This window comes from Sciurus carolinensis, chromosome 17, assembly GCF_902686445.1.
Source record: "Sciurus carolinensis chromosome 17, mSciCar1.2, whole genome shotgun sequence".
Lineage (NCBI taxonomy): Eukaryota > Metazoa > Chordata > Mammalia > Rodentia > Sciuridae > Sciurus > Sciurus carolinensis.
The window spans coordinates 30,318,091-30,460,436 of record NC_062229.1 but is presented as its reverse complement, the minus strand read 5'-3'; the positions used below and the strand labels follow the sequence as shown (position 1 = coordinate 30,460,436).

General features: G+C 44.1%; 4 protein-coding genes across 11 annotated transcripts; 2 read left to right on the top strand and 2 right to left on the bottom strand.

The window, feature by feature from the left end:
* Nucleotides 1–35,466: 35,466 nt before the first annotated feature.
* Wdr48 (WD repeat domain 48) lies at nucleotides 35,467–76,835 on the top strand. 4 transcript variants are annotated; one of them, XM_047530331.1, is made up of 21 exons: nucleotides 35,467–35,529; nucleotides 47,536–47,676; nucleotides 49,586–49,664; nucleotides 50,289–50,371; nucleotides 50,483–50,612; nucleotides 50,694–50,807; nucleotides 52,463–52,551; nucleotides 52,924–53,025; nucleotides 57,157–57,381; nucleotides 59,195–59,269; nucleotides 60,163–60,265; nucleotides 61,452–61,549; nucleotides 66,070–66,177; nucleotides 66,491–66,587; nucleotides 67,006–67,101; nucleotides 69,202–69,307; nucleotides 70,242–70,329; nucleotides 70,982–71,017; nucleotides 72,592–72,668; nucleotides 74,011–74,203; nucleotides 74,835–76,835. In XM_047530331.1, the coding sequence occupies exons 1-21, from the start codon at nucleotides 35,482–35,484 to the stop codon at nucleotides 74,928–74,930; spliced, it is 2,184 nt and encodes a 727-aa protein (XP_047386287.1). In that variant the 5' UTR covers nucleotides 35,467–35,481; the 3' UTR covers nucleotides 74,931–76,835. The 4 variants fall into 4 exon arrangements, with proteins under 4 accessions (XP_047386287.1, XP_047386289.1, XP_047386288.1 ...); XM_047530333.1 differs by lacking the exon at nucleotides 50,694–50,807; XM_047530332.1 differs by lacking the exon at nucleotides 70,982–71,017.
* On the bottom strand, nucleotides 75,992–89,059 carry Gorasp1 (golgi reassembly stacking protein 1). Of its 2 annotated transcripts, none has more exons than XM_047530338.1 (9): nucleotides 88,888–89,059; nucleotides 85,321–85,401; nucleotides 84,633–84,836; nucleotides 81,274–81,360; nucleotides 81,006–81,136; nucleotides 80,505–80,805; nucleotides 79,676–79,826; nucleotides 79,071–79,223; nucleotides 75,992–78,828 (listed from the first exon to the last, which is right to left on the bottom strand). In XM_047530338.1, the coding sequence occupies exons 1-9, from the start codon at nucleotides 88,948–88,950 to the stop codon at nucleotides 78,560–78,562; spliced, it is 1,440 nt and encodes a 479-aa protein (XP_047386294.1). In that variant the 5' UTR covers nucleotides 88,951–89,059; the 3' UTR covers nucleotides 75,992–78,559. The 2 variants fall into 2 exon arrangements, with proteins under 2 accessions (XP_047386294.1, XP_047386295.1); XM_047530339.1 differs by lacking the exon at nucleotides 88,888–89,059 and adding an exon at nucleotides 88,575–88,765 and having other exon boundaries at nucleotides 75,993–78,828.
* On the top strand, nucleotides 88,720–125,052 carry Ttc21a (tetratricopeptide repeat domain 21A). Of its 4 annotated transcripts, XR_007105629.1 has the most exons (30): nucleotides 88,720–89,274; nucleotides 90,428–90,557; nucleotides 91,457–91,567; nucleotides 92,345–92,511; nucleotides 93,619–93,741; nucleotides 96,592–96,749; nucleotides 99,737–99,821; nucleotides 101,428–101,526; nucleotides 102,440–102,632; nucleotides 105,430–105,527; nucleotides 105,693–105,893; nucleotides 106,617–106,746; nucleotides 108,502–108,659; nucleotides 108,887–109,102; nucleotides 112,596–112,834; nucleotides 113,739–113,811; nucleotides 113,911–114,021; nucleotides 114,368–114,506; nucleotides 114,627–114,730; nucleotides 117,371–117,559; nucleotides 118,710–118,820; nucleotides 119,435–119,516; nucleotides 120,742–120,892; nucleotides 121,115–121,276; nucleotides 121,380–121,572; nucleotides 121,661–121,885; nucleotides 122,516–122,636; nucleotides 122,800–122,867; nucleotides 122,953–123,087; nucleotides 124,571–125,052. XR_007105629.1 is itself a non-coding variant. In XM_047530327.1 (29 exons), exons 1-29 carry the CDS (start codon nucleotides 89,248–89,250, stop codon nucleotides 123,028–123,030), a joined length of 3,921 nt encoding a protein of 1,306 aa, XP_047386283.1. In that variant the 5' UTR covers nucleotides 88,720–89,247; the 3' UTR covers nucleotides 123,031–123,195. The 4 variants fall into 4 exon arrangements, 3 of the variants coding, with proteins under 3 accessions (XP_047386283.1, XP_047386282.1, XP_047386284.1); XM_047530327.1 differs by lacking the exon at nucleotides 124,571–125,052 and having other exon boundaries at nucleotides 92,345–92,490; nucleotides 122,953–123,195; XM_047530326.1 differs by lacking the exon at nucleotides 124,571–125,052 and having other exon boundaries at nucleotides 122,953–123,195.
* Nucleotides 125,053–126,608: 1,556 nt separating this feature from the next.
* Csrnp1 (cysteine and serine rich nuclear protein 1) lies at nucleotides 126,609–138,485 on the bottom strand. Its single transcript, XM_047530336.1, has 5 exons — nucleotides 138,299–138,485; nucleotides 131,524–131,747; nucleotides 129,557–129,816; nucleotides 128,784–129,098; nucleotides 126,609–128,688 (listed from the first exon to the last, which is right to left on the bottom strand). The coding sequence occupies exons 2-5, from the start codon at nucleotides 131,708–131,710 to the stop codon at nucleotides 127,708–127,710; spliced, it is 1,743 nt and encodes a 580-aa protein (XP_047386292.1). The 5' UTR covers nucleotides 131,711–131,747; nucleotides 138,299–138,485; the 3' UTR covers nucleotides 126,609–127,707.
* Nucleotides 138,486–142,346: the final 3,861 nt, after the last annotated feature.

Below are 142,346 nucleotides of genomic sequence, written 5' to 3'. Positions count from 1 at the left end.
TTAGGGACAAGTGTAGAAATAGAAAGATCAGTGAGGATGCTATACCAGGAGTCTAGGCAAGAGGTGACCATGGCTTGTGTGTGAGTTGTGACACAGAAGATGGGAGAAGACAAATTTGTAATATGGTTTTAAAGAAAATCTTCCTTAAATAATTTGCTAATGTTGGATATGAGGAGGAAAAAAGAATCAAAGTTGAGTCTTGGATTTTGGATTTAATGATAGAGCAAATGGATTTACCATTCGCCAGCATAGTAAAAACTGGGAGAGAGAGACTTGTCATTTAACAATCTGTGTGTCATCTACTGTTATATGAAAAATGACCTCAAAACAGTGACTTAAAATCACAATAGATGCTTATTGTCTTTCAGTTTCTGGGACCAAAAATTCTGGAATGGCTTAACTGGTGCTTCTGGCTTGTGGTCTCTCATGAGATTGCAATCAAGATGTTAGCTGGTTGATCTTGGTTGGGACCAGAGGGTCTGCTCTGCTGATGGCTCACTCCTGTGGCTGTGCTGGCCACAAGTGGGAAACTACAAGTTCACTCAACCTAGACCTTTCCACATTTGGTTTAAGTATCCTACAAGTGATGTTGGACACTCAGCTGGAATCTGCCTTACTCCAGTATGATATAAGAAATAATGCGAAGGCCACAGTGTCTTTTATGACCTAGCCCTGGAAGTCACACTCCCTTATGGCTACAAAGTCCTGTTGTTTACACAAGTCAGCCCTATTCCATGTGGGAGGGAACTTCTCAGGGGTGTAAATACTAGGAGGTGAGAATCACTAGAATTGGTTTAGGCTAGGGTTTCAACTTCACTTCCATATTTAACCTCTCTGGACTTCAATTCCTCCTCTCCAAAATGGAAGTTAGGAAGTCATTTCCACTTCATGAAGCTGTGGGAAGATTCCAGGAAAGCAAAGTTGTGGACATGCATCTTATAACACGTAAGGATGGTCATGAAGGCCCCCTACGGTCTGTTCTCTGTGCCCCTCCCCTTGTCTTGGCACCTGGTAGACATACCCTGACTCTGTCAAAATAATTCTCCCAGCCCAAGCCATTAGCTCTCCAAAGTCTCACACTGCTACCTCCTCCCTCTCTAGTTTGCACCTTTCCAATAAAAGCATTGCCTCTTGATTACAGGAGAATTCTCCACCCTAATTGACTTCCAGGCATTAAAGTTTTACTGAAATGATCTCAGAGGCTCCCTGGGGAGCAGGGAAAGTGCCGAGCATTGCCGCCCTCAGGGCCTTGGTGCTTGTGAGAGTCTCCAAATCTGTTGGCTCTAAATTTTGACAGAGCACCTTCTGTGGACCATAAGGAGCAGCTTGAAGCAAGGGAAGCACTCAATCTCCCTCCCAATCTAGGCACTGGAGGGAAGGAGCTGGCTCCCTGGCCTCTGCAACAGGAGCAGAACCGACAGAGACATGGAAACCCTCACACCTGCATTCCTGTCCCAAATCAGTCCACGTAAAGCCTCTGTGGGTCACAAAGGAGTGAAAGGTTCGGTGTCTACCCTCGAGAGGTCAGTAATGCACTGCACCACATTCTTCTAAGGGAAAGAGCTGCTCAGAAGGGGAAACAGACCAAGGCAGAGCCAGGCTTCAGGTATACGCAGGGAGGATGAGCATCTGGATTATTACCTCCGTCCAGAGGGAGCTGGGGACCATCCTCCTATAGCTCAGAAAACTGCTTCAGGCCCATAATGCCAGACTCACCTCTTGCCTTGAGCTTCCCCAACTTCCCACTCAATGCCTTGAGTTTGCAGAGATCACAAAAAGACCTGCAGATGCATTTTTTTGACACCATGACATTTATATATACGTATGTGTGTGTGTATTTTTTAAATTTTTTTTTAGGTTCTGGCAATTAAACCCAGGACAGTCTAACACTGAGCTCTATACTCCAGCCAAAATGCTTTGCAGTTTTTTAAAATTAGTTGAGAATTTATTTAAAAAAAAAAGGACAAAATTTATATAAAAAGAAACTAAATTTTGGATTTTTGGATTTCTTTCCATAAAACCAGAAGGCCTAGCAGTTGTAGGCCTGCATTTTCACCCAGCAACTTGAAGGCTGAGTTGAGATTACCCCTTTCAACAGGACATGTGACAACAGTTTACCTCTGTCTTTACCACAATGTATATTCTCACAACATTAAGGTCAAATGTCATTTCTATTGCACCTGTGCTATTGTTTGTTGTGTAATAGTTGTGCTTCCTGGTTGTGTCACCTGCTGGTCCTGGTGAACAGTTGAATTTGCAGTCCATGGTTTTGATTCCAAATAATTTTAAGTTGTTTCATAATTCTGTTCTCCCCAGGATCCTGGGTTGCAGGAACAAAGTCCAACACATCCTTTGCAAACCACACATCCTCTAATGGTGAAGCTTTTCATTGAAGTCCTGATGGATTTATCTGTCATGATTAAGTTACAGAGCAAAGACTGGGACTTCACTCTATCCAGGACTGGCTGTAGCCACATCATCTGTGCAGTTCAATACTCAGTCCTCCCCAAGAATGCTCTGAGCTTTTATGCCTCAGAACACGAAACACAACAAGCTTCCTTCCTTGAGGCCTATAGTTTTACTACACATAACTTCAGATTTCTGTTATCTGCCTTTATATCCCTTTGGTTGATCTATCTTCCCCCCTTGACAGTCAACTTTCCATTATGTCTGTCTCATGCTCATGCATAATTATATGAATGGTTCATGTATCATTCAAAGGAGGAATCCCTTTTCTTTCTACCTAATTTTTTTTTTTTTTTGATGCTGGAGATTGAGCCCAGGACTGAGGGCTTTGCTCACATGCTCTACTACTGAGGACCCTTATTAGCCTCTCCATGTGAAAGTGACACAAGGTTGACATATTGGACACCTCATAGGAAGGGTGGTCCCCACTTAGTCATTTAAAAGCAACTTGTACAGAAATTAACTAATAGCAACTGTGCTTACTTATGAGTCCAGGTCAGTTGCTGGGTGAGCTGGGTAGGCTGCATCTTTAACAACTGATGGTGAGGTTTAGATTGTATCTAAGCCCCATTCTAAGACCAGGGTAGGCAGTAATGGACATCAGATGGTACAATAAAAAGAGGGTACAGTAAGTCAGGATATGACTCTCAGCATACTGACAGTTAAGTTAATAAGATTCAACAGGTTGGAATGAGACCCATCTGAAAAGGAACAGGAGTTCATTGCAACCTGATTATAACACTGCAATGATCTGAATTGTGATTCCAACTCAAAATTCATAAATCAAAGTCTGTGATAGTCAATTTTATGTGTCAATTTGATGCTCCATGGGATGCTCAGTGTTAGGGTGTGAATAGGAGATGTCTCTCAAAAAGCTCATGTGTTAATGCAGGCATATTCAGAGGTGAGATGTTTAGATTGAGATCTGTGACCTCATGAATGAATTCATTCATTAAATGAATTACTACTTTGAATGGACTACTGGTGGTTACTATAGACAGATGGGGCATGACTGGAGGAAGTAGGTCACTGGAGGCATGCTCTTGGGTATTATATCTCATTTTAGACTCCTCACTCTCTGTTTCTAAGCGGCCTTGAGCTGAGCAGATTTCCTCTGCCACAGTTCACTATTATGTTCTGCTTCACCTCAGATCCACAGCAATGCAGTTAACCAACCGTGGACAGAGACGCGGAAATCAAGAGCTCAAAGTAAACTTTTCCTCCTCTCAGTTGCTCTTCTCAGTTCTTTCGATCACAATGATGAAAAGCTGACTAACAAACCCAAATTTAAAAATATTTTGGGATATGTCTGTGAAGGGGTTTCTAGATGAAATTAGTATTTGGATTAAAAGACTCAGTAGATTGCCATTCCCAATATGGGTGGGCATCATACAGGCTGTCCGTGGCTTGAATAGAACAAGATAGAAGAAAGAGAAATCTACCCCTTTTTCACCCCACTGGCCTGCTTGAGCTCCTCTGGTTCTCAGGCCTTTAAACTCTGACTAGAATGGTATCAGCAGTTTTTCTTGGTCTCCAGATGCAGACTGAAGATCGTGAGGTGTCTCAGACTCCATGATCATGTGAGCCAATTCCTCATAATAAATATATCTTATTGGTTCTCTTTCTCTGGAGAACAGTGATTAATACAAAGCCCCAGTTCTCCTCTATGACCATACATATAGGGCCAGTAAGGACATGATAAAGGGTAGTTAAGGTAGTAAAGGAGGGCTCCTAATCTGATAGGGCTGGTGCACATACAAGAAGAGGAAAAGACACCAGTGTACATATGGTCTCTCTCCTCTAGCCTCCTTTCTGCTTCCCAGGTGAGGCTGCAGTGAGAAGACAATCACCTACAAGAAAACCCTCATCTCACCAGGAATTGAATTTGTTGGCACCTAGATCTTGGACTTCCCAATCTCTAGAACTGTGAGAAATAAATTTCTGTTGCTTAAATCATCCAGACTGTGATAATTTGTTACAGTAGCCTGAACTGAGTACTATTTTTATTTGTAAAAAAGAGTAAGTGGACAAATGGTGTTTGTGCATAAAGAAAGTATAATCAAAAAGTGGACTCTAGGGCTAGGATATAGCTCAGTGGTAGAGTTCTTGACCAGCATATAGAAGACCCTGGTTTCAATCCCCAGCATTGGAAAAAAAGAAAAAAACATGCAGAATCTATCAATTTTGAATCTAGCAAAAACATATTAAGTGCAAGAGGCACCTAGAAGTTAAGGCATTTCAATCTACTTAGAAAGTCTGTAGTAGCAAGGTGAGTGCATCTTGCTGTTAAGTTCCATAGCATCACCCATCAGTTACCCACTTAGACCCTTAACAGATATCCAGGGTTAAGATTAGGTGGCTTCCAGGAAACACTTCCCTGAGGAGGCACTAGGAAATTGCCATAAGGATCTGTTCTCTTGGCAGTTTTCTTGCTCATTATAAATGAATAAATCAACATCAGCCTGACATAGGTTTTGAACTTGAAACTTTATTCTTGAAAAAACTGAAGTACTCAGAAGAAAATTTCCCCAGAACCCCACAACTATATGAACCCACCTAAAAGTATCAACTTCCATAATCATTGCCTATAGCATATTACAAAGATGTTCACTAATTCTTCCCCTATCTGAATCTGTACCCCATTTCATGGTAACTTTGTGCCTTCTCCAATTAAGAGGTAGAATCTATTCCCCTCATCCTTGAAACTGGGCTTGACCATATGACTTGCTTTGGCCCATACAACATTAGTAAACTGATGCAAAGAGAGACTTGAAAAATATTTGTGTATTGGCTGTTGCCATCTGTTGTACTTGGAATTCTGAGACCACTACATGGAACAAGCTTGAGGTAGCCTCCCAGAGGACAAGAGGTCCTGTGGAGAAAAACAGGCAGCCCAGCTGACAGCCAGGCAACAGCCGGACTTACCAGTGACATAGGTGATATGAGATCCTCCAACTTCCAGCCAACCCACCAGTGATAACAGCAAGTCCAGGAAAAATCAGTCAAACTAATTCAGACAAGAAGAACCAGCTGGCTTGACCACCACATTTGAGGTACTTCATTATATATCAAAAGCTAACAGACATGCCTCCTGTTACTTTAGATGAACTCTCCATGGTCCTGCCTAAAGCCAGTCTCTCCACTTCTACACATCTCATCCCCTATCCTAAAACTAGAGACAGTTTCATAATTACTCTCTTCTCTCTTCTGCATTATAAGTGATTCCCACTTCAATAAATCATTCCCATTAGCTAACAAGCATGCTGATATTCCATGTTTTAAAAAGTCTTTTTTAACTCAATTTCCCTTGTCAGTTTCTGTTCCAATCTGTACTCCCTTTTGCAGAAAATCTCTTTTAAGGATTGCAAGTTCAAGGCCAGCCTCAGCAATTTAGCAAGACCCTAAGCAACATAAAGAGATCCTGTCTCAAAATATAAAATTTTTAAAAAGACTGGGGATGTGGCTCAGTGGTTAAGTGCCCCTGGGTTAAATCTTCAGTATGTGAGAGAGAGAGAGAGAGAGAGAGAGAGAGAGAGAGAGAGAGAGAGAGAGAGAGAGAGAGAGAGAACCTTCTTTAAAAGTTTGTCTATTCTTGCTATCTCCAATTCTTTTCATCCTGTTCTCTCTAAAACCCTATCCAATCAGGTTATTACCTCCACCCCTCTAACAAAACTTTTCATTTGAAGGTCACCAATGATGCTAAGTTGTTAAACCCAAAGCAAGTTCTCAGTTCACATCTTCCTTGATCATTCAATAGCATCTCATGTGGTCCAACATTTGTTCCTGTTAAATGTAATTTCTTCCCTACACTTCCAGGTCCCATACCCTTTTGTTTTCTCTTCTACCTCTTTGGCAGCTCCTTCTCAGTCTTAATTTATGAGTCCTAATGTTTTTCCCAACATCTTAACATGTGAATGCCTCCAGACTCCATCCTGAGCCTCTTCTTTATCTACCCCTGGTGATCTCATTCATCATTGTGGCTTTGAATACTCTGTCTGCTGATGACAATTTGTATCCCCAGCTTACATTTCTCTCTTAGTCTTGACACTCATATTTTCAGCTGCCTAGTAGAAATGAATGACTTTATGTCCATCTCCAATTTCCCATTTCCAAAGATTCAGAAAGGGGTGTAAAGTTTTTTTTTTTTTAATTTCTGAATGCAGCATCACATATATCTGTATTTATTATGAACACGAATCAATGTCTGTTAAGGTACATGTGTATGGACTGATACTTACAATTCAAGCTCTCCTTAGTTGGGACGATGAAGCTGTGTGCTGATGCAAGAGAACCTGATTTACAAAATAAAAACATTAAACATCTATCAATAGAGAGGTGTAGATTTTCTTAATCCCCTTTTAAATAAGAAGGGATTCTTTGCTTTAGCAACCCTCTCCCCTAAAAGGGATCTGCTATTTAAACTTCTCCTGTGTTTAATTCCTTAAAGGAACTGAGTTAGTGCAGCTAAAGCCATGTTCATAATCTCTACTAACCAAACATACAACCTATCTAAGATACTTTCATGCCTACTAGACCCTAAAAGTTCTTAAAGAGAATTAAGGAGTTGCTTAGACAGAGCCTATCTGAGAATAATAGGTTCTGGGGAAAGGTCACTTACAGTGAATCCACTTAAATGGGAAGCAACACTTTATAAGTAATGGTAGTGAGGTAACTCAAGGTTTTCTCTTAAAAAACACTAAAAAATATGAGAGTTCATTTTATTTTGTCTTTAACCACATTTTTATTATAATCATAAGTATGGACTAATTCTTAGGACTGGAAAAAAAATCAAAACTTGTTTTTTATGTGCTTTTTTCTTTAAGGAAAAAAAGGTGTAAGATAGTAAAACATGGCATTCATCACCTCTCATTTGACCTTCACAGCAAGATTTTAAAGACGGCAAATTTTGCAAAATGGTTCTTAAAATCAGCAAGATTTTAAAGAAGGCAAATTTTGCAAAAAGGTCTTTCTCCCCAGGACCTCTCCTAACCCTTTGAATTCCCAGCCATCCCCTTGTGAAGGTTCCATTCTGTCATTATCTTCACTAATGTTCTCTTCTTCAGATGTAACCAGACAAACTCTGCCAGCCCCTCGTTTCTTGGAGGCTTCCTAATAATTATTGCACCACTCCTGCCCCATGGCTTTTATTGTCTTGGTTAAATCCTGCATCTGTTGAAATATGGGCAATTTCACTTTGCAATTGGTTGGCATAGTAATCACAGTGAAAGTGTCTGACATTAAGGTTGGGTAGGAGTAGATGCAAGTGGCGAGTCGTAAGGAGGTGTGATGGGGACCAGCTTTATAAGGATCTGTTTGTTAGTGAACATTTCATGTTGGGGTGACCTTTGCTTCTCAACTTGCAATTACGGGTACTCCAGTAGTAAATACTCTGATAATGAGATTCCTTTGCACCCGAAAACAGGAATTAGCATTGCAGGGTCTGAGTAAAAGGACTTGACAGAAGGTGGTCAGCTGTAACATATGTGATGCTGACTGAAAGTGACCAAGGTCCCCTCAGGTCCTGGTTCCCAGATCCTGTAGGTTTAAGTCCTAAAGCTGTGATCAAAACTTAAAGCTAGAATACTGAAAAGATAAAGTAACACAAAAATCTGCTTTGTGGCTACTGCCACCTATTGAATTTAAACTTAACTTGCAATGTTGTTGTCACTGTAACTCACTCTAGGGAGCAATGCAATTGCACGTGGTCTGTGAGCTGGATAGGTTAGCTTAGCTCTAATAGGTCAGGGGAGATTTGTGAGAGCTGACCAGGCTTCAAATCCTCTAGTCCTCATTGTAGTCTATTGAAAGGTCCTGGGTTTGAGTTTGATCTGGTTTCAACTGGGTGGATTTTGACTCTGCACATCCTCAAAGCCTGAACACTGATGGGGAAATCCTCTCTTGGAAGATGGCTTGGTCTGTCCTTTGATTTGGCTTGTTCTTTCCAAGGCTGGCTGGCTCTTCCTCTTGGCAAACTCTTCTCTTGCAAAATCAAGTTCAAATGTCCCATCTAGAAGGATGTCTTCAAATCTCCCCAAGTTGTTCTCACTTTTCTTTCTGGACTTTCAGATCAAATTCTACTTAGTACTGTCACAACACTGGCCACACAAATCTTAAGTTATTCAATAGTCCATTTCCCCCTCTAGACTCATGCTGTTTGGGTACAACTGTCATGATTTCATCTTATTAGTATGTGTTCCACTACCTGGGACACTGAAGATGCTCACTAAAAAACTTGTTACATGAGTGAACTCCTACCATGATCATGCCAAAGAGCCCTTGGTTTCACTGAATTTACACCAAATTCCCAAACTCAGTTTTTTTTAAATGAGGTAAAATTCACACAACATAAAATTCACCCTTTTGATTACTTAAAATGTACAAATTAATATTTTATAAGTATACACTTGATTTTATTCAACTGTTTTATTCAATTTAATGTATTTTGAATATATTTTATTCAGTGTTTAGAAAAATATTTTGATATATTCAAAATATTGTGCAACCATTACCACTACTTAATTCCAAAACATTTTCATCACTACAAAAAGAAAACCCAGGACTGGGGATATAGCTCAGTTGGTAGAGTGCTTGCCTTGTATACAAGGTCCCGGGTTCAATCCCCAGCACCACCAAAAAAAAAAAAAAAAAAAGAAAGAAAGAAAGAAAGAAAAAGAAACCCCACAGTTTAAGCAGTTGATCATCATCCTCCCAAACCCCTTGTTCTTGGCAACCACTAAACTTCTTTCTGTCTCTATGGATATGCTTATTTTAGATATTTCCTATAAATTGAATCATACATTATGTAGCCTTTTGCACCTGGCTTCTTTCACTTAGCATAATGTTTTCAAGATTTATCTATGTTGTAGCATATATTGGTACTTCATTTTTTTCTAAGTTTAAATAATATTCCATTTTAAGAATATTAGTACATTTTGTTTATCCAAGTATCAGTGTACATTTGAGTTGTTTCTACTTTCTGGCTAAAATAAATAGCACTTCTATGAACATTGTGTACAAGTGAACATATGTCTTCTTCTTTTAGGCACAGCCTAGAAATGAAACAGATGTGTTGCTATGTTTAACTTTTGGAAGAACCACCAAGTTGTTTTCTACAGAGGCTACACCATTTCACATTCCCACCAACAAGGTTTGACAGTTTCAATATCCCCATGCCTTTATAAACATTTGTTATTTTCCTCTTCTTTTTTTATTATAACCATTCTAGTGGATGTGTAGTGTTATCTCATTTTGGTTTTGATTTGCATTTCTTTACATGATGCGAGTATCTTTTCCTTGCTTTTTGGCCATTTGTAGACTTTCTTAAGAGAAATATCTTTGGGGTTGTTTGTATTTTTGTTGTTCAGTTGTAAGAGTTTTGTTTTTTTTTTTTTTTTTTGCTTTTGCTTGTTTGTTTGTTTGTTTTCTGAATTCTGGCTAGTAGGCCTTTATCAGAGCCTAAGATTTACAAATTTTTTCTCCCATTCTGTGAGTTGTCTTTTCACTTTCTTTCTTTCTTTCTTTATTTTTTTATTATTGTAAACAAATGGGATACATGTTGTTTCTCTATTTGTACATGGAGTCAAGGCATATCATTTGTGTAATCATAAATTTACATAGGGCAATGTTGTTTGATTCATTCTGTTATTTTTCCCTTCCCCCCACCCCTCCCACCCCTCTTTTCCCTCTATACAGTCCTTCCTTCCTCCATTCTTACCACCCTCCTTCACCCTAACCCTAAACCTAACCCTAACCCTAATGCTAACCCCTCCCACCCCCCATTATATGTCCTCATCCGCTTATTAGCGAGATCATTCGTCCTTTAGTTTTTTGAGATTGGCTTATCTCACTTAGCATGATATTCTCCAATTTCATCCATTTGCCTGCAAATGCCATAATTTTATCATTCTTCATGGTGGAGTAATATTCCATTGAATATATATGCCACAGTTTCTTTATCCATTCATCAACTGAAGGGCATCTAGGTTGGTTCCACAATCTGGCTATGGTGAATTGAGCAGCAATGAACATTGATGTGGCTGTATCTCTGTAGTATGCTGATTTTAAGTCCTTTGGCCAAGTCCATAAGCCAAGGAGTGGGATAGCTGGGTCAAATGGTAGTTCCATTCCAAGTTTTCTAAGGAGTCTCCACACTGCTTTCCAGAGTGGCTGCACTAATTTGCAGCCCCACCAGCAATGTATGAGTGTACCTTTCTCCCCACATCCTTGCCAACACATGTTGTTGCTTGTATTCTTGATAATCGCCATTCTAATTGGGGTGAGATGGAATCTTAGGGTGGTGTTGATTTGCATTTCTCTTATTACTAGAGATGTTGAACATTTTTCCATATATCTGTTGATTGCTTGTAGATCTTCTTCTGTGAAGTGTCTGTTCAATTCCTTAGCCCATTTGTTTATTGGTCTTTGTGGGTACGTGGTATTGGGGATAGAATTCAGGAACACTTTATCACTGAGCTACATCCCCAGAACTCTTTGGTTTTTGTTTTTAGACAGAGTCTTGCTAAGTTGCCCAGGCTAGTCTTGAATTTGCCATCCTCCTGTATCAGCTTCCAAGTCTCTGAGATTACATGTGTGTATACCATCCAGTTTGACAGTATCATTCGATGAACAAAACTTTTTCATTTTGATGAAGTCTAGTTTATCTACTTGTTCTTCCATTCCTGGTGCTTTTGAGAATCCATTGCCAAAATCAAGGTCATGAAGATCTACACTCACATTTCCCTCAAAGAACTTTATAGTTTCCCACTTCTTACATTTGGGGTTATGATCCATTTTTTGTATATTTACAAAAATGTATTAATATATAGAATGTGTGAGTGTAGAGTCCAACTTCCTCCTTTTTCATGTGGCTACCCAGTTGTTCTAGCACTATTTGTTGAAAAGATTATTCTATTCCCCATTGAATAATCTTGGCACTCTTGTTGAAAATCAATTGACCGGTTTTGTGGGACTGAGCCCTTAACCTAATGAATCTGCATTAACTCTACATAGTTAATGTCAGAATTTAATGAAATTGGAAGACACCCAGTTGGTGTCCCCAGAGAACTGGAGGATTGCCCACACATTTGGTATCAGAAGTCTTCTGAGAGAAGAAACAAGTTTTTCTTTTAAGGAAATGAAAGTTTTTTGAGAGTAAAATAATAGGATCAGGAATCACAATGGCTGTGGACTTCTTAGCACCAATATAGGAAGTTAAAGCACAATGAAGCAATGCATTCAAAATAATGAAGAAAAACATTTCCAAATCATTATTATAAATTCAGCCAAACTCTCCAGGATAAGTGAATAGAATAGTCATTTTAGACATGCAAAGTCTAAAAAATGTATTCTTGTCTATCATTTCACAGAAAGTTATGGCAGAATGGGGTACATCAGAACAAGAAAGAAGTCTTGGATTATAAGAAGCACACTATATAGCACAGGAGAGAAATGAAGAGAATCTAGTGAATATTAATGAAGGGAGATCCCAGGATTCATTGCTGAGCACCAAATGTAGAACTAAACCAGACCAGACTGAGGCAGTCAGAAGGATCTTCGATCAATTTCTTTTTAAAAGATTAAATTATTAAAACACCCAGTGCCTCAAAATACATTTAGACCAATAATTCTCTAAGTGAGGTTCAATGACCCTAGGGACCCCTAGAGATCCTATCAGGGAATTTTTAAGGTCAAAATTATGTACATAATACTAGCTATTGTTTTCCTTTTAAAACCTCATCCTCTTACAAGAAAATGGTGGAATTTTCCAGAGGCTGAATGGCATGTGATACTACAACAGATTGAATGCTGCAGCAGACATGAGAAGCTAGCTGTCTTCTAACAGGCCCAACCTGAAAAACATGTGAAAATACACTAAAAAATTTTTTCACATTAAATTTGTTTTGTTTTAGAAAATAAAGTTATGATTTATTTTTTAAGTTACTTTATGATAGTGTGTGTTAGTTTTTTGTTGCTGTGACCAAAATACCTCACAAGAACAACTTAGAGGAAGAAAAGTTTATTCTAGGCTCACAATTTCAGAGGTCTCAGTCCATGTTCTGCCAATTCCATTGCCCTGGGCGCAGGGTGAAGTTGAACATCATGGCAGGAGTACATGTTGGAGGAAAGCTGCTCAGTTCGTGGCAGTCAAGGAACTGTGAGAGAAAAATGGACCATGGACAGATACATTCCAAATCCACACGCCCAATGACCTACTTCCTCCAACCATGCCTTACCTGCCTATAGTTAACACCTAGTAGTTCATTGAACTGTCAGTGAATCAATCCAGCGAGTGGATTAATCCACTGATGAGGTCAGAGTTTTCATCATTGCTTAAAAGTCCCACCTCTGTATCTTGCTGCAGCGGACATCATGCTTCAGCACAGGAGCTCTGTAGGTCATTCCAGACCCAAATCATAATAGCGTGAAAGAGGTTCAATATTTTTAATGTATTAATAGGTAGTTTTTTTAAATTCCTCAGTTTTAAATTCTAATTTAGTAAAAGTAGTAGATATGACTCACATAATCAAGAAATTGGATGCTCCATAATGTTAAGAGCGTAAAGTAGCCTTAGGACTCAAAAGTTTGAGAACTGCTGACTTAGACAACTAGTGAGGAGTTTGGATTGAAAGAGTTTTGAGCAGACTGAAACAAACAAACAAAACGGTTAAGAACTCCAAAGAAAATATCAAGTTGAACAGAAAAAGAAAAATAATCATAGAACAATGTATGACTCAGTTGAGCAGAGCCACTAATGTAAGTTGATATTGTCTAATCAAAAATATGACACAAACCAGCCACAGTGGCACACACCTGTAATCCCAGTGACTCAGGAGGCTGAGGTGAAAGGCTGAGGCAGGAGAATCATAAGTTCAAAGCCAGCCTCAGCAATGGTGAGGCCCTAAGCAACTCAGTGAGACTCTGTCTCTAAATAAAGTACAAAATAGGACTGTGGATATGGCTCAGTGGTTAAGTGCCCCTGAGTTCAATTTCCTGTACCCCGCTTCAAAAAAAAAGTTCACTTAATGGGGTAGATGTAGCGGCCAACACAGAGGGGGAATGAAGAAGAGGTTAATGTTTCCCCAACAAGTCCTGTAAAACTATTCAACTCTAATGTATAATTTTGTTAAGAATAAAAGCTAAAAATAGAAAATAATTAATACAAATAAAATTTTTGGCACTCTCGCTTGACCTCTACTTGGAGAACTTCTGCATTAACCAAAAGCTTCCTTGGAATAAGATCCTGGGACCCTGGATACATCACAGAGCCTGAGCAGCAATCTGTACACTGTAAACTTGTAAAAGAATGAATGAATGAACAGGAACAAATAAAGAAGGTTTTCCCAAATGGGTCAAACTCTTTTTAGACCCATCACAGAGGCATGATCTAATTTGTTTAGGATTGACATAAGATGGCCAAGTCATTTCTATATTTTACAAATCTACATTTTTGCCTGTGGAAAAGAATAATAACTGGAAAGTGGAGTAGGTTCATTTGTAAGAGGTTGCTCCTTAATTTTTTGATTCAGAGACCATTCTCATAGTAAATCTAGGATTATAGATTTTGGTTTGAGAAATGGAAGGTGATGATCCATTTTTGTCATCTGGGGGAGGGAACATAGGAGAACCAGAGGGGTAGGATTGTTGAGCAGTAGTGTGCGTGGTTTGAAGAAAAAAAAAAAAAAAAAAACACTTCATCTGAGAACTGCTCATCTTGTTTATGGGAGCATGTGAAGGTAGAGTCAAGAGAGTGATTTGTGGTTCCAGCTCTGCTACTTGTTCCCCTAACCATGTACTTTGTCTCAATTTCCTGTTAGATAAAAGGCTGTACTTGATAGTCACTAAGATTATAATTAGTATAAAAATTATTGTATGTTCTACCAAAAATATTCTGAATTGCAAAGGCAGGTTATACTGACCTAGACAAGGAAACCTTTTTTCCTTTAAATAAATATAAAAAAAGTTTTGGAAAGAAGACCGATATTTAACTTGGGATTTGACATTTGCAAATTAAATAATATGGAATTCTGTTGATGGAACAAATTGGTATAGTGGGTCAGTTTCTTCATATGAAAACACCATGGTGTTTTTATTTGAGCTCCTTGCCCACAGCTTCCCTGCTTCATAAATTCCACTTGAGATGTTGTTTACTCTTCCTGGTCTCTGTGTAGGTAGCAGTGCTTAAGTAATAAGCAATGATGCTCCTCTCTACTTTTTTCTTAGATTCATTTCTATAGTTTCTACCGCAATTATGTTGCTTTACTGAGGATGGCTAAAAATGTACCTGCAGCTCGAGCTTGTAAAGGCAAGATAAATGCTTGATTAGCTGCAATTAGGGGTTCCTGAAAATAAATACCAGGTGACAGTTCGCACTATTCATCAAAGAGCATTAACAGAGGTGAGAGGGGGCATACTTTTTTCTTTTTACAAAACAACCGAATGAAGAAAAGTCATCAATAATGCTACCATTTAGAGATAACTACCTTAGTAGATTGCATCATTAATAGTGTCTTGCAATCCGTTCTCTTGGCAGATGTAACAAATGAGACATATTTCAAAAGCTTAGCACACAAGCTTTCACACATATAAAATTCATATTGCCATTAACTGGAGCTGTGGAGGAGACCCAGTCCCTGAACTGTGGTGGAGACCCAGCTCCTGAACTGTGGTGGAGACCCAGTCCCTGAACTGTGGTGGAGACCCAGCTCCTGAACTGTGGTGGAGACCCAGCTCCTGAACTGTGGTGGAGACCCAGCTCCTGAACTGTGGTGGAGACCCAGCTCCTGAACTGTGGTGGAGACCCAGCTCCTGCTGGAGATGATGCCAGGGAGAGAGGAAGAGGAAGAAATTCCCCAACTACTTCCTTCTCTTATTCTCCCAGTCTCCCAGTAGTGTCTCCTATTGGTGAAACTCAGCCAGAAAACCAGTTGACAAGCGAGCCTGGGAAAGGCAGCCTGCAGTGGGCAAGCCGCAGACCATCAGCAGGAAGGAGAGGCACCTACAAGTACAGGACCAGCACAGTCTGCCCCTTTGCTACTCAGCATCCGTTCTTATCTTTCTACCCATACTTAACTCTCTTAAAACAACCTGATGCTTCTACCTTTATTTGTGCAATGAATAAAAATATTCTCACCCTCTCCCCAGCAAGGAAAAATACAAAATCCCATCTTTCATATTATCCACATCAAGTCTAGGATCTCTAAGAGATATGTCACCCATTAGGTCTGGTTTTGTCTCCTCATACCTGATTGTCACTGAATTAAAGTTGAGCACCACCAAAACTCCTTAGGCAAAGCCACAAGGAAAGGGCGGAAAGGATCACAGGTTTTGAAATATGTTTAACAGCCTCATTCCTCAACTTTGAATCTAATCACAAAGCTAGAGATAATTCTTACCACATCCTTCTTCTATTTCTTATTCTTTGTTACACCTGCCTCCAAGCAGAACTCTGACAGACTGGGGTTCTTCACCCACTGAGGTGTCCCAAACTTATTCTTAATGCATCTCAGTCCTTAATCATCCTGATATTGGGGCAGTTGCTATTTTCCCCCTCTCTCACTGATCTTTCCTATTGAGCATGGAAATAAAAGATGCCCAGTGAGTCCCTGATTCCACACAGTCTTCTCTGTCCCCCTGAGGAGACATGTCTCCACTTTCATGGAACCATTGTTGATTGTCTTGGTGGACACTTCCTATTCATGTTAAGACTTCTAGGCCAGAGGACCAAAGGTTACAGAAATAAGAACTCTTGCACGTGGGTTATTACTTGTGAGAAAGAGCTCTTCCTACTTCTACCCCTTGGTTCTCCGCCTGTGGAATTTTGCCACAAGAGAAAATGCAACATAAATGAATTGTTGACTCAAACCACATCCTGTAAGACACTGTCCTAACTTGGTAAGATGTTGCCTCCCAGCTGGTGCCATTATTGAGTCTTTAGCAGGACATTTCACCATTTTATCATACCAGCTGCTTCTGGATAGAGGCTATTAGATAGATATGGAAAATGAAAAAAACAACAACAACAACCACAAAAAAAAAACAAACAAACAGTGAGGCCTGATAAATGGGAATGAAAAAGAAAATGGTACATTGATAGCTTTCCCAGTGTATTCATTCCCTGTGACAGAACAATTCCTAGAAAGGAAGCCAAAGCATTGATTCTTCCCCAAATAAATCCTTTCCCAGTGACAGTACAATGGGACCCCAAAGGGAAAGAGATAAACACTGAACACTGACCCCAGACCCTCCATTGTTCTCCACGTAAAAATATTGCCCAGTAAAAGCAAATTTTCAAATTCTCACAAACCTGTTGCCTGAGTGCCCAATCTGGCATGTTCATTAATTGTCACCCCTCAAACTAACCTGTATAAACCCAGTCCCTTTCTTTGTTCAATGACTCATTTTCCACCAGGAAAGTGGGTCCATTGACACCATTTCATCCCTACATAGCCTGTTCCTGTGTGAAACTCTGTTCCTGAATAAACAGCTGAGATGATTTGTGAGTTTTGCATTCTGCCTGGTCTTTTTGTGCTAACAGTGGGGAACATAGTAAGACCAGATGAGATCCTTGTCGTGCTTATTTACAGTACAATGAGTCCTTTAGTTGGAAGCTTTGTTGTGTGGGATACCTTGATGGTGACTAGGAACACCATAAGCCCAAGAATAATGCTGCTGATTGAAGCAAGATGGATGGAGGAAAATAATCCATATGCAGAAAAATATCCAGTGAATAGGAATAGGAAAGACAGTAGAATGCATCAGACATAACTTCCCTATGTTCATATATAAATACAGGACCAGTAAAACTCCACATCATGTTCAACCACAAGAATGGGACCCTAATTAGATTAAGCTATACTTTGTGTATGTATAATGTGTCAAAATACACTCTACTGTCATGTATATTGAAAAACAACAAACAAAAATTAAAAAAAAGAAACAAATCCAGTGAGGACAAAAGATGCCTGCTTAATGACAGAGTAACTTAAACACAATTGACCTACCACCAGGTGGTTGGCTGGTTCCCCAAGGGAATGATGCCATTGGGGTGGTTGAGCACTGTAGTGCTGGCCTTTGCTCTTGGACTACTGCACACGCGCCAGCAGCAGTAGGCAGTCTGGATATGGGAACGTCCATGTGGCTAAACTCCAACCTGTCCTACATTCCTGATGAACGCTATATACATGAATCCACTGAGAAAGTAACGGGGTGGATGAAAAAAAGGAGACTGATGCATACCCTCAAGATAGTCTTATGGTCTGCCTGATTATTGTGAGGCTCCACCAACGTGGATTCCGTCTGGTGAGCATTTACATTGGACATAAATGCCCTTGTCATGGTTTGGATATAAAGTATCCCCCAGAAGTTAATGTTAGATAATGCAGGAATGTCAGGAGTGAAATATTTGGATTATGAGAGCTGTAACCCCGTCAGTGAATTAATCCATTTGATGAATTGATAAACTGAAGACCTGAGTTGTAACTGTGGGCAGGTAATGTGCAGCCGGAGGAAGTTGTTGGGGAGGGGGCGGGGTGTGCCCTTGTCCCCGGCCTCTTGCTCTCTGAAAGGAAATGAAAGAAAATACAAAAAGAAAAAGAAACAGAGACTTTATGAAGCAGTGGAGGGGTGCATTTTCAAGAGGAAAATGGTGACTGACTGCAACCAGGGTCTGAGTTTTACAGGGTTAGCAGGGCTGTATCATGGGAGGAGTATGTCAGTTACTTTTGGGGGCCTTACTTTTGGTGGGCAGAGGAATTTTGGCAGGTAGAGGAATTGCGAAAGGTCAAAGTCCTTATTTCCTTTTCCCCCTAGCAGGTTGTAAGTTTCTACCTTCTTCACTCTCTACTTTCTGACTGCCATAAGCTGAGCACCTTTTCCTCTGCCCTGTCCTTCCACCATAATGTTCCGCCTCCTTGGGCCCAGACCTCTGAAACAGTGAACCCAAAATAAATTTTTCGTGCCCTAAGTAGTTCTTGTTGAATATTATGATCACAGTGATGCAAAGCTGACTAGCATGGTCCTGATACTCTGTGTCCCTCTTAGGTTCAATATGCATATTATCTATTTATTTATTTATATTTGGTATGGGGGATTGAACCCAGGGACTTTACTGTGGAGTTACAGCTCCAGTCCTTTTCATTTTTTTTATTTTGAGACAGGATCTCAATAAGTTGCTTGGAGCCTAGCTAGATTGCTGAGACTGGCTCAGTCTCCTGAGTTGCTGGGATTACAGGCATGTGCCACAGTGCCCACCCGGCTCAAGGTTTAATTTTAAAGCACTCTCAGGAGAAACTGGTAAGGGAGTGAGGGAAACAGTAGAAAAGAGAAAGGAGCTGTGCAAGAAAGTGGTAAAGTCTAGCTTCATCCTGCTCCTACAGGGAGCTCTAAGGTGTGCATTGTAATGCAAAACCTGTCCATCTTAGTCAAGGGCTTTTGCATCCCCTTTATAATCAGTTGTTGGCCATGGCCTGCCAGGGTGGGAAAAACAGCATAATTCTCATGTACTGGTAGGTAAGACAGCATCAATTGTTCAGGGGCAATCCCCTAAAGAAAGTCACAAGAATGAGGCATTGCCTGGAGCACCTGCATTAGTTCAGAGACATACACACAGACAGAATCTTCAAAAAGGATCTCATTTCTTGTGGACTTTATTTTTTGTGTAAATCCAGATTTCTGTCTGGTATCATTTTCCTTTTGCCTGAAGAGTACCTTGTGGTATGTCATGTAGTGATGATGAATTTTTTCAGATTTTGTTAAGTCTGAAATGTCTTTATTTTGCCTTCCTTTTTGAGAGGTATTTTTACTGTGTATAAAATTCTAGGTTCACAGTATTTTTCTTTCAGTACAGAGAGAGAGAGAGAGAGAGAGAGAGAGAGAGAGAGAGAGAGCTTGCTGCTTCTCTCTGCTCTCTGCCAAGTAAGGTTACAAGGAGAATATGGCCATCTCAAACCTGAAAGCAGGTGTCAGCAGACACCACATCTGCCCTAGTTTTGGACTTCCCAACCTCTAGATCTATGAGAACTAAATTGTCATTAAAGATTATAGGGAAGCCTACCACACAGGGGTTAATAGCTTGAATTCTTGACTAACAAAGTAGAGCTTTAAATCCCTGCTCTGTTATTTTCTGGTTCTATGACCTTGGGCAGTGTATTTAACCTCAGGTTCAATTTCTTCATTTGTAAAACTGAGATAATAATACCTACTTCATATGGTTGCCCTGAGAGTTAAAAGAAGATAATACATGTAAAGCCTTCAGCCTATAGTAAACATTCAACAAATTTTAGTTAGAATTTTTATTTGGGGGATATCATGGATTTCTCTCAGTCAACTTTTGCTATTCAATTAGCACTTGAAAGAAAGAAAAAGGATATTCTCAGTAGGTGCAAAGTTTGACCAGGAATGGTGGCACACACCTGTAATCCCAGCACCCCAAAGGCTGAGGTAGAAGGATGGCAAGTTAGAGGTCAGCCTTGGCAATTTAGTGAGAACTTAACTCAAACTAAGTAAGTCAGAGATTCAAGATGGCGGAGTAGAGGCAGTCACGTTCCTGGCTGCTCCATGGCGTGAAACCAAGAAAGCAGACAGGAAGCTTCTCCGCAAAGGTGGGTAAACCAAAAAAAGAGGGAGGGGGTACTTCACTGGAATCTAAAATGACATTCAAAGCAGACTGGAGACACAGGAAGTTGGATATAATAAAATAAGAAAAAAATCCCCAGCTGCACAGCTGATGCCCCAGCTGGACCAGAAGCTCCAGCCAGAGATGTTCCTCCAGGAGCATAGTAGAGGCACAAGGGAATTAAAGGAACCCGCATTTTGGGGAAGCCAGAAGTGTGTCTGGGAGACAAGGACGTTGCCCAACAAACCCGAAAGATGTGCTGCATAATATCTGTGTGTGGGGAAAGAAGCCCCTATCTCTATAGGCAGCTTGTGGAGGACAAAGGAAGGAACCATTTTGCAGGGGTGGGGGAGCAACAGAGGAACAATTTCTGGCAAACCTGTTTATCCCAAAATACAGGCCCAGTAAACACACACTGCACAACATAGAGTGTACTTAAGTGACCAGGAGAAAATCAAATGTGGAGAGAGGTTTACACAGGGGACAACTGGTCATGGAAACCCACTTGGTTGTACCCTTCCACTTGCAATCTAACTGCTTACAGAACCAGCTTGGAGAGACAAATCTGGCCAGGAACTTGAAAGGACAGAGGCAGGAGAAATTGGAGACTGAACCTGAGACCAGGAAACATGGGGTCTGCAGGACTAAGAATTGGCTCCCCTGCCACACAAGTGGAAACCAGAGGAGATCCCTGGAGTATAGTCTTCCATTGTGAACCAGCAAGTACTGGGCCCTGGAGGTGTGCTGATTTAAAAATCTCCAGACCATAATTGGTCATAACTGGCATTTAGTGGAGAGTCTGGAGCCCTCCTAAGCCTAAACCGTCCAGCAGTCCAGAGGATGGAGCACCACACTCCAGTAGACTCCACCTAAAACTGCTGAGAAGAGAAGCTGAGAATATTTTGAACTCCAACAAAAAGAATTCTTTTTCAGTTTCTTTTCTTTTCTTTTTCTTTCTTTTTTTAAAAATTCTTTTTCACTGTTTAATTGTGACCTTAATGGTACATGAATATTTATAAAGTTTCTTTTTTTCTTCTTCTTCTTCATTTCTAGCATTTTTGAAGCCAGATATTTTACAAGGATTGGTTTGTGTGTGTGTGTGTGTGTGAACTAGGATGTTTGTTCAGTATATTTTAGTTTTGTTTTGTATTCTTTTATTTTTTTTTAATTTTCTTCATACATATTATTTCTCTTGTTTGCCTTGATTCTTTCTTTTCTTCTGCTAACAATCTCTATTTTTCTCTTTCACTCTTCCTTTAATCTTTTATTTCTGTCTTCTCTCTTCCTCCCTCATAATCATCACATCCTATATCTCTTCTGTTCTCTTCCTGATCACCTTTTAAAAATGTAAACCCTTTTGCAAACTTGGTGTTTTTACTATAGGTAATAACTGATCATATCATTTCTGTTTATTGTGATAATTAATATTGTAGATATCATAGTATAAACTGGTTTAATGTTGTATATTGTTTGCATTAATTGCTGTTATTATTTATCTCCCCCTAAACAGTGAGGTACTGGAAACCTTCAGGGACACTGTAAGTCCACAGGGTATAAACTCTACTGCTTCATATCCATACTGTTAGGTGGTAGACACACGAACAACATAAAAAAGCAAGGGAACAAATTGCCCCAAACAAACCAAGATACTCCAATAACAGAATCCATTGACACCACAGTGGAAGAAATATCAGAGAAGGATTTTATAATGTATTGAGTTAAACTGATCTTCAAAGTAAAGGATGAGGTAGCATACAGTTAGCAAAAGATTACTTCAGTAAAGAGAGTCTAAAAAAAAAAAAACAAACAAACAAAGAGAAATCTTCAAAATGAAGGAAACAATAAACCAAATCAAAAATTCAATAGAAAGCATCACCAACAGACTAGACCACTTGGAAGACAGACCCTCAGGCAATAAAGACAAAATATATAATCTTGAAAACAGAGTTGACTACAGAGAGAAGATGTTAAGAAACCATAAACAGAACTCCAAGAATTATGGGATACTATGAAAAGACCAAATCTAAGATTACTGGGACAGATGAAGTTCGGGGATACAAACCAAAGGAATGCACAATCTTTTCAATGAACTAATATCAAAAAATATCCCAAACCTAAAGAATGAAACAGAAAATCAAATGCACAAGACTTACAGGACCCCAAGTGTACAAAATTACAACAGACCCACATCGAGGCACATTATAATGAAAATGCCTAGCATACATAATAAGAACAGAATTTTAAAGACTGAGAGAGAAAAATATCAGATTACATATAGGGGGAAACCAATTCGGATCTCAGCTGATTTCTCAACCCAGACCCTCAAAGCTAGGAGGTCCTAGAATAACATGTACCAACCTCTGAAAGAAAATGATCCCAACCAAGAATCTTATATCCAGCAAAATTAAGCTTCAGATTTGAAGATAAAGCAAAAACCTTCCATGATATTCAAAACAAGAATTTGCAACTAAAAAACCTGCCCTTCAGAATATTCTCAACAAAATTGTCAATCAAAGGAGAAACTAATTCAAATTAAAAACTAGGAAAAAAACCCAGGGGCTGGGGAGATAGCTCAGTCGGTAGAGTGCTTGCCTTGTAAGCACAAGGACATGGGTTCGATCCCCAGCACCAAAAAAAAAAAAACAAAAACAAACAAACAAAAAAAAAACCAAAATGACTTGGAACACAAATCATATCTCAATAATAATCTTGAATATTAATGGCCTAAATTCATCAATTGAAAGACATAGACTGGCAGACTGCATTAAAAAAAAAAAAAAAAAAAGACCCAACAATATGCTGTCTCCAAAGAGACTCACAGACTGAAGGTGAAAGGATGGGGAAAAAATATTTCACTTACATGGACCATGTAAACAAGCAGGGATTTCTATCCTCATATCATATAAAGTGAACTTCAAGCCAACTTTAATCATAAGGAACAAAGAAAGACATTTCATACTGCTTAAGGGAATTATACATCAAAAAATATAACAATTGTAAGTATTTATGCCCCAAACAATGGAGTGGGTGTTTGTACATCAAACAAACCCTTCTCAACTTCAACAATCTAATAGACCACAACACAATAATACTGGGTGACTTTAACACTCTTTCAGTACTACATAGATCTTCCAAAAACTAAACAAAGAAATTTATACAATGGAATATTACTCCGCAATGAAGAATGATAAAATTATGGCATTTGTAGGCAAATGGTCGAAATTGGAGAATATCATGCTAAGTGAGATAAGCCAATCTCAAAAAACTAAAGGACGAATGATCTCGCTGATAAGCGGATGAGGACATATAATGGGGGGTGGGAGGGGCTAGCATTAGGTTTAGGGTTAGGTTTAGAGTTAGGCTTAGGAGAGCGGCAAGAATGAAGGAAAGAAGGACTGTGTAGAGGGAAAAGAGGGGTGGGAGGGGTGGGGGGAGGGGAAAAATAAAATAAACATCATTACCCTATGTAAATGTAAAAAAAAAAAAAAGTAAAAAAACAAAAAAAAAAGAAATTATAGAACTAAATAATACACTCAACAATTTAGACTTAACAGACATATATAAAATATTTCATCCATCAATGAGTGAATGCACTTTCTTCTCAGTAGTGCATGAATCTTTCTCTAAAATAGACCATATATTATGCCATAAAGCAACACTTACAAATACTATAGATAAATAGATAGATAGATAGATAGATAGATAGATAGATAACACCCTTTATCCTATCAGATCATAATGGAATGAAATTAGAAATCAATAATATAATAAAAATATAAGTTACTCTAACAACTGAAGTCTAAATAATATGCTATTGAATGATGAAGGATAACAGAAGAAATCAGGAATGAAATAAATATACTTAGAGGTAAGTGATACAACATATCAAAATCTCTGGTACACCATGAAGGCAGTGCTAAGAGGAAAGTTCATTGCATTGAGCTCATTCACTAAAAGAATAGAAAGTCAACAAATGAAAGACCTAACATTACATCTCAGAGCCCCAGGAAAAGAAGAACAAATCAACACCAAAAGCAGTGGAAGACAGCAAATAATTAAAATCAGAGCTGAAATTAATTAAATTAAAACAAAAGAAACAATTCAAAAAGTTGACAAAACAAAAAGTTGGTTCTTGGAAAACATAAATAAAATTGATAAACCCTTAACCTGCTAATGATGAGAAAGAGAGGAAAAACTCAAATTACTAGAATTTGTGATGAAAAAGGAAATATCTATAATGGATGCTATTGAAATACAGAAGATAATTAGAAACTATTTTGAAAATTTACACTCCATTAAAATAGAAAATCTCGAAGACACTGACAAATTTCTAGAGACATATGATCTACCCAAACTGAATCAGCAGGACTTAAACAATTTGAATGGATCAATCTCAAGCAATGAAAGAGAAGATGCCATCAAACGTCTGCAAACCAAGGAAAGCCCAGGACCAGAAGGATTGTCAGCCAAGTTCTACAAAATCTTCAAAGAAAAATTAACACCAATACTTATCAAATTATACCATGAAATAGAAAAGGAGGGAACACTTCCAAACTCATTCTATACCAAAATCAAACAAAGACACATCAAGGAAAGAAAACTTCAGATCAATATCCCTGAAGAACAGATGCAAAAATTCTCAATAAAATTCTGGCAAATTGCATACAAAAACATATCAAAAATATAGTGCACCACGATCAAGTGGGGTTCATCCCAGGGATGCAAGGTTGGTTCAACATCCAGAAATCAATAAACATAATTCATTACATCAATAGAATTAAAGGGGAAAATGACATGATCATCTCAATAGATGCAGAGAAAGCATTTGACAAAATACATCACTCTTCATGTTGAAAACACTAGAAAAACTAGGATAGTAGTAACATTGTAAAAGCTATCTATGTGAAACCTAAAGCCAACATCATTGTAAATGAAGAAAACTTGAAAGCATTCCCTCTAAGAACTGGAACAAGACAAGGATGCCCTCTCTCACCACTTTTATTCAACATTATCCTTGAAACTCTAGCCAGAGCAATTAGATAGGAGAAAGAAATTAAAGGGATATGAATAGGAAAAGAAGAACTCAAACTATCACTATTTGCCAATGACATGATTCTACATTTAGAAGATCCACCAGAAACATTCTAGAACTAATAAATGAATTCAGAAAAGTAGCAGGATATAAAATTAACACCCATAAATCAAACCCATTCCTATACATCAGTGATGAATCCACCGACAGAGAAATTAGGGAAACTACCCCATTCACAATAGCCTCAAAAATAAAAATACTTGGGAATCAATCTAACAAAAGAGGCGAAAGACCTCTACAAATGAAAACTACAGAACACTAAAGAAAGAAAAAGACTAGACAGAGGGGAGTGAGGGAGGGGAGGAAGCAATGGTGTCAGAATGAGAGTAGAATGAATTGGACATTATTACACATGTGCATGCATAATTACATGACCTGTGTAACTCCACATCATATACAACCAGATGAATGAGAAGTTATACTCCATTTATGTATGACGTGTACTTTCTACTATCACACATAACTAATTAGAACAAATAAATTTTAAAAATTTTTAAAAGGGCTGGTGTATAACTCAGGGATAGAGTGCCCCTGGGTTAAATCCCCAGTACCACGAAATAGATAAATAAATAGGTACAAGGTTCAGTGTTTTAGCAGGTGCCACGTGCTATGGTTTGGATCTTAAACGTCCCCAAAGACCCATGTGTTAAAGGCTTGGTTGCCAGCCTGTGGCATACTGGGAGATGGTGGAAACTTCAAGAGGTGGGGTTTTGTGGAAGAAGTTAGGTCACTGGGAGTGTGCTCTTGATGGGGACATTGGAACCCCAGACACTCCCTCCCTCTCTCTTTGTGCTTCCTGCCATGATGAAATAAGCAGCCTCCTCTGCCACTCATACCTCTACCTTGCCCAGACCTGAAGGAAATGGAACCAAGCAACCATGAATGGAAACCTTCACAGTTCATGAAGTTTTCATGAAACCATGACCAAATAAATCTTCCCTCAATTTAAGTTGGTTTTCTCGGGTATCTTGTCACAGTGACAGAAACCTGACTGGCACACTTTCGATCCCCAACTCTGTGTCCCTGTGACCCACAGACACATCTTCTGTAGCACCTGAGCATCATTCTGTTTCTCTGACTGAAGGTGCCCTAAGAACAGTCCAGCAGTGTCTGTTATTTAAGACCCTCAAAATCATTCTCAAACAGTGAGCCAGGAAATAAGGGTTACATAACCCAGCTTTGCCGTCTCTTGAGAGATCAACGCTAAGGGACATGTTGCTCAGAAAATCCCTGGGGGGACTGAGCTTCAGTCACACACAGAAGGAACCTGCTCTGTGCATCCTGGATGGGCTTTTCCCTCCTCCTGTCTGCTCCTGTTCTTCCCCTCGAGCTTCCTGAGAATCCCTCCTAAATAAACCACCATGACCTCATCTCAGAATCTGCTTTCTGGAGAAACACAAACTAACACATATCTGAGTGTATTCGCTGACTCTAGAAATTATATTGTTCACATCTTCTAAGCCATGGTTCTCAAATCTCATTTTGTATTAAAATCAGCTGGAGAAGAATACATCAAATTTTCTGGAAATTGTGAAATTTTTAAAATTTTCAGATTTAATAAAGAGAGACTATGATTATTGTGAGGGAGAGGGGCTACTGCAATAGTGAGAGAAGAGCTATTACAATAGGAAGAACCCTCTGACCCTAAGACCTGCTAAAAGAGAAACTTAGGCTCCCTTTTGAATGCAACAAGGACCAGTGGAGATTTAAGGCCGCAGAGCAGGGGGAGGGTTGGTAACTCAGAGGAAACATCAGGGATAAGAGAGGTCTAAACTGACCCAGCAGGATTCTTGTTAAGGCTTGTGATAAGATGTTGAAGGTGGGGATGAGGAATTTGATCAGATATCCAGGGTAGTCAGATACTGACTTAGTAGTATTCTTGCTAAAAGGAGTCAAAACAACACAGAATAAGCAGATCAAAGACAGAATCCCAGGTGAGAGCCTTGAAGACTTACTTACGAGAGCCTCACTACAGCTAGGTCAAGGAGAGAGTTTTTCACACCCAGATACCCCTACAATTTCCAGAGGTAAGACAAGTCCTGAGAACTGGCATCGCCAATCTAGATTACCTGAAACCATCCACTGTCATGGAGGCCACTTCTGGGGAGGGTCATGCTACTTGAACAGCAATGTAGAACAGAAACTCTGACCCTAGCCACACCTCTTCATGGTAAGACAGGAAGATGGGGAACACTGACAGTCACTATCTTGCTTATCTGCCTGGGCTTAATTCCTCAACCAATGCTTGTAACACTGGCAGCAAACAGAAAGGGGTCCCATCTGGCAGGACAGATCCTCATTTACCTTTATTAAACCACCAGATCTGCCAGAGGATTGTTATTTGGTCTTTGGGGCCATTTGCTTTCCAAAGTTGACACCAACTTTTCAAAAATCCCTGGTTTTTGTCCAGGGGTTAGTGTACTTGAGATTCAGAACATGTCTTCTTCCATAAATTAGAAGCTCTAAAGGGTAGGTGGGAAGGGAAAACAGCACAGACATTCTGCTATGGACCAATATCTCAGGCATATATATTTTGGGGAGGGGGGAATTGGTCTCTTAAAATTTAGTCCCTTAAAACTACCTCTGACACTGAATCCCTGAAACATCTCATTAAAAAACAAAACATAACAAAACAAAAACTCAGTCCCAACCAGACCCATTGTCTCCGCCTGCTCCCAGCTGCTGCTTCAGACCCTGCCAAGGTTGAAGCAGAGCTTGGAGAAGTAAAGACATAGGACAGTTTTTCCTTAGTGGTGCCTTTGCAACCTCTGGAGCTGGCAGGTGACTGAACCTAGCATTTATCTTCTCGGGGTTTTCTTGGGTTCTTCTGGGAACGCCATCTCTCTGGAACTCTTCTGAAGAGCATGATGCTTTCTACTCCCTGGCCAGTTGCATCCCTCTCAGCTTTAGGTCAGGATGCTGCATGATGCTGATAACTGAGGACCCTTCATCTTCCCAGGAGGTTCTCTTGAGTGGCGCTTCATACAGATCCAGCCTGGATCTTTCCCCCATGTTTCATATCCATCTGGTCTACAGAAAACCTTCACCAAACCCTCATTTGCCCCACTCCAAAACAAAAACAAAAACAAAAACAAACAAAACTGTAGGAGTACAGTCTGTTCCCAGCACTTTCATGGCTCCATCACCAAAGCAATTATTGTGGTTAGCCATTTCTCACCCTCTAGATTTGCAATCCGCCCAGTTGTTCATTTGCTCAGTTCTCAGGATGGTCTCACTAAAAACCTACCTCATTATTTTTGGATAAGAGGACAAATCCCCTAGAGGGAGAAGAGATGAGGGTTCACAGCACAGATTATTTCCAGAGAAATCATTTTATCTTTCAACTCACGCTTTGACACTGTTAATGTTCTTGAGTCTGTTAGAAGAGTTGGAATCAGTTCTTAGGGATACTCCCTTTGTTGATCTCTACATGGGATCTTCTTACACTTATTTGGGATGGTATATTAATCATATTTCCACCTCAGGTCAAACTGAGAGGGGAAACACTCTGTTTCATAGCACTCCTTTAACCACCTATTTATGTATGCATCTCTGTGGATCTTCTAACAACTTCTTTAATTTGTCCTAGTCATTTACTTTAACAATGTTTCAATGCTTCCCTGTTCTTTTGTTTGTTTGTTTTGCAGTGCTGGGGATTGAACACAGGGCCTCATGCATATTAGACAAATGTTTTATCACTGAACTATATCCCCAGCCCTTTTTATTTTTCATTTTGAGACAGGGTCTTGCCAAGTTGCTCAGGGTCTTACTAATTTGCTGAGGCTGACCTCAAACTTGTGATCCTCCTGTCTCAGCCTCCCAAGTTGCTGGGATTACAGGTGTATGCTACCATGCCCAGATTCCTGTGTTTTTAAATCAACTCCAAGTATACCTGTAAGATGAGTTTCTAGAAAAGGAACTGCTTAGTCACTCTACAAAGAGGTTACATTAATTTACCCTCCTACTCAGTATATAAAATGATTTTTCCATATCATCTGAGCATAGTACTTTATTAGATTTTCAGATCTTTTCCAGTCTGTAGATGAAAAATGGTATTCATTTGAGCACGTTTTCTTTGTTACGAATGAGATTAAGTATATTTCTGTGCAATTCAAGCCTTTTATTTTCTGTTCCAGTAAGATGACTGTTCATGTCTTTGCTTAATTTTTCTATTGTGTTTTTTCGTATTTTTCATAGGAGCTTGCAAGCACTTTTTGTATTATGAAGGAAATTGACCCTTTGTCATGTCTGTTCCAAATATATTTTCTTCTAGTAGGAAGGGGCAACCAGGAAGAGGAGGTTCAAGAGGAGTAAGTGTACTACAACTGGGCGGGTTCAGCTTGTAGCTGCCTCTAGAACCATGTCTCTCACATCTCCTCCTGCCTTCCAGATGTGACTGAGTCCTTACCTTCTCATTCATAGCGCTCAGCAATGAAGAGCTAATTGAAGTGCAAGAAAAAGGGTGCATTGGACAGTCACCATGGAAACTGCCCCTCCCACAGCATTTACCATTCAGAGGCTTCTGCAGGCATTCATGTACAACAAATTAGCCAAGAAAGATTTCCAGACTCGCAACCCGAATTCTAAATGCAGTTTGACGGTGTTTAAAGGTATAAAGAATGCCTGTGGTTTCTAGTGGGAGATGACTAGGAAAAGAATTGTCTTCAGTTCCAGTTTCTGTGGCAGGATAATCTGCTGAGACATTACACTGTATTTTGTTTTTGCAGTCATTTCCCTTTCTTCCCCATCTTCTGCTAATGATTGCCTGCTAGTCCCTAGTGTTTGCCAGTCGCAGGAGTGGTTTATATTGCTGGGCATAAAGTAGAACTCGTAAAGATCATCGCCCCTCTTGTTTTTAGTGAAAGCTCAAGTTTATTGAAGAAATTAAGCTACCAATCTGGGTGGGAGGCTGGGGATATAGCTCAGTTGGTAGAGTGCTTGCCTTGCAAGCATCAAAGCCCTTGGTTCAATTCCCGGGACCGCAAAAAAAAAAAAGAAAAGAAAATCTGGGTGGAGTGGGGAAGCAGGAAACCAATTCTTTTTTTTTTTTTATTGTAAACAAATGGGATACATGTTGTTTCTCTATTTGTACATGGAGTCAAGGCATACCATTTGTGTAATCATACGTTTACATAGGGTGATGTTGTTTGATTCATTCTGTTATTTTTCCTCTTCCCCTCCCACCCCTCTTTTCCCTCTATACAGTCCTTCCTTCCTCCATTCTTACCACCCTCCTTCACCCTAACCCTAAACCTAACCCTAACGCTAACCCCTCCCACCCCCCATTATATGTCCTTATCCGCTTATCAGCGATATCATTCGTCCTTTGGTTTTTTTGAGATTGGCTTATCTCACTTAGCATGATATTCTCCAATTTCATCCATTTGCCAGCAAATGCCATAATTTTATCATTCTTTATGGCTAAGTAATATTCCATTGTATAAATATGCCACAGTTTCTTTATCCATTCATCAATTGAAGGACATCTAGGTTGGTTCTACAATCTAGCTATGGTGAATTGAGCAGCTATGAACATTGATGCAGCTGTATCTCTATAGTATGCTGATTTTAAGTCCTTTGGGTATAGGCCAAGGAGTGGGATGGATAGCTGGGTCAAATGGTGGTTCCATTCCAAGCTTTCTGAGGAATCTCCAAACTGCTTTCCAGAGTGGCTGCACTAATTTGCAACCCCACCAGCAATGTATGAGTGTACCTTTTTCCCCACATCCTCACCAACACCTATTGTTGCTTGTGTTCTTTTTTTTTTTTTTTTTTTTTTTTTTGCGGTGCTGGGGATCGAACCCAGGGCCTTGTGCCTGCAAGGCAAGCACTCTACCAACTGAGCTATCTCCCCAGCCTGCTTGTGTTCTTGATAATCACCATTCTAATTGGGATGAGATGAAATCTTAGGGTAGTTTTGATTTGCATTTCTCTTATTACTAAAGATGGTGAACATTTTTCCATATGTTTGTTGATTGCTTGTACATCTTCTTCTGTGAAGTGTCTGTTCATTTCCTTAGCCCATTTGTTGATTGGGTTATTTGTATTCTTGGTGTAGAGTTTTTTGAGTTCTTTATATATTCTGGAACTTAGTGCTCTATCTGAAGTATGAGTGGCAAAGATATTCTCCCTCTCTGTAGGCTCTCTCTTAATATTACTGATAGTAGAAAACCAATTCTTTAGAGGTCAGACAAGGCAGTGAAAGTAGGAAAGGTTCTGTAAGGAGTAAAGATCTGCAACTACCACTGGAAGGATCCACGCTAGGGACACAACCTGGTCAATGGTAGCAGGTGCTCTTAGGGAGGCAGGGTCTGAGACACTGGGATTTCTAGCCTTAATAAATACTTCCAATGGAAGAAAAGGCTAGTGACCTGTCACTTCCAAGACACCAAATTTCTGGGACACTGGTAACTCCACCCTAACCACTGTGGCCTAAGGACTGTCAGTGCTTTCCAGTGTATGATCCTGAAATCTATGAATGACTATATGGTAGGTTAGGGTGGCCAGGGGAATATTAACAATTTTCCATCATTTTCATTAGCTAGGAACTCAAAATTATATTTAATTGTAATCATTTAATATGACATTTAATTGGATGCATCAAAGTTGTGAAATAAAATTCATAATCACTGCACTTTTTTAAACTAGTATTTTAGGAAGCCTCAGTCAGTTGCACAAAAATCCCACCACAAAATAAAAGGAAACATTTGTGACTCACTTTTTATATCATTCTTATTTTGCCCACTTAATAAACCCAATACTCTCTCAGAATCTGTGGGGGATTGATTCCAGGATTCCCTCCATGGATCCTGGAGCATCCTTGGATGTTCAAGTCCCTTATAAAAAATGACATAGTATCTACTTCTAACCTATGCATATCCTTTCATACACTTTAAATCATGTCTATATTACGCATACCTAATAAAATGTAAATGATATGTAAATAGTAGTTATACTGTAATTGTTCGAGGAATTTTTTTTTTTTTTTTTGGCGGTGCTGGGGATCGAACCTAGGGATTTGTGCTTGCAATGCAAGCACTCTACCGGCTGAGCTATCTCCCCAGCCCTGTTCGAGGAATATTGACAAGAAAAGTCTGTATGTGTTTAGTACAGTTGCAATTTTTTAAAAAATATTTTTGATCTGAGTTTGGCTGATGTGTAACCCACTGATACAGAGGGCTGTACTTAAAAATGGAAACATTTTGCTTGTTTTATTTTTGCGATAGATTATGAAATTTAGTGGGAGAAAATAGGTTTCCTGAAAAGGTACTTTGATGATGACTTTTTATCCGTGGGAAATAAGTCATAAGTGTTGTAAGATCTCACTTGTCACAATAAAGCCAATGAATTCCAAAATCGGGGATGACCTGGATGGTTCTCTACTGCCCTCCAGTGGGAAAAATTAGAAGAGACAGTAACATTTCTAGAATGGAAAATGGACTGGTTTTTTTCTAATGTTGGCATTTTAAAAAATAGAGATAAAAGAACTGAAGGCTATTTTCCTCCCAGGGTGTTCAGAAATGAGTGTACTGTTGAATGATGAGTCATTCGGCACTATGACTTCTTCTTAATTGAGAAGGAAATTTTATGAAAGATTATTTAAAACAGGTTTTTCTGACAAGACCAAAAAAAGGCATACAACTTTTGACATAAACATCTTCAGCATTCTGAGGATCTACATTTCCTTACACAGTTTTGCTTTGCTTCTATGTAATTATTTAATGATCTTATAGTCTGTGACATAATACTATATTTCTTACCAGAAGATCATTAAAGAGCTAGCTATAAGGAGATTATGCAGATAATCAATCTCTTCAAGAATCTGATTAATATCCATGATAACCTTACATTAAAAGGTTTACTTAGTTCTTCTTTATTACCTACGTAAGTCTTTAAATACTATTCTATCTAAAATCCATTTTTAGGGCTGGGGTTGTAGCTCAGTAGTAGAGTTTGCCTAGCATGTGTGAGGCGCTGGGTTCTATTCTCAGTCCTGCATATAAATAAATAAAGGTTCAATGACAACTAAAAAAAATTTGTAAAAAATCCAATTTTAAGATATCCAACATATTACTGGCAGACAGTTGTGATTATAAAACAAGGGTCTACACAATTTCGTGTTTTTAAACAAATTTTCAAAATATAGTAATTCCTCTTAAAAATAAAAGCAAACAAAATCATGAAAGTATTAATGTTTCCCCTTTGGTGAACCAAGTGACAAGTCTATAGTATGGTACAAAGACACAGCAGATTTTTCCTCTTTGTTCAGAAAATAGATCAAATGAACACAGAGTCAGAAATAAATATGAAAGGACCAAAAGAGTCTATGAAAAAAAAGGTTTTTCTGCTTCTTGAGACTTCTTCCAGGCTGTAAAAGCAAGAGAAGTCAAACATAACAGAAAATTTAGCCAGGCCAGTGGGCCAAGCATGTAATCCCAGCAGCTAAGGAGGTTGAGGCAGGAGGATAGCAAGTTTGAGGCCAGTCTCAGCAATTTAGCGAGGCCCTGAGCAACTTAGTGAGAACCTGTCTCAAAATAAAAAATTAAAGGGATAGGGATAGGTAAATGGATAGAACTGGAGAATATCATGTTAAGTGAATAAGCCAATCCCAAAAAAACCAAAGGCTGAATGACTATTTGCTTTGATAAGCAGATGCTGATCCATTATGGGGGGTGGGTAGGGAAGAATGAAGGAACTTTGGATTGTACAGAGTGAGGGGAGGGGTGGGGAAAGGAGGGAAGGGAAGGACAGTGGATTGAGTGGGACATTATTATCCTATGTGTATGTATGAGAAAAATTTTAATTAAAATAATAAAACTTTTAAAAAGCAAACAACAACAAAAAGGCTAGGAATGTGGTTCTGTGGCTAAACACCCCTGGGTTCAATCCCCCATAAGGAAAAACAAAAAAAAAAAAACAAAAAAAACCCAGGAAATTTCAAGCTGATTTGAAAGCTTAAGTGATAGAGCACATTACATAAAACATAAAATCTATCCTAGTAAATTACAATACTTTGGATATGTTTTAAAATAATAACTAAAACATATCAAATATTTCCTAAAAACCAGATACCGTGCTAAGATTATCTCATTTAACTTCATAAGACCCATGTGAGATAGGTACCATTTTTATTCTTGTTTTACAGGTAAAGAAACAAGATGAGAGTTCATTAACTTGCTAAAACACATGGACCAAATTCTAGTGCAAGATTTAACAATAACAAATATGGTTTATTTGGAAGGAGGGGCCGTCTAGAATTCCTATTTACTTTTTAAATTTTCTACATTTTCTATTTCTTAAACACGTGTGTTTTTTTTTTTCTTCAGGATGTTAAAACTTCTCATTTACACTATATAATGTATTGTTCAGAAATGCTTGGGGAGGCGGAGAGAAGAATGAAAGAACTTTGGATGGTGTAGAGGAAAATGGGGCAGGAGGGGTTGGGGGAAAGATAGTAGAATAAAACAGACAATAGTACCCTATGTACATGTATGATTACATGAATGGTGAATCTACATTGTGTACAACCATAGAAGTGAAAAGGTGTACCCCATTTGTGTACAATCAATCAAAGTGTGTCTGTAAAAATAAAAAATATTTTAATAAAAAGTTTCAAGCCTCAGAGAAAACTGAGCTACCATGTGCTCATAAGTATTTTGTGATAAAAGCATTATTTCTTTCTGTTTTACAGATCGATTTAGACCATGTGTGGAATCTCAGAGAAATTATGTGCACTACCCAAGGGCAAAGGCTGACGTAGGACTTGAACCCATAGCATGTGCATAACTTCAGGTGTGGGAGGTTAACTGGAGAATACTCCAAAGATCATGGCACATTACCACCATTAGACACTGACAGGGTTGGGGTTGGCCAGAGATTTCACCCACAAGATATGGGAATCAGCAATAAAGATGTCACACTTTTCATGCTGCCTAGGAGTTTTGGCTGAGAACAAGTGTTATCCATTCTTTCAGTGCTTTCCTTCTGCCTAATTGGGCTGTGGGAGAGGCACTGGGAAAATGGCGCGAGGCAAGGCCAGGTTTGGGGGCATCCACATGAAGCCAGTTTAGGATTGCTCCTCACTCTAAATAGTGGCTTTACCTCCATTAGCTTATTCCCGCACTACGGTTTTGTTCTCAAGCACATCTACAGCACCAAAAGGCCACAGGCCAAACCAACTCCCAGTTTCTGGGAAGCCTACTACCTGCCCACCTTCTGCCCCACCAACCGCCCTTGGCCAAAGGGGAAGGGGCGGGACATCCGCCCGGTCCGAGCCTCTTCCGGAAGTTACGTAGGAGTGTCAACATGCAAGATGGCGGCCCATCACCGGCAGAACACGGCCGGGCGGAGGAAAGTGCAGGTATGGGAGCCCGACTCCTCGGCCTTCCGAACGCGGCCAGCCGGTCAGGGTCCACCTCCAGCAGGCAGATGCTTAGGGCCGCGGCCAGCTGGGGTGGTGGCTTGGGATGAGCGGGGCGGGGCGCGACCGGCAGCGAGGGGTGGGGCCGCGGCGTTAACGGCTAAAGGAAGGGGCGGGGGGCAGCCGACTTGGCCGCGAGGGCCAGTCTCCAGACCCTCGCGCGAAGGGTTCTGAGGCCGGTATTGCTGGTGTCCTCTGCCCTATAGGAGCGGGTGTGCGGGGTCGGGATGTGCTCCTTCCCCGCCCACCTGCCTTCCCTTTCCCCTGCTTTTCTCCCAAGCGTCTGCCCTCGCTGGGGTGGGAGCGGAGGACTTCGGGCGCTTCTAGGCAGGTGGGCGGCAGAAGAGTTAGCCGGCCAGTGCGGGGGCGTGGCGAGGCGGCCAACGGCCCTGCCGGGTTTCTGCGGAGGATTCCGCACGTGGGAACCTTCCCCTGGGGTGAGGGGGAAACACCGTGGGAATCTGCTAGTGTTCTTGGGGAACTTACAATTTTCGTTGTTTTGGAATTGAATTTCTTATTTAGCATCTTCATGTCAGTGTGCATCCTCGAATCGTTTTTTCTTGTTTCTGTGATTTATTATACATTGGTAAAGAGTTATCCCACCATACCATGTGCGATTTGTCCTCTCCAATTTACTTTTGTTTGTACAATGTTTAGGAGTTTTTGTTACCTTTTATTTGTAGCAATACAGGAAGTAAAAGCCCTGTTACAGGTGTGTGCCGGCAGGTATATTGTATGTATTGACGATAAGATACATTTATTCATGAAATATTTACAGGGCACTTAGATTGGGTCCAAAGGGGGAAAGGATTGAGAGGGTATAGAAATCAGTAGCACCCAAGCTTTCTGTATAAAACAGAGCAGTATATGTAGTTCTACAAGTTGAAATCAATGTTTAATAGGACTAAAGGATCCTTCAATAAGATAATCCCAGCAAAAGGTTATAGGTCATAAAGTCTTCTGAGTAGTTCATGTCTTTGTCTTATTGATTCTGTTGATTAGTATAGTGTCCTAAGCACTTACTAGATGTTTAAGTGAGTGAAAGAGTCGAAAATAGCGTACTCTGTTAGGTGATTTTTATGTGCATTAATGACAGGATTAATCCTAGCATACAAGCCAAATGGTCAGAATGTCTCATCCAGGCTAAAATGTAACTCAAAATTGTAATTTGATCATATTCTCGGATAGACTGTTTTGAGAAGGAAGGATAATCAGGTCTCTCAGTTTCTTGCATTAAGATTTGCAAAAAGACAACTGTAATAGAGCAGCATGAGGAAGATGAAAATTAACTGCAGCAGGTGTGGGAAAACTGAGTGTTTTAATAAGCTGAATGTGAGCCAGTGCATGTATAATGAGGGAGGTGACAATTCTACTCTTCACTGATCAGAGTACAAAACTAGAGTTTGGTGATCAGCGCTTTGTTCTTCAATAGCAACAGCAATTAAATTGGTGAAGTGATTTGAAACCATTTCCTATCAAAAGCATTTGAAGAGCTAAGATTAGCTTACTTAAAAGATTCAGGGAGCTTTCAGAATTTGTCCCCAAAGTAGAGAACCAGTGTTAGAAGCCACAGGCATTGATTGCATCTCAAACTTCATTGTGCATGGAAGTGTTTTTTGAACTAGTGCATGTTGGTTGCAATAAAAACCCACAAACAATATACAAGTATAAATTGTAGTTGACCTCCACTCTTCAAAGAAAGCTACTGTGGGCAGTGATCTATAATCATAGATTAGAGTTTCTCAACCTGTGCCCTATTGACATTTTAGTCTGAGTATTTCTTCTTTGTGTGGGGTTGAGGGGGGCTGTCCTGTGCATTGTGCATCTCTGGCTTCTACCCACTAGATGTAGCAGCACCTCACCAATTGTGACAACCAGAAATGTCTCCATAAATTTTCAAATGTCCCTTTGGAGGCAAAATTGCTGTTAATTGAGAACCACTGTCTATTACCTCTTCCTATTTATGTATCTGACTTGTGTGATTTTTTACTATAAATGGAGCAATAGTATTTACTGCTGTCTTGCTTTGCCAAGATTTTAAATAAACATTTCCTTTGACCCACAATTCCTTATTTAAAAATTTATTCTGTGTAAGTACATATGTTTAATCTATCTGTACTTAGGCAAGAGTGTGTATTATAGGAACATTGTCATTGTGGAAAACAAAATTAAATATCCAGCATTAGAAGCTAAATGTCTGCAGTTGTCAGACAAGTTATGGCATGAATGTAGGGAATTAAATTGCAATTGTTAAAAAGATCAGCTAGAGCTATATAATTAAAAAAATATATATTTGTCCAGAAGTCAAAAAAGCAAGTCAACATAGCATGGTCCCATTTCCACAAAGGAAATAATGGCATTTTAAAAATCCAGAAGGATATCAACAGTGGTTATCTATTACGGATTAGCTTATGTGGTTATGGGTAAGACAGGACATGGGATATCTTTTATTTCATGCATCTTTACATATTTTTCAACTCTTTACAACATTGTTTACTCTTATAAATTTTTTTAAAAAGGCCTTTATGTTTTGTGAAAAGTATGTATGGGTACTTGAAGAGGTAAATCTTTCTTGCCTCTTGACTGTCTGTGCCTTAGGCCAAGAGACAGTAGCCCAGAACTCCATTGTTGAGTTATAGGCCAGAAGAACCTTTGAGACTTAAAACATTGCTAAATAATCAGTGGAGAGGAATCCAAACATATTGCCTTTTAATTATCGGCACAATGAAAAATGAGTACATGCCCTGCCGTCTTTAGCTTCTAAGGAAATTGGAGGTATTTGGGAGGAGGGATGGAAATGTGACTGCTAGAAACATGATCAATCAAATATGTGAATTAAGGTATTTGATTCTGTTGGAAGATACCAAAAGCAGGTCTTTTCACTCACTGTAGTCCCTTAGTGTTATGGTTTTCCAGCCATCAAGTCTGTTCATTGACCCTCTTTGCCTCCATTTTTTTCTCATATTATGGCCTCTTTCTTCACTTGCTTCAGAATTTCTTGGGGAAAAATTAGGATCACTAGTATTCCTGAGTTAGGAGGAACCACCATACCCTAGCATGCCAAGTTGATTCAAGAATATAAGTACTTGGCCTTCCATAACAGAAGGGTTCTTTGGTTGGAAATGACTCAAAATCTAACTTAACCAAGCTCACATAATAAAGGACATGTATTAAGAAGTAGTGCTAGTTTCATGCAAACCATGATTCAGTAGGCCAACTGACTGTATCCCAAGAAGTGATGTAAAGTCATCTTTACCATTGGGCTCTATGCAAGTTTTCCTCTCCTATTCTCAAACTCCCAGATTTAGCCCTTCCCTCTTTGTGGCACAGTGGGTGCAACCATTTCAGACCTCATGTCCTTTCACCACATTATCCAGTATAGCAGAGTCTCTTAATAGACCCTATACAGGCTCTTACAGGATTTGCTTGCTTTGAGGGAAATTCTGGAGGCAGAAGTGGGTAATCGGTAAACATTGAACAAATGTCTATTCTACCACTACTTACCCCTTTTCCCTGCCATATATTTAGTCATTTCAGAGCTCAGTGTGGTCTTTACTCCTGATTCTCAGTCTCAGTTCTGGGTTGGTTGTTCAGTCTTGAAGACTTTTTTCCAAGGAAGTAGAACGATGCCAAATCCTGGCTTTTCAAGGAGAAACCCTTCCAAATTAGCCAAATGTCTCAAGCGAAATACTTTTTTTTTACTACTGGGAATTGAGCTGAGGGGTATTCTACCACTGAGCCACATCCCCAGGCCTGTATGTTTTTATTTTGAGACAGGGGTTCACTAAGTTATTGAGGCTGTCCTAGAATTTGTGATCCTCCTGCCTCAGCCTTCCCAGTTTCTGGGATTACAATGGGCACCACCTCACTGGGCTGAAGTGGAATTACTTTTTATGTAAAATGAGTAATTAAAAATTCAGTACTAACATGACACCTTAGAACAGGAATTAGCAAACTGTCTGAAAGGGCCCAGATAGTAAATGATTTGCTCTTGTTATTTTTGTACTAGGGGTTGAACCCAAGGGCACTTGCCCACTGAGCTAAATCCCCCTTACCCTCTAACCCCACCCGACCCCTGGTCTTTTTATTTGTTAGTTTGAGACAGGGTCTTGCAAAGAAGTTTAGGCCCTTACTAAATTGCCGAGACTGGCCTTGAACTTGTGATCCTCTTGTCTCAGACTCCAAAATCACTGGCAGATAGTAAATGTTTTAGGCCTTGCAGGCTAATCATATTTTAACCACTCAACTCTATGTGGTAAATGTTCAACCGTGCCATTATAATTTGAAACCAGCGTAGACAGTACCAAAATGAATAGGCATGGCTGTGTTCCAGTAAGGCTAGTTTACAAAGATAGGACTTGGTCTGGTTTTGTCTAACAGACAGGTTTTTCCTAACCTCTGGTTTAGAAGAAACCTATTTTTATTTGCAAGACTGCTTTTTCAGATACTTTAAAAAAACAACTGAAATACAGGTACAAACAAGGTCCTGGCCTGTAAGATTGGACAGGAAAAACAGATGTAGGAATTTTTAATATTTGGCCAGTTTTTCCTGGAATGGGCTAAACAAACCTGATGGTTGGAAGTAGCCTTAAATGAGGGCTGTGCAATTCCATTAATGAGACATTGTAGAGCAGGTAAAACTAGTCTGTGATGAAAATAGGTCTAGATTGCCTGGGAATGGTGGATGCAAATTGGGAAGAAAATGAAGGAACTTTTTCGGGTGGTGTTAATGTTGGCTCTGTCTTTGAAGGGGCTTGTATTATATAGGTGTGTTCATTTGTCATAAGTATCTATGGCACATTTCACTGAGTGTAATTTTACCTTAAAAATGATAAACAATTCTAGTTGGTGCTATACATGCTAAAGTCTTGACAGAAGTGTTGTTGATGATGGACAGCTTATTTTGAAAGGCATCAAAAAATATGATGAATCAAATGGATGGATAGACGTGATAAAACAAATGTAGACAGTGTTAATTGAAGAATATATATGGTGAATTTATGCGATTTAATTGTGTGATTCTTTCCATTTTCATGTTTTGAATTTTTCATAATAAAGTACTGGGAGGAAGTAGACTTTAAAGATTTAAAAATGGTTAGATAGTGATTATCAGTGGAAGAGGGGAAAGTGAAATTTTTATTTATGTTGGTCAGAGAAGGCCTTGTGTGAGAAGCTGACTTTTCAGTAAAGGGTCTGAAGGAAAGGAGAAAACTGAAGAAAAAAGATATAGCCATACCACCACCTGGGAGAAGAAGCATTCCAGTGAGATTATCAAATGCAAAGGTCCTGAGGTGAATGCTGGCCTGTTTGTGGACCGATAAAGAAGCTGTTATGGTTGGCCTGGGGCAAGTGAAACAAGAGAAGTAGAAAATGAAATCAGAGAGGCGGTTAGAGGTCAGATCTTGTAGGACCCTACACTTTGCAGTAAGCCCTGAGTGAGATGAGAAGCATTTGTTGGGTTTTGAGCAGAGGACTAACATGATGTATAGTAGTGCCCACCTCCCATATCTGCAGTTTATTTCTAATGTTAGCTGTGCTCAACTGCAGTCGGAAAATATTAAATGGAAAATTCCAGGAATAAACAATTTATAAGTTTTAAATTATGTGCTATTCCAGGTAGCATGATGAAATCTCATGCAGGCCCAGCCACCCAAGAGGTGGATCATCCCTTGTTCAAGGTATTCATGCCTTTAGTAACCACCCATTAGTCATTTAGGTTATCAGTATCTTGATCATCAAATCAACTCTCATGCTATTATAATTCTTATTTTATTATTAATTAAATAACCAATTATTTTATAATGACCCCACAGCACCAGAATAGTGATGCTGGCAGTAATGCTTTCTTTAAGTGAAGAATTGAAAGTACAAACCTTATAGGTACACATAGGGGAAAACAACATAGTATATATAGGATTTAATACTACTTGTGGTTTTAGTTATCCACGATTATCTTGGAATGCATCCCCCATGGATAAGGGGGGACTATTGTACATGTGTTTTAGTAGACTCAGGAGAACTTTTTAAAAATCCAGATGCTATGAGATAGTGATTCTAACCAGTGATGAGCAGGGATTGAATTCTGGATAAGTCTCAAATGTAGAGCTAGTAATTCTTGCTGACAGGTATTGAGATAAAAAAGAAGTGAGGGATGGCATCAAGGTTTTGAACTTGAGCAACTCGGTGGCTGGAGTAACCATGAACTGAGAAGACTCAGGAATGGTATTTTGGAGAGAATTGTCAGGAGTTGGTTTGGGGCAAATTCCAGTTAAGGTATCATCTAGAAATCCAAGTGGAGATAAGCTACATCCTGGAGGAGCCTGGGGGAGTCGCTCAGAGCATCCCATTTCCGAGCCTGAAATGCTTTTAAGTCTCTCTCACTTTTTGTAAATGAACTTTTTGTTTATTCCATAATATTTTCATATTTGTTTTCATACTGTTTAGTTGCTATGGTAGAAAGAATGGGCTCCTAATCCCTGGAACTTGTACATATGTTAGTTACATGATCAAAAGGACTTTGCATGTGTAATAAGGTTCCAGACCTTAAAATAGAAGGATTATCCAGTGAGCCCTTAAAAGCAGAGGACTCTCTCCAGCTGGAGGCAGAAGGCAGAGAGATGTGACAGAAGAGAACTTCAAGGTGTGAGATGGATTCCACCCTCTGCTGCAGGAGAGGGCCACATGGAAAGGGTGAGAAGGAATGCAGGCAACGACTAGGAGCAAAGATGAACAGATCCTTAATTGACAGTCAGAAAGGAAACAACACAGGGACCTTAGGCCTGCAATACTAAGGAACTGAATTCGCCCAACCAGGATGAGCTTGGAAGCAGGCAGTCAAAAGCATAGACCTCCTGGCCCTGGTCAGTTTGGACCTGTGAAACCCTTGACAGAGGACTCACTTATGCTCAGCCTGGACTTTTTGACCTTCAGAACTGAAATAATAAATGGGTGTGTTTAAAGTCACTACATTTGTGGTGATTTGTTACAATAATGATAGAAAATCAATCTGATTACCTCTAAATAAAATGGTGATCAAGGAGATATGTTTTTCTCATGACTGTTTCTACCCTCTGGCATGCTACTAATAACTCTAGGGGTATTTGGGTTTGAGATGCTGAGACAGATTACATGAAGTTCACTGAACCATCCATCTGATTTCTTTGTTTAAGGCCCTAGATAATCCTTGAAGAAATTAACCACAGAGTGCTTACTGAGCCAGCTACAAATACTTATGTTGTTGTAAATTGACTGGATACTTGTTGCTGGGGCACTAATCTATTATTTGTTCCCTGTCAGAGTTCCTTTAATTGGTTCTTCCAAAATGCATTATTTCCTACTGAAGACCTGGCTTCCCATCCCATTGCAAAACTTACATACCTTCCCCCATTTTTTTTTTTTTTAAGCAAATCATGGTGGTTGGATATGAGTTCAATTTCTGCTTTAAGCTGTACTTTTTTTTTTTTTGACAGTGCCTCCCAGCTATCAATATTTATTTGCAACTCTGTTTAAAGGCATTCTTCACTATTTAAGTACATTCTTTTTTTTTAAGAAATTAGAATTTTATAGTTATACATAGTAGTTGGGTCCATCCTGATGAACTCATACATGCAGGGAAATCGATTTCAGTTTATCAATTTTCTTCCCGTTCTCTTTCCCATTCTCCATCCTCTGCTCAAATAGACTTCTTTTACTTGCCTATTAATTTATATTTGATTGTTAATCTATACTCTTGACTTTGAAGCTTTTCTGTGACCTTGTTCACTCAGTTATTGTTTCTTTCTCAGACCTCTTCTACTACTTTATTTATTTATTTATTTATTTTTTGCTTTCACCCCTTCTGCCTGCAAAAGCTTGCCTATATATTAGAGAGAAAAATTTCACTTGACTTGCTGTCATTTCTAGTTAACTCTTTCCCCCACGAGAATGCACTGTATTCTCAGCTTTTAAAATAGTGCCTGTCAACTTAGGGGACACTTAATCAATATTAGTTGAAAAAATTAAGTTCTGTTTTTCCTCTGTCTTTCTATATCCAGACTTTTCCTATGAGTTTTAATGTGAAATGTCTTGGGATATATCAGTGTATATAATTTGTCTTCATTCTTTAATAACCACATGAGGTAATTTATTTAACTATTTCCGTAATAGAGATGTTGTTTCTATTTTTAGCATACTACATTAAAAATAGTAGTTATAAAATAGTAGAGAAAGTCTTATAAAAGTAAAAAAAAAGACAAAGATAATATAGAATGCATAAAAGATGAGGATCAGTTTGAAAGTTTCAACGTCCAACTGATAGGATTTCCAGAAAGAAGAAAGAAAATAGAGATGATTATTAATAATGAATACAGGAAAATTTCCCAGACCTGAAGTACTGCAGGCTTCCACAATGAAAGGGCTTTCTAATTGCATAGCAAAATTAATGGTAAAAGGACTAAATGAGGAAATGTAACAAGAAAAAAAGGGAAGAGCCTAAAAGTATAGGGAGAGGGTATCCAGAAGAGAATGAAAATGAGGTCACGTTAAAGTTGATTGAAACAGAAAACATTGAACTCACTGGCAGCAGGGGATGCTAGAGGAATTAGAGCAACATCTTCAAAAACCTTAGGGAATGTTGTACTTTTGTTTTGTTTTGTTTTGTTTTGTTTTGTTGGCAGTGCTAAGGTCAAACCCAGGGCCTCACACAGCATTCTACTACTGAGCTACAGCCCCAGTTTTTTTTGTTTTATTTTGAGACAGAGTCTCAAGTTGTCCAGGCTGACCTCAAACTTGGTTCCTCCTGCCTCAGCCTCCCGAATAGCTAGTCTTACAAGCCTAGCCACTGTGCCTGGCCTTTCAGTCCTGAGGCTGTACTTCGGCAAAACTGAGGAATGAACAAGGTGGAATCAAAATCCTGGGAATCATGACTCTAACCCCAGTAAAAGAAAGCAACAAAGGTCGCACACACTGTGCCAGCGACCTGAAGGGTAAACCAACCCAGTGTAGAGTTAAAATTTAGAGACAAAGACTCGCTACTTTCAGACAGTAGGGAAATTGGTTTTCATTACTATCTTTTAGTAGTTTTTGATTTTCTAAATACAGGCAAGAATTACTTTGATAATAAATTATACATTTTGAAAATAAAATGATTATGTCTGTTATAAAACAGACCATATAAGAAGACATAACTGAGTGAAAAAAAAATCACCATAATCCTGTCACTCAGGAATAACTGCTGGTATTTATTTCAAAATATATTATGTGCTTAATATTTTGAAACACTTTCACAATAATGATTATTATGTACTATGTATTTAATCATGCATATATCACTTAAAATATACTGTCTTCCTGAGTCAGTCTAGATCTACATCAACATTTTTAATGGTTGAATACTATTTTATAGGTAGGTGTGCCAATTTATTCAACTAGGATGATTCTAATTTGTTTACATTTTTAATTACATATCCATAGTAGACATGTGAAGAAGTTATCCCTGACTTTGTTTTGCTAAGAATTACTCTGTACCTGGAATGACAGCCTTGATAATTATGTCATGCTCTGACCCTTGCCTGCAGGACCAGTCAGATAATCTAGAAGTCAGAAAATTAAGATTCAGATTTGCTACATAGTCTCAGTTAAAGGAAATGTGCTCCAGATAAGTGGCCTTGGAGTTCTAGAGAGAGGGATTGAATTTGGCATGGGGCCGGGAGAAAGAAAGATTAAGAGGCAGAACTTGACATTGAAGCCACCTTGGTTCCTGTGACTTTCCAATATGTTTCCTCTTGTATGCCAGGCACCATAGTGGAGACGAGTGGTAGGAGGCGCAAGGCAGACAAGGTCCTTGCTTCTCAGAGCTTGTTCTAATGGGAAGAAAAAACAAAAATAAATAAATAATGGAGTGTGCTAAGAACTGTGAAATAAGTAGGATAATGCTGTCAGAGGGAATGGAATCGGGAAGACCTTTCAGAGGTAATCTTTCTAAGACAGAAAGGGTGAGGGCAAGCCAGAGGAGATAAAAACTGGGTATCCCTGTGGGGTGGAAGGTTGAGGACTCTTCAGTAAATAAGAAGGTCCTGAGAAGGATGGGGAAAGAGCTTGATGAGTTTGAGTAACAGAAAAGAGTTTAGGGTCACTAACATGAAAGAAGCTGAGCAGTTAGTTGGAGATGAGTGTAAAGAATGCAGTGTGAGAACCAATGAATTGAAGCAAATTGCACTTTACATTTGGTTTAAAGGGAAGTGCCATGATTTGATTTTAAAAATGCCTCTTAAGTGATAGCTGTATTTTCTCCCCTTGAGCTCTGTTAGATATCCTTGTATTCTTATGTTAATTCTCAATTTTTTGAGAATTTGTTTGAACAACAACAACAAAGAATGTAAGCTGAGTTGAATAGATTTCAGTTGCAATTGCTTGCATCCAAAAGGTCAAGTTAAGAAAATTTCCTAGTAGCTATTTGTGTATGCAACCCTGGCCCTTTCAAAGGATAAATTCTATTTTGTTTATCCATTTGTCAGTTAATGGTCACTTGAGTTGTTTCTACTTTTTGGCCATTGTGAATATTGCTGCTTTGAACATTCTTGTATTTGGTTTGACTTGTATTTGGTCAAATGACTACTATCTTTCTTGTCATGCTGGAAGAGCCTTATTTATCTAGATACTATGTAAATATTCACCTGCCTTTAAAATTATTTGAATGATTATTTTATTAAATTTCAACTTTTCCATATAAAAATTCATTTTGGTTTAAGATATGGAGAAGGAATACATAATTTCCCCCCAAAAGAATCATGAGCTCCTAAGATAAATTATTAAATACATTGTCCTCTTTGACTTGAAAAACTGTTTATATCAAAATAGAAAAGTTATGATAGAAATTCCTCCTTCTTGTTATATGTTCCTATTATGGTACTCTATTGTAATTCCAGTAGCTTCATAATACCTTTCAAGATCTTTAAATTATACCCTGTCAATTACCTTTGTTTAAAAAATGTCTGTTACAAAAAAAAAAATTGTAGTTTATTTTGTCATCTTCTAGAAAGAACTTTAATGGTATTCTAACCAACATTGGGTTAAACTTACAGATTAGGCGAGAATTGCCAATTTTGATTCTTTTCATGCTGCAGTATTGCATGTCTTTATCCGATTTTTCTCCTTGTAAAATGTATTTATAGGAATTTATCTTGTTTCTATTCTAATTAGTTCTCTCCTCCCCCTGCCCCTATATTTTGAAATGGTTATTTTATTACATTAGAAAAGTTTTGCTTTTGACTATTAGCCAGTATATTGACTTTTTCTTAGTTATAATTCTTTTGGGTTGATTCTCATATGTTTTCCCAAGAAATAGACAGCGGTCACCAAGGATAACAAATTAAGAAAAAGCAACCCTGAGGAAAAAGTTGAGTTTATTAAAGGAACTCATAACTTCACATGGCGTTCTGCTTGTCAAATCAGGAAGGGCCTTTTTGAGGAAGCATATCATTTAAAGAGAAACTCAAAAGCTGTAATAGGAGATGGCCCGACAGGCAGAAGGGAGGACTTTCAAACAGGATGCCCCCTGTGCACAAGGGCCTGGAGCAAAAATGAGAGCAGGAATGATGAACAAAGCTCTTGAGGCTCTGGTAAGGACATACATCAAATCATGACTTTTACCAAGCAGCTGGGTGTTTTTGAACAGAGGGGTTGCATTCCAATTTACATTTCCAAAAGATTACCCTATCAACTTTGTGAAAATGGATTAAAGACAAACGAATAAAAAGAAGAGTCCAATTAGGAGGCACTTGCAGTAATTTAGGACAAACGTGATGACTAGGTTAACTTCTCTGGTTAGCCCTTTAATCTTTAGAGTAAAATAAAAATTTTATTGGCTTGAAAAATAAGTTTTATATTGGAATTGACCACTAGTAGGCTACATCTTTTTATTGCATGGCTTATAACATCATAAAAAGCATCTATTGATGTATTTGTCAGGTTTCCTATGTTATTCGAGATGAAGTGGAGAAGTACAATCGGAATGGAGTCAATGCCCTACAGTTGGATCCAGCACTAAATAGACTTTTCACAGCTGGGCGAGACTCCATCATAAGAATATGGAGTGTCAATCAGCACAAGGTAAGGCAGGGATTAAGTTTATGTTTATGTTTATGTTTAAAAATCTAGAATTTGTAAATTTGGGATGGTTTTTCCCTATCTTATGTGATGCCTTCTTTCAGTTTCTGATTTAATCTCTGAGCACTGAGTTTTTTAGTACACTCTATATTAAGACATTGAAACCAGAATTCTCTGAGCTTCTGAGAAAAATTACCCCCAGGAGAGTTTCAGAAGTGTTTTAGCTAAGGCAAGGACTCTATAAACCAGGTTTGCTTTAAGAGCTCTCTGCCACAAAGGACCAATGATATTTGGCTGGTAGAGAGTGATTACTTTCAGCAATTTTTCTGCTTTGAAGTCTGACCCCCAAAAGTCTCTTGGCAACCATACTTTAAAAAAAAGAAAAGAAAAGAAAGGTTTGGATATGCTTTTACATTATTTATGGGCAATATTGAACAAATATTTTATTTTCTTCATTTCAAAGTGATTGGGGTTCAAAACCTATAGGGCCCTTTCAGATTATATAAGGTTGATATGAAACTCTGAGGACAGCATGCTCTCCTTCTTCAGGAGTTTTAAAGTCTGCTTTCTTAAACAGGGAACAGAATTTAAATATATGGAAAAATAAATCCCACATCAAATGGGATGGAACTCTTTTGGTATTTTACTTGAATACCCATATTGTGAATGTCAAAGAAAAGAAGATCAAGGAAGGAAAAGGAACATTTCCCGAGTTCTTAACTATGTGCCAGACACTCTTGGCACTTTTATCTGCCGTGATTCTAATTCTCACAGTAATCCCTCATGTCACCTCTTATGATTCATCTTTATAGGTGAGAAAGCAGCATCAGAGAAACCCATGGTTAAATGGCTAGTAAGTGGCAGAGAATTAGAACCCAGTCTTACTTCAAAACCCTGATTCTAGACGTTGTGTTTTTAAAAGTCTATGTCTTTAGCAAGCTCTCCAGGTCTGATGTTCGGTGCAGAAAAAGATCTACTACTTAGAGTTGCTAGCAGGCTTTTAATTCTTTAGCCAGTGGAAGCAGTGGTGGCCCCAAGTCAAAAGTCAGAAAACTGTTTGACTTTTAAATGCATTTATATTTAAATTGAAGATGTCACCTTACTGGGAATTCACAGTTCAAACAAATTAAGGAAAACTAATGTGCAAGAATCTGGAAATATTCCTAACCTGCCCTCAAACATCTTTTTTCTAGTCATCCTTTTATGACAGTATTAAGTAGCATCATTTTTTAGACACGAAGAGAGTTATTTTCTTTGCCCATGAAGTGTCTCAAACCTGCCTGGTTTTGGTATAGGATGTAACTAAATACTGGTCTTTAGAAGGCCTCTCCTGGTAATTAAGCCACATGAGGGGAACAAAAGAGTCTCCAATTACTGAATTGAAATGGTGACATGGACTCACTCAGTCTTTCTTCTCTGAAGGACTGTAGATAACATGAGGAAAATATTTCAAACTCAGAAGGTAAAAACAGCAGGAGGAGGAAGCAGAAAGCAGAAGTATCTGTCTCTCTTTGCTGTGAAGCCAGACTCCTCATCATTTCTGCCCCTGCTGGCTGCTGTGAATCTTCACCACCAGATTCAGTTCTCCCCAGCCTGCAGATGTAAACCCCTTCCTGCAGCACTCTGCATCACACATAGTGCCTAGCCCAGAGCATAGCCTTCACCATCACAAGGCATCACAATTAAGTACTTATGCTAGAAACCTAACCTTTTGTTGCCAGTGAATATCCTAAACAAAACTGTTTCTGTTTCTTTAAGCATCACCTGTTTGTAAAGTTTTACTCTGAATTCTGTTGTCACTTTTAAGACCGTAGAGCACCATGTTACATTAATCAAAGAATCTGAACAGATCTAGAATTTCTAATTATTTTATTCTCTAATATAAACTCTTATAATTTTTCTTCTAATTCAGCAAGATCCATATATAGCATCTATGGAACACCATACTGACTGGGTAAACGACATTGTACTCTGTTGTAATGGGAAAACATGTAAGTATTTCTTTGGATTATTGAGCTTCCAAAAGTTTTTAATTCACTTTGATTTATTTTTATATAAACTTTTTCATTAAAGTATAAAATACATACAGAAAAGTACACATACCTTAAGATTACAGCTTAATGTAATTCAAGAAACAGAAAATAGCCAGAAGCCCGCTTATGTCACCCTTTCAGTCATTGTGCCTTGCTCCAAGGTAAACACTCTCCTGTCTTCTGAACACCATACATTAGTGTTACTTGGATTTGAGCCCTGTAGCAATAGACTCATACAATATATACTTTTTTTTTTTTTCCTGTAGTCTTTTTGATACCTCCTTTGGTTTTTATTTTGGTAGGATCCATTTCTTGGTTTTGCAGTCTGAGAGAAATTTTTTTCTGTCAAATTAGTTGGGTGTTCACCTGGAACTTTAGAAAAGTTTGCCCTGCCTATTAAAAGTGTGTGTGTGTGTGTGTGTGTGTGTGTGTGTGTGTGTGACAATAGGTAATAGGTTCTAGAGATATCTTTGAAGAGTGTAAACATTAGTTTGAAATAATATTACTTTGTTTTAAGATGAGTTGTAAAGTTTTCATAATTCATAACTATTAAGGGTTTTGCTAATTCTTTGCCTCTTCTAGTAATATCTGCATCTTCTGACACGACAGTAAAAGTATGGAATGCACATAAGGGATTTTGCATGTCAACATTAAGAACACATAAGGTAAAACATCTAACAGTTTTCAGTGTCTTTAATATTGAAATCTCAGCACTTTGGCTCATTTTTTTTTAATTGATCTACAGAGTAGATCATAGTATGTCTGTTCTGTTACAGGATTATGTAAAGGCATTAGCATATGCCAAGGATAAGGAACTGGTAGCATCAGCTGGGTTGGACAGACAAATATTCCTTTGGGATGTGAATACTCTAACAGCATTGACTGCCTCAAATAACACTGTCACAAGTAAGGTGTTTGAAAAAAATTTCTTTGAAAGTGATCTAAGTTGACATAAATAAAGAATGGTTTATAAAACATCTTTGATAGGTTTGCATCGAGACAGTGGTTCATATTTTGAGAGTGCTTCTACCTACAGCGTTCTAGCCCCCAAGAGTATGATTGAACAACAAGGAGATAGTTCCTCACTGCAGTCTAAACATGGTAACTTCTCCAGGTGTAACCTGGTTATTTTTTGTACATGTGCATGTCTTAGCTCCCTAGCTAAAGTATAAGTCCCCGCGGGATAGTAAAGTCTGTCTTATCACTACTTTGTATCTCCCACAGCATTGCCTGGCTTAGACCCACAGATATTTTTGAAGGAGGTGGTGATTACCTGGCAAAATAAGCAGTTTTCTGATTTAAAAGTGTTATCATATATTAAGAACTTTTGAGTTAATGGCCAAGATGGAAAGTACCCGGGGAAAGAAAAAAGAAAGAAAATGTTTCCAGTGCCAGTTGAGAAGACCATTTCAGAGCAGCCCTAAAGAATCTAGTCAATTCCAGAAGAGCCCAGGGAGGATAGGGTGCTCTAGAGGCAATTCAGAGACATTCACAGCAGGTTAATAGTATGGCTGTTTAATCAAATAATAGATCTTAGGCCGTCAGTTTAGACTTATACAAATCCAGATTTAAAATTCAGCATCATGCTTTCCCCAACCTCCAAGAACCCTCTAGGCCAGATGTCAGAGGGGACTTATAGGAGCACATTTTTAACATAGCCTGGAAGTTTATGTTCAAGACATGGACCTGGACTATCTAGAACTCTACCTTTTAGGTCCAGCTTGTCATTACTCAGTGGAGTGCTCATAGTGACTTAACCAAAATTGGTCTAATGTAACCTAGTATGTGCCAAGAAGGGCAAGTCGGGAGATTGGTACATATAATTCCTTGAATATCATTTTACCCACCAGGAAATATGTAAAAATCTAAACTCTGTGCTCCCCTTGTTCCCCTTGATTTTTTTTACCTGTACACCCTCTCAGTAATTGAGCACCTAGTCCTTGCTGGGAGCTGTCCTGTCATTAGGCTCTGTCTATATGTGAGGCCTTCCTCAAAGAGACACTAAAGAGGAGGGAACAAAGCAGTTAAAAGAGAATTGTCAGTAGGTCAGAGACTAGGCTTAGTGGATACAGCTTCTGCTGTTGCTCTGTCTTGTTTAGAACTGTTTAGGGATGATACCACAAGTTTTTTTAAGATTACAAAAATCATACTAATAATAGTTAACTTTTATTGAATACTTATAAGTAGGCATTTTTCTAAACACTTCACATGTATTAATTCTTTACTGATAACTTCTCAGTATGTTTATTTATTGAAGGATTGTGATCATACTATGTAGATAATTTTATATGCAACTGTTTTTTCTTTGGTAATACTGAGTTTTGAATCAAAGGACATGAACATGATTCTGCCATTAAGCATTACCTTGTTTTTTGTCCAAATTGGTGTGTGAAAATGAAATTTTTGTTTTGACTTGTAGTTCCTTGAATAATAGTGAGTTTTTGGGGATTTTTTCCATGTTCATTGGCATATGTATATTTTTGAAAATGCATTATTTATGTGGATGGTTTTTAAATAAAAGTACAATTCAATTTAGCATATTTATTGGGCTTGTGTACATTCAAATCTCTGAGAAAGATATGAATTTTGATAATGATACTATAGTTTAGAATTATCTCCATTATAGGTAGATTTCTTTTCCTTAAAGTACTCATAAAGATAAGATTCTCTAAATTGATTAAACTTATAATTTTTGCTGACTAATAACTAAACAGCTGATGATTTTGTTAACATTTAATTCCATTTGTCCTCAATAGCTTCTTCTTTAAGTGGGAACAAAGATTCCATTTATAGCCTGGCCATGAATCAACTGGGAACAATCATTGTATCAGGGTCCACAGAGAAGGTAAGAGGAAGCTTAAAGAATATGTTTGGACATAAGGAACAAACCAAAATAATTGGTTTATTTTTTTAATTGTAAATAACATTAGTAATCATTAAATATTTGGGCAGTGGTTTTTGCTTCAAGAATACTAAAAGAAAGGTGTTATTTGAATAAATGAGAACATAACTCTATGACTACTGTATACCTGGTAAGGTGGATGGGGAGGTTGTGTATTTTCTGACATTAGAAAGGCTTCTTTCCTAAGGTTAGGAGCCATTGACTGAAGCAGTATTTCCTTCTCAGAATTTAAAGGTCATATAAAAAATGTCATCAGTTATTTAAATTTGATTGTGTGTTTATTCAGTTTGTGTAATATTCTCTTAAAATTCACAGGTTTTAAGGGTATGGGATCCAAGAACATGTGCAAAACTAATGAAACTTAAAGGGCACACAGACAATGTAAAAGCATTGCTGTTGAACAGAGATGGCACACAGGTATGCAGTTTCACATTACTAATGACCTTGTCAGAAATATCCCTGCTTTGTATACTATTACATAAGTTGATTTGAACCAAACACCACACATATAAATTGTGGCCTAATTTTTAATCTTGAAATTTTTTAATTACAAATATACTAGTCTGCATTTAAAACCATTCTGTTTGCATCACTTTTAATAAAGGCAAAACAAGAATTTCTTTAGAATAAGACAAGTGTGTGTAATTATGGTGAATACAAGCTAAAATCGCTAAAAATGTTACCTGCATAAAGCAGAAGGAAGCTTTTATTTTGAAATGTTTTACACCATTGTATTCTGTGGGAAACCTCACAGTAGTCTGACATGGGCATATTTCATCAGTTGACTATGTAGTCTGTAAGTTTAATTTCCTAGCAATGTTTAGAGTCAACATTTCAAAGAAAACACATCAGTAATGTTTGAACATTAGCTTTGTTGGCTACATACTTTGTGAATTAGAAATCTGAATTAAAGATTAGAGCTGAAACTAATGAAATAAAAAAATAATAATACAAAGGATCCATATAATGACAAGTTGGTTCTTTGAAGATAAAATTGATAAATGCTTAGCCAAACAGAATGAAAGAAAGAAGAGACCCAAATTAATAAAATTAGAGATGAATTTCAGATGATCAGGAGGGACTACTTTGAAAACTTAGATTCCAATAAATTAGAAAATCTAGAAATAGACAAATTTCTAGACACACAATGACCTACCAAAATTGAACCAATAGGATTTAGAAAACCTAAACAGACCAATAATAAGCAGTGAGATTGAAGCAATAATAAAAAGCCTTCCAACCAGTAATGAACTCTAAACTGAATTCTCCCAAACCTTTAAAGAAGAACTAATACCATTGTTCCTCAAATTATTCCATGAAATAGAAAGGAGAGAGGCTTCATTCTGTGAAGCCAGTATCACCTTAAGACCTAAATCAGATAAAGACACATCAAGGAAAGAAAATTGCAGACCAAATTCTTGATGAACATAGATGCAGAAATCCTTAAAAATTGGTAGCAAATACTACTATTTAACCACACGTTAAGAAGATTATACATCATGATCATGTTAGTCTCATTCCAGGGATGCAAGGATGATTCAACATAGCAAATCAATAAATGTAACTCACCACGTAAGTAGAAGCAAAGATAAAAATCACATGATTATCTCAATAGATGAAGAAAAGGACAGCATTCAGCACCTGTTCATGATAAAAACACTGAAGAAGTAGGGATAGAAATAACTTACCTCTATGTCACAAAGGATGTATATGACAAACTCAACATCAAAGTGAATGGGAGGAAAATAAAAGCATTTTCTCTTCTGGAACAAGACAAGGATGTCAACTCTCCTCACTCCTATATAACATAGTGCTTGAAATTTTAGCCAGAGCATTTAGGCAAGGGAAGAGGAAAATAATGGGTACAAATAGAAAAAGAAGTCATATTATCTCTGCTTGTTGATGACAGTCTTATATCTAGAAGATCCAAAAAGCTTCACCAGAGGACTTCTAAAATTAATAAATTCAGCAAAGTAGCAAGATATAAAATCAGCATACAAAAATCAATAGCTTTTCTGTACATCAGTAGTGAATCTGCTGAAAAAGAAATTAGGAAAACAAATCATACAGAGAACAAAAGACTCAGAATTGCCAAAGCAATTCTAAGGATAAAACAATGCTAAAGGCCTCATAATACTGGTTTTAAATTATACTGTGTACCACAGAACCATAGTAACTAAAGCAGCATGGTTCTGAATTAAAAGTTGTTGCTCTTTGTAATCCTCATTTAGGAAGCTGAGGTAGGAGGATTGCAAGTTCAAGGCCAGCTAGGGCAACCTGGTGAGACCCTGCCTTAAAATAAAATGAAAAGTTCTGGAGATGCATTTCAGTGGTAGAGTACCCCTGTTTTCAATCTCCAGTACTGCCCTCTGCAAAAAAAAGAAAAGAAGAAAAAGTGGTTGCTCTCTGTTACTCTTTTGTAGTCTTAGAATACTTATGACCATCAGAGATTATTTTTGTACCAGGATTAACAGAACTCTGTTTCCTCTTCTACTTACAGCTGGACACTCAGGGTTTGGACCATATCATTTATCTGTTGCAAATTGCTGAGGCAGTGAGGACTTCAAGCAATCATGATTGTCTTTCTTTGCCTCTTTAAGTTGTTAGACTTTACTTTCTACAGATGTGTGGCCTGGGGTCTGAGGGATCAAAGCTTTACTGATTGTATTGCTGCTTCAGAGTGGCACCTCCTCAGGGAATGGGAAGCCCCTCCTTGGCTCCCACCCCATAGAATGCCACAGTTCTCCCACACACAGGTTGAAGGTCTGCTAGTAAACTTCCCTTGACAGTTTGATAGTCTTTCGGTTCCTTGTAAAGTAGTTGAAATAGGAGACAACCCCTGATACTCCTAGCAGTTTGTAGATCTCTTAGTATATGTTTATTTAATTAAGCCTGCCCAGACTTCTAAAGGCCCCTTAAAGTCACAAGGCAGACCAGTAAATCTTTAATATTCCCCAAAACCTCATCAATGAAAGCACCTTCCAAATCATGAGGGCCCTAACAATCTTCTTTGAAGCTCTTTGCTTCCTTAATTTCATACTCTAGCATCAGCAGTTGCTTACTCCTTGGGGCCATTCTTTTTCCCAAGGAAATGAAGTTTTTATCCTCTTTGCAAGTCACCACAGTAACTGGTCCAGAACACTAAGCATGCTAAATGTGGATGTGGGGTGGCTAATTCTGCCTATTTCTGTTAGATTCAGTGGGCTCAGCCCTAATTTGTGTGCTGTCAACCTCTATGTTGTTGACTCTTCAGAGCCTTCAGAAATTAATGTTAGTTCACTTGAGGCTCAATTGGGAGGCGTACAAGGTCACAGAGAGTGAGTGGTAAGCCTGGAACTAGATCTTGCTTCTGAGCCCTGTCAGTAGGAACTACGAGACTTGGCAGGATGTTAAGAATCTGGGGCCATGAGAGAATGAATGAGACAGAGATGTGACTTCAGGTCTCTGAAAGGCTTGTTGACCTAGTGCAGTGTTAGTGAAGTTTAGGGTGCATTGGAATGGCCTGAATAGTCTGTTAAACCCCACTACCTCACATTAGGTCTGGATGGGACCCAAGAATTTACTTTTTTTTTTTTTTTTTTTTATTCAAGGCTAGAGAAGGAATCTAAAAGATTGTACAGAATTCTAAGAGGTCTGATCAATTTTTTTTAATTGGTTCTTTTTATATATGATAGGCAGAAGCTGATCCAAAATACGGTGAGGGTAGTAAGAAAATAAAAAAGAATAGAAGAAAGATTAGTGGAATAGATAAAGGGGAATGAAGGAAGTGGGGAGGAGGAGGGGTGGGATTGGGAAAGACAGTGAAATGAATCTGACATAACTTTGCTACGTACATGTATGAATGTACTACAGTGAATCTCACCATCATGTACATCCACAAGGCACTAATTTAAAAAAATAACTATAAGTAAATAGCAGAAAGATCAGTAGGCTAGACGGGGAAGGGAACAGGGGGTGGGAGGAAGGGAGGAGAAAGGAAGTACTGAGGACTGAATTAGAACAAATTATATTGCAGGCTTTTATAATTATGTCAAAATAAAGAATTTACATTTTTAACAAGTTGCCAGGGAGACTGATGCTGCTGGGACCACTGCCATTTAACTTCAGCTGTTTTTACAATCCATCTCCCTGCTGGTTGTGGTGTTGTACACATACAGCCCCAGCTATTTGGGAGACTGGGGCAAGGGTTTGGCAAGTTCAAGGCTAACCTAGGCAATTTAACAAAACCATATCTCAAACAAACAAACAAACCCCCCTCCCTTAATAATAGATACTCAGAACAGGAATTGCCTATAGGATTTACCAATAAAATCCAGGTGGCTAGGTAGAGAATATAAAGGCAGTTTTGCTCAGCAGTATCCCCTGCTTAGGCATGCACTGTTGGCCTTTGGTCATTTCAGACTGTTGTAGATGCCTGTCAGAAGCCGTTATCAGAGAGAAAAGTTGTTAGATATGTGTGTTTAACTAGAGTCAGTGGAGCACCAGACACAAGGTACAGAAAGCAAGTACTTCTTAATGTATGTCTGCCTGCCTTTTGTTTGTTTGCAGTGCCTCTCTGGTAGTTCTGATGGAACAATTCGTCTTTGGTCCCTTGGCCAGCAGAGATGTATAGCAACATACCGAGTCCATGATGAAGGTGTTTGGGCTCTGCAAGTCAATGATGCCTTTACACATGTATATTCTGGAGGAAGGGACAGGAAGATTTATTGTACTGACTTAAGAAACCCTGATATTCGGGTGCTGATTTGTGAAGAAAAAGCACCAGTACTCAAGGTATGTCAGACATTGTAGTTTTACAATTAAGGTTGTTAAACTTATCAGCCAAGTACACCAAAGTCTGTGTTAAAACATGAATCAACTGTGGGGTTAGACAAAATATCTTTTGTCATAGATAAAACTTGACAGAGAAAGGAAGAGTGGGTACCTGTCTGGGTGGAAGAGTGTCAGTCAGTATAGATACTTGGGGGGTCAGTGCTGGAACAGTAGAACAAAAGTAAGTCACCTGTAGAAGAAATTGTGAGTTCTCAGGTTTGTCAGGGTTGCACAACCCTCCCAAATTCTTGTGCAGTTATCTCATACTTGCTCTTGAACTTGCCTGACTGTCCTGACCTGTCCTTAGAAGTTTGAGCAGTTAAGGTTACTTTGAGCAGACGGTAAATCAGGGAGGTCTGGGAAATGTGTCCGTAGTTTCAGGAGTAAAGAGGTGAACAAGTATTCCTGAAGGAGAAAAGAGAGCAAGCTCCTTCCTACTCCACAAGTTAATCACCTCAAAGCCATTCTTATAATCAAGATCTGTGATATGGGCAAAAGGAGACCCTAAATAGATGACACACCATTATGATCAAACCAGTGATCCTTTAGAGAAGCAAACAGTTGAGGCTGAACTGGTAATAATACACAGTGTGTGGACAGACAGCAGGTTGATGGAGAGACAAGCCTGGAAGAGAAATACTCTGCCAGAATCTCTTGACTATGGAGAAGAGACTAAAAGAACTTGGCACAAACATAACCATATATTATAAAAAGCAGTAATTACTTTGAACTGAGATGAATTCCTGATAGCCAGGAATCTAGCCCTGTTTCTACTGCTCTAGAACTATACTTTCCTAGTATTGGAAGAATAGTGGATAAATATAAAGTGTTTGCACTTGTGTAATATATAAATGCACATAAGGTTGTTTATATGTGTACAGCACTTTAAAAATACAGAAGGATATATGGTAATCTGTTCCTGGGTGTCCCATTCTTAAGTAAGGGTACTTGTCACTTTTGCTTTGCAGTTAAAATCTTTTTTTACTACATTTTCAAAGAAAAAAGAAATATTTCCTTGTTATTAAGAAAGAACATAAAAACTAAGGTAGCAAAAACAAAATTTTTAAACGTTTTCATTATTTTGACTCTATCCATTTAGGTCCCTCAAATTAACCACACTTAAAACTTTCAATCCTAAATAGAATGAATTATACTCTATGTATGTGTAATTTGCCAAAATACATTCTACTGTCATGTATAACTAAAAAGAACAAATTAAAAATTAAAAAAAAGAAATGATAGGCATCCATATTAGAAAGGGAGAAGTAAAATTATCTCTGTGCACAGATGATATATTGAAAACCCTGAAGATTCTGTCACACCAAAACAAGAAGAAAAAACCATTAGGACTAATAAGTGGAGCAAAGTCACAGGATACAAAATCAATGCATAAAAATCAGTTAAGTATCTACACAGTAATAGGGAACAATCTGAAAAGGAAATTTTGAAAATAAATCCATTTACAATTGTGCCAAAAAGAATGAAATACTTAGAAATTAACCTTAAAAAACAGAACCAAAACAAAACAAAACAAAAACAACTTTCAGCCACCGTTTTCCTGAGAAGTGACTCCTAGTACACTTTTATAGGACTATGAATTCCTTTACCAAAGAGAGTCCTTATTCTGGTCATCTGAGCTTTTAGCATGTGCACTGTGTAGTGAACATGCAATTGTTAGAACAAATGAGTTGATATTTAATAGTGTGTTAGCTGAGCCTGGCAGTTCAAAAGAGTCAACCTTCCTTGAAGCAGTATTTCTGTGCTTTGTTTTCAGATGGAGCTTGATAGATCAGCTGATCCCCCTCCTGCAATCTGGGTTGCAACAACTAAGTCTACAGTAAATAAATGGGTAAGTGAGCCACTGAATTCCTAGCAGAGGTTTGTAAATACATGATTTATTATCATGGACCTTCCATGTACCAGTAGGCAGTGCTTAGTGTGACCCTGACTCATATTATGTCTCTGAGAGTGGCAAAAACCTGAAAGCCCCTATGAACATAGGTGTGATCCTGAACTTTCTGAAGTTACTAGTCTAAATAAAGCTGTGTTACCTTTGTCATGAGCCAGGATACATGTCTGATGTACTTAGAACAGGCTCTGTTGCCGATAAAGCCAGTATTAGTACAGCTTCCAGCCTCATAAAGCTGCACTGAAAAATAGGCCATCCAGGTACCAGCAAGGCAGAGCCTCATCAAGATTCTTATTTTTCTACATGTTAAGAGAAAGCAGAAAATTGTGCTTTCAAATTTATGTCCTTTTGCTTCGTAACATGAAGAACAGGGATAAAAATAGAATAGCAGGGATAGAAGTCATTTAAAGTACCATTAACTTCGAAATCTTAAAGAAAATTGAAGTTTTCTTGCATACCAGACTATTTGGGGTTTACAAAGGAAAAGTTGTTTGTATTTCTATTTATATTCAGGTCAGATTCCCTTTCAGAATACTTATAAAAAGTGTTATTTATCTTGTCTAACTTTCCTTGTGCCAGTTTGTGATCAACATAATTTTACCTGGAAGAACATTCCTGCTTTTGTGCCTAGTTTTTTCTCCAATAAGATGATATTCCTTCCCTAATATTTATTTTTTAATGATGGTACTATGGCTAATATTTTTTGGTTGCTGTACTAGTTGTTTAAGTTTTCTCATTTGCTTGTTCTTTAAATTTATTTTTCTTGCCACTTAAACAGACTGGCAAACCATGTAAAACAGAAAATGATTAAACAACAAATTTTGTTCCTTTAGACATTGAAGGGAATTCATAATTTTAGAGCCTCTGGAGATTATGACAATGACTGTACAAATCCTATAACTCCCCTTTGTACACAACCTGACCAGGTTATTAAAGGTGAGTAAGAAGACTGAAAGGTATTATACGTTTTATTGAAGTTAATGATAGTTACTAAAAGATTGACAAGAACAAAGGTAATGATCTTTCTGTAAATTTAATTTTGATGTATGCAAAAGACTACGTATGATGGGTTTATTTTTTAGTATAAGAAAAAGTTACTTTTAAAAATGCTATTTAGTGACTAAAAAATGGACTTTTTGAGTTTATGAATATGTATTAATTGTACATTTTAATGGGGCTCAGTGTGATAATACATGAATACAGCAAGCACTGATCAAATCTGGTCTCCCTTTTCCACCATCATCTGCCCCTTCTAATAATCACTATTCTGTATCTGGGTCACCTTTTTTGTTTTAACTTTTATATGTAAGAGAACATGCAGTACCCCCCTGTGTCTGAGTTATTTTGTTTACATAATGTCTCCAGTTCCATTAATTTTGCTGCAAATGATAGAATTTCATTCTTTATGACTGATATTCCATTGTGTGTGTGTACATCTATAGCATACCAGAGAGATGATCTGTATGCCCATGTCCACTATTTTCTTGAATTGATTTTTAGGCCCAGCAGCAGAATAAACAGAGTAAAGCCTGTAGCTACTTTGTAAAGTGTACAGGGTTTAATGTTGTCTTTTGGCATAAGTCAGAAAAGACAGACGTAGCCCTTAAATTCTACTACTTCCTCTGGTTGTGGCAAAAAGCAGATTGTGTTTAATGTGTTAGAGCTTGGGATTAGAATCCTAGGTGGTGCCTTTATCTTTTGTTCCCAGATGTTCACGTGCCTACCTTTAGAGTAGGGTAGCCATGTAAGAGGTAAAGGAGAAGGCGATGGGGACCAGTTCAGAGATGAACTCTCATTTGAACTTTACTCATGAATAAAACTGTTGGCTCTCAAAATTTTCCATTGGTAGTAAATGGCCCCTTGAAGTGAAGAGCCCTTTAATCTATATTCTGTTATTAAATCAGACAAATTTTTTTGTTTATAAATTCAAATAATGAAACATAAATAAACTGATTGACCTTAAAGTACCTTGGGTATATTATATAATCTTTGGACTTGCCTTCTCCTTTCTGATAGCTCATACAGCTAATGTTTCTGTTACATGCCAGTTAATAATTACTGCCACACTATAAATTTAAATATGGAAAGATTGTCTCACTAATTGTGTTTTTTCCCCCTTTAGGGGGTGCAAGTATTATTCAATGCCACATTCTTAATGATAAGAGACATATATTAACCAAAGATACCAATAATAATGTGGCATATTGGGATGTATTGAAGGTAAGTATCTTTTTTGAATTAAATATAGCTTATTGGATCATGTACCCCCTTTATATTTCCTTTTACATATATGATAATCAAGACAAAATATGTCAAGTTTTAGTAATACCTTACGTGGGGGGTAGATTCTTAATATGTGAGTGTGACAGTTTATCTTTTTAAGCACCTATTTGAAAAGAACTATTTTCTCTGATTAGTGTATTACAAATTGTGTTATATGCTGCCTTACCTTAAAATGAACACTTTTGAAATTTTTCATTGTTTACACTGTTTGACTGGATAGTTCCTTAGTGTTAGAGAAAGCTGTCCTGTGCACTATAGAAGGGTTTAGCAAGAACAAGAATTTAAAGGTATCCTGTAGATGGCTCATGGAGGTAAGGCATTTCAGGAAGGGGAGGGAATGACAGAGGTATTGGGTAGGAAAGGCACATGCTTTATTTAGATCAAGGTAAACAATTTTGTTTATAAGGGAATGGTGGAGCTATAAGGATAAAACATGGCACTTGGGTCATTTCCCAAAGAGAAGTTGCAAGTTCCAGAGTTGACCTTTCTCTGGTATCCCTAGCCTCTGTCCACTAAATGCCAGCATTTCCACCCCCATCCAAGTTGTGACAGCCAAAATTGTCTCCAGATATTACCAAATGTTTGGAGAGAAAGAGGAAGAAGAATACAAAACAACCTCAGGTTGACACCCACTGGGGTGCACAAAGTAGGTTTGACTCTTTCTTTGGATTTACAGCCTTCACTGTGCATGTCAGTTGCAACTTTGGGTCACATTGTCCTCATCCTCTGGATAGTTGAAGTGCATTAAGTTGTTCACCCACATTCTAAATAGCACTGAAGAATTGGTAGACAGATTGAAATTGATTTCCTTTGAAAATTCTGCCAAGTGTCCCTTAGGGTTTTGTGTATATTTGTTCAACAAATATTTCCTGGATTGAGTGAATACTGTGGCAAAGAACTTATGTTTTAGCACCATAAATGATGGAAGAGTGGTAGAAGGGACTAGAGAAATGAAATATGAAAACCTTAAAGAATAAACAAATCACACAAGAGCCTATGAACAAGGCAGTTACAGCTGGGTAAATCATGGTGGGGAAAGCACTTGAACAAGAGCTTAAAGGTATCCTGTAGATGGCTCATGGAGGTAGGGCATTTCAGGAAGGGGAGGGAATGACAGAGGTATTGAGTAGGAAAGGCACATGCTTTATTTAGATCAAGGTAAACAATTTTGTTTATAAGGGAATGATGGAGGTATAAGGATAAAACATGGCACTTAGGTCATTTCCCAAAGAGAAGTTGTAAGTTCTGGAGTTGACCTTTCTCTGGTACTCCCTAAAGAATCTTAGATAATTTTAGAGAAAGAAGATACCATGTTCATAATAGTAGTTGTGTATATAATGGGAAATTGGAAGCCAGAAGATGGTTGTCTTAAGCATGATGATTTTAGGATCCAGGGGAGGATACAGATTTGGGGTATATCGTAAAGGAAGAATTGAAAAGATCTAGTGTTTTGGCTAAGCTCCTTGTTAATAAAGATAGATGAGAGATTTACTAAACTTCATGGTCTAAAGAATAAGATGAGCAGGTATCTTTGTGGGAGAAAGTAACTTGTCTCTGAATAGAATCTTTGGCCTGACCACTGCTTTTCCTCTAGTGGGGCAACTATGTGGGAGGTCCATTGTGAAACAGTTGCTGGGTGAGAATGACTTCCGAGTAAGAGGCCTTAGTTACTTGACTGGAAAGTTTAATTGAGGCCAGCACCAGAGGTCTGATTTGTTTTTCTCTACCATAGAGAAACACTTTTCAGAAAGATAGAGATGCATATTTATTTCAAAGGGATCCCGTGATGATTAGGAGGATCCAGCACATCTTTAAGGAACTCATCAGCAGAATTTCTTGACTCCTGTCTTTGATACCCCATATGTCTTATATCACCCCAACATCCGAGAGAATCTGATCAGGCTGGCTGCTCTTTTGAGATTGACCCATCCATTTTCTGACTCTGTCATTACCCACTCTTGGTCTTGTTAGCTGATGCCTAAGTAGGGTCTTCCTATCTGAATAGGAGAAAGTTTTACTTAGATGGGTATCTGAGCTAGCATGCACCATGGTTGGCATTTCTGTGTACCTTATAGCTTCCTATGTCCAGATATTAGACCTTGGAGTTTTAATGTCAAGTGATTGGGTATAATAGGCATGCTATTAAACAGTGAAGAGAAATTAAGAGTGTTTAGGAGCAATAGAGCTGCCTTCTAATCTTGACTGTGCCAACTACTAGCCAAGTAATCTATAGACATAATGAACTCTAAACCTAGGTCTCCATTCCTAAAATGTGTAGGTACCTATTTCTTGATGATGTCAAGGAGATGTTCAGGAACTATTTATTTAGCACAGGGCCTTACATATACTAGTTTAGGAGACGGTTGCACTAATACAGGTGAAAGGTGGTATTTGTCTAAACTGGGGTGAAAATAAGGGGGATGGAAAGAAATGAGGCAGCATGAAGGAAAGGAGCAAGCAAGGTGAGTCCAGACTGAACAGTTTGGTGGGTGGAAGTGATATTTGGAATATAAGATGGAAAATGGGTTGGAGAGAGAGAGTGACATACTGAGAGGGTGGATCTGAGTGAATATGGGATATCTGGATGAGAGTGCCTGGTGGGCAGAAGCTGTACAATCTAATGTATAGCTTAAAGAACTGAGCTGGATGAAACAGTTCAGCAGTTAGCAACGTGTAGATCACAGCTGCTGTCATAGGAAATGCAAGTTTCCAAAAGCCATGACTAGACTGAGAAGAGAGCGAACTCAGTCATCAGTCTTGTCAGGGATGTTGGGAAAAGGAAGCCATGGAGATATGTGATAAAAAGGGACAAGAAAGCCAAGAGCCAATAGCAGCTATATTTCAGAAAGAAACTTGTAACCACAAGTGACATCAGCCAGCTGAGAGTTTATTTAAGATACGGACACTAACATGCATGTTAATTTAACCAATAAAGAGGGTAGTCTTGGGAGAAGCCCTACAGGCACAAACCAGATGGAATGGGTTTAGTAATAATTGGTAGGTAAAGAAAGGAGAATTTGAGTAGAGATAATCTGAAGAAATTTGACTTTGCAGGGAATGGGGGTACAGGAAGAGGCAGCAGTAGAGGACTAGGGATAAGAAGGCCAAGGGAATGTTTTGTTTGCTTAGGGTTTTGGGCGTTTGGGAATTTTTAAGATGGAACAATTAGAGTATGTTCCACTGCTTATGGAGAGAAGCCAATAGACACATGAGGAGGTTGATGATAGTACAAGGTCCCAAGAAGCAAGAGGTGAGGAAAACCAGAGCACACCCAGAATGGACGCAGCTTTCCTTGCACCAAGAAGAATGGTGCCAGAAGGCGAAGGCAGATCTGTCAAGGCTTTCTTTTTTTTTTTTTTTTTTTTTTTTTTTTTGGAAAAGGAGTTGGAGGCATTTGCTTAGAGAAGTTGGGTAAGTGGTAAGGTCCAAGATGGGGTGACAGTAGAGATTTGGCTGACTGCTGCGGAGAGCTGACTTTGGAAACAGAACAAAAATCCCAGGTAGTAATAATGGTCCAGTTGAGGTTGGCGACTGGATTTATAGTGGCAGTATAAACAGGGAATCCAGAGGCCAGCATGTCATATGCATTTTCCATGGAGATATGGATATTGCCAAGATGAAGGCAAGAACTTGAAACGGGCTACAGAACGGCAAGCCAGGGCTCGGGTCTCCAGTGAATGAGACTGGCTGTGGTGGCTGCTAGGTGAAGCAAGGGAAAGGTATACAGTTTACTACAACTAAATGACATGGGTATCAGAGAAATAGGAGTGTTTTACACGAAGGTGGTGAAGTAAGGGTCTCTGTGTGGCCCTGGGGAGCCATGGAATGTGGAGAGTAAGTAGAGTCTCCCTTTGAGAAGACGATTGATGAAGTGGGACCCTCAGCAAGTTGCTGCTGAGTTGCAGAGATTGAGGGAACATTCCGACATGGTTCAGAATTGAAGTGAGCTGTAATTGGAAATGCCACTTGGTGGCAGAGGAAGTTAAGGGGATGCTTTGGGGGAGCATACCTATTTAAGAAATTAGAGAAGGAATAAGGAAGGATTATAATGGTCAAGAAAGAAAATTCAAAATTATTGCCTTCGTCAGCTGTTTTCTGAAGGTCACTTTTAGTAACTTATTGGTTACTTGGATTTTTTCTCTTTACCTTCATTTGACATTGCTTCCAGATAAGTGGTAGTATGTTACTTCAGTGTCAGAAAAAATTAAATTACTGTTGCCCCCAAAAAAGAATATTTTCTGGGTTTTTAATAAAATCTTTAGTAGCAGCAGATAGTTATTTACAGGAAAATGCCTTAAGATTCAAAAATAACTGGCTACATTTTTTTCAAAATATATTTTGAAGTCTATTTCATTTAGACAAATGTGAAAAAATTACAAAATTTCAAGTAGCAACATAAGAATCAAATCAATTCATCAATTAATATTAATCATTATACTTTCTTTTTTAATGTATAGGCATGTAAAGTTGAAGATCTGGGAAAAGTGGATTTTGAAGATGAAATTAAGAAAAGATTTAAAATGGTGTATGTGCCAAATTGGTTCTCAGTAGACTTAAAAACAGGGGTAAGTTAGTGATGGATCTTTGTGTAATTTAAGACAGTTGGAGATTTCCAGATAACTCATAATTATTCTTAGTTCAGAGTTACGTGTTTTTAAATGTGAGAAAAGAGTTCCTTATGTGAATACAAATTGCAGTTTAAATGTCTTTGGTATCTCAGTAAACTAAATTGTAGTCGCACTGAAGCACAAACACATTTTGGTTCTTGAATCTATGGCTTAGCACTTTAGCCAACTAGTACAAATAAATAAAGGTTTAGAGACTTATTTGAAGAATATATTCAAGTGGAATGCCATGAACAGTTTTTTCTTTTGACAGATGCTGACTATTACTTTGGATGAAAGCGATTGTTTTGCTGCTTGGGTTTCTGCAAAAGATGCTGGTTTCAGCAGCCCTGATGGTTCAGATCCAAAATGTGAGTTAAGTGCCTTTCCCTCTCCTTCCACAGGAGAAAGCGCATCTGTGTTGGTTTTTGCTATCTATTTGTCTTTGTACAGAGTCCCTATGTTTCATCAATTATGTCATTGGTCAGTATTCTAAGAATATGGCATTTGGAAATAGATGCTTAATGTATATAAATACAGTTTTAGTGGCTTAAGAATGGCAACTTAGAATAGCCATGTAAAATATCTATTTGCCTTGTATCATCATTACTCTAAACATTTTAAGATAAAATTTTAACAGGTTTGACAAATCTCTTAAGTCTCAATTTAAACATCATGGGGATTGGTTTAAGAATTTAACATCAGAATATTTTTATTTCTTCTATTTCTAGGTTATAACTAATTAATTCTCTTTTCTATTATTTTTCTTTTTAACTAACTTTTTTGCAGTGAACTTGGGAGGACTTTTACTCCAGGCACTCCTAGAATATTGGCCTAGAACACATGTGAATCCAATGGATGAAGAAGAAAATGAAGTAAACCATGGTTAGTGTTTTTATATTCAGAATATTGATTAAGAGTTGCACAGGAACAAAGGTACTTAAACTATTTGCTAAAACGTGACATAGTAAATATTTATGGTATGTCCAATTAATTGTCTCCCCTTCTGCATCTCAAGGTGGGAGTGTCCATCCAGTCTTAGCTGAGACTGAGATTACAAGAGAGCAGACCACCGTGTGGTGTGGCTTTTAGTGAGTGAAACTGCTCAAGATAGGTAAAAGTACAATACCCTTTATACATGCAGGTAACCTTTGCCTTAAAACTAGGTACCCACCTTAGCAATCTTATTCCACAAATATTCCTCACAGTGTATGTGACCTGAATTTACCACCCAGACTAGCTAATTAACTATACCAGAAAGCCAGGGTTGTCTTTGCTCAGCCATACTTCACATGGGCCTGAAATGTTGGTATTACCTAGCCTGATGATCGACCTGATTCTGACTCAACTCACTTTCTAATTCAGAAGTAGCAAGGTAAGTGAGTGTGTGTGAAGAATTGATGTCACTAAGAACATTCAAAAGGCATGTGTGCCACGGGCAATGGCAATCACTTTTTGTGGGCAGCAGAGGAGAATATATTTTGAATTTTTGCATTTGGCTCAGTTTGATTAAAGGAAGGGGAAAGAAAGAACTTAGAATTTCACATGTCATATGTAACCCGCAGCTGGTTGAGGAGTCTTTGAGTTCCAGCTCCTCAGGTTGACTCTGCTGATGCTTCTCACCAACCACCAGGAGTGAGCAACAAAGGCAACGGCGAGTACCACCTTGTAGGGACTTCATTCTGGCTGACAGATGGAGCCATCGTGATTTGAGCGATTTAAATTTCTCAGGATGATGACATGCTTCATTCCTCTCTCAAAACCAGTGTGCAGGTGTCCCTTTCAGAGAGTTCACTGACCCCATCCATGGAGGCTTTTCTCTTCCATTGCTTGGCCCACTTCACTCCCTGCATAACTGTACCATGAACTGGAAGCTAGACAGACTAATAGAAGATCTTTCTGTAGAGGGTCAAGAAAGCTAGGTTCTGGTGTGAGCTCTATCACTTGTCAACTATGCAGCTCTGAGCAGGTTATTTCCAGTTAAGATGATCTCAGAGGCTCAAATAAACAGTAAGAATTAAGCAATCAAAAAACAGCACTTCTTGGATCCAGGCTGGGGTGGGGCAGTAAGGAAGAAATCATCAAAACAGCCCACACCATTCTTAGGACCAGACTGTCGTGGTAAAGGCAGGGCAAAGGCTGCCCACCTCCTCTCCCAGAGCTTCGGGCACTGCATGCCCCACCTGTCTGGTAATCTCCTGTGACACCTGCAGCCCATTCAGTGGATACTCTGGCATTATTTGGAATATGCTTTGTGAACAGCCTGAGTATTCAGAGGCCCTGAGCAAGGTGCAGGGGCTTAACATAGATAAATGGGCATAGTGGACCCTCTCCTGCCAGGGCTGATGTCCTGGTAGGACAGAGAGCCACTTACGTAGAGCATTCTGAGGTCAGAGAGAAGCTCCAGAAGTGCTACAGTATTGCACTTCCAGTTTATTCAGAGAGATATCCATGAAAGAGGTGGCATTTAAGTCAAAAGATTACAAAGAAAACAGTGAGAAATCTGTAGAGAACAATAGAAGTGAAATTACTGAACTCTTGGGTGTTTTGTTTGTCACTAATACTTCTGTCATTAGCTAGGGCTGCCACTAAACCTAATTTTTTTTCCCAAAGAAATTTTACTGAGGTTGGTTTTCTACCAAAAACCAAGAAGCCAAATACAGGTCATTTATAAACAGAAGTCCTAGACTTCCTTGTGGCTGAAATAGCTGATTATGTTCAAAATAGAATATCAAACATTGATCTCTTCTTTTACGGAAATCCTCCAGAGTGGTCATTTCTCATGAGGTACACCACAAATTGCTGTGTTTCTTATTTTCAGGAATTTAACTTTTGTTTTTGACTTTTATTTCTAATTCTGACTGACTTTTAAGACTTTTGACTTTAAAAATCTTACCATGTTTGAAACCTGTGGAAGTAAGATATTTAGAGTCTGTGTTTCTAGCTTTAACTCTGGATCCTGACACTATGTGCGTGTTTTCCTAGTCAATGGGGAGCAGGAGAACCGCGTGCAGAAGGGAAATGGATATTTTCAAGTACCACCACACACACCTGTGATCTTCGGTGAAGCTGGAGGCCGCACGCTATTCAGGTATGGGTAAAGAAGGACCAGAGACCTTGCCTGGGAGAGGGTCCCTTTTGCTAAGAAGAATTGGTTCAGATGGATATTAGAAGTTATTTATTACTAACTTCTGTGAATGTCAGGAATTTGGAAGTTTTTCCATCTTCATGAGATAGTTGATCATCTGATGCTGTCAGACCACATTCTATCTGAGGGAACCTCTGTCTGGGATGAGGTCGATACCCTGCCTCCAGGCAGCATCTATGGTGGTTTCTGCAGGAGACCCTTAGTACTTCTTCTTCCTTTGCCAATATGATTGCCAGGGTCAGGGAACCGATAGCATTCACCAGAAGTCCTTGTGCATAGGAGATCATCAGAGTAGGCCAGGCAAGGTGACCTGGGCTACTCCAGAACTGATGTGCCCAGCACTGGCCTGACCTGGGATGCTAGTCAGCTCTTTGTGAGACCGTGCAGAGAAGGGCTTGTCCCTCCAAGTTGCCAGCAGGACTGTAATGGACCCAAGCAGAGAAGTTCACTAGTGTCCTCTGGGTTCCAGAAGTAAGAATGCTGATCTTACCCCTGAGCCTAGCATTCTGTCCTTTTAGGATGCCTTCCTAAAAATGATCACCAAAAATATCCTGGCCCCTGTTGCCTATGAAGACCTATGGCACTGGCAGGGGGCCCTTTCCTGGTTGCTGTGCTTACACCCAGTTGTCTTATTATACCCCAAGGACTTAGAGAAGCAGCTGTGGTGTGTGCCTGGCCTCAGACGCCAACGGCCTGAGTGTTCAAGCCAGTTCCCAGGTTCATCTGAGCCATGGCTGACTGTGCTTCATTTCCTCAGCTGTCAAGTAGGGGTTGCCCTCAGTGAGACCTAAGCAGGTTCCTCCCTCTAATGTTTATTGATATTGATTTTGTCATCTGCGCTTATTGTGTTACTCACTACCTGACGGGTTACGTTTAGGCTGCTTTGCCGAGATTCCGGGGGTGAGACTGAGTCGATGCTTCTCAATGAGACAGTGCCACAATGGGTAATTGACATCACTGTGGATGTAAGTGTCCTCCACTCCCATTTTGCCCTTTTATTTTTTCCAACTCATGAAAATAAGAACTGCTTTAGATAATATGATCTTAAACTTAATAAAAGACTGCTGGGTAGAATCCCATCTGCTTCCCTACAGTTCCAAAGTTGCAGAAATATTGATAATTATTTATTTATTTCTATCCTTATTGGATTTTAGTTATAACAACATATGCTTATTTAACAAAATATTAAGTGATTGAAGTGAAATGCCTGTCTCTTCTCCCCTCACTCATCATCCATTTACTCCCTACCTTCCTCCCAAAGGTAACAACTATTAATAGATGAATGTAGAGCTTTCAGTACTTTTTTTCTTTGCATACACAAGTATATATTATTTGTGTGCATATATGTGTGTATAGTTCATTTTATTTTGCACAAAATCTCTTTAAAAACTGTTCTGCAACTTTTTTTCACTTAAAAGTATATCATGAACATATTTTTATGTCTGTACTTATGGATCATTCCCTTTTGATGACTGCATAGTATTCCATTGTGTAAATGTACCATGACTTACTTAATCAGTCCCCGATTAATGGACATTTGGGTTGTTTCCAATGTTTTCTATTACAAACAGTGCTGCAGTGAACATTCTTGTACATATATCTTTGTGTACTTTTTAGGATAAATTCCTAGAAGTGGAATTGCTGGATCAAAGGGTATGCACATTTTAAATTTTGATAGATATTGCCAAATTGCCCTCCACAAGGCAGGCTGTACCAGTTGACACACTCATGAACAGTGTATGAACATCCATTTCTCCACACCCAGACCAACACTGGATACTTTTAATCTTTGCTATAAGATAGGCATATGTCTCACTTTTTTAATGCAGATTTTTTTTTTTAAATTTCATAGTGAGGTTAAGCATCTTTTCATATTGGCCATTTGTATTTCTTCTGTGAATTGGCTGTATTCTCACTCATTTTTTTTTTGTTGAATTGTTTGTCTTTCTTATTGATAAGTACAAGTTCTTTATATTGAATATTAACCCTTTGACTATTCTTTATGTCTCTCAGTTAAACTTTCACTTTATTCTTGGTGTCTTTTGCTGGGTGAAAAGTTCTAATTTTTATATAATCAAATCATTCCTTTATGTACTGAGTTTTATGTCTTATTTAGGTATTTCCCACTCCAGAGGAGCAAAAATTGTTCTCCTGTATTCTCTTTTAATACCTTTATGATAATTTTCTTATGTATAGATCTTTAATCTATTGGAATTTATTCTTGTTTGGTGCATAGTAAGAACTCTTTTTGCAAAGGTGTAGCCAGTGTGCCTGCACAATTTATTGAATGATCTGTCCTTTTTCTACTAATTTGAAATGCTATCTTCACTGTGCGCTAAATTTCCATACACACTTGGGTCTGTTTCCGAGACTATCTTATGTACTGTTAACCTGTTTTGTACATTGCTGAGCCATATGAAAAGGGATTTAATCTCTAGAATGTTTAGAAATTTGCTTTGTCCCAGATACACCTCAAGAACTTAAAGCCAGTGTGACCCTGACGGCTGCTCTGTGGTCTTCTCTGTATCTGAGCTCTCCCTACACCACTCCTTCCTTTGGGTGTAAAACTAAGCTGGGATGCATTGCTGACTGTGGGCCTGTGGCTCATACCTGAGAGGACACATCCAAACACTATGACATGGAAGCTCGGAGGGGATTAATACCCCAAGAAAAGATGGCCAGATGGTTTTGTCCTTCATTTGGCATGAGGTTTATTTCATGGTAGACCCAGGTTGTTGGCCGTGTTTCCACTGTTTCTCAGACCTCGCCGAGTCAGAGGCGAAGGCAGTGGGAGGGCCTTACCGCCCTTTCATGGATGCTGGCCCACCTGCAGACTTCTGGCCTGGCTCAGAGGTAACTGTTGTGGGGTTTATTGAGACACTTTTAATGGAGAGTTAAGATTTTAGTTTATAGGCCTTAAAAAATTAAAGTTTGTTTCCCTTTAGTACCTTGTACTATTATTTAAGAAGAGCCACACTACAAGTTCATATTGCCACTAATATTCCGTATAATTTGTCTTCACATATCTTTTATTATAAAACTAAATATCATATTTTTCTGATAAATTTTCTATAAGGCTGACTTAGCTTAATAATTTATTATAAGTTATATAGAAAGTCACTCTTAATTGTAAAATAATTATTTGTGAATCATGTTTTCCTGTTGACAGCATTTTAGTTTATCAGCTAATGGAAACTATTATACCTTTTTAACTTTTAATATTTCAGAAAAATATGCCCAAATTCAACAAAATTCCTTTCTACCTCCAACCTCATGCATCATCAGGAGCAAAAACCTTAAAAAAGTAAGTAAATGTAGGGCCGTGTGGTTCCTTGATCATTAGATCAGTTGATGGAGAGAATGCTTTTTCCTGGTGATTGTTTTATAAGAGGAAGCAAGTGTGAGGTCTGAGGCTGGTTTTATGATACTGATGGATTTTGTCTTGCCAAAAATCAGTTAGGTACCCAACCTGTGTATACTAACTGCTGTCATAGCTACAAAAGGAACAAGAGTGGGGAAAGAAATGAGTTTTCAGCTGGAGGCTTCTTTACGAACCTGGGATTTGAGCTGAACGTACAGGGGCAGGTAGAACTTCAAACAGTGCAGGACACAGCTCAGTCAGCCCTGTGGAGCAGGAGCATGCTCAAGATTTTGGAAATTGGTATGAGGACTCATCGCCTACAGCACAGGCTGGAGGCGCACAGGGAGTTCTAGGAGGTAAGTTATAAAGGCAGTGAGAGAGTTCATCAGCAGCGAATCTAATGCCAAGCCATAGATGCATGCAGTGACCAAACACCAGAAATTTCTGAGAAGACATGAGATGTGACTTAGAGGGAAGCTCAAAGCAAGGTGACCCAGGAGAATTTTAGTCATCTAGAAAACGGAATGCTGAACTTGAACACTATATATAGTCTAGGAAGTAAAATGAACTAGGTTGCTAAAAATGGTTTTATTACAGAGATTTTGAAACTTCCACTGAGAATAGAATAATGAGTATCCAGTGACCCATCAGACACCTTCAGTAATTATCAATATCTGGCTAAATCTTGCTCCATCTATACTTCTACCTACCTTTCCACCCACCTCCCTGAAGTTCCAGGTGGCTTTTAAGAGTTTAAGCCTTAACTACTTGGTTAAATGCCTATTGGCTGATGTCAAAGATACAAAAGTATGTTTGGGGATGGGGGCACTGAGGAGTCTGGTTTGGGACATCCAGCTGGAGATGCCCAGTCCTGAGGCTTGTGTTCTCGAGGTGGGCATTATCTCCCTCAGGTGCTAGTTGAAGGTGTGGCAGTGGAGGAGAGCCCAGGGAAAACTGAGCCCCCAAAGTGCTGGGCCTGCATTTCTTTCTGAGTCTTTAATTTGCCCATGCTTTGGGAGAGAATTTAAGGGAATAAAACCCAAAAGGTTGTTCTGCATGTTAAGTTTCAAGAACATGTGCTTACTTAATCTCATTTAGCTATACATAATGTGTGCCTTTGGGACACTATAGAAAATCTTTTGACAATTCTAAAACTGGACTAAGGCATTGACAAAAAAAATACTGATTTATGTTTCTGTGGTATGTTTTAACAAAGGAAAACAGTGTGGAAGAGATAATATCTTGTGGTTTTTCCTGATGTCACAATATTCCATAACCTTTACAGAGATAGACTGTCTGCTAGTGATATGCTCCAAGTCCGGAAAGTAATGGAACATGTTTATGAGAAAATTATCAACTTGGATAATGAGTCTCAAACCACTAGTTCTTCTAATAATGAAAAACCAGGAGAACAGGAAAAAGAAGAGGATATTGCTGTGTTGGCAGAGGAGAAAATTGAACTTTTATGCCAGGACCAGGTAAGTATTGAGGACCACAGCCCCATTTTTTTCTAGTGCTGATGCTCAGAAAGTTACATAATTGTGCTGTGACTTTAGTCCCCAAATCTCTTGTGTTGGGGGCGTTCTGCCTTCAGAGAGTCTCTGAGGAACCCTGGTCTTCCCCGCCTATCTGTGTGTCCCTTTCAGAGGGGTTCTTCGGCCCATCCTAAAGCTCCTGTTTACCTCGGGGTGGTTTTCAGTATAGGGACACAGATTTAAAGACACACGTAGACAAATGTGAATGTGCGAGTAGCTTTTTTTTCTGACAAGCAAAAAACAAGGTTGTCTTGATTCGCAGAGCAGCATCTGTTGTGTTTAAGATGTGCTGAGGCAGTGGGCGGAGAAATGATGGGACGGTTTTAAATTGAGATACACTGCAGGTGCTTCTTCAGGGGAAGGGCTGAGAGGTATTCTGGCAGAGCCACAAAAGATACACATCTCACGGTGCCCCGTTTCCCGCTGCATGCATGAGAGCGTACTAGCAAGCGAGGCCACCAGGCGTGGGGGAGGAGTAAACAAGCTGTGCCCTCAGTAGTGAGTCTCTCAGTTATGGATGAAGGTTTTAGATGTTAGAGACTGTGAAGTTTTTAATATATTCTTTGCTATTCAGGTTTTGGATCCAAATATGGACCTTCGAACAGTGAAACACTTCATATGGAAAAGTGGTGGTGACCTCACCCTCCATTACCGTCAGAAGTCCACGTGAAGGGTGGGCTAATGCTCCTGGGTATTCATTTACTACCTTCCTCTATGGCCCCAAGAGTAGTCCTAGGAAGCCCACTGATCCCCAACGGGAGCAAGACTTCTAATGGCCGATTTGGTATGGACCGAGATTATCTTTCAATTGAAGTGACTAATTGAGATGTAATATAGAAACCAGTCTCCACGTGTAGATTAAGCTGCCCCCAGGGAAGCAGAATGCGAGAGCAGAAGAGCCCCAGGCAGACTCTGTCCTGAGAACTGATGACAGGCCAGTGCAGACTTCGCTTCCTCCTTTTCTTTCAAGGGACCTTACCTTTGTGTGTTAGCACTTGTTAGAGAACATCAGTAGGGCCACATCTGTCACTGTGTTTCAATTTCAAACCCACAAGCTCTGGAACTTTTCCAAGAGTACATTCCATTCATGCAGTACCTATGAAGGCTTTTTCCAAGTTTGTCTAAAAAGAAAATCTATTGTTTTCACCATTTAAAAGTTATTTTTAATGGGAATTTGCTGTTGCACAATTCGAGAGCCAGCCCACTTCATAATAAATGATTGACGTTGGGCTCATTTTTAATATTGCATCTCAGATGTGTTCGTGTAGGTAGATCTGTTGCAATTCCAGGTGCTGGATTACAGCACTAGGACTTCTGGGCCAGAGTTAATGCAGCCGAGCTTAGTTGCTGCACCCGACACCCTGGCTGTGCGGCAGCCCCTGGGAGGCGCGACTGTTCACACCTTCCTTCAGCGTCCAGTTTTATTCATGGGCCAAGCAGCTGAGACCACAGCTTCCTGCTCTGGGTGAACAGCTTGACACCATCAAAACAAGACCGTGATGAAATTTTAATTTCATTCAAATGCTACCTAAAATTTATGGTGTCACAGTAAAGGGATATCATAGTGAGTTGGTTTGATATTCATATCTGGAAAGTATACATATTTGTTTTTCCAAAGTTTTATATGCAGGTTTTGTTGTTGTACCTGTATCCAGATCTTCTTTTCACTGTTCTTTCTAACAATCTAAAGCTTTCATAGAATCATTTGAATCTTGTACAGAATATAATTTATTGGGGATAAACACTTCAACTTTTGGCAGAAAACACTTTGGATTCTTCCCAAGGTCATTTGTATTCAGCATAGATCAATTGTCCACCCCCATAAAACTACATAAGATGAGCCTCCTTGTACGAAGCCAGAAGCACAAGTGCCTTCAGAGGGCAATTTATTCCAGTCCAGTTGCCTCCCCAGCTTGTGTGTGGCCTGTCCCCACAGTAGCAGAGACTGGGGAGGAGGGTGGGAAGGTTTTTTTCTTTTCTACATCTTCACAGGTTCAGTTGGGGGCAGATTATGGACCAAGGTCCATACCTTACAATTTGAGATATTCTGATCCGCACAACTGCAGAGACAGGGTTCCCTCACTGCTGGTCAGCTAACTCTGGAAAGTGTACCTCTTGCACCTTGAGGAAGTGAGCAGAGACACGGCCACGTTTCCAAGGAGCCGAGGTGGTCTTTATCCTTTCCTCAGAGCAACCGGCTTCTTTTTTTTAAAATCCTTTCTATCTGTTGGATACAACAGTGCGCTTTTGGTGCACATTTTTTAGCAATAGTTGTGAACTAATGGCAAAAAAAGAAAAAAAAAAAAATCATTTACCAGCCCTCAGTTGTGTTTGCACGAGGGGCCTTTGAGCTAACAGACTGGGTTTTGCTGGGTCATTTTGCCCCATGTGCTGAGCCTTGGGTGGCTATGTTCCCTCCCTGTTGTAGATCTGACCCCCAGCATGGTTATATTATTTTCTTTCCCCTCCAGTTACACCAGTAATACAGTTTCCAGAAAATTTGAGTCTGCAATGCCAAAAGGGTAAAAATCTGTATTTCACAGTTGTATAGAATAAAGGCTTTAGTTAAAATATTTCAAAGTGTAGTACATATTTATTTTTTTCACTTGTCATTTCCTTCTTAGCAGATTACAGAGAAAGAAACTTCTGGCTTCATATTCACCCTGGAAATAATTAGTGTTGATACAATTTTATCCCCCAGTTTATAGGGGAAGAGAAAGGAAAAGGGAGGAGGAGCCGTAACCTTCCAGTGAGGGCAACTGTGGTCAGACTGCCAGGCTACAGAACTGAGGAAAGCTGGCCCCAGGACAGTCCTGTGGCGGTTCTGTTCTACTTCCTGCATTCCTACAGACTGACACTGGGCTCCCAGACAATCCAGGGCACAATGCCTCACTGTTCTGCAGACTTATCAGCTGCTCTGGTAGGCTTGACAAGGGTTGGCTTTAAATATAGTCACAGTGCTTGAAACTTAATGTTTGCTGATTTGGGGACCTAGTTCCTCCATAGTTTGGTCTCTGCCCCCCAGTCCTTGTCCTGTAGGCCTAACAGAACTGAATTTCCTGTATTCACCATCCTACACATATTATACAAATGGAGCTATAACAGTGAACCTATCAACTAGGTGGAGACTAGAAGACAAGGCCAGAGGCAGCTTTCACGGTAATTATCAAGGACACAATCAGTGTGGGAAGTAGGGACTCGGGTCAAAGCAGCAGAGGATTTCAGCTGATGGAGTCATCCCCTTCTGCAGGAGCTGAGCAGGGTAGACCGACCGCCTGCCTTAGCCTCCAAAGGCACCTGGGGGTGGGAGAACACTGTTCCCACATAGAACAGAAAAGGACAGAGGGGCCTTTTTAGGCCCCTAATTCGCTCTTGGGGTGGAGCTTTGTATGAAGAGACCTAGTGAGATGGACTGAGGGTTTGCGTAGGACAGTGAGCTTAATTTGCAACTTTTATTCATCACTGGGACTAGATGCTTTGTCTATTCAGAGATCACTGTGTAAGCTGGGGAGCCTATAGGAGTTGCCACTGGGATACTAGATGTGTGGCATGTAGGCCCTGGGGAAGAACCAGTGTGGTGCAAGCATAGCTGGGTCTCTGCGAAGGGCCTTGGGTTTTCAAACCCCACCACCCCCAGGAGAGGCGAGCACACTGCCTTTCTCCTCCAGCAGTGCCTAAGCCAAATGTTGTACTGTAGCACAAGGATGAGGACACATAAAGGAGTCATCAGTGGTGGAGACTGGGCGGGTAGAGCCCTGGGCTTGGGTCCCTTCCTGTGCAGATGGGCTGGCTGGGCTGTGCAGGAAGGATCAAGGCAAGCCCTACAAAGCATCAGGCAACACCTGACACAGCTCCTTCCTCCCTCACCCTGGATCATGTCCAGACCCTGCTGCCTCCTGGGCAGCCCCAATGACCAGAAAAGACTGGTCTTGAGGGCACATGGTCTCCCACTACCAACTCAGCCTTCATTTCACCAAAGCAGCAAAGAATCCCTCCTTTCCTATCCCAGCTCCTGCAGAACATTAAGCTGCGGTGCTGCCCCCAGCCCTCTACCACCTCAAAAGGATTTGCTTGAAAGCCTCCAAGCCAGGACCATCAGACAAGAGTAAATGCTGCAAGGTCATCTCCTGGAGACCCCAAGGAGGCTCTGAGAAGACAAAAAAGCTCCCTGCCAACAGAGGCCCTGGCACATCACCTGGAGCTGCAACCAAGGAAGTGGAACATACAGGGCTAGGGTCAGGCATGGAGCTTGGTTGCTTGCCCACATCTGGACCTCATGAAATGTCACCAGAGACCTTATCACAGCTCCGGTTGTAATTCTGGGGTAGAGATCTGGGCCTGGCTGGCTGGGCCCTCAGCCTCTGCCCTGCAGTCTGGGCTCTCTGTGATTGCAGGCTCCTCCTCAGTCTGAGCTTCCAGCAGCTCAGCAGATAGCCCATCTTCTGGCGAGGCTGCAGAGGTGAGGTTGTCAGGAAGAGTCAGCTGAGGCAGGTGGTCTGGCTGGGCCTGGACACCCGGACTATCCAGGAAGGAGACTTCAAACTCTGACCCAGACCATGTGGCCTCACCTGAAACACAAGGGTGGGGCTGAGGAGGAGCCGGAACCTAGCACCATGGTACTGGGTACCATGATGCCCAATCCCCCACCTCCTTAGGCTTTGATGGGGGATAGGAGATCACGTATACGAGCTCCTGTGTGGCTGTATTCCACCCAATGGGCAGCCTCTAACTGACCCAACTGAGGAATTTAGGGCAGACTCCCAGCAACCTGGGGTCCTTCCCAGAGGCTTCAGAAGGGGAAGTCAATTACCACCCCGCTCGTGAGAACTGCTGCTGGAGCCAACATCCTCTGGTCCTGAGTTCGAGATGGCTGTGGAGGGCAGTGCTGTGGAGGAGGGCAGGCTGGGCCACACGCTGGCATTGCTACTGTCCAGGAGGGAAATGCCTGACACGTCCAGGAAACCTGAGGAGGGAAGACAGTTCTTTGCCAGCACAAAACCCTGACTGCTGGCAAGCCAATACCCTGGGTTCACCCTGCCCTGTGCCTGGGACATCTATCTCTGGCCTAGCCTGTGAGACTATAACATCCTCATTTCCTGGTGATGCCATCCAACCAACTCCAAGGAGGTTCCCATGGCATTTTTCCAAGGAAAAGGGCCTAGGGCTGGGCATCATGGGGGCAGCTCAGACCCTGCCCCATCTCCAGTCTGCTCTGTGACCTGAAGTAGGCCATCTCTCTTCTCTGAACTAGACTCCCCACCCATGCAACGGATTAGATGGCCTACAAGAGTCTTGGCACATGTGAGGTATGGTCAGCAGGCCCTAAGGAATGTTTTGGCACTACTGTGAGCCTAGGCCCACTTCAGCACCAGGGGCTGCAATTTCCTCAGCCTCCTCTCTGGGCCTGCCCAGTACCTGGATCCATGACTCGCTGCACTGGAGGTGGAGGCTGAAGAGGAATCTCCATGGAATGCGGAAGTCCCCCAAAGTCTGGAGCACTGTGGCTAGGACTTCCAGGCCTGGGGAGCTGTCCATCCATGAGGGAGCCAGGTACCTGTAACAGGGCCTAGGGGCACCAGGGAAGAAGGAACAGGAAGGGGGGGACCATTAAGAGAGTGACTTGAGGTGGATTTCATAGTCCAGCCTAGGTGGGAAGCAAATGGCTTTGGTAATCTGCTCTTTCCTCTACAAGTGATGTGAGGTCAGGTCAAAGGGTCATATCCACACAGAGGGGGCATTCTACCCACGCCCTTGAGCCCCAGGTATCTACTTGGTTCCAACATATTTCCCCTGCCTTCGGTGACCAGAAGGGAGGGCCTTCTTTGAATAGAGGTATAACTGAAAAACATCCCAGTATGCCCCCTGGTACAAACCTCAGTGCCCAAAGTGTCCTCAACCCACTCATCAACCACAAAGGCAGGGCCAGCACTGCCATCAGGTGCCCAGCATGCCACAGCCTCCTGAGGCACAGAGCAAGGTTCTGCCCATCTCTTAAGTCCTAGTTTCCCACCCATGAATGTAGATGACAACCAGTGGCTCACCTGAAGGGACAGGAGGGCCAAAAGTGGTTTGATTGTCCCAGACAGGGCAGTGTCCCAGAAGTATGTGGGTCTTCCAAAGGCACAAGGGTCTCACAAGAATGAGGTTGCTGGGGCACCCCAAGGATAGCTTCTGGAGTATTTTTCTGGGGCTGGCAGGCCCCTCTGCCCATATTAGCTCCCCTCTTGCCTCAGCTGACACATACCTCCATGTAGTCACTCTGCCTGGAACCCATCTCCAGGCCAGAAGAGTCCTGGGGGGTGGGCCCAGGTGGTGGGGCACCAGGTAGTGAGGCATCAGGTAGCAGGGTATCAGGTGGCAGGGCACCAGGCGGTGGGGCGCCAGATGGTGGGGTGCCAGGCAGTGGGGCACCAGGTGATGGGGTGCCAGGCAGTGGGGTGCCAGGTGATGGGGTGCCAGGTGTTGGGGCAACAGGTGGTGTCTTGTGGCTGGAGGGCTGGGTGGGGATCCGGTGTAGATACCCGTAGCCGATACCACATCCCAGACTGCCAAATACCAGAAACATTCAACTCAGGGGGTTGTCCACAGTCACAGTCCTCCCTACCTTTACCACCCCTTCCTATGACCAGCAATTAAGGAGCTGGCCCAGTGCCCAGTACTCCTCCTCCAGGGAACTCTGGAAGTCCATGCCCACTAGGCAGGCCCCACCCACGTAGCCCTGCAGCCCTCTGACCCCAGGAAGTACCTGCCCTCTCCACCCCAGGCTGCATTGGGAGTTACAGTCACCTCCCGGCAGGAGTCAGACTCGGAGTTATAAACCATCAGCTTCAAGGGCTTCCCCTCGTGGGACTCGATGAGAGAAAAGAAGTCTTCAGACTATGAGAAACACACAGCAGCTGAGGCCTGTTCCTGGCACTGGACTGGAAGCCTCGCAATGATGCTTCTTATGAACACCACCCATCTCTCCACACCCCGTCCATCGCTCTGGGAGGGGCAGGCCATGGGCTCCTCACCTCCTGGAGAATCTGGTCTGAGCCAACCACATAGTCTGTGTAGGGGCGCAGGCCAGCAAGGGCAGCAGGTGAAGAGGGTTCCACATCCTGGAGAAAGAATCACAAACCAGCAGCCTTGCCACTGAGCTGAGAGAAGAGGCAGGAGGTAGTACCTCTTCGGGTAGTGAGTAGGACACTTGTCCTCTGTTGTCAAGCAGGACCGCAAGCCCAGACTCCCTCACCTCATCCCAAGTCCCCCAGGCCTACAGCCTGCCCAGCAGAGGGCAGCACCATGGCATGATTCAGCACTTGGCTCTGGAATCTGACCCTGGGCTCAACTCCTGGCTCCAAATGCTAGCTGTGAGACCGGAAAGGAATTCCGGAACCATTCTCAGCCTCAGTTTCCCCACAATTCAGAATAGGTTTCATAGGGATGCTTAGAAGATTAAAGAAATACATGTAAAAGAGAATCACAGACTTTAGGAGAGCAGTCCCGTTTCTCCCTTGCTAGCAAAGCAATAAATCATCTTTTTTCTTTTGCTCAAAACTGTGTCCTCATTATTAGATTGGCATCTGGAATAAGGACTGAGATTTTGGCAATAAATTTGGCACCCTAGATGGAACCTGAGAGCAGCCCTTGCTCCAACTTTCTTGATCAGGCTTCACCTTCAGGTGACTCCCAAATCCATGAAAAGAACACAAGATGACTAGTGAAACTGTCTTGCCTGGTGTTTAAACTCAAAAACATGATAAACAATGCAAAAAAGTGAAAGGACCAAGGAAAAAGCAGCCGGTATTTTGGCCTTTCTATCTAAAGTCATCCAGGATTCAAAGAATGACAGGACCCCTCTCTGGGCCCTGCACCTCTGGAGCCCCAGGTTGCTCTGCTGTGCAGGGGCTGAAGAACCCTAGGGAGGACTGGCTCCTGACCACCCGGAAATGCTTCCAGTCTTCAGTAGCCTGATGCATGAGAGGTATATGACAATGAGCTTCCAGTGTCCAGCAGGTGTCTCAAGATGGAACTTGCCCCACCTAAAGATGGGAGCTTCCACTTCTGGGATAATCCAAGATGGCCACATTGGCTTACATGAACTGTTGACATTCAGGGATGTGGCCACTGATTTCACTGAAGAGGAGTGGAAATGCCTTCAGCCAGATCAACAAAACTTATACAGAAATGTGATGTTACAGAATTACAGAAACTTGGTCTTCCTGGAAAAGTGATACTGAGAGTAATGGAGTGATATAAAATATTGTGGCCTACACATATAAGAAGACACAGTTGAGAAGCCCAAAGTTCAAGGAAGAAGCCAAACTTCAAAATGTTGAAGAAGTTTCTTAGCAGAAAAGGTTTTTCAGAAGCTTAGATTTATTTCTCCTGTTATCATTGAATATGTACTGCCCTATGTTTATCATGTTTTCAAATTCTTTAAAATCTTCTCTTTGTCTACAGTGATGTCCAAGTTCATTTAAATTTTCCACCCAAACTGTCCTTTGCTACTGAATGTTAGCATGATCTAAAAGATTTTCTGTTATTTGTGGGTCTCCAGGTGATAATGTGCATTTTTGGAGAATTCAAGGTCAAGCCATTTTAATAAATTAATATCCTAAAGCAGTTTAATATTATTTATATATTTATTCATTAAATTCATTTACCTGTGCTCTTTATAAATAAATACTTGTTATGGATTTTCTGTGAAATGAAAGTCAAGCTTCACAATAAATGTTCTTTTGTGGTATGTAGTGATAGTTGCAAATTGTAGTTATATGAAAGCATTTGTAAATAATATATCTATGGTTGGTTAAATTTTCCTTTCCTTTATTCTTTCATTTTATAGACTACATTTCATGTTGTAGAAGATGTTTCCTCACTTTAGATAACAGTGTTTTATTTTTGTCTATATTTTATGGATATATAACAATTCCCATTACTTCATTAGGACATTGTTGAAATTAAGATATGCATGATTCTTGTTTCTATTGACAATAAAATTTTATATGCTTTTACTTGTTTGTATCAATAGTATGCCTCTTTAAATGAATTTTATATTTTATCCAGATTGGTTTTTTCCTGTATACGTACATAGTAATGTAATTTTTTATATGTGAATGTAATAGGGATAGAATCCAGGGGTACTCTAATAATGGGCTACATCCCCAGCCCCTTTCCATTTATATTTGGAGAGAGGTTCTCACAAAGTTTTTGAGGATGGCATTGAAATTATTACCTCCCTGCCTCAGAATTACAATAGTAATTCTGGATTATATGCATGCCCTTTGTATATATATTCATGAATTTTTTCTTATTTGTAGGATAAATACCATAGCATTTTAAAGGTACCTTTCAAACATTTTACAATTCTTTTTACTTTTATGTGTTGTTTGTAAATTTAATTGTGATCAAAACCAAAACAATACTTGCTCTTTCACCCTATCAAACTGTCACATAATATATCTATAGAATGCTTACATCTCAAAAATCAATAAATATATTTCCATGTTAAAAAAAAAAAAAGAAAAAAGAAAAGAAAAGAAAGAAACACATGTAAAGAAAGAAAACCACACCTTGGCCAGAGAAAGTGCCAAATGCATTGCTGTGCCTGCTGAGGCACGTGAAAGTCGTGGCTGAGGGCTGGCGCTGAGGGCAACGAGCGAACCTGGTACGAGGACTGCACTCTCCCTTGGAAAGCTCTACCACTCACTCCCAGCCTCCCAGTCATCCTGAGAAATGCAAAGACATCTGTACCATCAGGCACATTTTATTCGTGGGTAAACCTCTGTGGGCAGGCTGCAAACCTGACTAGTCTCCCCCAAGCAGCCAGGGAGCTATGGAGGAGGCGAGAACACAAGTGAGCCAGCTTCTAGCTCGGGCACCTTCCTTCCACCACACCACAGGACTGTGTACTTGAGAACCTGGACACCAGATGAGCACAGGTGTCCCGTCCACAGTAGCTATAATCTGACAGCTCAGCCACTGAGGCGTGCTTATGTATCAATTAGCTGTATAACAATAAAGCAGAAAAATCACTATATATCTAATCTATCTTGAGAGACAGACTCGCAATAGCGACAGCACTCTGGCAGTACAACCACCATGCCAGTAGATGGTATCCCCACCTTTCAAAATAAGATACTAAGATGCAGGAGGTAAGAAAGCGCCCAAAGTCACAAGGCCAGCAGGAAGCAGAGTAGGCAGTTCAGGTGGTAACGAGCTGCCCTCTCAGGAACTGGAACACCACCAGATCCCACACTGAGTCCCCGAATAAACCACTGCTGCTGGCCTCTGGCCCATGCCCCGCCCATTCGAACCTGGCCATCCAGCCCCTGCGTGCCTACCCCACCCGTCCCACCTCCTCCCAAGCACCCCACCCTGTACTTACCAGCACGTGCCACACATGCTCGCTGGCCCTGCGGAAGCTGCAGAAGCGCACGCTGGCGCCCAGCAGGCCCTGTCCGCCCCACATGTTGCTGGGCACCACCTCCACCTCGCGCACCTTCATGGTCTTCATGTTGAACACCTCCAGCTTCACGGGTTTTTCTACGTTGGCCTTCAACAACGCCTTCAGCGTGTCATTCTCCTTGTTCTGCAGGGGCAGCAGGGCTGACACCACGGCCCCAGGCCCCACCCCCCAGCCCCAGGTCAGGCCCCTTGGGCAGGTCAGACCCTAAGATGGCACAAGGGCCTTGATGGCCAGCAGCCCGGGCAGGGTCAGGTGCCGGATGAGCAGGAGCAATGACTAGGCCCAGGGTTCACAGGCCAGGCTCAGGCCTGCAGCCACTGCGACGCCACCCCCTCTCACTCCCAACCCTCCTCCCTCAGCCTGCCAGAAAACACGGCAAAGCAAGCACAAAGCCTCCTGGGTCCAGAATACCCCATACTGTGCTTGGCCAGACACCCCACACCCTCAGACCCAAGGGGAAGGCTCCTGAGGCCTTGTAGCCACCTCCAAGAGTCCCTCTGTCCCCAGTGACCCTGGAAAAACAACAGAAGCAGAGGCAGACTGGGTCTCCTGTGGGACAGAGGGACACATGCACACAAACAAAGCAGAGGTAGGGTGGGGACCTCACCAGCCGCGAGTGCCCAATGGTGATGATGAAGTCGAAGTAAGGCTCCAGGCCTGCCTGCTGGGCCGGTGAGTTCTCCTGCACCTGTCCCACGACAGAGGCCAGTCACTGCACCAACCCCAGGTTCAAGAAGCCCCCACCCTCTGTTCCCAGAACCACTGCCACTCCTGGTATATCACTACCCCAGTGCCCTTGAGAGCACACGTGCTTGGCATTGTCCAGGTCCACCTCTTCCCCTTTCTCTACCTTCCTGGCCGCAAGCTTTCCCTCTTACGAAAATGGGTCTGTTCCTGATCATCATCCACAGATGCTTCTGGGGATACCTCCCAGCCTCAGGCTACCAGGAAGCAGCATGGAGACAGGCTGGCCCAGGCCTATGGCAAATGCTGCCCCTGAGGGCTGGGCTGGGACTGGCTGGAAAGCCAGAGGGGGTTATTAGAAAAGTTTAGACATGGACAAGGGACCCCAATGTCCTAGGAAAGCAGGCAGGAAAAATACAACCAGGGCTGTGCCCAGAAAGGGGGAGTAGGAAAGGCAGCCTGTGGCTCAATCCAGCAGGTAACTGAGAGCCACTGAAGAATGCTGGGAAGGAGAGCAGACCACAGGGGCAGGACTGGGCTTGATGAGCCTTCCCAGTAGCCTCACAGTCCAGCCATGCAGGAAACCTCCTCCCTGAGCCATTCCCAGGCCCAGGATGCTCCCTAGTCCTCTCTGGACTCCCCAGCTCAATATGTTTCCAAAAGTACAGCCAGGCCTTGCAGAGCCATGCTAACACAACGTGGCCTTTGTCCCCAGGTCCTGAACTCTGAAGGTAGGCCTTTGACAGTGGATACTTGATGACCACTAGCGTCGGGTGACAGCCAGGCCTCTGTGTCCTAGGGCTCTTGTGGTCTCAGGCTCTTGAGGTCTTCTGCTGCCCACCAACCCCTCCAGTCTTGGATTCCCCAAGTTGAAAAGAGGTCCCAGACAGTCTGCTCAGAACAAAGTGCTGAGCCTCTGGGTTAAGGCCAGTTTGCCCCTGGTGTCAGTTCTCCCTACTTTCCACCTCCAGAAGTGTCACAACTTCCAACATGGACCCAGCAACCTTAGCTGGCCCAGCCCAGAGGGCAATCTGCTCGAAGGCCCTGCTTCAGGAAAGCTGAACTCTGCCCTCTATCCCTCAGGAGCTTTTGAAAACCAAAGGACAGCGCGGGCTACTTTGGAGGGTGCTCCTCCCTGAGCAGGGTGACTTGCAAAACACTCCACCTCCCCTTAGGAAAGGCCATGCTACCCTCCTCAGCACTGTGACAGCCGCCCTCATCATTAAGGAGGTCTGACATTCAGCACCCCTGTTCCCAGGGTTGGTGCTCCCCTAGCCCACCCTCCCTGCGGGCCTGCCCTCTGCCTGCTAAACTCCATTTCCCTCGCCGTAGGCCTTGTCATTGCTCACTGGGTCCACAGCTGAAATCATCTATACTGCTACCCACTGCACCCCCTTCCTGAAAAACCCACTGCCCCTCCAACCAGCTCTCCCTGGAGACTCCCAGCACACCCCCCTCATGTAGCCCCACAATGTGTGCCGCATTTCATAACACCCCGTCCTATTCTTCCCCACCAGGGAAACCTCATGGGATGAACAGTGATGGCAGCCTACACGCTCACCCAGCCCCAGCTGGCAGGGAGGGTACCACCTCACCTGCTTTATCATTCAACCATTTAACTAACTCCAGGTTAAAATGAGAAAAAGGGCTCAGTCCCTAGGAAATCCAACCCAGAGTCCTCCCCTAACCACTGGTCTCTAACAGCTATTTCCTTGTGAATCCTTCCCTACTTTGGCTTGCTGAGGGCAGGGACATCACCAGCACGCCTGGCACATGGTGAGAATACCAGTATTTATAGAATATTGCACACTTGTTCAAGTTTTAAAAATATAAGCAGATCGTGTTACCTCTCCACTTAAAACCTACCAAAGGTCTCACATCTCAGAATAAAATCCTGAATCTTCTGGACAGCATGCAAGGTCCTACACAGTCTGGCCTCCTCCTGACACTGGCCATTTTCCAAAAATACTGGCTTTGCCTCCATGCACTTCCTCAGACACAGAAGCACAACCCACCTCAGGGCCTCTGCACTGCTGGGCCTTCGACTGGAATACTCTCTCCTCAATATCTACACTGTCTACTCTTTACTTCTCACTGAGACATCTGTCCAAATATCACTTGATCAGGGGTCTTCCTGACCACTCTACAAAAATGGCACCAACCCATCTCTCTTTAGCCTCTCATAACCTGCTTTATTTTCTCACTAGCAATTATTACCACCTACCATCTATTTTTCCTATGGTCTTCCTTCCCTCCAAATTGGCATTCAAATGTAAGTGCCACAAGAATGGATAGTGACGCTGTCTATTCTGTTCACAGCTTTACCTCTGCTGCCACAGAGTAGGTGCTCAAAAGCATACTTATGTAGAGGATGACCTCCGATCCTTTGACCGCTTCCTCCTGTCCCTCTGTACTTCTACCATCACCCCATGGCTTCCTTCCTTGCCCACATCCTGAATTCCTCTGTCTTCCATCAAACCTGTTCCAAGACTCTCCTGGCTGGATGAAGTCCACTGTCTGCCTGTGTGCCAGGAAAGCCATCCCCAAGCAGAAATCCTGCCAATGCTGGGTACTCAAAACCAGCCTGGCTTTCCTGTTAGAAAACCCCTCCCACGTGGCACGTAGTAACAGAGCCTCCCTTCAAAGCAGAGACCACTCAACAACCAGGCACCAAACAGCAAACTTGCCTGTTTACACCTATCTCTTCATGCATCCTTTACAAAAGGGTAAGTGTGCAGGGGGTAAGAACCGGCGACAAATACCTTTCTGCCCTTCTCACCTCCATTAGAGCTCAATCCTAAATCCCCATCTAGCCAGGTACCCCGCTCCATCTTCACTGTCCTGCAGCTGGCTCGTCCAGACTTCCTTGCAGGGGCACCTAAAGACTATTTTCAGTCCCGGCCTCCCCGGCCTCCCCGCAGGGTTCCACCACCTGAGCGCTGGCCGCAAGTTGCAAACGCTCTCCGAGGCTTATGTGGCATTCTCATGACCTCCTGAGCCCCATTTCCCTGCCTACTTCACACTGGTCCTCGCTCCCTTGTAGCCCTCTCGACAATGAGACGGGCAGCAGGCGGCCTGGTCTGCAAGATCGGTGCAGGGGACCAGTCGGTCCTTGAAGCTGCTGGATCTCCCTGGGTCAGCACAGAGCACGGCACACACAGGTCATCACCAATGTACCCGGAGTGCATCAGAGAGTCCTGCTTGGAGCCAGCGCGTTCTTCACCCGGAAGAATGCCACTCCGGGTAGCACCACACGGAACGCCCCCACTTCCTGCACAGTTGGCATTTGGGGCGGGCGCCGAGCCCCACGGCGGCGGCAGAGGGGCCGGAGCTCGGAATCCGGCGATGCCACTTTGCTCAGGAAGCTCGCATCCCACAGCTGCAACACCCGGGCCGGGACCTTGCGTCACCAACCGACAGGTGACCAAACGCGCGGACGCGTCGCAACCGACGCACCTCCATGATCACCAGCGCCCCGGGGCCGACTTACCCCATGCAAGTGGAAGCCCTCGGCGCCGCCCGCAGGCTGCTGGGCGCTGGCGCCCAGGCCCATGACGGCGGCTCCGTGCGGCGCCCGCGTCCAGGACCAACGCCGACCCTCTGGCAGCCTGGGTGCCCCTGCCCGGATTCGCTCCCTCGGAGCTCGACTACCAGAGTCTTGTCACGTGGCGCGCCGTGCTCCGCCCACTCCCTACGCCGCCGCTCTTAGCAACCGGCTGGCTGCCGGGTTGCCAAGGACGCTCGCGCCTTGGACTTAGCAGCCGCAAGAGGCGTGCCCAGGACCCTGACCCTGGAATCCGGCTCTGCGCCGCCCTGCCAGGGCCGGACTCGGTGCCGCGAGTGGCCGGAGATGAGCAACAATGATTCTTCTCTCATGGTGCGTGGCCGGGCTGCTGCCCGACAGCTCCTGCCCGGTGACCGGCCCTGCTACTCGCGGGCCACGTCTTCGGCCGCCCTTCTCGGTCTCTCTTAGGGAGGCCTCGTCCTATCTTGACTCACTGTCCCTAGCGAGCGTCTTAACTCCATTGCCTTTTGTGCACCCTGCGCCCCAAGTTAGCGCCCACCACCCGGTCCTGTCCCATTGGGGTCCCCAAACCAAATCATTCCGTCTCCACGGTTTTGTCATCTCTTCTACCTAACCCTCTCCACCCACCACTCTTGCCTGTGCTTCTTCTGCGACTCTCACCTCAGTAGATGCTACCACCATTTGATTGCCAACCTTTAATCATACCTCTTCCCCTTACCTATCTCCCAATAATTTCAATCAATAAGAAATGTCAGCCCCTAAATGTCCCCAGGGTTCACCCACTTCTTTTATTTATCTCTTAGCCCAGGGTCACCACTGTCTCTCTCCTGGTCACCTGCAACAGGCTCCCTCCAGTCTGGTTTCTCTGCTTTGGTTGTCTTCACTAGCAGTGCCCACTACCACACACAGCAGCCAGTATAGTTTTTACAAAAACATGTATCTTAACACATCTCTCCCCTACTAAAAAACATTCCAACTGCTTCCTGTTTATTACCCTTAGGATGGTGTCTGGGTTCTTTCACATGGCCCCCAAGGCTCTTACAATCCTGCCACATTTGTACCCAACCCTAAGCATACATAAATGTTAGGGGATGTGAGACTTAGCTCTGAACTGTGAAAAAATATAGATAGGATTATGCATAAGATAATGGGTGTAAAGCCCTTGAACTTGTAACTATAACTATTGGGATAATTTTTCTTAATATTGGTCCTCATTCTTTCTCTTTTATTACTCTCCCAAAACAAAGCCAGGATTGAATTCCACATAATATTTTAATGAGAATCTATTGGTAATCCACAAACACCTGCAAACTTCCTGGGGGAGCTGCATGGAGCTACACTCAGGGCTGCTGAGGGACTGGTTGAGGCTTGAATGTTCCTCTTTCTCTTCCCTATGTAGACTAAGGGGAAGGAGGGGATGGGGAGGGGAGCCAGTCTTATCACATCTGGGTCAGAACAGAGAAAAGGGACTGGACCTCGTACAACTGTGTCTTCCTCCTCACAGGCTGGGCTCATTTACTATAGCCAGGAAAAGTACTTCCACCATGTGCAGCAGGCTGCAGTTGTGGGTCTGGAGAAATACAGCAATGACCCCGTGTTGCAGTTCTTTAAAGCCTATGGAGTCCTCAGGGAAGGTAAGGACTTAGCAACATGGGCATTCGGACCCCAGGCATTAGCCCAGCTCTATCACTCTGGCCACACCTGGATGCCTACTTATATCCTAATTATGTCCCCATGGAAACAGTCTTTCACTGACTGTAAGACCGAGTTTTCCAGGTTATTTCACAGAAGCATGTGTAATCCATATCTAGTTGACCCTTGAGAACTCAAAGGGCTCACTATCCCTGCTCTGCATCCCAGTTTCCCTATCGGCAAAATGAGCGGTTGGAGAGATGACTGTATTACTATTGATCTAAATTCTAGACTTGGAAACTGAGCGCCAGTTGTGCAGGAAAAGGAGGAGGAAGTGGCAGGTGGTGGGTATAGGCAGAAACAGTTCCAGTGCAGGAAGAAGAGTGAGCCTCATGCAGTGCTGACTTGCTGACATTCTGCACTTGATCTTAGCCAAAGGCTGAGAAGCAATTCACTGATAACCTGGAGGTGGTCCTGGCTGAGGGCTGGCAGAGCTGCCCATGGCCAATGTCAGGGAACATGAGGGATAAATGTAATTGGTGGTTCTTGAGCAGCTAGCTGGGAATGCCCTGCTTGAGGTCCTTCCTTAGAACTGACCCCCAGTCAATAGACCCAGCCTTGCAGGCATCCCTCACGAGAGCTTGCAGGCTATCTCTCAGCTCCAATATCTTTCTGCCTCTGGCAACCTGACCATGATGCAGGCAGCCCTTGCAGGAGCTTCAGTCACCAGGGAACTCAGGCCACCAGATACCTTTCAGACCAGTTAGTCCTCAGATTCCAAGTAAAGACAGGTGGTTCCAAATCATGGGTCAGCCCTGATAGGGATTCTGTGCATCTGCTAGAGTCTCCTGCCTTTGAGGCTTGGAGTCTGAGAGCATAACCAGATGAACTCTCTTTGCAGAGCGCATCCAGGATGCCATCAGTGACCTGGAGAGCATCCGAAATCACCCAGATATATCCTTGTGCTCCATCATGGCCCTCCTTTATGCTCATAAAAGCTGCGAAACCATTGGTGAGTGCAGCCACACTCAGCAGGGCTTGGCCTGGCAGGGAAAGAAGCCCACTCCAGAGACACCAACCCTCAAGGGTGACTGAGGAGCTGCTGCTGGCCAGCAAGGAGAGGCTACTGCTGTCTTTCCCTGGAAGCCTCAGAGGAGACCCCATGCCTGGGTACTATTAATAGGAACAGGCAGAGAACATGATGGTGGGAAGGGTCCTCCCTCCAGGTCCCAAGAGTTGGGAAACACCCTTCTTGCCTTTGCCCTTTCAGATCCTGTCAGAAAAATCAAGCCAACAGGGCTAGGGATGTAGCTCAGTAGTAGAGCACTTACCTAGCATGAGCAAGACCCTGGGTTCAATTCCCAGTACCACCACCAAAAAAAAAAAAAAAAAAAAAAATCAAGCCAATAGAAGTAATCCTACCCCTAGTCTCCACCTCTCTGGAGTCAGGAAGAAGTTCCTGGAGAGGCTACAAATTGCCATTTTCCTGCCCAGAATGGCTTGTGAGCCTGAGGCCAAGGATTCAGGTTTGGTCTGTCTAGTCAACACATTGTCCAGAGCAGAAAAGATAAATGTCGGACAGCAAAATCTGAGTCCTGACCTGGACAACCCCAGTGGCATTTCAGCGGCAGGTATGGTTGGTTCCCAGGCCTTAAGGCTGGCCCATAGTCTGCTGTATACATGGAGGGAGATCCAGAGTGTCCAGAGGCAGGGCCCCTGGTGACCCCTGTAGAACTAAGTATGCCTCCCCATCCTAACTCAGCCTCTTCCTCCGCTTTTGGATTTATAGATCGAGAAGCCATCCAGGAGCTGGAGAGCAGCCTGAAGGAAGTACGCAGGGCAGCCCATGAGACCGCCCTGTACTACGCTGGCCTCTTCCTCTGGCTCACGGGCTACCATGACAAGGCCAAGGAGTATGTCGACCACTTTCTGAAGGTCTCTCATAGCTCGAGAGAGGTACCTACCTTGAGCATCATGAGGCAACATCAAAGAAAGCAGTATCCAAACACACACAGCAGCCTGGCCCTTTATTCCCCTCAAGGGACCTGGAGCTGGGGAAGGGCCACCCCAGGCACCAACAAGACCTCAGGTCTCACAAGTACACCATCCATGTTACTGACATTTAGAAATCAGATTTTTACCCACGAGTCCAGATTTCTTGGTTCTTTTGAAAATCCCAGTGAACTGGCTGCGGCTGTACACACAGCACATGGCTGATGTGGCATGTCTGTGCTAATGGTGGATTCCAAAGTCTCCATTAGGCCTCGCGTTCTCAGCAGGGTTGATACCAGTTTTCAAGGATATGAACACTGGTTCTTAGGGGAGAGAATGAAAAACAATTCTTACTCTATGTATAAAACACAAAACACAGATATGGTGTATTTGTGATATTAACATTTCTCAGAGGAAGAGGGGTCCTGAGGAACAAGAAAATGGAAAAAGAGAAACTCTAGGCTAGGCCATCGAGGGAGACTTCAAGATAGGGTTCTTCCAAGGGCCCCTCCAATTCTGCTTCCCCCACCCGACGCTCCCCGTCTGCCAGGAGAGGCTGAGTGAAGGCTGATGTGGAACCGGTCAGGTCCCCGAGGTCAGTGTGGCTCTTGCTCACCCATGCTGCAGGCACGCCCAGGCTTTAGGTGCAGAGCCAGGCCCGGGCTGGTCTAAAGAGTGAAGGGACCAACAGTGGCCCTGCCCATGCCCTGTGATGGGGCCTGACCCCAGTGTACAGTAGGCAGGCATGGCAAGACAGGTGAGGGAACCTCAGGAAGGGGTGGTAGAGAGCAGTGGGGGTGCAAGGAGGTCAGGCCTCCTACAGGAAGGGTCTCCTCAGCTGAGTTGTAAGGGTAGTAGTCAATCAGGTGAGTGGACTCAGTTGGGAAGCTGGTCCGGTAGGGCACTGCAGGCAGTGGGGACAATGTGAGACCTGGAAGAAAGGAAAGCACCCTGCTCTCAGGTCTGTACATGGCTATGCCTAATCCCAGAACATCAGGACACAGGACACGAGCAGGTAGGTCCAGGCTGTGTAGGACCAAGGACTCATCTTTCTTCCTGTTCTCACCCCAGGGCTATGTGCTCAAAGGCTGGGTGGAACTCACCTCGGATAAACCTCACATTGTGAAGAAATCCATCAAGTACCTCGAGCAAGGAATTCGGGACACCAAAGATGTGCTGGGGCTGATGGGAAAGGTAGGCAGAGGGCAGTATCCCTGGCTGGTTCCCTGGAACCAGATACCTACCAGGTAACCTCAGGCCAGACCCTCAGTCTCCAGATGCCTCATCTGGTGGCTGAGAAGCAGAGACGCAGAGAGGGCTGGTAACCAATCTAGGGTCACACAGCAGCCCATGGCCCACTCCAGATCTCACACTCCTTCCTGTTCCATGTGAGCTTCTGTCTCATTCTACATGGGTGTCTTCTCGGGGACACTTTCCAGGGTGTCCTCCCTGGGCTCACCCAAGCTTTCTTTCTGTACTTCTTTTCTGGTTTCACTCACCTCCCCTTTTCTCACATGCTTCTTTACTCTTCTCATTTCACCCTTTCTCGTCCCACCTGTTAAAATCACTTAGTGGCCATAAGAGAGGTATATGCTTTACGTTTTGCTTTTTCTAATTTTAATTTAAATTATTTCTTTTTTCTTTTGTGACCCTCATTGTCTGAATATTTGAGGGAAAAAAAACTGCCATCTTATTCTCTTCTATTTGTACATATTTTCCTTATAAAATGAATTTACTCATAAAAAAAAAAAAAGTAAGTCTAAAGCTGGGCACAGTGGCTCATGCCAGTAATCCCAGTTACTCGGGAGGCTGAGGTAGGAGAATCTTAAATTTGAGACCAACCTGGGCAAGTTAGAGAGATATGGTCTCAAAAATTAAAATAAAAAGAGCTGGGGATATAGCTCAGGAGTAGAGTACCCCTGGGTTCCATCCGTTGCCAAAAGCTCAGTCCTTGTCCCGATGCCAATTCATTAATGAAGACACAGTTTTGAGAAAAAGGAAAAAGGTTTATTGCTTTGCTAGCAGAGGAGAAACACAGGGGACTCCTATCCCAAAGGCTGATTCTGCCCATCAGCAGGAATGGGTCTTTTAAAGAGTTGATTCAAAGGCCACATTCCTCGGGGTCTCTGTTGGAGTTGTAATTCACTTGTTAATTTGGGAGACAGTCATTTCTGAGATCTTCTGATGCCATCCCCAAAGTCCTGGATCCTTCCTTTTCTATGGTGGGTGTATACTCAGGGACAGATAACTCTGTCCAGGGTGGGGAAGAAAGTGAATCCTGTTTCCCCTGAGATTAGGGAGGGGGAGAGATTAGGGAAGAGCAGGAAGAGAGGAAGAGAAGGAAGCATATCCATTTTTAAGAGAAATTGCAGTGTCAGAGCAGCAAGGGTTATATTCAAAGCATCAAGTGGACCACTGTTACCCATCCCCAGGGCCAAAAACCAGCAAACAAAAATAAACCCAGAAGTCTGAGACAAGCCGACAAGAGGACATGCTTTGCACTACCACTGCAGTGCCTCATGCTGACACGTGGGTCTTTCTGGGCTTGGATTAGGGTGTGCCCCAGGCTGTGTTCTGGGCAGCAGGGAGACTTATCAGGGAGCACCCTAGAGGCCACCCCTCTCCCGGGGTGGGGGAGGGGAGAAAATTCACAGCAAAGACCTCAGCCAACCCCTGCCCCAGGAGCCCTGGAGCCAGGATGGCCCTGCAGTGTCCCCCACTCAGTGGCTAGACACTGGATGTGGGCTGCCCCACGAAGGGGTATAATCCACAAAAAGGAAACTCCCTTAACTGTGGATGACCCCAGGATGGACACTCCACTGAGAGCCATCAACTGCCAGCTCTCCTGGTCCCAAAGGGATATCACGCTGCATGCTCGGTGGGGTGGGAGATAGTGTCGTTAGGTGCTAATCCTAGTATTAGCATTAATTTCTTTTTCTTCCTGTAATATTCTGTCATAAGCAAATGTCATTTTGAACATCTATATCAAGCCATGCCCCCTTGTATGGGCATAATGTAATTTACTGACCCAGTTCCATTTTGTTTGGATTTGGGGGGGGTGGGTACTGGGGATGGAACTCAGTGACACTTGACCACATCCCCAGTCCTATTTTGTATTTTATTTAGAGACAGGATCTCACTGAGTTGCTTAGCACCTTGTTTTTGCTGAGGCTGGCTTTGAACTTGCCATCCTCCTGCCTCAGTCTCCAAGCTGCTGGAATTACAGGCCAGAGCCACCCATGCCTGGCTTGTTTGGATATTGAGATTGTTTCCAGTTGTACATTTTAGAGCACTGCAGTGAACACATGCATATGCAAATCTTCCTTATTTAGAATAATCCTCTCTTGGTCTTAGAAAGAAGTTCCTAAAGGGTGCTGTGGGTCTAAATTAAGCCAACCTTTCAGAGTCCAGTTTCAAGTCTTTCAGAAGCTCTCGCCCTCTGGCCCTCAGGGCACCTGTCATGATTCTTCCCAGAGAACCTGGCGGCTGGTGCTGGCCTGCAGAGGCCCTGACCCCAATCCAACAGGACTTAACAGGAAAAAAACAAAAAACAAACAAACAACAACATAAAACCCACAGCCTTGCCATGGAAGGAGGTGCCCACAAACTTTAACTGACTCTGAGTTGTGAACTGGGCCTCAGTGAGCACTTTCCAGTGATGAAGTTGAGGACAGCAAATTCAGGAACAAATGGGCAATTTGTGGAACTGGAAAATGCACGTGACCTGAGCTCTCCCTCTGCGGGTGAACCTCCCACAGTTTTGCCCTCTGCCAGGCCTGCGGAGTTTCCCCAAGCTTGGGGCTCAGCTATCTCCTGCGAGCCCCTCTGCCTTGCCCATTCTGGAAGCTAGGACCATCGAGAACCTGTTGCTGCTCTGAGTAACAACTTCCTTCCCAAGGGTCTCTTAGGGGCCGGTCCCTGGACCAGGGCCTGAGGACTCACTGACCCAATGGAGAGGCCCCATAGCCCCTTGTGTCAGGCTCCATCCTGTCTCCATCTGACACCTGCCTCATGACCACGGCTCTTCTCTCTGGTTTCCCACAGGCAACATACTTAATGATGCAACAGAACTACTCGGGGGCCCTGGAAGTGGTGAACCAGATCACAGTGGCCTCTGGGAACTTTCTGCCCGCCCTCATCCTGAAGATGCGGCTCTTCTTGGCTCGGCAGGACTGGGAGCAGGCGGTAGAAACAGGACACAGGTGAGAGGAGGAGCTCGCTTACACAACTTCCTAAGCCAGGGGCGCTGATATGCTCCCGTCTTGCAAGGTGGTGAGGCAGGAAGGTAAATACCACCCACTAAAGAGTTAGAAATAGTGATAGGATCATACTGGAAGGTGAGGGACAGGGAAGACTGGGGTAAGCAAACTAAATACAGTCAGCAAGATATAGTGCCATGGCCTGTGGCCTAGGGTGAATAAATCAAGGAATCAAGGTATAAGCTTATCATTTAGAAGAGATGTGGAGGGATCCACCCAAAGGACCCAAGGCAACATGAGTTACAGGGTAGAAAATAGTTGCTATGCGGCATGGCTGTGGAGTGGGACCTAGGACTGTTGTATTATTAAATTTTTTAAAGCTTTAATGCTGTACTCTAATTAAAAAAAAAAAAAAAACTTAAGGGGAAAAATCACTGGGCTCTTTCAGAGGATTTTAGAGGTAGACAGGGTCTATACGCTGGAGGGCAGAGTTCTGGAGCTATAGGAACTTGTGGGAGCCAGATTCCCAATATGGCGACCTTGAAGCACTGCAAATAGAAATGGAAGTGAATTAAGGGGAAGGAGGAGGAAAGGGAGGCTTTTGGAGGACGGACTTTCCTAGATCACTTAAGATTGTCTCTTTAAATTCTAGCACTTTTAACTGTTTTTATCACTGTAATTTTTACATGTATGATCCTAATTTTCTCCCTAAAAAGAGTTAGTGGACCATGAGTCATCACCATGAATTGTCATTAGATGATGTGGTAATACAAAGAAATTCTGGAAGAAAAAAAGGCCAACAAGCCTCCTCCTGCCCTGTGGAGGGCGCTAACCCTCTAATGATGACTAGAATTTGAGTTACAGAAAGGTGCTGGCAGCCGACCAAAAAGTGGCACAGGTGCTACAGTACAATGCCTATGTAGACCCTCAGCTCTCTCAACACCTGGCCGGTGTCTTGGCAAGAACTTGCTTTGGTGACTTGGCCAGGGGCCAACAGCTTACTTGGAAGCACCTGGCTGAAGGCCAGACTAGGGGAGGGGTAGGTGTGGCCTCCCTCACACTGGCCTCCTGTGCTCAAGAGTGGAGAGACAGGTTGATTGAGTCCAATGCCCTGGCACCATCCCCCAAGGAAGCCTTCCCAGCTGGTGGTATTCACAGATTTCTCTCATTGTTTTTAAAACTCGACTTCATCTAGATGTGTTTCCTTTCATCCCTAATATTATTTATTTTTCTTTGTTTCTTTTTTATCTTCATCAACCTTAAAATAGTTAGTCTTTTTTATTAGTCTTGTTAAAGAACCATCTAGATCCTGTTACATCTTTGTTTTTTAATTTATTGTTTTCTGTTCTTAAATTTATTACTTCCTGCCAACTACCTCCTGTAAAGTTACTCTGCTGTTACTTTCTAACTCCTGAATTAGATGCCTGGCTCATCCTTTCTCAGTCTTACCTTAAAATACATAAATTAGGTCTGTGGGCTTCCCTCAAAGTACTGTTTTAAAACTGTCTACACAGCCGGGCCTGGTGGGACCCACCTGTAATCCCAGTGGTTTGGGAGACTGAGACAGGAAGATCACAAGTTCAAAGCCAGCCTCAGCAACTAAGTGAAGTCCCAAGCAACTCAGCAAGACCCTGTCTCTAAGTATAATACAAAAATGGGGTGGGAGTGTGGCTCAATGGTTAAACACCCGTGGTTTCAATCCCCAGCACAAAAGGAAGGAAGAAAGGGAAGGAAGGAAGGAAGGAAGGAAGGAAGGAAGGAAGGAAGGAAGGAAGGGAGGAAGGGAGGGAGGGAGGGAGGGAGGGAGGGAGGAGAGAGAAAGAAAGAGAGACCTACATATTTGGATGTGTAGAATTTTCAGTATCATTTGCTTCTAATTGTCACTCTGATTCTCCTACTCATAAGTTATTTAAAAGTGTGTTGTTTTCTTTTTAAATTTTCAAATGCATAAGGTTTGCATGTGTTCAGAATCATCAGTTGGTTAGAACTCTTTGAATGTTGGTTGCACCCAATCATATTGGAATTTTGTATAATTTGAGTAACCCTCAATTAAACAGAAGGACATTCCTTGACTAGGCTGAAAAATAGGAAGTTGCCTATAAACAGAATATTGAAGTCCCCACAGTATGTTTAGGAGCTGTACCTTCACAATGACACATGACCAAATCCAAGGTTCTCTTTCCATCTTAACCACAGGCTGCCCCCACACCTCAGAGCATGGTACCGTGGTCAGGTCTAGTTAGTCAGAAAATGAATAGGTTTCCATAACAAAGATACCCCCAAATACACACTTACTCTAAAAGGTGATTTCTCTCTCAGGTGAAAGCTTGGGTCAGGGTTCATGGCTGGGATGGAGCAACTCTGTTTGCTACCAGGCCCTCCTCTCTGGCTGCCCTACCATTCCTAGGCTGTTGTCCACATTCCAGACAGCAGAGGGGGGAAAGAGCAGAAAGGGAAGTCATGCTGCCAGAGCACAGCTGGATACCACACACATCACCTTCATTTATGTCAATTAGTCACATGGTCACATATCTAAGCCACATAGGGACCCTGGGAAGTGTAGTTTTTATTCTGGGTAGCCATGTGCCTGGTTAGTTTGGGCGTTCTATTATTTAAAAAAGAAGCTGGGGATGTAGCTCAGTGATAGAGCACTTGCCTAGCATGCAGGAGGCTGTGAGTTCAGACCCCAGTACCTCCAGAAAAAATATAAAAGAAATTGATATTAACTTACCCCTGTAATTCCAGCAACTCAGAAGGCTGAGGCAGGAGGATCTCAAGTTCAAGGCCAGTCTCAACCACTTTCTGAGACCCAGTCTCAAAACAAAAGTAAAAAGGACTGGGGATGTAGCTCAGTGGTAAAGTGCCCCAGTTTAATACTCAATACTGCAAAAAAAAAAAAAAAGAGAGAGAGAGAGAGAGAGAATGGATACTAGAAGACACTCAGAAGCTGCCAATACTCTCGATTCATGTGGCTTTTCTTCCTATTTCAGAATCCTTGAAAAAGATGAAAGCAATATTGATGCCTGTCAAATACTAGCTGTGCATGAGCTTGCAAGAGAAGGAAACATGACCACAGTAAGTTGTTTGGAGACTCAGAAGTTGATCCTTGAGACAGGGACAAGGAAGAACCCCTTGTAACTCACCCCATCCCCAACCCACAGCCCTGGAGGGTGCCTCTTGGGTCTCAGCATTCTTTTCCCCAACATATTCCCATTGACTCCTTGGGTAGGTAGTACAGTTTAAGAGTGAGGCAGCTTCTGGCAGTGAGGTTGATACTGTCCTGCCACCTGCTACCTGTGGGAGCTCAGCAGGTATCTCCACCTTGGCAAGCCTCAATCCCCTCATTTGTAAAATGACATGATTCTGCAGAGCTGAGAGGCTATTTGAAGGACTGAGATGAGATGTGGGAAAGTTCAGAACAGTGCCTGGTGTACTGGAATAATTCGATTCTTGTTAACTGCTAGTAGAAGTCATGGTAGTGCCATCCTTTTAGGGACTGGTTGGAATTACTCAAGCAATGGTCGGGACTTAACTTACTCCTAAGCCTTGTATTTTCCCCCAGAAACCTAAATTAGCCCTCAGATGCAGGCAGAAATACCTAGAATATGAATAAAAATGCAATTCTCAGACAGGGTCTTAATTCAAAAAAGAGTTTGGGTTTTTACCCCAGACATTGTGCTCTGAACAAACAGAATACATTGCCTTGCGGAGAATATGGCAAAGCAAGAGTCTCTAAGGGGTCATAGTGGGGATAGGAAATGTCCAGTTCCTTCTGCACAGCTCTGAGATTGTGGGTTTTGTGGGGTTGAGTGAGATGGAGAGGCAGTGTGGATTTAGGAAGAACCCTGGGCAAGGGCCCTGGCACTCTCTCTGTGGGGAGCAGGAGGAAATGCCATCTGGGCAGGAATAGGTGTCTCCTCTGCTACTGGACAGACCTTCCAGGCCCTGGCCTGAGGGTTAGTCCCATGGACAGAGTTAGCACCGAGTGCCCCTCCTTCACCCCCACCTCAAACCCTGGGTCCGCCCCTCTCTGCCACCAGCTGCCCAGTTCTAGACCTGCCATGCTCACCCACCAGAGTGAACCCACACCATCTCCGGTTTCTCTGGCAGCACGGATTTGCAGTTGAGAGCTAAGGACCCCCTACTCCTGGATGGGGAGTGGGCAAAGGATCCAATGGAAAAGCTTCAGAATCGGTCACCTGGCTGGCGGGGTGGCCTCGGATCAATTGCCTTTTATCCACTGTACTGGGAAGTTTGGACAGTGGCTGTGACTTGCAGGGTTGTTGGGAGGGTTCACTGGAATGACAGGCACCAATGTGGTGACTCATGTCAAAATGAAGAGGGTCTGGGCCCACCCAGGTGGTTTGCTGTGGGCCTGGCTGCCGTGAAGTGGGCACAACGGGACTGGCCCTGCCTGTCTCTGTGGGACTGACAGGGCAGCTTCTCTTCACAAACTCAGGGCAGAGGAGCAGGCAGCTCCTGGGGGAATAATATTTCCTGACTCTCCACCTGTGGGACTTTGAAATAATTCTGTGCCTGGGTCACCCAGTCCAGTTTCATGTGGTGCCGAGGCACAGGTATTGAATCTCCCAATTGCTGTCAATGTGCAGCCAGGTGGAGAATCACTGCCCAACTCTAGTTTCACGTGTTGCCCTCAACATTGTCTGTTTTGTCTCTGCAGGCTGCTGGTCACGTTAGAAATCTGATTAAGGCACTAGAAATGAGAGAGCCCCAAAATCCAAGCCTCCATCTTAAAAAAATTATTGTGGTTAACAGACTGGTAAGAAGGTTGTCTCCTGGTTTCTTAAATGGCGTTTGTCTCTGCTCTTCCTAAAAATCCAGGCTTCTCAGAAAGCTCCCTGAGCACCCTACCTCTCCTCCTCCAGTGGCCTTTGAGGCTGGTGGCCTCTGACTGCTAACTTGACATGTACAGCCTGTCTGTACCCTTGGCCCAGGTGCCCCAGAGATGCTATGAAGAGCAGGGAGATGGGCCTGAAGCAATTTTAGAGGGGCAGCATCCTCCTGGGGATAGAGGGTGTCCTCGCAGCAGTTGTGCAGGGCCAGGCCAGCTCTGGCCCAACACCCGTACTCCTTTTATGGAAGTGACCTGGGAAGGCTGGCCCGCCTAGGCCTCTCTGACATCACCGAAGAATCTGTGTCTTTATCAGACCCTTCGACTTCAGAATGAGATTTATTAGAAGGAATTGTAAGAACAAGGACTGCTCTGGGGCCTCAGGGACCAGAACTGAGTTGCTAAATGCCACCAGGTCACCATTTTTCCATTGACATGTATATCTGATCCTTTCAGGCTTGTTCTCCACACATGACAGGGAACCTGGTGAATTGTAACCTTTGGAACCACTTTCCACCACTAGACACAAAGAGCTCCTCTCCCCCAGCTTCAATTTTTAAAAAACCTCTTGGTGACTCCTTGGACCAATTTACTATGGCCAGACAGGGAATGGGTCCCTTGGGAAACCCTGTGGCTGCAGGCAGGTCCTACAGAGGTGACCCGTGGAAGGTCCTTTGGGAGATGGACAGCTGCATTAACACAGATACCTAAACACAGAGCACCTCTTGGGCTCTCCTGGGCCTACCCAGCCCTGCCAAAATGCCCCCCATACTTGACGTGGCCTTGCTCAGGCAGGCTGGACTGACTGGTCTCCTCATTCACAAATGCCTCTTCCTTGCAGTGTGGGAACCATCAGGTGATTCTGCAGCTAGTGAGTAACTTCATTGAACGCATCTTCATGGCCAACTCACCCTGTGCCCGTGTGGCCACAGAGCTGGGCTACCTCTTCATCCTGCAGAACCAAGTGAAGGAGGCCTTTCTGTGGTACTCGGAGGCCATGAAACTGGATGAGAACAGCATGGCTGCCTTGACAGGTCTATGCAGGCTGAGCAGGAGTTGGGTGGGAGAGTGGCTGATGAGATCCAAATAGGGCGGCCTCTATGGGACCAGAAAAGAGGTGCTAAGAAGCATTCGCCCAGGGGGTGTGTGAGTATATGAGGGGTGCCTTTCCATGGACATACTAGTATAGATGTAAGAGGTACAGGGATGCTCAGGAGTGTCACCAGAGCCACTCTGATCCATGCCAGACCCCTGACATCCACACCCTGGCTCTCCTGGAGGACTGGTGGCCTCAACCTCATTCTTGATGTCTTCTGCCTCTTCTCAGGCCCCACGCCCAGTGTTGAGACATTCTGCTTACACCCTTCCTCTTGAGGTCCCTGAGCTGGAAGACCACCAGTGAGAGTAGTTTTGAGAATTTTACTTCCCCATTTATCCAGATGCTGTTTTTTATCCTTTATATAAATGTCAAGAGCCCCATTTTTGTTTTACACACTTTTAAAAAACCGCAACCCTGTGGTCTCCATAAATTCTGAAGCAGCAGTGTTTGGTGAAAGTGAGGAGGCTGTGTGGTCCCATGCTCAAGGCAGCTGGTTCTCGACTGGGCCCCAAGGAACCGTGTATTTGAGGGCACGTCATTTCTCTCTCAAATGCAAGGTTCTCATGTGCATCGCACAGTTGTCAGAGGAGTTGATCTTGACTTCTGGTTTAATGTGTCAGGTTAGCCCTTCAAATCCATGCCTCTCTTCCATCCCCAAATCACAGTTTAAAAAATGAGACATTTAAAAAGATAATGAGTCGGGGGCTGGGGAGATAGCTCAGTCGGTAGAGTGCTTGCCTTGTAAGCATAAGGCCCTGGGTTCGATCCCCAGCACCCCCCCGCAAAAAAAAAAAAAAAAAAAAAAAGATAATGAGTCAATTGCAGCCCTAGAAACAGAGAGAGATGTGTCTGGTAGATGAGAAACGTGAAGATCATCACATTTCTAGATGATGGAAGGCAAATGGCATCAAATACATGGATTCTGAGCAGGTCTACAAACCTGTATGCAAACATAGGCAGAAATGGTTCAGCTAAAGAGATTAGTAGACCAGCTTTTCCCAGAGAGCTCCAGGTAAAACACCACCACCAAAATCACTCAAACTCGGGGCCACCAGAGTGGGTGTGAAAGCATCCCATGGGGCAGTCAGGGAGGTAGTGGGAGGATCGTTGGAACCAACCCCCATCCAGAGCCTGGAATCAAAGAGGCTCTTGTTGGGTGTTGGGGCAGAAGGGAGAAGAGCAGTGTTCCATTTGACTTCCAGTCATCATCGGGGCCATGAAGGACAAAAAGATTTGACTGCTGGGCACATAGGCAAAGTCCCCTAACATTCCTCCAGCAGGCTGAGTTCTCCACTTCTTCAATTAGGGAGCACCCAGCAGGCAGCCAGAGGGAAGTGCATGGTCAGATGTCCCACTCACCCAACCCACACCTACCCACTCACAAGTGTCCTGGAGTCGCTAACTTTTCTGACCTGTCTGTAAAAATCAGTGGCCTTAACAATTTAGGAAATCTGTCCAACAATTAACACTCATCAGTCTAACCCTGTGTATAAATCTGCTAGTCTGAAAGAGGGCTGGAGTGGAACATGCAAATGGTGGCCATCTGAGGAGCCAAATTTGGGCCTGATACCCAAAGACATTTCCCCCCAAAATGCCTTCAGTATTTGAAGAGGCTGTTGTTGTCAATAAAGAAAGAATACACTACTCTGAAAAAGGTACAGAGAACTAAAAAAGAGTTGCCTAAAATTTACATCATGGCAAAGTGAAAAATTCCTCAGACAGCCAAGTAGTGAGATAACTAGAACTGAAAACAGAGGTGGTGGTTAAGAAAACAATCAGGAACAAATACACCAAAATGGCCAGGAAATATCTGGAAATGAAGAATAGCAGGGACAGAGGACATCAAATATATCACAAGCCAGGCATGGTAGCGCAGGCCTGTAATCTCAGCTATTCAGGAGGACCAGGCAAGAGGATCGCAAATTCGAGACCACCCTGGGCAACTTAGAACCTGTCTCAAAATAAAATGAAAAGGGCTGGGATAGCTTGCGCTAGAGTGCTTGCCTAGCATGTGTGAGGACCTGGGTTCCATCCCTATCACTAAAAGAAAAAAAATATATATATATATGTATATATATATACATATATATCTCCATATCACAAGACTGCAGTAAGGAAGTCAGTCGGCTTGAAACCAGCACTGATTGGAATAGACAGACAGACAAATGGGACACACAGACTGGATTTCAAACCGGTAAGTTGTCCAGTAATTCCAGGTTGGACATCTGGCTTTCCAATATGAAAGACATATACATAGGTCTCCATCTCATACCACACTCAACAATAAATTACATTTATTGGACTTTTTTCTTTGATTTTGCAAGGCTAGAGATCAAACCCAGGGTCTCACACCTTCTAGGCAAACACTACCACTGAGCTATACTCTGAGTCCCCTGAATACATATGTTTGAGTTGTGCACATAGGTATGTATATATACATTAATAACAAATATTTAGAAAAATATTTTAAGGTTTATACCCCAAATTGCTAATTGTGGTTCTCACTAGAGATAGTCTTAATGGTGGAGCCGGGGATGTTTCTCTATATTGCCTTGTCATTTCAGTTCTTTCCCATGAGGACATATTGCTCTGATACTTGTGGGGGTGTTGGGAAAGATCCCCGGCCCCACAAAACCTTTCCTTTCCACTGTCCCTTTCATGCCTTTTGACCGGATGTGCTGTTGGCTCTGCTTCCGAGCTGGCTGCTCATCCTTGTTCTGTCCTATTAACAGGAATCATCTGGTGCCAGATCTTAAAAGGCCACCTGGAAGAGGCTGAGCACCAGCTGGAATTCCTGAAGGAGGTGCAGCAGTCCCTGGGGAAGTCTGAGGTCAGAGCTCCCCGGGGGCATGGCACGCTGCAGGCTTGCCTCTCTCACTCTCCTTCCGTCTCCGGTTTCCATTAGAGGGCCGCCAGAATGGCCTGGGCCTCCGCTCTGCCCTCCCTACCGACTGCCCCGGCTGGCGTTGGCGGAGACTCGGGCTCTCTCCCACAGGTGCTGGTTTTCCTCCAAGCCCTTCTGGCCTCCAAGAAGCAAAAGGGGGAGCAGGAGGCCACGGCGCTTCTGAAGGAGGCAGTGGAGCTCCACTTCTCCAGCATGCAGGGGCTGCCCCTGGGCCCCGAGTACCTCGAACAGCTGGACCCCCTCTTCCTGGTCTGCATCGCCAAGGAATATTTGCACTTCTGCCCCAAGCAGGTTAGGGGAAGGCCCATCTTCATGGTGGGGGCCAGAGTACAGGTATGGTGCCCACTTGAGGGATGCAGGGTGGGGGGGACCTTACCTGTCCAGTTATCAGGACAGTCTGAGCCTTGGGCCATCAGGGATCCCAGTGCTTTTCAAACTTGGACATGTGGCTCCCAGCTCACGTAGGAGGTTTTTCCAGGGCAGATTCTGACGTTACAGGTGAGGCCCAAAGTCCTGCGTCTCTAACAAGGTCCCAGGGATGCTGAGTCAGCTGGCTCAGGACCCACTCCTGGAGGAGCAGGGCACTGGCCATGCACCTGCTGTGTCCTAGACAGCACTCGGCTCCCCTCTTCCCAGAAGCCTTCTAAGAACAATGTCAGTCTGTACTCGTTTGACCTGCTTTCCCTGCCACACAGGATTCCTTGTGGGCGAGGATCACATTTTTACAAGTCTTAATATACCCCCTCCCCCAGTGCATTGTAATGAGTCAGTCAACAAAAATTGATTGAGTGCGTTACCTTGGACCAGGCACCATTCGAGGTACTGGGGTTACAGCAGTGAACAGAACGAAGTCCCCATTCTCTGGAGCTTGTGCTCTAACATCAGATGGTACAGGGGGATAATCAGGAACCGGGGAAGCAAGTAAAATTCCTCTACTGAGGGTGTTTCTCAGGGCTCCAGGAGTCTCTCTTAGAACGGGGCAGATGACACAGCCAGCCACTCATGTTCCTGCAGCCCCGGGCACCAGGCCAGATTCTGTCTCCACTTCTTAAACAAGTCACCGTGATCTTGAGTCCTGTCGTGAAAGCAGTCCCAGCTATGTTGGAACCCCTGTTTGTGATGGCTCAGGTCAAGTATCTTTCAGGTGGGTCCTGGAGGTTAGGAGGGGCCTTGTGTCTTCTCACATCTGTTTGTGTACTCGGAACTGGACAGGACTTCTGCCCCTCAGGTTGTGTCCACATGCATAGTCATGCTGTACACACGCACCTGCCCTCCTGGCCTGCCCGCTCAGCACAACCTCATTCCCCAGTACCCTTTCCGGCCTCCCTAACCAGCAGAGGTCTCTCCCACTCAGGCCTTTTGCAGACTACTTACTTGATCTGTGCAGGTAGTACCCATGAACTTCTGGAATACAGTAGTACTCCAAATAGACAACAAGTCCCTTATGGCTTGTCTAGTAAGAGGAAACACAAACACCTGAGCACCTGGTATTGTTTGTTAGAATGTGACATGCTATGGAGGGAAGTAAAACAAAGAAGGGGGTGTTGGTGGGGATCAGTGTGAAAGAAGTTGTCAGGGAAGGCCTGGTGCAGAGGTGGGGCCCTGGACTGTGAGGCTGCCCTGCCCGCTCAATGCCCAGCCCCTGGAGAGAGAGGCAAAGAGAGGGACACACTTTATGGGTGTCCTGTTGTCCTCCCTGGATGTACAGCCATCTCCCAAAGTACTCTTTGGTGGCCTTTCACCCCATCCTGTCTGCCTGAAAAACCAGACCAATCTGGTCTTGTGGGCTTCTACAGGATCCAGGACACAGTACTCTGGCCATGTATCTGTCCTCCAGCACTACACTGTGTGGGGTTCACTCTGCTGAGAGCTCCCCATCTTCATCCTTGATCCTCCCATGATCATCTGGGTGCCAGATTTACCCACAGCCTCAAGGTCTCCTGGGTTCAAGTCCAGGGCAGGAGTACTCCCTCACGGGTGCTAGCAACCACCAGCTGGTCCCAGCTGGTTTGGGGCCCAAGCAAAGTCTCCAGATGCTTAGGTTGTCATGGTGACCTCTTTCCATATCCACAGCACACAGGAGAGAAGGGAGTTTGGAATCCAGAAGCAGGTGTATCCTACCTACCCAAGCAGGTTAGGGACTGTGTCAGAGACTATTGAGGGACCTGGTTGCAGAGGGAGGAAGCTCCCTACCCACTTGCAGGCTGCAGGGAGATCCTTTGGCCCCCTAGTGCCAGGGGATTCAGAGATCAGGCTCAGGAGACTGGTGGGTTTGCACTTCAGTGTGGTCTTTGTCTTTTTGGGCTGAGTGGCTTACATCACTGGAGCCCCCTAGTTCCTACATCTGAAAGACAAGGATCAGAGCTGGGGATATAGCTCAGTGGCAGAGTACCTGCTTAGCATGTCTGAGGCCCTGAGTTCCATCTCTAGCACCACCAACCTTGCAGGTAATACCAACCTTGCAGGGCCACACAGATGTTAGGTTAGACTTTCCAAGGTGTTTGCACAGGTTGAACGTAGAGCAGGTGCTTCATAAGCTGTGACTATTATATTTGCTCTTATTATTAGCTTTTGTTCTGCTCTTAGTTGTGGGAATTGAGATTTCCATTTTCCCCTGAGCTTCTGGATAGAACAGCGAAGTGACTTAGCTGTCTCCAGAGGGTCACAGAGGCAAGGAAGGTGTTGGACTGAGATTTAAGTGTCCTGGCTTTAGTCTGGGTCAAGGCAAAACTGTAGTTTTAATTTTAGGAAGAGACCTCTGAAGCAGAGCAGAACTGGGTAAATTGCCCAGTGTAGGTGTTTCCAGGAAACCACACATGCAAAGTTCATCCTGCTTCTACCTGTTGGACATCAGGTCCCCCGGGATCCATGTTTGCAAAGCTTTGTCTCTGATTTCCAGGGGAGCTGGAGAATGCCCTGAGTGTCCTGCAGCGATGCCTTGAGCTGGACCCCACCTCTGCGGATGCCCACCTCCTCATGTCCCAGATCTACCTGGCTCAGGGCAACTTCGCCATGTGCTCCCACAGCTTAGAGCTAGGAGTCAGCCACAACTTCCAGGTGGGGCTCCTCTGTGCTCTGCTGCCCACTCAGCATCCCAAAGCCAAACTAGCTGCAGCCCCCACTTTCCTTGAGAGTGAGGCAATCCTAAGGGCCACCCGCATCCCTCAGACCTTCTGCTGCCTACAGGTGGTTCTGTGGCTTCCTAGCTCCTGTGGCTTTCGATGGCTGCTGTGAGCAGCAGCGGTAGTGAACTGGAGCTCCACACTCTGTTTTGCTCCTCCTAGGTCCGAGACCACCCCCTGTACCACTTCATCAAGGCCAGGGCCCTCAACAAATCTGGAGACCATCCAGAGGCCATCAAAACACTGAAAATGATCATGAAATTGCCAACTGTGAAGGTGGAAGAAGGCAAGAAGTTCCGTGGGTCCCCCTTGCACCCCAGAGAGCGGGTGTCTATCCTGCTGGAACTGGTAGATGCCCTCCGGCTGAATGGGGAGCTGGTGAGCAAAGCCTTGCTGTCTTGGGACTGGGGCAGGTTGGAGGCCCTAGACCAACCTGGGAACTAGCTCTTTGATTCTCTGATGTTTGCTAGTGCTATCATTTGGTCCCTTATTCAACTGGGAGCGTACCTCTCCCATTACCTAAAAGGCTGCAATGGCTCCCATTGCCCTCAAGGTAAGTCCAGATCCTACTAGGTCCTGCATGATCTGGCCCCTGTCTACCTCAGCGTCTCCATGAGAATCTCAGGGAGGCAGAGCACATAGACTCAACAGGGCCACCAGCAATGGTTGTGTAGATTGGGTAGTGCACTGATTCGGTGGATGCCTGTCACACCATAATCTTCATGAGCTATGTCTCCTTGTTTGAAGTTTTGTGGTACACAACCTGTTCAACCATACAAAGCAGCCCTAAGGCCTTGGAGGGTCCAGCTGGACAGAGGCAGAAAGCACCTGGGTATCCTCAACTGGTCCTTGGGAGAAATGGGGAACACAAGAGGCAAGAGCAAGACCTTGGGGGAATTGGACTCTGCATGTTCATTTGACCTCACAGGCCTCCGGCCTCACCAGCTCATAGGAAGGGGTCTGTCCAGGACAATCTGTGATCCATCAACTCCTAGGCCTCTAGCCTTCTCCTGCAGTGATTCTGGTACAGAGAGGGATCTAGGCCTTTTCTTTTTAAAGATAAGAAAAAAAAAAAACAAAAACAAAACAAAAAAAAAAACACTGGGCTAGGGATGTAACTCAGTGCTTACCTATCATGCACAAGGCCCTGGATTCCATCTCTGGCATCATGGGGGAGGAGGGAATTGCCTTCTTCCAAATATGCCAAGAGAAACAAAGGAATTAAAAGTAGAGGAGTTCCACAAAGTTAGGTAACAGTTACATCCAAGAATAGTTACTCATTCAGTCACTCATTCAGCTGACAATGCATCCAGCAGTGCTATGATAGAGAGACGAGCCACCCAGGCCCTTGTTTTTCCAACATTCCCAATGGAGGGGGAGAGTGGGGCATGCAAGTGAGAATCCTTGAGGTGCCTGCATTACTTGAACCTTGATAAACTGGGAGCATGCACAGCCCCAGGAAAAGCCAGGACATTCCTAGAGGATCCCAGTTCCAACCCCTGCAAGAGGGAATGATGGATCAGACAGACAGCAGCCAACACAGGCATAACTGGTATTCCTAAAGAAGGCAGAACAAGCTGGGCTTGAAGTCACACGCCTATAATCCCAGGGACTCAGGCAGTTGAGGCAGGAGGATTGAAAGTTCAAAGCCAGCCTCAGCAATTTAGTGAGGCCCTAAGCAACTTAGGGAGACCCTGTCTCAAAATAAAAAATACAAAGGGCGGGGGGTGTTGGGGATGTGACTCAGTGCTTAATCACCCCTGGGTTCAATTCCTGGTACCAAAAAGAAAGAAAAGGAAAAGAGAGGAGAGGAGAGGAAAGGAGAGAAAGGAACTGGAAAAGTAGCAAAGATGTAATAGAAGACAACTTCCTTTAGGGAAGATGTGAACCAGAAAATTGGACTCTTTATGTTGGAAAAATTATAACAAAATCGAGACCAAGAAATGTCCTCATAGTAACATCCTAAGGAAGTGGTGGGAGTCAGTCGTTCACAGTGTGAGTAGAGCCTTCTGTGAACATATAGGCAGAGAGCAGTTCACTCACTGTGAAAAGAAAGCGCCCCCAACATTCTCTTAGCAATACTGGATTGGGCTGGGGAGATAGCTCAGTTGGTAGAGTGCTTGCCTTGCAAGCACAAGGCCCTGGGTTCAATCCCCAGCACCGCCAAAAAAAAAAAAAAAAAAAAAAAAAAGACATAGAGATCCCAGCAATACTGGATTCAGGAAAACAATAGAAAGATGTTAATAAATGCATAGGTGTCCCTCAGGGTGTCTTTCATGTGTAAAAGTAATAAAGGACACTAAAATAAGGAATAACTCAGGAAGTGTAGTGCTAACTACATGTTTCTGAAAAATCTACTTGTAGATATAATCCAACCAACCAAGCTATGAAATAAAATGAAGTCTTTTTTTCTGAGTGAGGAAAAATTTGAAGTATAACAATTCAGCCCAATAAGATATAGAAGTTATCTAAATAAGTCTAATTAAATTTAAACAACAGGTAGTTTTGACTCTAAGCCAGTTTAATGGCTAAATTCTTGAAATAAGAGCTATTAAAATAGCAATAGTTGCACTATGATATCACAAGAAGAAGTTCAGGAAAAGAGAGGGGAAAGAAAAAGAAGATGGGGAGAAATAGAAGCATACTAATTTCCTTCTTTGCTGTACTGTAAATTGAACCCAGGGTGCTCGGCCACTGAGCCATACCCCACACCCTTTTTATTTTGTAACTTTGAAAAAGGGTCTCACCAAGTTGCCCAGATTGGCCTTGAACTTGTGATCCTCCTGCCTCATCCTCTAGAGTCTCAAAGTAAAAAAATAAACAGGACTCAGGATGTGGCTTAATGATAGAGCACCCCTGGTTTCTATCCTCAGTACCCACCCCCCAAAAAAGTGGAAACAAAATAAATTGACAAGGAGCCCAAGAACATCATCTATGACAATGAAATGAAGTAAATGTACTTACGAAATAAGCATTTTCTTTTCTTTTCTTTTTTGGTACTGGGGAGTGAACTCAGGGGCACTTGAACACTGAGCCACATCCCCAGACCTATTTTGTATTTTATTTAGAAATAGGGTCTCACTGAGTTGCTTAGTGCCTCGCTTTTGCTGAGGCTATCTTTGAACTTGTGATCCTCCTTCCTCAGCCTCCTGAGCTCCTGGGATTACAGACATGCGCCACCATGCCCAGCATGTACCTACAAAATAAAAAGGATATTTCACAGTGGTTAAAACAAGCAAGCAGTGAAACCCACTCTAAAAATGGAAAGACCCAGAATAAGGAAAAAAAAAAAAAAAAAAAAGACGGTACAAATATACAGGATAACAGAAAGCAGAGCTTGAGATGTAAATGTCTGAGAAGGTTGAATTCAAAGCAAAAAGCACCAAAATGGATAGAGAAAGAGAAAGTAACTCAGTTGACCTTTATGTTCTGATTACCAGAACATTAAAATATCTTTGGCCAAAAGCAGGAAAATATGAGCTGTGCCCATAGTTCTCACATAGGAGGGAATTTCCACTCAATTTTGAGGTACTGTAGACAGGCAGGTTCTTACAGATGGGGGTTCCTGTACCCCCAAGCTAAATAGGCACCTTTCTCGCCATCTCACCAAAAACAGTGGCCATGGACCTTCAGAGGTCCTTCTCCTTCTGCCTCCAAAGCAGCTCCGCAGGGCATTGCTGTCTACCTTCTCCTTGACTTTGGATAGCAGGTCTGCTCCTGGCTGAACCCAGCTCAGACTCCATGTTCCATTCCTCTCCCAGGGCAGGAACGGGCAGGGTGACTGCCTTAAGTTTCCCAGATTTCAGGTATTGTCAGGCCACCTGTAGTGGATGACACCAAACGGAGAGTCTATTTGGTTCCCATGTTTTAGCATGAGGCCACCAAGGTCATGCAAGATGCCATTAATGAATTCAGTGGTACACCAGAGGAGATCCGCATCACCATTGCCAATGTGGACTTGGCCCTGAGCAAGGGTAACGTGGACATGGCACTGAGTATGCTGAGGAACATCACGCCCAAGCAGCCCTGGTACATGGAAGCCAAGGAGAAGATGGCCAGCATCTACCTGCACACCCGCAAAGACATCCGCCTGTACATCGGATGCTACCGGTGAGTCCCAGCAGCAGCAGTCACAGCTTCTCCTCTGATGGTATCTCGGGCTGTTTCTTTCTGATTGTAGTTCTTCAGCCTGAATCTCCAGAATGTGTTCTTGGAGGGCATTGACCAAAATATGGAATTTCCCTTGGTCAGCCAGCCCTGGCTACAGATGAGTTCTAAGGAAACAGAACTGATAGGCCCTCAGCCCTGCTTGCCTCCCCGCCCCCCGCACCCTCCTGTGGTTCACATTCTGGTGGGAAACTGAGCCTGGCTGCTAGAGCAGACAGAAGAAACCATGGGAGCATACTTCTTCCCTGACCCCTGGTTCTGCCCGTCCTTGAGAATATATTCAGTGACTTGGATATGACCAGTGTGGGCTGGTTGAGGACTGAGAACCCCAAACCTCTGTCACTGTGTGACTCGGTGTCGGGACCTCAAAGGTACCTTCCTTCCCCAGTACCTTTCTTCAGACAGAACTTTCTCTAGGCTGTCGTGGGGGTAGGGGTGGGGTGGGGAGAATGCTGAGGGTAGGGTCAGGAGGATATTCAGCAGTGGGAAATGAAGGAACAGGAGGGTGGCCTGGTCAGATGAGAGTTTTAGAAAGAGCCCTGTGGGGCTGGGGATGTAGCTCAGTGGTAGAGTGCTTGCCAAGCATATGCTAGTTCCGTCCCCAGCACTGAAAAAATGTCTGAGAGAGACAGACAGACAGACAGACACAGAGACAGAGTCAGAGACAGAGAGAGAAGACTAAAAGCTTTTAAAAGGCAAGGAGAACCTGACTAAGGTAGGTAGCATAGTGCCTCATGCACAAGTGGATTCTGGGTAACTATTTGCTTGAATCAGTAGCAAAGAGGAGATGTAGTCAGGACTACATGGGATGCACAGGTCTGAGAGAAGTTTTGGGTTATTCTTGCAGGGAGCTCTGTGAACATCTGCCGGGCCCCCACACCAGCCTGCTTCTTGGTGATGCTTTTATGAACATTCAGGAAGTGAGTGAGGGGCCCCACGGCCTTATTAAATAGCTTCCCCTGAGTCTCACTTCTCCAGTAGGAGAGAAGAGAAAGACTCCTGGTTACTTTCCCCACCAGCCTGAAAAGGCCCTGGAGGTCTATGACGAGGCCTATAGAAAGAACCCACACGATGCCTCCTTGGTCAGCAGGATTGGGCAAGCTTATGTGAAGACCCACCAGTATGCCAAGGTCAGACTGACCGGGGGTGCAGCAGGGTGTGCCCCCCAGCAGCAAGGGTGGAGGAGGGTGCATGAGTGGAGGGCTCTGGATGGGAGGAGGATGGCTGAGCCCCATCCCAGCTCCCTGCTCCCACAGTGTCCCTTTGGGATAAGATACATGAGGGGAGGTATCGGGAACACCCGCTACCACCTGTGCCTGCTCCATCTGAGCCCTGTGCCATCTGGGAGGCCCTTTGCCTCTTAGGCTTCTGCATTCTGAAGGGGCACACTGATGCGGTGGTCGCCAAGGGGAATGTGGTGTCAGGCACTCCAGTGCAGAATGAGGCCTGAGGACTTCATTTCCTGTTTGCTCTAAGGCAATTAATTATTATGAGGCTGCCCAGAAGATTAGCGGGCAGGACTTTCTGTGCTGTGATCTGGCTGAACTGCTTCTGAAGCTAAAGAAGTTCAACAAAGCAGAAAAGGTTTTGAAACAGGCACTGGGCCGTGACTTTGGTGAGGCAGCATGCTAACCCCCACTACTGCTCCCTGGTCCTTCCCCATGTTGCCTGGAGTCCTAAACACCACCAGCTTCCCAGGGGCCACTGAACTCTCATTTGAATTTTCTTTTCACAGCCAAAGACTTCCCATCCATGATGAATGATGTTAAGTGCTTGCTTCTGCTGGCAAAAGTTTATAAGAGCTATAAAAAAGAAGATGTGGTAGATACTTTGAACAAGGTAATTAACCCTGAACACTCAAGCTCTTTCTCTGCCCTTTCCCAATGGTGGCTACAGAGGAGGAAGGATAGGGCTGCAGATCTGGAAGACCCCACATCTCTTTCTCAAAAGAGGCCTCGACTTCACTTCTAACCTTCACCTTCCATTTATTTCCCCAACAGTCATGCTCTAGGCTGGGCTGGGCTGGGCTGGGCTAGGGAAAGCTGAAAGTAAGGTGGTGACTGTCCCCAAGACTAGTGGCGAAAATAGTAATGACAATGATTGCAGCTTCCACGTATTGAATACTCTACGCTAGGTTCTGTACTAGGCCCTTTGCTTTCTTCTTTAATTTCCACAGTGTCCCTTTGGGATAAGTACTGTGACATTTCCACCTAAAGATAAGGCTCAAAGAAATTAAGATATATGCTCAAAGTCAAGTACCGATGTCCCCGACTTAGGAAGACGTGACTTGCAATCTTACAACTTTACAATGGTGTGAAAGTGATAGGCATTGAGCAGAAATTGGACTTTGAATTTTGATCTTTTCTCAGGCTAGCAATTATATGGTCCAGTTCTCTTAGGATGCTGGACAGTGGCCACAGCTCCCAGACAGCCACTCTGGATGTCCAGGATAAACAATTGATACCCATAGGGTACTCTGTTGCTAAGCTAGGATGTCATGTAGGGTAGGTGTATTAAATGCATTTTCAACTTTTTTCCACATTTTCTATTTGTTCATTATAACTGTACATAATGATGGGATTTGTTCTTACATAGTCATACATGCACACAATGTAATAATATAATTTGGCCAATATCACTCTTCAGGACTACCTACTCCCTTCCCCCCTCTCACCCCTTGGTCCCTTTCCTCTATTGTTCTCCCTTTGATTTCCATGAGATCTGTCCCCACCTTTCTTTTCCTTTTTCTTTTCTAGGTTCTGCATGTGAGAGAAAGCATACATCCCTTGACCTTCTGAGTTTGATTTATTTCACTTAACATTACAGTCTCTAGTTTTATCCATTTTCCTGTAAATGATATAATTTCATTTTTTTATGACTGAATAAAACTCCATTATGTATATATACCACATTTCTTTATCTATTCATTCATTGATGGACACCCAGTCTGGTTCCATAGTTTGGCTATTGCAAATTGTGCTGCTATAAACATGGGTATGCATGTAGTATGATGACTTTAATTTCTCAGGATAAATACCAAGGAGTGGCATGTCTGAGTCATATGGTGATTCCCTGTTTAGTCTTTTTAGGAACCTCCATACTGATTTCCATAGTGGTTGAACTAATTTGCAATCCCACCAACAGTGTAAGAATGTTCCTTTTTCTCTACATCCTCACTAGCATTTGTTATTGTTTTATTCTTGATAACTGCCATTCTGACTGGTGTGAGATGAAATCTCAGTGTAGTTTTGATTTGCATTTCCCTAATTGCTAATGATGTTGAACTTTTTTTCATGTATTTTTGGTCATTTGTATTTCTTCTTTTGAGAAGTATCTGTTTCATTCATTTGCCCACTTATAAATTGGTTTATTTGATTTTTGGTGTTAAGTTTTCTGAGTTCTTTTTATATTCTAAATATCAATCCTCTGTCAGAAGAATAGCTTGCAAAGGTTTTCTCCCATCTTATAAGTTCTCTCTTCATAGTCCTAATTATTTCCTTTACTAAGCAGAAGCTTTTTAATTTGGTGCCATCCCATTTATTAACTCTTGGCACTTATTTCAGGGTACTTTTGAGAAAGTTATTGCCTGTGCCTATATGCTGGAATATTGATCCTACATTTTCTTCTAGGAGTTGCATAGTTTCTAGTCTGATTCCAAGGTCTTTAATCCATTTTGAGTTGGTTTTTGTGCTGGGTGAGAGACAGAGGTCTAGTTTTATTCTTTTACATATGAATAACCAGTTTTCCCAGCACCATTTGTTTAAAAGCCTGTCTTTTCTCCAGTGTGTGATCAGATAACTGCAGAGGTGTGAATGTGTCTGTGGGTTTTCTGTTCTGTACCACTGGTCTATGTGTTTGTTTTTGTGCCAGTACCTCGCAGTTTTTTGTTACTATAGCTCTATAGTATAGTTTACAGTCACATATTGTGATGCCTCCAGCATTGCTTTTTTTGGCTTTGGATTTCTTTGATTATTCTGGGTCTTTTATTTTAGAACTGGTTTCTGTGTGAAGAATATCATCACTTTTTGTTCAGGATTATCTTGAATATGTAGATTGTTTTTGGTAATATGGCCATTTTAACAATATAAATTCCGCCTATCCATGAACATGGGAGGTCTTTCCATCGTCTAAGGGCTTCTCCAATTTCTTTCTTTAGTGCTTTCCATTGTAGGTCTTTCACCTGGCCTCTTTGGTTAGACTTAGTCCTAGTTTTTTTGTATTTTTTTAGGCTATCGTGAATGGAATTGTTTTCCCACTTTCTTTCTCAGTAGTTTCATTATTGGTACATAGGAAAGCTATTGATTTTTGTAGGTTGATTTTGCAACCTGCCACTTTGCCGAATTTATTAGCTCTAGCAGTCTAAGAATATTTGAGATGCCCTGTCTAACATTACTAGCTCTGAAATACGAGCATGGGAATTTCTATGAACTGGCACATTGGACTCTGAGTTTCTGATCTTGACTTTATTGGTTTCTCAAGGCCTTGGACCTCCAGTCTCGGATACTGAAGCGAATTCCACTGGAGCAACCAGAAATGATCCCCTCCCAGAAGCAAATGGCAGCCTTCATCTGTATCCAGTTTGGGGAGCACTACTTGGCAGACAAGGAATATGCCAAGGCAGTGCGTTCTTATAAGGATGCTCTCTCCTACTCACCCATGGACAATAAGGTGAGTGGCCCCCAAACAAGACCCTGCACCTTCTGTCCAAGCAACATGTTATGCTGAGTTCACTGACCAGGTGCAGAAGCCAGTTTCTTCTCTGCAGTGCGAAGGTCATGGGACCCCAGCCAGCCACAGCCTCTAGGATGAGATAACTGCTCTAGTCAACCTGGACCCTTACCAGCTGCAGCTCTTGGGAGCAAGGCTGGACTGGGGAAGCCATTGCAGAATGTCATGTTACTGTGGCATTTTCCAGCCCCTGATGGGGGCAGGGAGTTGATGAGGGTTGTGGCTGCCAGTGTTGCTTGGGCATGAAGCCCAGGCTAAGCTTCCAGTTGGTTTTAGGGTCACGAGGGAGGTGTGGTTCTGGAAAAAGTCATAGTGACTGGAGTTTTCACACTAAGTATAGATACAAGCCAGGTGTGATGGTGCATGACTGTAATCCCTGTAACTCAGAAGGCTGAGGCAGGAGGATCACAAGTTTGAGACCAGCCTCAGCAACGTAGCAAGGCCCTAAGCAACTTGGCGAGACCCTCTCTCAAAATAAAAAAAAATAAAATTGGGGATCTAGCTCAGTGGTAGACTGCCCCTGGGTTCCATGCCCAGTACAAAAAAAAAAAAAAAAAAAAAAAAAAAAAAAAAAAAAACCGCTAAGAATAGATACAGAGCTTAATAACAGATCCATTCATTCAGTTAATATTCACTCAGTTAACAGGTACCTAATATATGTCAGGTCCTGTGTGAGGCTTGGAGAGGTGGGACAAGCTGTGGTCCCTGCCCACAGATTACTGTTGAGAAGTGGGGACAGATGAGACAGCTGTGCTGTATTTGCCTACATGAGGATGCAGGCACTGTGGGAATGCAGAGGAAGGGTTCATGGGGCACGGAGGGTTCCCCAGGTGAGGGAGTTTGGAGCTGAAGCTGACAGAAGAGTTGGTAGCCCAGCCCCAGCTCTCAGAGGGTAGTGAGTAAAACCAAGGCTGTGGCTGGAGTACTGGGAGAAGGAGAGGGCCAGAGACATTATCCCAAAGGATTTGGGACATCCTCTGAAGGCAGAGCTGAAAGAAAGGGTGGGGGAAAGAGCTTTCAAAAACGACCTCAGTCAGGGTTTTTCCGCAGTGTTTACTTGGTTAGTTTATTATGTCCAACCTTGTCGCAGGTGATGCTGGAGCTGGCACGGCTCTACCTGCTCCAGGGACACCTGGACTTGTGTGAGCAGCACTGCACCACCCTCCTGCAGATGGAGCAGACCCATGAGACCGCCTGTGTGGTAGGAGGCCCTGGGATCCCTTCCCCACCCTCCCAGGGACCATGTGAGGAGGTGTGGTGACTGCTTCCTCACCCACGAGCTCAGATGCCTCACTGGCCCACCTCTGAGGAGCTTTGGGGCAGAGACTTGATGCTGCACCTGCCACCTACTCCACCTTTCCATAGGAGGGGTGGGCTGGCCGGCAGGGGGCAGCAGCTTCCTGGCCAGTCTAAGGGGAGGGGGTGCGGTTCTCTCTGGGCTGGGAAACCACACCCTCGGTAGGTGAAGGCAAGGGTGGGACAGATTCTGGGGAAAGTGTGTGGAATAGCCCTCCCCAGTTCTGCCTGTCCTCTCCCTATCACCTGGACTTCTTCCAGGGCCACCCCAGGGGCAGAGACTAGGCCCCTGCAGAGCAGAGGAAGGAAACTTTGGCAATCCTCACCTTCCGGTTAGGGGCCTTAGGGGCTGGAGGGCCTGCGGCCCTGGCAGCGGCCTCTTCTCCCAGGGCCTAAGACGCTTCCTTGGAAGTCTTTTTCTACCTTCCCTCTTTACCACCCCCAACATTCCCCAACATCCCTGCCTCCCCCCATAGAACTGCTCTCAGGAATTTCAGAGCCTTGAATGTTTCCTGATAGATGATGGCTGACCTGATGTTTAGAAAACAGCAATACGAAGAGGCCATCAATCTGTACCAACAAGTCCTGGAGAAGGCGCCAGGTAATCCCATCAACTGAGAAAGCCTGCATCAGTTCCCACCCAGCAAGCGCTCTCCCCAAGAGGGCGGCTGCTCCCCTCCTTCCTGCCCAGGCAGAGGAAGCCCCTTCCTCTCTGATTGTTCCCAGAGAGGCAGGAAACTGATAAAGACCCAGTGGAACGTGCCGGCCCTTCCCGAGTCCAAGGGGCCAGTTCCTGGTCCCAGGCACTTGGCACTGAACCCAGGACAGCCTGTCTGTCCCCAAATCACAGTCACTGGGGCTCAACACAGTCCCCTTCTGAGTTCACAACCCCTTGACAGGAACTAGAAATTCTCCCACTGTGTAGCTCCATTCCCACTCACTGCAACATAAAATCCCCTTCTTGCTGGGGAAGGGGCCAAACCTGAGGCTTTAGCCAGAGTTTGGGCAGGCCCAGCACAGTCTACCCACAGGACCAGCAAGTCCAAGTGGACAGGAGTCTGAATCCTGGTCTACCACGTACTAGCATGTAACCTTTGGCAAGTTACCCTCTGTGCTCAGTGTCCTCCTCTATAAAACAGGGACAGTAAGAGTACCTACTGCATCCTGTAGCTACTATATGTGTAAAGCATCAAGTGCCAGGTACCATAGTTAGCTGCTCTGTGTGTGTGTGTGTGTGTGTGTGTGTGTGTGTGTGTGTTGTTTGTTACTGGGGAATGAACCCAGGGCACTATACCACTGAGCTACTCCCCTAGCCCTTTTTATTTTTTATTTTAAGATAGGGTCTTGCCAAGTTACCCAGGTTAGCCTCAAACCTGCAATCCTTCAGCCTTAGCCTTCCCATTAGCTGAGACTACAGGCGTGCACTGTGCCTGGCTTTTATTACCTTATTTAAAATTTTAATTTTTTTTTTTAACTGAAGTTTGAACCCAGGGACACTTTACCAGAGGTACATCTACAGGGTCTCACTAAGTAGCTCAGGGTCCCACTAAATTGCCGAGGCCACCCTCAAACTTGTGATCCTTCTGCCTCAGCCTCCCAAGTCACTGGGATTACAGGCATGCAACACCATGCCCAGCTATTTTTATTACCATTATTAAGCATAATTATTATTATTATTCACTCAACACTGAAAACCAGATGGGCAGTGTCTACTGGCTCCCTACAGGCCCTGAATCTCAGCCTGCTCTCCCTGCCAGGCCCGAGCGCCCCTGCCTGATACAGCTATTGGCCACCACAGCCTAGAGATTTCTGTTCTCTTATTTTAGACAATTTTTTGGTCTTGAATAAATTAATCGATCTGCTATGGAGAAGTGGCAAACTTGAGGAGGCACCTGCCTTCTTTGAATCGTCTAAGAAGATGTCTAGCCGGGTACCTTTGGAGCCAGGGTTCAACTACTGCACAGGCATCTTCTGCTGGTTAGTTGGGTGTGGGCGTGCTGAGGGGGTGCTATATGCTAGAGACTCTCCCTAGCAGACATTCGAAGATCTTGCTCAGTCTCAGAGGAGCAGAAGTTCAGCCTGCAGGCTAGGAAGCCGGAAGACCAGCCCCTGCTTTGCAGACTGAGTGGCTCCTGAATATCACTGCATTCTCTGGACCTCAGTTTCCCTAACTGATTCTCAGTGTTTCCTCCACTACAGGCACATAGGGCAGCCCAACGAGGCCTTGAGGTTCCTAAACAAAGCTCGGAAGGACAGCACTTGGGGCCAGTGGGCCACTTACTATATGGTGCAAATCTGTCTGAACCCAGACAATGAGCTTGTGGGTGGAGAGGCTTTTGAGAACCTGATGACTGAAAGCAAGTAAGGATGTGGGTGTGGTGGGGGCAGAGGTGGGAGGCTGGAGAAGGCAGAGGGAGTCAGTGGGCACACAGAGGGCTGGCAACTTAAGTCCCAATGCCTGCAGCTCCACCAACAGAAAGGAATTGGAGCAGCACGGGGTGCGCACAGCAGAGAAGCTGCTGCGTGAGTTCTACCCACATTCGGCCTTTGGTCAGACCCAGCTGAGGCTACTGCAGAGCCTTTGCCTGCTGGCCACCAAGGAGAAGGCTAACGTGGAGGTGGCACTTAGTACCTTCATCGAGATGGCACAGGCTGAGGTGCGCCAGCTTGGGTGAACCCGTGGGCTGCCGGGCAGAGGACAAGGGCCAAGGCGCACTGACAGCCCACGTCCCACCCCATGTGCAGAAGGACAACATCCCTGCCCTGCTGGCCATGTCGCAAGCCTACATGCTGTTGAAGCAGATTCCCAAGGCACGCACGCAGCTCAAGCGCCTGGCCAAGGTCTCGTGGGCGCTGACGGACGCCGAGGACCTAGAGAAGAGCTGGCTCCTGCTGGCGGACATCTACTGCCAGGGCGGCAAGTTCGACCTCGCCTCCGAGTTACTGCGGCGCTGTGTGCAGTACAACAAGGCGAGCCTGCCCTCTGAGGCAGGGCGGCCCGCTGGGGAAGCAGGGGTCCAGGAACCACAAGGAGCTCTGTGAGGGGTGCTCAGGCTTCAGGGACAGCGGAGATGCTGAGCAGGAACTGGATGGGAAAACGAGGGTGGAGAGGGGCATGTGGGCAACTAACCAGGACTGGAATGAGGAGCACTAGTGATAAAGGCCAGGCAGGGGGTTGGACTATTCCCAGAGGAGAAGAAAACATGGCATGATGGCATGGTGGAGAGAGAGAGAGAGAGAGAGAGAGAGAGAGAGAGAGAGAGAGAGAGAGAGAGAGAGAGAGAGAGAGAGGGAGAGGAGAGCCATTGGTGGGGCCGAGGGGGTGCAGAAGTACAGTCAGGGCTGGAGGGGTGTTTGCTGGATCTGAGCACACCACTCACCAGACTAATGTGACAAGAGAGCGTCTCCAGCTTTGGAGTGGCAGTGAGGGGGCCACATGGTTAACCCCTGGCAAAGGCGAGGGTGCCCCATGGGTCCCTGTGCCACCTGGGTAAATGCAGCTCACCTCCCTCCATTGCCCACTTCTGGTCCCACCCCCACGCTCCGCCTGGGCACTGGTGGCTTCCCCTCCTCAGAGGCGCTGACCCATTTTCCCTGCAGTCCTGCTGCAAGGCCTACGAGTACATGGGCTTCATCATGGAGAAGGAACAGTCCTACAAGGATGCAGCCACCAACTACGAGCTGGCCTGGAAGTATAGTTATCATGCCAACCCTACCATTGGTAAGGTAGCAGCCAAGGTGCACATGAGCTGGTGTGGGAGGGAGGTCAGCACAGGACCCCCAACCTGACCCCAGAACTCAAGGCCTGTTCCCTCGCTATTGGGGGAAGGGCTCCTCAGGTAACGAGGTTGCCAACCTCTATGTGCTCCTTGACCCCCCTACAGGTTTCAAACTTGCTTTCAACTACTTGAAGGACAAGAAATTTGTGGAAGCCATTGAAGTCTGCCACAATGTAAGCCACTGACATTGGCAGGGAGGGGTAGTGGCCAGGACAGGACCCCTGCCTGATGCTGCATACCCCCTCTCTCCTGGTACAGGTCCTCATGGAACACCCCAACTACCCCAAGATCAGAGAGGAAATTTTGGAAAAAGCCCAAGGGTCCTTGAGGATCTAGCTGTGGTCAGAGGGGCTTCAGACCAGTGGACAATTAACCTTGAGCAGTTTCCTCTAGGTGGGTGGGAAGTGGGTTGTTGGACAAGAAATTCAGAAAATGACATATTCTTCCCTATTTCTATACTAAATGTGGTTTATTTGGAATCATGTCTCAACTGACCGAAGAGGCAACCCAAAGCTTTGCTTTTTTTTTTTTTTTTTTTTTGTAATAGGGATTGAACCCAGAGGCACTTAACCCCTGAGTCAGGTCCTCTGCCCTCTTTTAGTTTTTATTTTGACACAGGGTCTCACAGGACCCCACTGAATTGCTGAGACTGACTTTGAACTTATGATCCTCCTGCTTCAGCCTCCCCAGCCACTGGGATCACAGGCTTGCACCACCACAGCCAACTCAAAGCTTTTCAATTTTAAGGCACAAAAAGTAATTTTGCTCCAGGGAAGAAAGATATTAACTGGCTTAGCTTTTGCTCACTGGGCACTTTCTAATAGGCCCCACTACCAGACTTTTATACCAGACTCTTGAAGGGGCAGAGGGGAACAAAGAGGGGGCTTCCAGTAGAATGGTGGTTAAGAAAACACACTATAACTTTTTTTTCCTTTTTTTTTTTTTTTTGTACTGGGGATTGAATCCAGAGGCACTTTACCACTGAGCTACATCCCCAACCTTTTTCATCTTTTTTGAGACAGAGTCTTGCTAAGTTGCTGCGTCTGGCCTTGAACTTACGATCCTCCTGTCTCAGCCTACTGAGGTGCTGGGATTACAGGTGTATAGCACTGTGCCCAGATCCTGTAGCTATTTTTAAATGCCTCCCCACTCCTGTCTGGTTCTCAGTATCCTGGAGCTAAAGAAGCACTGTTCCTCCCTGCTATGCTACCTAGAGTCTCCCCTGGGAATGGGCTCAGGATACTCTGGGCAATGGACCCAGACAAGAGAGTCAGGTGTAGAAGGACCCCAGAGCTGAGGCCCTGTGTGAGGGTCTGCAGGTTGCAAGGGCTATTGTCCCAACCTGTCCATGCATCGTCCCCACCCACTCCCCAAGTCTTCACCTAGCTTCTGCTGATCCTCACCAATTTGGGACAAATCAGATTATTCTTGCCTGAAATAGGGAAATACATTCCAAGAAAAAGTAATACCAACTTTAGCATTTGCAAAAGTCGCTATCATCTAATGCATCCCCAGAACCCTTTCAGTGCCTCAGGGGGAAAATGCAGTGGCCCCTATTCAGATGAATAATGGAATTGTAATTGGCAGGAGGGTGACAGAGGTCACCTTTGCTGTGCTCCCAGTACCACTCTTCCTGTTTTTCAGGATGGCAGTAATGGGTCAGTCCAGCCTCAGGGGAAGTAACTTTGAACTGGAAGTCAGGAGGCTTAGATCTCCCATGTGACCTCCCCAAGTCCCCTCCCGTCTCTGGTTCAGTGTCCCCATGTAATGCAAGACATTAGACTAGATGTTTCCCAAATTTTGGTACAACTCTCTGCCAGTGCTGTACAGCTAATATTTAAGTTTAATTAATGAATGTATTTATTTGTTTTTATAGTGCTGGGATGGAACCCAGGGCCTCGCTTATGGAAGGCAAGTGCTCTATCACTGAGCTACACACGCAGCCCTTAGTTTAATAACTATGTGTTTATATACGTTTATATGACAAAAGAATAACTAGCACAACAGACTCATGAATTCATGGAAATTGTTGCATAGGACGAGTCTAAGTATTAAGCATATTGCTTTTTTTGTTTGTTTGTTTTAGAAAAACATGAAAAAGGTTTATTTAGTGAAACAAAAGTCATGCTCCATATGTGAGAAATAGACGGCCTCCAAAAGAGAAAAACAGCCAATATAATCGACTTAAGAAAAATAGTACAGGTAGAAGGCTGATATGGTAGAGTTTTCGAGAGAAGTTGTCCAGTGACTAAGGTTTGGGGTCACTTTTAGAAAAGTGTCAGTTGTCCTTGATGGTTGCCAAGCCTTCTTTTTATAATGTAGTACTGGTCACGTGCAGGGCTTCTTGGTGAGTTAGCGATCTGGAATGCCCTACCCAGGTTACTACCATCTTTCCTGTAGGAAAATCCAGAACCTTTTCCTGTGACCTGTTTTACAACCCAGTTTTGTTGGGACAAGTTTGAGATGCAGGTCTGTCTGTATGAAGGATTAGGTATAAAAGGAGTGTGCATAACCATATTTTTATGGCTATACAGCATGTTATCTCCACATATCTCAAAAACAAAAAACCCCAAGATGTGACACTATGGCCCTAGATAGGAATGGGCAGGCCTCAGTCGTCATGGGCTGAATCCACAGAGTAGGAGCTTTTAGGAGCTTCTAGGCAGGGCACTGGAGCTGCTGGATAGTCAGAGATGATTCGGAGTCCTTGGAGAGACTCATATTTTGGATCATGCATGCTGAAGCAATCTGTAAAATCATCTGCAGCCACCACTGAAGGGAGAGGAAGCAGCACAACTGAATGAACTAGGGTACTGTATCCCGGGAAGCCTAAGGGCTGGCTGTCTTTGGCTAAACTGGTTACAAGGACATGCTGCCCCACCACAGGCCAGACTCCAAGCCACGATTCTTCTAATGGCCACTGATTATGTGGTCATGCCTATGCATGTCCAGAGGCAAGAGACAAGATACCTGAGGGATGGTAGGACTGGCAAAAAAAAAAAAAAAGGGAGGGAGGATATAAAGACAAAAACATAAAAACAGAATGAAGTTGCAAACACTGGCTTGCATGTTGCAGGCACTCCTCCAAGTGTTTTGCATATATGAACTAGCAAGCTAATCAAGGGAGCAGTGTTCTTTGCACAGTACAGAGGACACCCAGGTACAGAGCACATAATTTGCATATGTCACCTCCCTAGGTAGCTGGGATTCAAACCCATCACACTGGGTCATGTTCATGAGTGAGCCCAGTGCAGACAGAGGCAGAGGATTAGACCACAACAAGGGTCTCGTTTGGTGGGTCCCCCTCCCAGCACTTGTACAAAGCATTACCATCTGTAAGCGGGAGGGTGAAATGCCTCCTGAGGCTCCCAGACTGAAGCTCCCTGGGGCAGGGTGCAGCCTGCCTTTGGCCCACCGCCCACTTCAACTGCTGGGGACAGGTCAGACAGGTCTGGTTGGTGCAGATGGATGAAGCTCTGCAGCTTCTGGTGCCACAACTGCTGAGCCCATCGCCAGACCAGGACTCTACCAGCCACATCTCAATGCCTGCTCCAACCTGGTGGGTGACTTCACCTTTGGGGCCAGGCCCCAGCTCAGTGCCCTCACTTACCTAAAGTAGAGTCCCATTTCAGAAGAGTAGCCCGCTGCTGCTCCCCACTGCCACCCCAAATGACCACTGGAGAGGAATGGGTTAATCCAAAGGAAAAGGTGCTCCATCTGCCCAGCAAGCCTCTCAGCTGGCTTCCTGCCTCCAAGCCAACTGTCCTGCCTGGAAGGAGGCCCAGTGTGCTGTGTGTGCCCCACCTACCCAACACCGCCTCAACATCCAGTGCCCTATGGGGTCACCCCCTCCCTCTGCCCTGCCTCCTGGGGGCATACCCCAGCTCCCCATCCCACTAATGCAGACCACACTGTTAAAAATAGAGCCTCTTTATTGGTACCTGTCAGCTCAGGTACAATGTGTTCCCATAGCACAGGCTGGCAAGGCCGCCTAGGCAAGGGGGCAGGCCCAGAGCCTAGCTTTCTTGGCACAGACACACAGAGAAATGAATAAATTATAGTTCTGACACTGAGGGACAATATAAAAGTTGATGTAAAATTCAAAATTCAATATCAGCAAACAAAGGGCACAAAAGCCCTAAGGAGCCACCCCTTACAACTGGCTTCAGTACATGGTAGGCTAGGATGGAGCGCAGTACCCCAAAGCCCTGTAGCCCTGCAGGGGCACTTTCATGCCAAGGCAAGCCCCTTGCCCTTTCTAGGCATCTGGTTTCCCCCCTCATGTATTATGGGCTGGGAATGGAGGCCACTCACTGCCTTCTGGAGGGCAGAAGAGAGATCCGAGGGCAGGAAGCAGAGGGACTGGGTCGGGCATAAGAGGGTTTTGGTCACGGCTGGCCAGCCCAGCACCTGCTTACACAGTCATCCCCAAACCAGGGCTTGCATCCACACCTGGTCTACACCAAAGCCCAGGCAGGACAGGATGCAGGACCAAAGGGGCCCTGCCCCCAGCACGACTACCAGCCAGAGAGGCACAGCTAAAGCTGCTTCAGTCTCCAAATAAATTATGGAAATAAATTAGTCTTCACAGTCCAGAGGATCTAGCCACCCATGGGTCTATGGCTCAGAGTGGCCTGAGAAGTCTTAGGAGGTTGATTAGCCCTGTTTCACCATCCTTGGGCTAAGGAATATCATACAGAGACTGAAAAGAGGTCTGCGAAGCTCCAGGAGAGCCACGTCTTCTCCTCCTGGCACACGCTGTGGAGGTGGAAGAGCACTGTGTGGGTGTGGGGGGGCCAGGCGGCTGAAAGGGGGAAGCCCCTCCCCCCTCTCCAGCACAGAAAAGTTAATAAATAAATAAATTCAGAGTGTTTCGTGAAAACCAGGAGTGCCCACATACCTGTGGCTGAGCCAGCCAATGGGAAACTTGTTACATACAGACCTTGGGGAGCCCCCAAATCACAAAAAAAGCAGCAACAGGGTTCTTGGGGCAGGGACAAGGCACCCTAGTCCTCACACCGGCACAGGCTCTATCAGAGAGGCCGGGGCAGTGTCCTCAAACTGGCTGTCGATGAAGGGGGCCAAGGCTTCGGCAACTGGTTCAGACAAGCCCATGAGGGACTCCAGGAAGCAAGTGCTGGCGTCCCCAGGTGGAGAGAGGCCAGGCAAGGGGCCGTGGGGTGCCTCAAGGTTGTCCAGGCTGCCAGGCACCTTCTGGGAGGTGTAGTGAGGCCCCAAACTATAATCCGGCAGAGACTGGAGTAGCTCAAAGGAGTCACAGGAAGACAGGCTGAGGTCCACCGAGCTGCTCTGGCCGATGTCCACGCTGGGTGGCACCGAGGTGCCAGGGAGGCTGCTTTCTCTCAACCCTTCAAGGCCACCACTCAGGAAGCAGCTGGCATCCAGGTTGGCATTCTCATCCAGGATGCCAGGCACGAGGCTAGAGCCAGAGTAACTGTGGGTCCAGCTGGCCAGGCCACCAGGGTCGCCAGTAAAGATGTCAGTCGGGTAAAAGCAGCTGAGGTTGTCCAGGTTCCCCACTCCCGCTTCCTCCTCCTCCTCCTCCCCACCAAGGTCAGAGTCACTGAAACTCAGGATCCGCGCCAGGCTGTCATCATCCATGCTTGGCTGGAAGCCAGGGCCAGGCAGGCCTGGGTGGGTGGTGTGGTCTGGGGCCTCACTGGTGCTTGATGAGGACGATGTCGTGGAGGAATCGGTCATGTCGCTGCTACAGCTATTGTCCCCCAGCTCGCTGCTTGCTGGGGGCTTGGCCAGTGGGAAAGTGGAGCCCAGAGCCTGCTCGCCAGGGCTGGGTGGGCTGCCCTGTGCAGGGGCCTCCAGGTCCCTAAGGGCCTCGGCCCCCTGCTCCAGCTGCAGGCGGGTGAGCGTGTGGATGAAGTGGGTCTGCACGCGCGCCTGATTGAACTCCACACGGCCCGTGGGGTTCTCACAGCCCTCCCTGCAGCAGCCACAGGGGAACGCTGTGTGGTCCATCTGCGAAGAAAGCGGGAGGCAAAAGTGAGAATCCCGTGGAGTGGGAGCACCCCCAGCCCCAGGCTCCCCAGCCCAGTCCCATCCAGCTACCACACCTGGCACTTGATACCCGCCAAGCTGCAGCTGCAGGTCTCAGGGTCACAGACCCTATCACAGCGACAGCCACAGTCCTCACGAGACTGGCGCAGTGCCTGCAGTTCCCGCTTCTCCTCACGGTCGATCCTTCGTACTCCCGCAGCCCGCAGCAGAGCCCGACGTCGCCGAGCTGGGTGGGGTTGTAGGAAGTTCACTTCTTCCAACCGGCCACCGGCCACAGCCACCGCCAAGTCCTCTTCCACAGAGGCATCGTTGATGGCGTCCACTGTGAGTGGCAGGCCGGCCTCCCCCTCAGGTACGCCAGTCGCTGAAAGCTGCATCCATGGGAAAGGGATGTGAGAAGCAAGAATGTTTGACAGATGCCCTCAAGTGCTTACTCTGTGCTGGGCACTATGGATATGGTGGCGAGAACAACCAAGAATACTACACCCTTCAGGGCATCTTGCAGAGATGTCCTATTCCTGTCATTCCCTAGATCAGGGACAAAATTCCCTCTCCTATCAATCACATACACCTCCCCCTGCAACAACACATCATCAACTCCACTTCCTCTTCCCCATTAAGGGCAGACAGATTCAGGCAGCAGGCTGCAGGCCCTGTCTACCTGGAGCCCACCACCTGCAGCCCCCTGGGTCTGCAGATAACCCAGGCTGACTGGGCCAGTCACAGAGCCCACAGACCCATGTGCCCACACAGGACATGCCAATGGGCACCCAGGGCTAGGATTCCAGAACTGCTGGAGTGCATGGGCTACGAAGAGAGGTCTCCCTACCTTCCATCGCAGCATCTCCAGCTTCTCCTCTTTCAAGCGCTGGCGGAGTTTCTCACGCCGGGCCCGGGCTTGCTCCTGGGTAAACTCGGACAAGGAGAAGTGGCGGCAGGCGCTGTGGCGAGGGGCCATGCCCAGAGTACAGCCACCACGGCTGGGCACACTTGTGAAGCCCTGGCACCGTTGGAAGTAGAAGACAGTGATGCCACTGAAGGCAACACGGCCTGGGCGCTTCCGGGGAGCCCGCTTCAGAATGGACCGAGCTGGAGGACAGGCAGGGAAGGGATGGATTATTCACCGAGGCACAGCATCACCTTGAGGAAGAGCACGCAGAACCCCTCTCCACCCACCTTAAGAAAAAAAAAGTGGACCTGAATTTAGGAGCCAGCCTGGCTGGGATTGGACCTGGTAAAACTAAACACACACCCATGTCAACACTGGCTTAATGTCATTTACCAGTCCAAGCGACAGTATTCATAAGGTTAAATATCTTTCTATCATTATGGGTCATCTACTATCCCTTGTACAGTTTTGTTTTGTTTGGATACCAGGGATTGAACTCAGGGGCACTCCACCACTGAACCACATCTCCAGCACTTCTTTGTATTTTATTTACAGACAGGGTCTCAATGAGTGGCTTAGTGCCTCGCTGTTGCTGAGGCTGGCTTTGAACTCAAGATCCTCCTGCCTCAGCCTCCCAAGCTGCTGGGATTACAGGCATGCTTGGCCCTTGTATTGATTTGGAGGAGCTCTTTATGTATGAAATTGGAGAAAATAATCATCTATTTGATCTATCTGTGCAAATATTTCAGTCATCTTTTTGGTATGGCATTTCACACAATTTGTGTGTGTGTGGCAGTGCCAGGGATTAAATAACCCAGTCTTGTGCATGCTAGGCAAGTGCTCTACTATTAAACTACATCCCCAGCTCACACAAACCAATTTTTAAGGTTTATGTAATCAAATATATATATATATATTGATATTTTACTTTATAGTGTCTGTTTTGCAAAAGGCTCAGAAAGTCCTTCCCTTTCTTAAGTTACTGATTGTATATTGATTAATAAGCTCATATTGATACATTTAATATATATAGGTATATTATTTTCATAAGTCAGTCAAATATTGGCAAGTCCATGTATTTCAAGCTAATATATTAATTCTAAAAGATTTTGTTTGTACTGTTAGATTCTATGTGCTAAAAATCATAGCACTGTAATGCACAAATACACACATACACAAAGGTAAGCATGTATCTGTGGTATTAAAATTTCATGAAGCAGTGATGAGGAAAAAAAGTCTAAAAAGGTTTCTTGGAGGTGGAAGGAACAAGAGTGAAAAAGAAGCTTGAAACAGTGCTCTAAGATTATCAGTTTGAAGGCTGGATTTGTTTTTTTTCCCCTTCAGTGCCAGGGATTGAACCCAGGGGTTCAATTTGCGCATGGCAAGCAAATATTCTTACCACTGCGCTACATCTCTAGCCCTCTTTATCAATTTGGAATCAGAATTACACAAGGTTGGAAAATAACCTGGAAAAAACCCTCTTCAGTGTGTTCAGGCAAAGCCAAATAGCATTCTGACAAGAGAGGGACTGGCTTGGCAGGCCCTACGGCAGAGATGTGTGGGGTGTGGAACTCCAGCGGCCGGGTTTGTAGGAAGGGTGGGCAGGGTGCATGCTGGAGAAATGAAACTGGAACAGAAGGGAGGGGCCTGAGTGGGAAGGCCCCAGGGCCACTCCAAGGAGCTGCATCTTGGATGTCACTACTCCCAGGGTCAAAGGTGAATCAAGCTAGACCCTGGTGTCTCCGGACAGAGGGCATATCCTGGGAAGTGGATGCCACAGGAGCCAAGGGAGGGAGCTACAGCCTTGGGAACCTGACCTCCAGAGGTCAAAATGGCTCAGTTCGGGGCCTCCCAATTCCACCTTTCAGGAAGGAAGAAAAGAGGGTTGCAGGGAAGAGAGGACTCACGGGTGAAACTCTGGGAGGCACAGAAGTCCTGTTTAGGCAAGGGCGTCTGACCCCAGGAGCTCTCCTCATCTGAGACTGAAGAGCTCGGGGAGCAGCAAGGAGAGAGGCAGCCAGAGGAGGTGGAGGAGCAGAATGAGGAGGAGTCCTCCTCCAGCTGGTCAAACTTCCTCTTCAGCAGCCCAGTCATGGTTGCAGAGGTGCTCCGGGGACTGGCGACAGACGGCCTGGGATGGGAATGAGAAAGTTGTGTCAGGCAGGTGATAACAGCAAGCCCTGGCAGAGGGCAGAAGGCAGGCGGGCTCTCAGCCACGATCACTATTCGTCCTACTTCTGCTCCAAGAGGCCCAGACCTAGGTCTTGGCCCTCCATCCCCAGCCAGAAGTTCTAGGTGCAGGAGCACGGTCTCCAGAAGGTCCCCTGCCCCCAGCACAAGACACAGCACCTCTTCCTCCAAACAAATCCACATCCTGATGCCTTTGAACTCCTACAACTCTTGCCCAAAGCCTTCTGGGGAAACCGCCTGGCCCCTTACCACCACCTTCTATAACCCACCTACTCACACACGTCCACGCCAGCAAGGGCAACAGGCAGACAGACCAACAGATGGACTGAGGGACCTCGGGTGTGCCATTCCTAGACAGGAGTCGTGGGGCTGACTCACCGCAGGGGTGATTCATGGGGGCTCGAGTCTGTGTGCCTTTGTGTGTGAAAGCCGGCCATGCACACAGCCCACAGGGCCCTCAGAAGGTGACACTGCTTCCTCTTCTCCAGAACACCCACGCCCACTGGCCTGCACTCAGGCAGCCCCGGGTCGTCACTCCAGGGTCAGACACTTTGGGAAAAGCTGGGTTGACGGCCCCCATTCCCACAGGGAGGACTTTCCTGAGCCCCTCCCCTCCAGTGATGGAACTTCTCAGACTTTCCCTCAGAAACCCCCATCTTGCAGGAGAGAAGTCCCCTGCCTGCAGGCCTGATGTGACAGGGAATCTTCATTTGACTTAAAATTCACCTAGGCCTTGCCTTCTACTCCAACATTTAAAACTGTCTGAATTAACCTCCAATGGAAATCATTATTCCCCTTCAGCTTCTGAGGGTAGCAGCCCAGGACACACCACGCTCTCCCCACTGAGACACCACAGCCAGGCTGGCCTCTTCAGGATGGAGAGGGCTGGGCTCCTCGCCCTGAATGAAAGTACAGTCCCTCTGCCTGGGAACCCCCAGAAGATTCAATCTCCAGGGCTACTCACTGCTACCTTGTGTCTGTGACCAGGTCCTATGGCTCTCAGGGCTGGGTCCCCAGGAGGTGGCCAGGAGGAAGGGGAAACAAAGCTCAGGTCCTAGGGCTGGAGAGCCCCACCCCCACAGTCATCACAGGAAATGAAAGAACAGGAAAAACCAACCAGAAAGCTGTCTTGGTCTCCTCTACTCAGGTGTCCTTTCCAAATACCCCTTTTCCTTATCCCAAGCATCCCCTAGAGTCCGGGAACCTAGGGAATGTGTTGTCAAACAACTAACTGGATAAAATTCATCGCAGGGACAGCCTCCAAGAAGCAGGCATGAGAGAACCAAGAAAATCTCCCTCCCTGGCTAGCCCCCCACCCTGGGGTGGGGGAAGAGGATACACAGGTGTTTCCGGGGGTAGTTTCTCAGGCTTGGCACCCCCCTTCCCAGGGTCAAACCACAAACAAAAACAACCCAGCTCCCAGCTGACCTGCAGTCTCTCCCAGGAGATGGAAGAACTTCATGATCCAGAGCCAGGCACACGCACTGACCACAGATACTCGCACAGAAGCACATGCAGAACCCACACCTCCTGTCTCCATGGAGAGACCCTCAGGGAGACCCCATTCTTTCCCCAGATTCCAGGTGCCATCTATAGGGTGCTGAATGCCTTCCTAATCACATGCCCCGACTGAGGTTCCCGCCCGCCCCCCCACCACTTAATCAATTGCCCACTCTCTATGCCTGGCCTTCCCCAGGAAATATACAATTCCACAGGCCCCAAATTGAACCCTGGTCTCTGTCCCCCACCCCCCACGCCATCTGTTCCTCTTCCTGTGTTCCCTATCTTAGTAACAGCACTGCCACCCACCCAGTTGCTCAAGCCAGCAACCTGCAGCCTTCTCAACGCCTTCTTCTCCCTCCATCTACATCCAGGCACTCGGTCCTGAGGTTCACATACACATTCACGTAATCCACACAAGGCCAGGCACAGACTCAGTCACCTGAGGTCACCTGAGACAGCCTGAGGTCACCCAGCATCATATTAAAAACCCTGGCTCTAGAACGAGACTGCTCATTGGGTGGGTGATCCTGGACAAATTCCTTAACATCTCTACGCCTCCAACTCCTTTGTCTTAAAACCTCATAGGGTTAGGAGGTTTACAGGAATCCATACATGCCACGTTCTTAGGCATGACAAGTGTTTCAGTGAATGGATGGAAAAAGAATGAGCTCCTGGACACATACAACGCAGATGAGTCTCAGATACTACCTTGAGTCAAAGAAACCAGAATGCCAGAATCAAAATACCTGCTTGTGAAGTTCAAGAAAAGGGAAAACTAATTGGTTGATGAAGTGAGAATAGTGGTTCTAGGGGTAGGGAGGGGTGCACACTGGGGAGAGTCATGAGGGGATTTCCTGTAGGGTCTAGAAATGCTCTTGGTTGTTCTGGTTGGTGGTTATATGGGTGCCTAAAAACTAAAAATTCATCTAGCTGTATGTGTGAGACTTGTATACTGCATGCAATCTATGTAGGTCACCATCAATTTAAAGAGCCTGGGCTGGGGGTGCAGCTCAGCTGTACGGCACTTGCCTAGTATGCTCAAGCCTTGGGTTCAATCCCTAGCACTTAAAATAATAATAGTTTACTACCGTTATCACGTCTCTGACCCCACACTACACGTGTCCCCTACCTCTGCTCCTGCTCTCTCCACCCGTCCATTCTTTACTCTGCAGCCAGAATGACCACATTAAACCAAAGACCTACCTGCTATTCCCCTGTTTAACACCACTCTGTAGCTGCCCCTGAGCAAACCTGTCCTTAGGATTAGTTCTAATTGGCTGAAGCAGAGCTGACCGCTGCTTGGCCTCCAGCCTCATCCTGCAGACTCTCCACCACTGCTCTCTGTACTCCAGCTGAACCTGCAGTTCCCCTAAAGGCCATGTCCTTGCCCATTTCCTGGCCTTTGCACAAAATGGAACAACCCAACCTCATTCTCTTTCAGAAGTTATCTCCAAAGGGACCTCCAGAGTCCCCTACTCTTTCCTCCTGCCTCTCTAGGATCCTGCTGTACACCGAATGTGTGTATCCTATCAAAATTCCTATGTTGAAGTCAAATCCCGGTGTGATGGTGCTTGAAGGTAAGGCCTTTGGAGATAAGATCACGAATGGGAATTAATGCCTTTAGAAGAAACACAGAGATGACCTGTTTCTCTACCGTGTGAGGACACAGTAAGACAGTGCATCTGCAAACCAGGAAAGGGACCAGATTGGCACCTTGATCTTGCACCCACCAACTTTTAGAAACACAAGAAATAACTTCTTTTGTCAAAGCCACCCAGGCTATGCCATTTTTGTTACAGCAGTCCAAACTGACCAAGATAGCGCCCATGGGTCCTGGAATTTCCCCATCACAGCCCTTATCTGACCATGGTGCAACTGCCTCATTGCTCATCTCCCTCACACCTCAGGTACCTCTGCCTGGCTGTTATCTTCCTGTGCCTAGAACACAGCCTGGTAGAGGGCACCTGACAAGGTCTGATGTAGGCAAGCCAGCATCAGGAATGGACACAGAGACAGCCTTTAAGCACATGAGGTCTCAATGTGACCTTGGCTCTTGGCAGTTAATTTAGGAAGGGGCCGCATGTTCCTCCTCTAGCAGAGTATTCAAGCAAGAGTAGTGCTCAAAGGTGGCCCTGAGGACTGGAGAGGGAAGCTCCAGATGCAGGTGGCGCCAACCCCAAGCCCCCTGTTCCTCAAGAGTAAACAGATAGAGAGATGTTAGGAAGCATCTCAGCCCAGACACCAGGGCTCTGCATCAGGAATGTCCACAGAAGGACTTAGGTGAGGGGGGGGTCTAGCCTCCAAGGCTGCAGAGTCACAGGGAGGCTGCAGGCACACTGCAGGCAAGAGTGATGAGCCCCTTGCAGGATCTGCAGACCTGGAATGAAATGAGAAATCATCTCTTCCCTGATACTGCCTTGGAGTAAGGGGGGAGGGGGAAAGACTCCTGAATCTCCATTCCTCTGTCCCACCTGGGGATTCAGAGACAGAGAGGCAGAGGCAGGAGATGAGATGGAAAGACTGAGCCAGAAACAAGGAGAAGCCAAGTCAGAAAAAGGAATGAAAGATAGTGAAAGAGTCCAAGAAAAGTGTCAGACAGTGAGTCAGAGGGTGGGGGAGGGGCCTTCAGCAGCTCCCCAGGAATCAAGATCCTGACCATGGCACTGTTCCCAGGGTGAGCACAGCCCCCTCCTGGGGTCCTGGAGGAAGGAAAAGAAATTCCCAGAGAGCTGGCTCAGACAGAAATACCACACCCCCAGGAGCCCTGGGAGACAGGCCCTGAATCAAAGAGAACCAGGCTTCTTCCGGGATCTGACTGGGCCCTGAGAATCAGGCAGCCCTCCAGCCACCACACACAGGCACTGACAGCCCAGGGGAATGTCTCCCAAGCCTACAGGCCACAACTACACACTCAGGTTGTACTATGTGACTCCTGGGAAAGCTACCTCACTCTTGGCACTAAACAATCCAGAGCTGTTTGGGAAAGGGCATTTCAAGGCCTTTAAAAAGTCCCATCAACTCCTGTGTCCACCTCAGCAGTCCCACCAGTGCCCCAGCTCCCAGCCAGAGCTGGTATTAGGGAGGGGGGGCACCTTCAGTTGCCTCTAAACCCCTCTAGGAATCTGAAGAATGTGTCCTTTAACCTCAGAACTGAAGGCCTTGGCCAGCTGCCCCCCACAACACCTGGGGTCACATGACCCCAGCCCTCAAGTATTACTTCCTAGGACAGGGGAAAAGCACCTACAAGCACCTCAGGTCCCTAGTGAAACAAATTGCCTGGGCAGCCCAGAGACAGCAGACAGGAAGCATGGGCACACCCCTCCCCCACCCATCCCTCTGAAAGTCATCTGGGGGAGGGGACAGTTCCTAGGCCTAGCCTCTAGGGCCTGGCTCTGGGTAGGTGCCAAATGTTTGTTGGCTACTTGAGGCACTTGCTTCTGCAGAAGGGAAATTACACCTGACAGTGACTGCTCCCTCCACCTAAGCCAAGCCTCCTTCACTCCCTTCATTCATTCATTCATTCATTCATTTATTCATTCATTCAACAAATATTTGCTGAGCTACCATAATGAGTCAAGTACTATGGCAGGCATTTGGTCATACAGGGAGCAAGATCTACAACAAATGCTGTCCTCTTGAAGTGTGAGTTGCGGGGTGGGGGCAATCAGTGTGGGGTGATGGAATCAGAGGGTGGAAGGACCTTGTAGGGAATCACAGGGAAAAGGGGGTGAAGGCAGATCTCTCTGGGAAATGAATACCGGCAGAGTTCCAAAGAGGGGATACAGCACGGGTAAGGGGCTTAGGCAGGGACAGCAGAATGCTGAGTGGAGGAGGGGCAGCCTAAGAGGCAGCAGAGCCAGGGCCACAGGGCAGGCTTTGGCCTGAGGGCACAGGAAGTCACTGAAGGGTTTAAGTAGGGAGTGACAATACCAGATTTGCATTCTTAAAAGATGGCTCAGCCCTGGGACTAGAGGGGGTGTGACCTGTTTGATAGTGAAGCCAGGGCCAGGTGAGATGACAACAGGACAAGACAGAGGAGAAATGGGGGGTAGGCCTGATGACTTCGGGATGTGGAGATGGAAGAGGGCAGGGGTATGGAGGATTTGGGGGCGTGGGGTGATGAGTTACTCTCCAGAGGACTGTGAGGCTTCTGAGTGGAGGTGTTGGGTGGGCAGTGAGAGAGCTGGGGAGGACGCTCTGGTGTCAGGAATGTGGGCTATGGCTGTGTGTGACTGTGCCGGGAGCAGGAGTGACTAAGTGTGTGTCTGTTGCTGTGGTGTGGGCATCTCAACAGTGCGTGACGGGAAAAAGGCCCCCGGGGAGGGGAAACTGAGGACCGAGAGGAAGTACGTGCAGAGGAGGGAGTAGAAGTGCGTGGGAGAGGACCTACGTGTGCCCGCGGGTGGCCGGTATAGCTGCGCCCCGTGACTCACGGCGGTGGCCTCTGACTGTGACGGTGACTGACAAACAGGTGAGCGTACGACACAATCCCTCCTCCTCCCTCCCTCCCGGGGTCCGTGACTCACCCGGCTCACTCCTCGCTCATCCCTCCACTCCCTCCCTGACCCCCGCCTGCCGGGATCACCCGGCACACGCCGCAGCTCCCGCACCCTTCCCCGGGGGGAGAGCCCGAGGAGGAAGGCGACAAATGTCACCTGCTCCGGCCACGCGAGAAACTTCTGAAAAGTTCTCAGGCAGCTGGGTCAAAAGGAAACTGAGCCGCGGACGCGCGCGCCTGGCCACTCTGCCACCTGCACCGGGCTCTGGGACCGGGACATCTCGGGGCAACTGCGGCGGGCGGGGGAGGGGAGCGGAAAACCTGCGACTCCCGCCTCTCCGGCTCCCAGCCGGGCTGGGCAGCCCCCGCCCCGGAGCCCACTCGGGGTGCCCGAGAGCGAACGGCAGAGGCCGGAGCAGCGGTGCCACTCGCGCCCGATGCCCCCTCCCCAAAGTCCCGTCCAGCGGGGCTCGAGTCCCCTCAGCGCTTACCTGAGACCTGGTCGCTCGCCAAGGACACCGACGCGAGCCTCGTCCCGGCCCGGCACGCTCCCCGGGCCGCGACTCTCTGCGCTCCGCCGCACAGCCGTCGGTCAAGCCGCCCCTCGCTCTGCGCGTCCGGCGGCTGCGGCGGCGGCGGGAGACTGGCTGCGCCCGGCCCCGCCCGCCGCTCCGCCCTCCTCGTCAGTGGAAAACTCCGGGGCTCACTGCGCTGACGCACGCCGGGCCTCCCGCCAGGCCGCCCGGCAGCCCCGCCCCGGAGGCGCCGCTCCTCCCCGCCCGGAGCCGGCGCAGCGGCCGCGGGGCCTCCCGGCGGACTCTGACCCCGCGGCGGCGCCTCGCCGCTCTCCGCCCAGCCCCCGCTGCCCGCGCCCTCTGCCGCCCTCCTGCACTGGTCCTCGAGGCGCCGACCGTCCTGGCCTGCAGGGCCGGCCCGTAAAGATGCCCACCTCACCCCACCGCGCCGCTGCAGATGGGTAGACTGAGGCCGCGAGCAGCGCGAAACTTCCCAAGACCACGGGCCAGGACCGTGAGCAGAAGGGAGGCCTCCTACACGCCCTCCACCCTCGCCCCACCCGAGGCAGTCTATTATAATCCAATCTAAACGTTAACTCTTCTGCCCCCACACTACTACCCACCCCCAGATCCGCCAGAAAAGTAAACTGACTGGAGATGAACCCAGGATGTATGAGGAGTAGGGAGGGAGGGAGAGGAAAGGAGATCATTCGAGGGACTGACTTTCACCTCTGCCCCCGGGCCAGAGACCCTGCCCCTGCAGGAGCCCAGAGCTGGAGGTTCTCGGAACCAACTTCCCCACCCCCACCCCATCCCTCCTTCTCAAAAAGTAGAGGGGAGCTGGTTTCTTCCGGACCAGACACTGGTCACTTAAAATGGCCCACTGCTTTTTCTGCTCCCGCCAAGACCTTCCTTGATTCAGGGCCAACTCTCCCAGTACCTCTGCGGAGAGCCAAGTGTTCATGCCCAGCAACCAACTTCTGGTCCAGGAGCCCACTCCCTGCTCCTCTTCCCAATCACAAGCACCTGGAGGTTTCCACCTTCACACCCTTGCTGCAGCAGTTCCTTATCACCTGAACTGCCTTTTGGTCCTCTAGCTGCTTACCTGAATCCCAGCGCCTTTAAGGGCTCAGCTTGCACTGCCTCCTCCAGGGAGCCTTCGTGGTAGCCTGACCCTCCCCCTCCCAGCTCTGCTCCCGCTGCATTCTGGGTTCTTCTGACTGTCCTAGATGAATACTGTCAGCGACTAGCCCAGCCCTCAGGATTCCATTCTACCCTCCTCCAGGTGGGGGTGGGGGTGACCTGTCTTCCTGGATGGCATCTGGAGTGGAGATGATTGTGAGGCCCCCCACTTCCGCCATTGGTTTGTAAAAAGAGAGGGCCAGGACCTATGACTGGTCCTTTACTTTCCAGGGAGAAGAGGAAAGCAGGTTAGGGGCTGATGTAGCTCCTGTCCTTCCAGATGCATTTCTTGGAGGTGTCTGGGAAGCTGGCACCCAGTAACTTCTTGAGGGCAGAATTAGAGATGGCAGTTGAGGAATCCTCAACACACAGTAGTGTATGAAAGCTATGGTGTGGCTGAGACTGCTCAGGAAAGAGTTTAATGTCTACAGAACTGAGTGTCACTTGCTAAAGGTGACTCAGCTCTCAGAGCAGTCCCCCCAACCCCCACCCCAGATACTCAGGCATGCTTTCCCTGTGGCCACAGGCTGCAGAATCTGTTGGTCCCAAGGAATCCTTTCCACTGCCTGCCTTCTTGCTTCCCTCCAATTCCCAGTTCAGGTATCCTGCAGAAAAGGAGTGTCTGAGGTACCTAGAAGTGGCATTCCAGTCTGGTTTCTGTCCCTGACTCCCTCTTTCCAATCTGTAAAATGGGAGCATTGAACAAGAAAACCCAAGAGCTGCGACATTCCTTGACTCAGTTTCTGGAAGACACTGCCTGCTGATCTGGGAACGGGGCAGGGTTGAGCACTAGAGTTAATGAGGATCTGTCCAGCTGCCTAGGTTTGCATCCTAGGGCTGTGTACTAGGAAAACCAGGGCAGGGAGTTGGCAAGGAATGGAGTGAGGACTTAAGATTAGGGAGACCACTGGGTGATAAGAGTTTGGGGAGCAGGAAGAAGAAAAGAGATTAAGGGAAAATACAATCAAATAAGTGATGTGTTTTCTCCAGAAAAGCATCTCCCTGTCTTGGGATGGGCTCACCAGATGTTCCCCAGATGTTGCTGGTGATGGGAAACATCTCCCCTTGGGATCCCAACTGAACTCTTCCTGTTCATGGGGAAAGGAAGGGTCTGTTCTGAGGCCAGGAGGGTGGGGTCTGCAGCATTCATTTGTGACTGGGGCACATATATAGGCAAAAGCACACCCACACATCCTCAGGGAATTTTTGAACACTTGGAAGAGTCCTATGCATTCCTCAAACATTCAGCATCCATGGACCACCCATTTTAGGTAAATAAGAATTAGTATTAGTCAAACAAAAATTATAAGAAATTAAAAATTAATGATATAGTCCTATTAGTGAGGTTAAACTTGAAAGGACTAACAGTACCAAATATGGCAAGATTGAGAATTTACCCGAACAGTCAGATATTTTTGTTGGGAAGGTGAATTGACACAATGGCTTAGAAAACAATTTGCAGTGACTTATTAAGGCTAAGCAAGGTAACTCTACGATCTTATAATGAACTCCTTGGTACACTGTACAGCCAAGAGAAGCAAGGTACTTATATGCTCCAAAAGACATTTACAGGGATGTTATAGTAATTTTATGTATAATAAAAACTGGAAACAACCCAAATGTTCACTAATAAGTGAGTAGAAACAAATTGTGAGTTAGCATATAATGTTATATTATGCAGCAATGAAAAACAACCAAGTGTTGCCTCATACAATAACACGCATGAATCTTTAAAAATGTTGTATTGAGTAGAATAAGCCAGGCATGAAAAAGTTGTAATTATAATTCTGTGGATTTATATGAGTAAATGAAAACACAGTGAGGTTTAAAAACTGGGAAGGGGGACTGAGGATACAACTCAGTGGGCAGAGTGCTTGCCTTGCAAGCATAAGGCCCTGGGTTCGATCCCCAGTACCAAAAAAAAAAAAAAAAAAAAAAAAAAAAAAAAAAAAAAAAAACTGGGACGGGGTCCAGGAGAGCCTTTGTGGGGTGCTGGAGAAGTTCTATATATTGATCTGGGTAGTGGTCAGATGGTGTATACGTGTAAAAAGTCAAGTTCTTTAAGATTTGTTCACTTTACTGTTTTACATTGACAAAAAAGAAAAGAAAGAAAAGAAAAAAGAATAAAAAAAGGTCAGGGAGTGGTGGTGTGGGGTGACAATCTTAGTGCCGTTATTATGAAGAGGAAACCAGTGCTTTCCATCTGTAAGTCCACTTCCAGGTCAGGGGAGTCTGCAGATCAGGTTCAACTGTTTGAATTTCTCTCCAGCTACACAAGCCTGTTGGCCTGGAGAGTTTTCCCACATCCAGTTTTCTCTGGATGCTTTCTGACACACTAACTTCTCAGTGCAGAGCTCATTCATAGCTTCTGACCCCAGTCCCAAGTTCCTGGCTTCCTCTACTTCTGACGGTCCATCCTTAAGTCTGGGTTTCCTGTGACTTCCTCCTAAGATTTGATAATTTGCTAGAATGGGCTCTCAGAACTTAAAAAAACACTTTACTAACCAATTTGTTATCAAGAATACAATTGAACAGACAGAGGTAGAGGTGCAGAGGGCAAAATTTAGAAGCGTCCCCAGCCCAGGAGCTTCTGTCCCCTGAAGTTGGATTGTGCCCGCTGTCATGGTTTGGATGTGAGGTAGCCCCAGAAGCTCATGTGTGAGAATGCAAGGTTCAGAGGAGAAGTGATTGGCTTGTGAGAGTTTTAACCCAATCAGTGATTTAATCCCTTGATAGGAATTAACTGAGTGGTAACTGAAGTGGTAGGGTGTGGCTGGAGAAGATTGGACTTGGGGTGGGACTTTGCCTATATATTTATAGCTGGTGAGTGGAGTCTCTCTTG

Bases quoted from the DNA above. Each gene is read 5' to 3' on its own strand.
- Ttc21a (XM_047530326.1), top strand. From the start codon at position 89,248: ATGAGCAACAATGATTCTTCTCTCATG. The intron at 114,507-114,626 runs GTGAGGCAGCAT...TTCTTTTCACAG, and splicing joins GGCACTGGGCCGTGACTTTG to CCAAAGACTTCCCATCCATG. The intron at 122,637-122,799 runs GTAAGGTAGCAG...ACCCCCCTACAG, and splicing joins TCATGCCAACCCTACCATTG to GTTTCAAACTTGCTTTCAAC.
- Csrnp1 (XM_047530336.1), bottom strand. From the start codon at position 131,710: ATGACTGGGCTGCTGAAGAGGAAGTTTGACCAGCTGGAGGAGGACTCC. The intron at 129,817-131,523 runs GTGAGTCCTCTC...CCTGTCCTCCAG, and splicing joins TGCCTCCCAGAGTTTCACCC to CTCGGTCCATTCTGAAGCGG. The intron at 128,689-128,783 runs GTGTGGTAGCTG...CTTTCTTCGCAG, and splicing joins TGGCGGGTATCAAGTGCCAG to ATGGACCACACAGCGTTCCC.
- Gorasp1 (XM_047530338.1), bottom strand. From the start codon at position 88,950: ATGGGCCTGGGCGCCAGCGCCCAGCAGCCTGCGGGCGGCGCCGAGGGC. The intron at 81,361-84,632 runs GTAAGTACAGGG...TTCTTTCTCCAG, and splicing joins AGCATGTGTGGCACGTGCTG to GATGTGGAACCCTCTTCACC. The intron at 80,806-81,005 runs GTACTTCCTGGG...GGTATTTGGCAG, and splicing joins GCCTGGGGTGGAGAGGGCAG to TCTGGGATGTGGTATCGGCT.
- Wdr48 (XM_047530331.1), top strand. From the start codon at position 35,482: ATGGCGGCCCATCACCGGCAGAACACGGCCGGGCGGAGGAAAGTGCAG. The intron at 50,808-52,462 runs GTAACTTCTCCA...TGTCCTCAATAG, and splicing joins CTCACTGCAGTCTAAACATG to CTTCTTCTTTAAGTGGGAAC. The intron at 74,204-74,834 runs GTAAGTATTGAG...TTTGCTATTCAG, and splicing joins AACTTTTATGCCAGGACCAG to GTTTTGGATCCAAATATGGA.